At 35.3% G+C, this 137,960-nt stretch overlaps 7 protein-coding genes across 9 annotated transcripts; 3 read left to right on the top strand and 4 right to left on the bottom strand.

The window, feature by feature from the left end:
- Window positions 1–3,128: 3,128 nt before the first annotated feature.
- On the bottom strand, window positions 3,129–20,700 carry LOC129257724 (dnaJ homolog subfamily B member 11-like). Its single transcript, XM_064096418.1, has 10 exons — window positions 20,248–20,700; window positions 18,722–18,878; window positions 16,927–17,024; window positions 16,144–16,279; window positions 15,335–15,477; window positions 14,240–14,322; window positions 11,526–11,583; window positions 9,303–9,414; window positions 7,290–7,449; window positions 3,129–5,922 (listed from the first exon to the last, which is right to left on the bottom strand). Exons 1-10 carry the CDS (start codon window positions 20,310–20,312, stop codon window positions 5,858–5,860), a joined length of 1,077 nt encoding a protein of 358 aa, XP_063952488.1. The 5' UTR covers window positions 20,313–20,700; the 3' UTR covers window positions 3,129–5,857.
- Window positions 20,440–35,963, top strand: LOC129257708 (serum paraoxonase/arylesterase 2-like). Of its 2 annotated transcripts, none has more exons than XM_054896102.2 (9): window positions 20,440–20,598; window positions 21,651–21,721; window positions 22,529–22,584; window positions 23,821–23,983; window positions 24,949–25,084; window positions 26,832–27,029; window positions 28,309–28,390; window positions 34,551–34,679; window positions 35,385–35,963. In XM_054896102.2, exons 1-9 carry the CDS (start codon window positions 20,447–20,449, stop codon window positions 35,550–35,552), a joined length of 1,155 nt encoding a protein of 384 aa, XP_054752077.2. In that variant the 5' UTR covers window positions 20,440–20,446; the 3' UTR covers window positions 35,553–35,963. The 2 variants fall into 2 exon arrangements, with proteins under 2 accessions (XP_054752077.2, XP_054752083.2); XM_054896108.2 differs by having other exon boundaries at window positions 23,821–23,860; window positions 35,385–35,644.
- On the top strand, window positions 29,328–33,777 carry LOC135153528 (uncharacterized). The gene is made up of 2 exons (XM_064096429.1): window positions 29,328–29,681; window positions 31,185–33,777. The coding sequence occupies exons 1-2, from the start codon at window positions 29,417–29,419 to the stop codon at window positions 32,201–32,203; spliced, it is 1,284 nt and encodes a 427-aa protein (XP_063952499.1). The 5' UTR covers window positions 29,328–29,416; the 3' UTR covers window positions 32,204–33,777.
- Window positions 35,964–38,263: 2,300 nt separating the features above from the next.
- Window positions 38,264–63,751, bottom strand: LOC129257699 (serum paraoxonase/arylesterase 1-like). The gene is made up of 9 exons (XM_054896090.2): window positions 63,513–63,751; window positions 51,583–51,653; window positions 50,830–50,885; window positions 47,775–47,937; window positions 46,795–46,930; window positions 45,120–45,317; window positions 44,293–44,374; window positions 43,363–43,491; window positions 38,264–40,969 (listed from the first exon to the last, which is right to left on the bottom strand). Exons 1-9 carry the CDS (start codon window positions 63,584–63,586, stop codon window positions 40,802–40,804), a joined length of 1,077 nt encoding a protein of 358 aa, XP_054752065.2. The 5' UTR covers window positions 63,587–63,751; the 3' UTR covers window positions 38,264–40,801.
- Window positions 63,752–69,248: 5,497 nt separating this feature from the next.
- On the top strand, window positions 69,249–76,640 carry LOC129263608 (uncharacterized). 2 transcript variants are annotated; one of them, XM_064096379.1, is made up of 3 exons: window positions 69,249–69,398; window positions 72,068–73,297; window positions 74,081–76,640. In XM_064096379.1, exons 2-3 carry the CDS (start codon window positions 72,223–72,225, stop codon window positions 74,818–74,820), a joined length of 1,815 nt encoding a protein of 604 aa, XP_063952449.1. In that variant the 5' UTR covers window positions 69,249–69,398; window positions 72,068–72,222; the 3' UTR covers window positions 74,821–76,640. The 2 variants fall into 2 exon arrangements, with proteins under 2 accessions (XP_063952449.1, XP_063952453.1); XM_064096383.1 differs by lacking the exon at window positions 69,249–69,398 and having other exon boundaries at window positions 72,125–73,297; window positions 74,081–74,534; window positions 74,568–74,920.
- A 5,086-nt stretch (window positions 76,641–81,726) lies between these two features.
- On the bottom strand, window positions 81,727–93,388 carry LOC129257686 (probable Bax inhibitor 1). The gene is made up of 10 exons (XM_054896070.2): window positions 93,132–93,388; window positions 91,293–91,361; window positions 90,665–90,773; window positions 89,901–90,021; window positions 88,784–88,832; window positions 88,196–88,293; window positions 86,344–86,423; window positions 85,430–85,530; window positions 83,600–83,675; window positions 81,727–82,990 (listed from the first exon to the last, which is right to left on the bottom strand). Exons 2-10 carry the CDS (start codon window positions 91,352–91,354, stop codon window positions 82,961–82,963), a joined length of 726 nt encoding a protein of 241 aa, XP_054752045.1. The 5' UTR covers window positions 91,355–91,361; window positions 93,132–93,388; the 3' UTR covers window positions 81,727–82,960.
- Window positions 93,389–99,092: 5,704 nt separating this feature from the next.
- Window positions 99,093–114,277, bottom strand: LOC129263597 (protein Wnt-6-like). Its single transcript, XM_064097292.1, has 4 exons — window positions 114,171–114,277; window positions 113,243–113,469; window positions 103,753–104,033; window positions 99,093–101,882 (listed from the first exon to the last, which is right to left on the bottom strand). The coding sequence occupies exons 1-4, from the start codon at window positions 114,275–114,277 to the stop codon at window positions 101,406–101,408; spliced, it is 1,092 nt and encodes a 363-aa protein (XP_063953362.1). The 3' UTR covers window positions 99,093–101,405.
- Window positions 114,278–137,960: the final 23,683 nt, after the last annotated feature.

The following is a 137,960-nucleotide window of genomic DNA, read 5'->3' as shown; positions in this document are numbered from 1 at the left end:
GTCCACTCTAAAAATCTCTTCTGAAAACACTTACCTTCCTATCCTTATTTCTTGAGTATCAGTTGCTTTCTTAAATATTGCTTCATGAATACAATGATTGTTATTATTATAGGTTCCTTTTTCTACGATGATTTGGTGATGATGATGATGACGGTGATGATGATGGTGCTGATGATGATAGTGATGATTATGATGATGGTGCTGCTGCTGATGATGATGTTGGTGATGATGATATTGATGATGATGGTAATGATAATGGTGATTATAATAGTGATGATGGTGATGATAGTGATGATGATGGTGCCGATGGTGATAATAATGATGATGGTGATGATGATTGTGATGAGGACGTTGGTGGTGTTGAAGGTACACATATATGCCAAACACCCTGACCCATATTCTGAACATCGGTTTAATTTAGAATCAGGTCTGAAGTTGTGGTTTATATTCAGATAGCGTGATACAAATGTCTAATAGTAGAGGTTCAATTATAAGTAAGTTCATTTGGTGCCCAAATCATTTATAACTGAGAAAAAAAAGATGGAATATTTTTCTTCACCTTGAAAATATGACAATAAAATATAGTCAAAATAGTACAGTTTAGGCAAAATTTGACATTTCCATCTTCTCATAATTTCAGCTAAGAGTATTAAAAAGACCATGGTCATTTAACTTTGGAAAAATGGGTGCCCCCATCCACTACCTGACATTAAATTGCATTTAACAGACAAACAAAAAAGGAAAAAGGGGGTAACAAGAAGACAAAGTAAATCAGAGTGTACTGTAATATTTTTTTTTTTTTTTTATTGTGTTCATAAACTTAACAATAGTAAATTCATTTGTAATTTTGACACCACATAAAGAAACAACTAACACTTTCGGTGGACACGAGTGTTGATTCCATAAGTGCAACAGAACTGTACTTTCAAATCAGTCTAATGAGGCGAATTGACAATAATGTATAAGCTTTTGTCTGGGCAACTCTTAATACAGTTTAATGCATGCAATGTGCTCCTTTGATTACCAGTTATGTAATGAGACAATGCATAGAGAAGAGGCTGATATCATCATACAAATTATGAAAATTAATAATACAATTCTCACACTCATTTAAGAGTAGAACCTTATATTTGATTTGAAATCTTATTTGGACAAATAATTTAAATTACATTAGTTCCTATTAACCAACAATGCTAGATAGTTTAGTTACCATGTGAAGAGGCATGGTCACTTCTCCAAAGTTTTCAAAAAGTTCTCTTTCATATAACCACAAGGTCAATCTAATACCCATTTCATAGAATCCTGTAACCTCTGCCATTGCATTAAAACAATTTTGTGTTTTTGTTGGTATTGTATAGTATATCCCCATGCCGGTGATTGGATCATAGAGCTATAGCTCTATGATTGGATATAAGAACACCTCAACATTAAACTGCCCAAATATCTGCAGTTTGGTAATAAATGTGTTAACACACAGTAGTTTCAGATATAAAAAGAGAATACGGTAGATGAGACACAAATATTCCATCCATCCAACTAATTAATATAATATGATAGTGACATCATCACCGATAACATGTTACATTCCACGTAACATATGCATTCAATAATTCAACAAATTCTAAAACGTGCATTTTCCCTTTCAACACCCAAGTACTTGCATGTATCCCTTTAACTCCACACTTTTATTTCATCTTTTGAAGTAATTTGCGTTGTTTCCTTAAAGCTCTATATTACTTTGCAGAAATCTGAGCAAGAATGATGCAATGCATCATCTCTTCATTAACATAATTTTGTTTTTTTTACTCATAAAATTCATGGATATTCTGAATACCTCTCCTATTCCCAGCCATACATCAAACATGTACTGCACAAACACAAAAGCACAACAGAAGGTGAAAAAATAGTCAATACATAACAATACTTCCACAAAATACATAAATATTTGTAAATCAGAGTGCATACATTATGTAATTACAAACGTATACACATGTAGAATAATTATTGTGACAAACTATTTTTGTGAATGTGGATGATTCAACATTCATTTCTCATATTGCAAGGCACTTAGTGATAAACAATGAGCAATTTCTAATGGTGTATTGTAAATATATCATGATCCAGACATTTAACAGATGTCTGGGTTCTGTTTCTTAAAGGTTTGTTTTTCAATAACTGCTACGCTTCTGACAAATTGGCACCCAGCCAATCACATTTCACAATATCAGCTTTACCATATGTCATTGATAAACAAAGTTGAAGGAACATGACCCTAACACGTGGGACTTAAAATGCTGTGCACACCAATCCAGATAATGATACCGATACAACCAATAAAGGAGTTGGTATGACATTGCTTACTTAAAATAAATACATACAATTTCACAAAATCTTCAGAGCAATTTTCCCTGATTTTAAATGATTTTAGTATTAAAAAAAAGAAAAAGAATTACATTGGTGGAGTTTCTGTGAATTCTGAGTGAAAGTAAATTCATAAATCTAATACAATTATACATTGATATCACTCTGGGCCCCCGTCTTACAAAGAGTTACAATTGATCCAATCAATCGTAACTCTATGCAAATTCATCGGTGTCATTATTTTTTCCTCAGGAAATTTGCAAAATGTCCTATGTAAACAAAGGCGAACACACCAAATTGTCAAGAAAATGATGGATGTATGAATATACATATCTAGAATTTTTTTTTTAATAAACCTACATTTTAGATTTTGACGTTGCTGGCTTTACATAGTTGAGGTTGATCAGATCAATTGTAACTCTTTGTAAGATTGGGTCCTCATGTATCATAGGAGCCCATCTTCAATTTACCATATACTATGATTTTGTGGATATTTCTTTTTTGTTCTCGTAAGAGACAAGCATCCTAAATATATAACTTATTACAAAAACATTTGTTTGTTTAAAGGGATGGTCCGGACTGAAAGTATTTATAGCTTAATAAATAGAGTAGAATTCACTGAGAAAAATGCCGAAAATTTCATCAAAATCGGATAACAAATAACAAAGTTATTGAATTTTAAAGTTTAGCAATATTTTGTGAAAACAGCCGTCATGAATATTCATTAGGTGGGCTGAACTAGAAAAATTGGATTGACAACTGATTTAGTGCATTAGATATTTATAGCTGCAACTTATTTCATTATAAGGGAGACATATTATTAACACAAGTATGAAATAATGAAAAAATTATGATTATATGTAATAACATAAGAAAATGGAAAGTTGGGATGTGACATCATCAGCCCACCTAATGAATATTCATGACTGTTTTCACAAAATATTGCTTAACTTTAAACTTCAATAACTTTATTATTTGTTATCCGATTTTGATGAAATTTTCGGCATCTTGCTCAGTGAATTCTACTCTATGTATTAAGATATAAATATTTTCAGCCCGGACCATCCCTTTAATTCTTGAATGGAAGTACGTATTCCTTCATCAACCAGGAAGAAAAACTAGATTTTATGAAAATGGAAAAGAAGCCCACTCAATATATCACAGAACAGAACAATTTGGGCTTGCTTTATCACACTTTGAATAAACATAGCCTGAATTAATTTCAACAAATTCAATCAGAGTTCCTGCTCAAAATATTGCTCACTTGTACTCACCATATCTGCTTTTTTTTCTAAAACCTTATTTAAAATTAGGGAGGACTTTCCTTTTAGGTTATGGTCCCACTGCCGATCTACCAGCTCAATCTAACTCGATTACGGGCAGTCCAGATCAACCAAATTTTGGGCTTGCTCGATCTAGCTTGGCAAAGGTAATTAGGGTCAATCAACATTGATCCACAATGCTCTGGCTCCCTATACATATTTTTGGACATGTCCATAATATTTGTTTAAGTAGAAGGGTAATGACGATTAAGGCAGACCAATACTGATCATGATTATTTGACACTGATGATCTTGCCAAACTGAACTAATATACCACTTGAAAGACCCCCAAATAGATCGATCAGGTTTGACCAAGTTGACAGATAGTGAAGTGAATACCTTACAATAGGTACTAGTGATAAGTAACAAGGTGTGAATGTAATATACCATTTTAAATCAGTGGTAATTTCTTGATACAAAATCTTTACATTCAAATAGTAAAGAACAGTTATTATACACTGAGAATTCACAACAATTGTAAAAATCATATATTTAGTATCTAGAGTAAATTGTGATCAAATCGTTTGTGGCAAAAAACTATTTTGGTCTTAGCCACTTAAAAAAAAATATTGAAAACATTTATATACCTAAAATCTACCAATTGTACAATACAGTACATGGTAATTGAAATATGTAAGGACCAACTACATGGAAGTAGATTCTGGCTCTTAGTAGCCAATATAATATTGGTGCACAGTGTTAAACACACAATGTGCCCCTTTGCAAAATTACAATGCGGCATTCTTCAATGGGTATTGACTATTGATAAATATGTATATCATCACTGGAAAAATAAAGTACAATGTGTGTGCACTTTTAAATTTATCATAGTGAAAAGTGAGGACATCTCTCCACTTTTATTTTGCAGACATTTTGTATTGAAAGTGCACGAGAGATATTTTAAATCCCAAAATATATTCCACTCCTAAAATTACTGGAATGTTTCAATCCAAAGAATCAAAATCAAACCTTAAAAAAATTGTGCTACTAGCAATTACTACACTAAAACTATGAAAAAAGGGTTCCTACAATGCATAGGAGAACAAACAAGTGAAGTAAACCAGTATGAGGATGATATATGAATATGCACTTTTAGAAAAGGGTAACATGGAACATAAGGTTAGAAACACACATATCAACAAATAAATAAATCAATGTCACTTGATTACAAATTGAATGGGACACCAATGTGTGTGATAGATATAATCTGAGTACTGCATTTTCAACTGCAATGCTATTCCAGGCAACAGCTAAATTTCCCTTTGGAAAGACTCTACAACTAACTACATGTATTCCAAAACAGGGGTGACAGAACCTTTCCACAGGACCTGCTATTCTTAAATGAAAAGGGGTACTATTCATGACCAATACTTTGACTTTGAAGATATTTATTGGTTTTTTTTACTCATGAGGGTTGACAGGTGCAGAACCTACTCTATTACAATTTTGACCCCTTTTCACTGTAATATTGCCATCATATCATATTGTGAATAGTTACCGTTAAAAGCAACACATATATTTTCATAATGTAACCCTCTACTTCCTTTTCCAGCAAATTATCTTTTTTTTTTTCTTGAAATGTTTGATCTGCATAATCATATAATCACCTTCCTGTAAAAACAAAGACCCACTAATTTATACCATCATTATCAAGAATAGCAACGATCTGGAAATGCGATTTAGGCATCTTGTTGAAAGTCGGAGCTGTCTTTAACTGGAAATTCTGCCAGCATCTTTCATCTTCTTCACTCATTTCAGAATAGACAAAATGGGGAAAGTATGAAAACTGATGAAAAAGACACTGTGCAGTATTCCTGCTAAAAGAAGCAGCACAGATTTTAGAGAAAAAAATCAACATCTCATTGCAAGCGTAAAGTTTACATAGAAGCATGAGGATTTAAATTTAAATAAAAAATCCTAGTCAAACTTGATAAATTTCAATGCTTGGCTGGAGTAATACATGAATAAATTATCAGTTGTCAACATGTTCTCTCTCTCTCACTCTGTTTCTCCCCCCCCCCCCTCCCTCTCTCTCTCTTACTCACTCTCACTGGACATAAAATGGTAAAGGACAGACTCATCAATATATTCCTCAAATATACCATTAATATCTAACAACTACAGATAAAAAAGTATCTTTCCTGATAATATCTACAACCTCATATTTGGTGTGCCTAGAAACCTTGAAGACCATTATAAACAGTTTGTGCTGACTTTTGCTTGAGTATAGATTGTAGATCTGCATGAAGAGAAACGAAAAACAAGCATAGATTTTTTTTAAATATGCATGCATTGCTAAGAGTATGACACAAAATAAGATTTCACAGCACACACTTAACATGAACACTGTTCCATAACCATTCACGATATGTTCATTTATTCTATTCTGAATAAGATTTTACTTTAAGTACAAATCATGGAACATTATCATCTCTAATTGTCTGTTTATTTCATTAAAATTCCAGCATACCCCACAATGTAATATGCTCATTTGTTCCCATCTGCACAATGGATGATAATAATATCAAAGTCAACCCTGCTGTTTGGTTTGAATGATAATGTTCCCATGTGACTTTATCTTATATTACAGTCAGACCTCTCTTATCCGGACACGTTGGGACCAGCACCAATCCGGATAAGGGATTTATCCGGATCTGGGAGACCCAATATTAAATGCACGAAGCTGCCTCCCAACGGCGGTAGCTACACGTAATCTAATGTAGTGGGTGTACAGACAGTATTCACTGCAGTGTCAGTGCAAATTATAGGCGGTATTTTTATGGAAATTAAATCAATCTATGGCCAAAACTCTAGGATAATTTACCTGCTAAAATGATTGAGGTATACATCGAGCATACCTCGAAAGAGGAGAATGACTCGATGAAACTAAGTTTTACAATTGGATCATCGCGGCGGGTATCGCAACTTCGCAATGTCAGCCATTGTTATACTGACTGTAGGCTCAAACATGATAGATGGCGCTGTCCTTATTGAGGCCTAGCGCTAGCTAGCGAGGCATGAGTTGTTTTTGCCCCGGGAAATAAAAAGAGAACGTGATGACATGTTTGCGCTGCGCTCCGATTCACTGGAAAATTTTCCTGTCTAAGTTCTTTCTGTGATTTGGGTGAGATTTTTTCATGAAAAATAATGTGGTTGTAAGTAGACTATATTGGAAAATATATGTAATCAAAGTGAGTTTGCGTAGGATTGAGTTTAGATTGAAATCTCATTTCCCCATGTAGGCCCACTACATTGAATTGGAAAAAAAAAAAAATCTCAGCAAGTGTGCGTCCGAATAGAGAGATCCGGATAAGGGGAGGCCGGATAATAGAGATCGGACTGTATATAAACAGTTTCCCTTTCCAAGATACACTCTATCAAGGAAAAAAAAAAAAGGGAACTGACCCCACTGTGCAAAAGTCAAAGAGAATGCTTTATATCATTGGAAAAAGTAATCTTAACAGCCACATTTTTTTGGTAAAATACTGAATGGCTTTTTGAAGCAAAGGATAAATATATCACTATGTTATGAAAGAATTCATCATGAATGCGACTAAAAAGGACAAGTGGAGAAACAGTGTAAAAGAATAATAAAATCTGGCTTACTGTCTTTTTGTTCTTGTGTCATATCGCCTTTTGGAAAATCCACATCAAATGTGATGATAAGAGTTCCTTTGATATTATTATTATCATAACTGGGCATACCCTCTCCTTTCTTCCTCATCTTGGCACCTGGCCATGTAACTTTATCTCGCATTATATGAACCTGAAAAAAAGAGAAGAAAATTACAAACGAAATAATTATTTCATATTGTGTAGAAAGATTTGGCAATTCTGTTTCATAGTTGGTAGCAAGTCATACATACTAAAAGTCTAAAGATTCTCATTCGTAACTTGAGATTCTCAATTCAGGTGTTTCATAATATATGCACAACCAATATTTATTTCTAAGAGGCCTTGAGGGTAGACCAACTTACTTTTCCCTATATGCCTAATAAGCAAACACTAAAAGTGGGAATTGACCAATGAAAGAAAGTTTTAACTGAACAATGAATTCCAAGTGCAAGGAAGAATAAAGAATAATCAGTAGACCCACAGGTGTGATCTCAGCAAAACTGTAGAGTATAAATGAAGATTTTAATCAAGGGCAATTCCATAAAATGATCAACCTTTTTGTACATCCGACCCCCATTTTTCTCAAGTCTTACTTCAGTTCATAAACTGACCAAGTCACGGTCCTTTGAGAACATTATAGACTGTTAAAAGAACAAGAAATCAGAGACAGAAAATTTCATGAAGGTCCCACATATAGGGGGTCAAACGTTTTATGGAATTGCCCTCAAGTTGAAATAGAAAGCCATTGATTAATTTAGTGTTAAACTCAGTCAAAGGTCGACCAATCTCTCAGGATGAAGGAGTGACATCAAAATAATTGCGCAACCTATGCATATTATGGAACTAACAAATTCCAAAGACACAGAAACAATATTCCATTAAGCTCGACAGAAGATGGAGCCCTTCATTCATTCATTGTCACTGACATCAAAGCATTATCATTGTCATGTTTCATGAGGAAATTGCTACCATTCAGACGCATTTTATGTGAATTTTTGAAAATATGCATAAATTAGCATATTTAGTGAGTTTCAAAATTCTGTGTAGAAGTTTTGAATCCCCCACCTAATGCTATCATATAAAGCAAACAGAATTGAAATCAGACTTGAAGTGACGAAGAAGAAGCATTTTGAAATTCAGTCAACAAATAAAGACTGAGAGGCATTTTCTGTGATTTATGAATTTTGCATAAATTAGCATAAATAATTTTCTACTCCAAATTTTAAAATTCTGTGTAGAATTTTGGTGAACCTCATGAAGCTCTACCAGATGGAAGAAAAATATCAAAATCGGTCAACAAATAAAGAAGAAATTTATGTGAATTTTTAAAAATATGCAAAGGCTACATTTGCATAAAAATTGTTCTAGTCAAAATTTCAAAATTCTGTGTGGAAGTTTGGTGAACCTCATAAAGCTCTACCAGATGGAAGCAAAATATTCAAAATAGGTCAACAAATAAAGAAGAAGCATTTTTTGTGAATTTTGAAAGATGAACATAAATTAGCATATTTAATGAGTTTCAAAATTCTGTGTAGAAGTTTTGAATCTCACACCTAGTGCTATTATATAAAGCAAACAGAATTGAAATCGGACTTGAAATGGCGAAGAAGCATTTTGAAATTGTGGACGGACGACAGACGCCACGCCACGGCATAAGCTCATCTGGCCCTTCGGTCCGGATGAGCTAAAAATGGTATTTATTACAGCACATTTACAAACACTGACTAGTTTTCTGAGATCAGATATAATTCAAGCCATGGTCTAATGTGGTGATGCAAGGAACTAACATTCAAAGCCAAATCAACTCGTCAATGGAAGAGCAAAAATTCAAAACCTTTGTTTATATTTCCTCATGTTCTAAGGATAAGGAAACTATTGTGGTTATGGTAATATTTCGAGCCATAATTCAATAGGGTGAGTGTGAAATGTGTTGATAAATATGATTCAAACTATGATTCATGAACCACCATTAGCCAATATATAAGTGCAATATTGAATACTTACTTCATGGCCATCTAAATGTTTGATATCCATCTCAAAACCTGTTAGAGCATCTAATAATGATATTGTGACATTGGTGTAAAGATCATCTCCTCTCCTTTCAAATATAGGGTGCCTGAATAATTTAGTAAAGAACACAAATACACACATTAATTTGCATTGCTACATTAGACATAATCATTCTTGGCAAATTTTCACTTGCTAGGAGGGTATTACACACAGGCTACTCTTATATCAAACAAGGCAAACGCCAAGCGTTGTCTCGCCTGCATATTGCAGTCATGAAGAGACTGCATGTCAAATCTGAAGGGTAACATTTAAGAAACTTTGACAGCTTTTCTATTGTACCATTGGCAAATGTGTGTGAATATTATAAATGGTGCCAAGAACTATAGCTCATAAAATAAATAACAACAGTTTTTAAAGAATAAACAAGTAAAATACAAAATCTGGTTCAGGTATAGAGAGTACTGAGTTCTGAAGTAAAATGTTAGTGTTAAAAAGTTAAAAATTATAAAGTTCATGTCACTAGAGGAACAAAGTAGTGTGAAAGTTCATTGACCTTTGACCTTAATCAAATTCAACTCACATTCGAACCTGACCTGCACCTTCAAGAGATGGACCTCTGTTACGAGTTTGGCGATCCCACCTCGAAGCTATAGAAAGTTATTGTGTGTACAAAATAGCAGTGCCAGTCATGGAAAGTTCATTGACCTTTGACCTTAATCAAATTCAACTCACATTTGAACTTGACCTGCACCTTCAAGAGATGGACCTCTTGTATGAATTTGGCAATCCTACCTCGAAGATATAAAAAGTTATTATGTGTACAACACAGCACAGTGCCAGTCATGGAAAGTTCATTGACCTTTGACCTTAATCAAATTCAACTCACATTCGAACTTGACCTGCACCTTCAAAAGATGGACCTCTTGTATAAATTTGGCAATCCTACCTCGAAGATATAGAAAGTTATTGTGTGTACAGCACAGCACAGTGCCAGTCATGGAAAGTTCATTGACCTTTGACCTTATTCAAATTCGGCTGACATTTGAACTTGACCTGCACCTTCAAGAGATGGACCTCTGTTATGAATTTGGCGATCTCACCTCGAAGCTATAGAAAGTTATTGTGTGTACAACACAGCACAGTGCCAGTCATGGAAAGTTCATTGACTTTTGACCTTTGACCTTATTCACATTCGACTAATATTCGAACTTGACCTGTGCCTTCAGGAGATGGACCTCTGGTATGAATTTGGCGATCCCAACTCGAAGCTATAGAAAGTTATTGTGTGTACAACACAGCACAGTGCCAGTCATGGAAAGTTCATTGACCTTTGACCTTATTCACATTCGAACTTGACCTGTGCCTTCAGGAGATGGACCTCTGGTATGAATTTGGTGATCCCACCTCGAAGCTATAGAAAGTTATTGGGTGTACAACACAATTGTTGACGACGACGACACTGCCGGAAATAGTGATACCTATGTCTCGCTCCGCTACGCAGGCGAGACAAAAATCAATAAGTCTTGCAATTAATCAGAAATAAGCAAGTGTGATCTGTTTTTTTTTATAATCAGAATCGGCTGCAGTTACAGGTGCTCGTTCAATTTCAACTCGATTACCCATGAGATTCTAAAAATGATCTCTTGTATCCTCCCGACCCTGCAATGATGGATGACAAGGGACCCGTTATCCGCAAATTTTACTGTTTGAATGAGATGGGAGTAAATTTCCTGTATCTGTCAATTTTGATTAATGATAAACTTTGCATTCAGTTTCAACAAGATCTATAAAGTACAAAGATCTGATTTCAGCTTGAATGCATGAGAACAACTATGATGGAGAGTCTGATAGCACATGCAAGTCATGCATAAAGTCAAGCAGCTATTAGCAGATTTTTGAAGCAACCCCATAACCTGATTGACCTGACTCTTAGACAGGATGGTCTACAGGAAAGATGAACATATTGAAGATTGTCTACGGTGATTAATGCCTCATCTAATTCTATGGTAATGCAGTCCCAAAGTGCATTGGGTGAAAAACTGAGGAATGGTTTGTTGTGCAAGATTTACCCCCAAATCATTGCTATATTATGTGTCTTGCACCTCTTCACTCCAAGATTGATGTTTGTTAAGACTTATTTCTATTTACCACTCCACCATGGCACATTCTTTACAGATACACAATAATGACATCATCAGTGATATCATAAATACTTACTTTAATGCAATTATTTTAAAACGAAGATCTCCTGGTTCCCCATCAATATGTGGTTCACCTGAAAATAAGTGAAATGAAATAAAGGAAATAAAAATAGGCAAATACTTGTGAATCAAAGTTTTTTAATCAAAGTATAGAGTGAAAGAAAAACTTTATAGACTAATTATAACTTAAATCTTAATCATTTGGGACTACCGTGTGATTAAAAACAAACTTGAAACCTCACAAACCCCAATTCAAGGAAAAAATATGTCATGAACACATCTATATTATATATGGCCTGAAAGACTATCTTCTCCTAAATTATTTGATAACATATTTATGCTATATGTGTTAATGCTTGGATAATCAGGAGGGTTTTCTTTTACTGTGATAGTGTGATGTACAGTTTGATTTGTGCCAAAGGCATGGCTGCAATTAATGAATCCAGATGCCTATGGTGACATAATCCTGCATGAGTTACTGTAAAAGTGGAAATTTTCGCGGATTTCGCGGCAAGATCGGCGAGCGCGAATTTATAAACACGCGAATTTATGAGCATCTATTTTTATGCAAGTTTTGAGCCGCGGTTCAATTGCGTTTTGGCAAAGAGATTGCATAATTTGACCTATAGAGGACGGCATTTAAGCAAGCAAACTTGAGCTCCAAAATCATGTGCATCGCGAGAATTTGTTCCAAAGCAATGCGATCATTTTTTTAACAGTCGCAGATCGGTATTTAAATCATGATTTTGGTTGAAATATAAATTGCTATTGCTGTTTGATTGGTGAGTATTTAGAACTGTTTAGTTTTTAAGAAGACGTTGGGTCGATTGCCCATGTTTGTTGATTGATCCCATGCACTTTGAATAGCCGTAATCCTCCCGGTTCTTACCCGGTGCTCGGCCGTCCATACCAGGCCAGCAGCGCCTCCGTTTTGCCTTCCCCGATGTCCGCCCCGCAAAGAAAAGTTGCGCTAAATGTCACAAAAGCTCATGATTGGATCAAAACAATGCTGAATTATGCCGTTTTAGAGCTAGAATTATGAACAGAAAATACAATTTTGTTGCTGAAATGTTAATTAAAACCATTCACAGATGGGCAAAAAGGAAGTGACTTTAATTATGGAGTGTGCAGCGCGAATTCAAGAACCCGCGAATATGTTTTGAAGCCGCCAAGCGCGAAAAATTAATCCCGCGAAAATAACAGCGTTTACAGTAGTAAACATATTTGCAATTCCCTTATCAATGAAGTCAACTTGAGAGTTGATACTAAAAAGTGTTTATTAAACAATTCTAATGTTAATTATTGAACAGGTGTTTTGCAATGGATTTAATGCAACCCTTGTAAGATAATGAGATCATTGACATCTGGATTAATTCATTGCAGTCATGCCTTACTTTGGCGCAAATCAAAACTTACATCACAGCAAACAATACCTACTAATTGATTATCCATGCATGAAGACATACCACATACATATGGTATCAAATTATTTGGGATAAGACACTATTTCTGATTATGTGTCCATGGCATATTTTTTCCTTAAATTGAGGATTTGTGAGGTGTCAAGGGGGGGGGGGTACTCACATGGTATAATGTGTAAGCTCACATCCAATATACTAGAAAAACAAAGTAATAATTTGAATTCAAATAGATAATCACCTTATTATTTTTAAATTCAAAATATTAATACCCCTTTCACAGTTAACACCATGGTGACTTTAAAAAGTGGTCTCTTGGGCAAATTTCTCTCTTTTTGAAGTTATTTTCACACAACCAAATAGTGATGCAATCAAAGTAGCAAAACAGTGCCATACAATTTTATAGTGTTGTTGCAATAAGCCTGACAAAACACATTCAAGGGTTTCAACAAACAGTAAATGGAAATGGCCTTCCAAGGTAGAAGTCACCCAGGTGTGCCCATGACGACTTCACGGTAGGAATTCATCACTCACTTCTGGTGCGAGGCCATTTGTGAACCGACACCCAAAACCAACAATAAGTTGCCTAAAGTTAATTTTGAGATTTTTATTGAGCTTGATATGACACATCCTAATATGAATGTACTCAGAAATTTTTCGTGGGGGGACGCACGCAAGCGTAAACTTTTTCGAAAAACATAAAAGCGAGGGAGTGAAGCGACCGAGCTGGTCATTGGGGCACTTTTGCATTTTGTGAAGTGAAATTGAAGGATTTTGTAAATACTTTGTGACTTTTGTGAAAATTTTCGGTAAAAAATGTAAGTTTGCTCCCCCCCCACCCCACTGCATACGGCCATGCATCCTAAGCTTTAAAATGATATATGAATTGTCAAAATTGATTTTAAAAAACCTACACAAGCAAGTGATCAAATGTAGTAGAAATTCAGTGAGAGCTTGAAAAAGTAAGAAAAACACAGCTTGAAGTTCTAGGTTCATTCAAGCAGATGTGAGATGTGCACCCTGTGCAATCTCAACGAAACTTCCAAACAGTCTGAAAGAAACTCTTGTAGCGTGTCTTTCATTCAGCTTTACAACTTCAAAATATTACAGCTTACTTTTGAAGACCAAAGTGTTATTTTGGCTATTTATGGAGAACCTTCCTTGGGAACTTATTATTGGTGTTGGTGTGGCTGGTCACATTTATCGTTCAATTTCCATGGATGCATCCGCTTGACCTTTCTTGAGGGTACTTAAAGGAGGTTCTGAAGCAAGGGTACAGCCTGGACATATACATGTACATGTAACTACTAACCTTCTGCTATAAATGGATATTCTTGACCATCACGCATTCCAGCTTCAACCTCTATCTCAAGAAGCTTCTCTTCATTAACAAATCTAATAGGGTGACAGGCATAGTAAGAGAGGGAGAGGGAAAGAGACAGATGGAGAAAGAAAGAGAAGGAGAAGATAGAAAAAGATAGAAAGACAGAGATACAGAAGATGGGAGCAGTAACAAATGTGATTCCATGAGTAAGTATTAATTATATAATCAATTTCTTTCAAATATCTTACAAGTAAACGTGAGAAAGACATTGATTGGCATCCTATTTTGACTATACATGTACATCTTCACAAAATGAATTCACAGCTGTACCCGAATATTAAACATGAATCCTATCACAAGCAAGTCTCTCTATAAAGTCAAATGCTTTAGGACGCCATACATGTTTAGCCAAAATTCTCTTCAGAAGAGACCTGTTTTGCATAATCTGGTTGGAATAATTGCCCTGATTTGAGTTATTTAATTTATAGGTGGTCTACTTTTGCAGACTCGATTGTATCATTCATAAATTTTAAATGCTGTAACAATATTATAACAAATATCTAGATTGACAAATCTTATCATCATTATAAACATCAATATCATCATCATCACCACGACCATCGTTGTTGCAGACCTGCCAACCTCTGGGAATGAAAAGCTGTATTCTGTGATTTTAAAAAATGTATTTTCCCCAAAAAAAGTGTATTTCATAATAAAATGCTTGGCGCACTCGCTCATCGCGGCACTCAAGCTGCATGCAAGCTAAAATGTGCACTGCTCTTGCAGATGAAAAAAAAAAACATTGAAACATGTGTATATCTCACCCTGGTTTTTACAAATTGATTGACAAAAAAAACAAGTTACCTGAAATTACATTGATCTAATAACCATATTTGTGTACGTTTTATGAAATAAATTACGTTTTTTGCAAAAAAAAATCATATTTTTAAAGAAAAAACATACTGCCGTATTTTGGTTGCAAAAACGTACTAAATACACCTAAAACGTTCTGGTTGGCAGGTCTGTTGTTGTCGTTATCATCATCACCATCACCATCTACATTCATTATTAAAATTGACTTACTTGACATTTGGACAATCATCACAGACTTCTTTCTGAGTCATCTGGAATCTACCTGGACCTAGTTGCACAGTCTGCATCTCTTGACGACAGTTACATTTCCTCTTTCCGGGTGCTTGTGTTGCTACTGGCTTATATCTCACAACCTTGAATTAGTGTTTAAAATAAGGAAATCATTGATATTGATAACTTATAATATACCAAATCTATAATCCTTCCTTACTGGTCAAAGAATCCATACAACATTTGTTGATATGAGTTTCCTTAGACCTAAGAGGACATGGCAATAAAAAAAACCTGCAATGTATTCATTCAATATGACATGTTGTGTGGTCCAGTGGTTAGAGCATTGGACTCATTATCTCAAGGTTGTGGGTTCGAATCCCCACTCTGCCATTGTCTCCACTTTGATAAAAAGGCCCAAGAGTAATTAATATCTGTCGTCTATAAAGTCAGCCACTATGACTGATTAACCAAGACGTAAAATGTTTCCTAGGTAATTGTTTATATACCAGCTTGGCATTTACCAGCAAAAAAGTGCTGTCCTGCCGAGTTCCTATGGGAGTTACCATAAACAGAAACAGAAATATCATATTTTGAAAAAAACAAATATATAGGCCTACTTTCAAACATGGTCAATATCAATTTAACAACACACCGAGTCTGCACTGTATAAAAAAAACTATAATTAAACACTATTATTTGTGGCTCAATCAGTACACTCTCACCAAACCCTTAATATAGCATTTATCAAATCTCAATACCCTTAAAAGTATTTGCCTCGCTATGTCACTGCATGCAAATAAATTCACCTCAACAAAATTTCCAGTGTAGAGCTCTTCTAAGGTGACATCAAGGTCAACAGTGATATCATCTCCCTTTGGAATGTCATGACCTCTCTTCTGCCCACCTCCACCACCAAAAGCAAAATTGAAGTCTCCAAAGAAACTATGGATCAAATTAAATTATTCAACAAAAAATGAAATACAAATTAACTTAATTCAAGGTTTCACAGAAAAGTAAAATAAGAAAAAGGGAGCATTTAAATATATCTACAAATGCTGATTCATACAGTTCATAACTGTATTTCCATTTATTTAATATATTATGCAGAAAATGTGTATTTGTGTAGGGCAAAATCGAAGTATAACAAACTGTTACATCAATAGAGTAAACAGCAATGGTTTATCAGGTTTGGAAATGTTTAGACTTTGTCAATGTCTTGATTTCTCATAAGGGGTGTGAAAGTTGTGTGAAAGCTACCACATGTGACACTGACAGTGAACTATGCTAATATTTTCTAAGTAATAAAATGATGAAGCTAACAGTATTAAACAGAAATTGTCAACATCAACATCTGTCGTCTCATACAGTGTGTTTACAATCTAAACTTCTAACAGGCAAAAGCTATTTGTCCAAACAGAAAAATGCAAACCTCTCCCCTTTCGAAAGATTTTCACAAACAAGTTTAGTAATTTGTAATTAATATTTTGGTAATACAGGTCAATTAGTGAAAGTTGTAACTTGTAGGAAAGTTATAGGGGGTATAATCAATAACAACTAAAAATCCATAGTGAAATCTATGTGAATCTTACCTGGAGAATGGGTCCCCATGATGTCCATGGCCCATATCCTTCAAACCTTCTTCGCCTCGTGCATCATAGGTCTTTCTCTGATCCTCATCTGAAAGAACCTGGATCCAGCAAAAATACAAATAAAGACTTGATCAAATATGGTCCACCAAAGCTCAGCAACACGAGGTCACAGAATGAAAGTAAAGAAGCAAAAGTACAAACCTGTATTCTTTCAAAATTCATTCTCTATGTGACTCTGTAACAACTGGAATTTCTTTCTATTCTTGACAGTCAGTGCAATAAGTGTAACAACTTTAGATACATTCTTTAAACAAGTGGAATGCCTCTGGCGGTCTCTTCTGATGGTAATTCAACAGATTCCCCCACAGAGCCAAAGTTCATTGACCTTTGATGTTGGTCATGTGACCTGAAATTTGCACAGGATGTTCAGTGATACTTGATTACTCTTATGTCCAAGTTTCATGAATCAGATCCATAAACTTTCGAAGTTATGATGGTAATTCAACAGATACCCCCATTGGCTAAAGTTCATTGACCTTTGACCATTGACCTTTGACCTTTGACCTTGGTCATGCGACCTGAAACTCGCACAAGATGTTCAGTGATACTTGGTTACTCTTATGTCCAAGTTTCATGAATCAGATCCATAAACTTTCAAAGTTATGATGGTACAGATTCCCCCACATGGCCAAAGTTCATTGACCTTTGACATTGGTCATGTGACCTGAAATTCGCACAGGATGTTCAGTGATACTTGATTACTCTTATGTCCAAGTTTTATGAACTAGACCAATAAACTTTCAAAGTTATGATGGTACTTCAATAAATACCCCCAATTGGCCAAAGTTCATTGACCCTAAATGACCTTTGACCTTAGTCATGTGATGTGAAACTCAAGCAGGATGTTCAGTAATAATTGATTAACCTTATGTTCAAGTTTCATGAACTAGGTCCATATACTTTCTAAGTTATGATGACATTTCAAAAACTTAACCTTAGGTTAAGATTTTGATGTTGATTCCCCCGACATGGTCTAAGTTCATTGACCCTAAATGACCTTTGACCTTGGTCATATGACCTAAAACTCAGGCAGGATATTCAGTAATACTTGATTAATCTTATGGCCAAGTTTCATGAACTAGGTCCATATACTTTCTAAGTTATGCTGTCAAAAACTTAACCTTCGGTTAAGATTTGGTGTTGATGCCGCCGTCGGAAAAGCGGCGCCTATAGTCTCACTCTGTTATGCAGGCAAGACAAAAATTGGTATAGCCATCCCGTAAAGGCCAAGTCCACCCTAGAGTATAAACTACAAAGGGAATAGTATATGGGTTACATCATTGGTTACCTAATTTGTATACAGAGAAGGCTGACCAGGATGGGCATAACTATTTTGCAAAATTTGAAAATGTCATAATTTTTTATTTTACACCTGAATTTGACAAAATGTTCTATATCTATAAGAAAGTACTCCCTGGAGGGGAAAAATGAGGATACCCTTAACATCGAAGTTTATAACAATGTAAAGTAAAGTAAGATGACAACCCCTACCATGCCACCACCCCACCCCCTCCTTCCAGAGGCATGCCTTTAAAGAGTTGCAATATAATCAAAATCAATCTGAGATGCAAATGGAAATAATAAAGAGATGAGGATCAATTTTAATTTATCAATCATAACTCTGAAAGAATGGGCTGGGATTAACTATATATTCAACAATAATACAGCCTTTCCATAAATTCATTTTAATATCTATGCTATAAAGATAAGGAAAAAATGGAAACATCAAGCCTACCTCATATGCAGCACCAAGATCATGAAATTTTTCATTAGCTTCTGGATCATCCTTGTTTTTATCAGGATGATACTGCATAGCTAATTTCCTGTATGCCTTCTTGATTTGGTTGGTAGAAGCATCTCGAGGCACTCCAAGGATTTTGTAAAAGTCTCTCCTGTTATGCATAAACAAAATTTTATGATTTATGAGCTTCTAATTCAAAGTATAGCGTATTTAGATACCTCGAAATAAGCTATATCCACTGCAGTTTCCCAACAAAGTTGTGATATAAAAATGTTCTTTCGTTTAAAAAAAAGGAGCTAAATAATGTTGTTGCTAAATAATATTGTTTTCGATTTGAAAAAAAATAATTTCAAACACCTTAAAACAATTGTAATTTTGTCAGAGAAGCATACATTTCAGTAAACTCTAACATGCCACTTAAGAGCAATTTCTAATTCAAAGAATTGAATGCATAATTTGAAAAATGTAAATGAAATTATCAAAATTCTAATCAAGTGTGATATGATGAAAGATTTGGGGTAGTACCAGGGTAACTCTCTGGGCCAGGTTAGAAGTTAAGATGCAATTAAATAATCAAGAACTTTGCAATCATTAGTAGCCTACATGTAGACTAGATAGTAGATTCTAGTCTAGACTGATGTCAGAGATATGCTCCGCTGAGACTTCGCATTTTTTCCTTCAATGGGCATAATCAAAGACAAAGATCGGCAGGAGATCGCTGATTGTGGTAAAATCTGATAAAATCGGGAGCCGATTTTAAAATCCGTTACAGCCTTAATTTATTTCTGGCACATTTTTCGGAAAGGTGGTAAGCTGAATGTATTTAAATAATTTATCTTTAGGCCTATTTAGATTACTTTTTCCCACCTCAAAAAGCAAAATCATAATCGAGGAGGGTGAAAAAGTGCACCCTTTTCTCCATAGACACTGTACAGTGTAATTAAGCGGCGGTTGTTTGCTCCACTATTACGAGCGCAATAGCCATCATCCATCTGTCATCTGTGTTGTAGGAGGACCAAAAAATCAGAAAATGTTTTTAAAAGTTAAAACTCCTCCGAAACAGCGGATGTGGATTTATCAAATGACAATTATCAGTCAACGTTAATCGTTAGTCATAAATTGTTTTAAGTGATACTGTCTACTGATAGTGATAGTCATGATACTTTGATACTCAGAGATTAGTTTGACAATATTTCAAATATCAAAATCAAATAAATGAAATATCAAAAATTACATTTAGGCCTAGGCCTACTATTTCATGCACAGATTTTGAAAATATCCAGAGCAAAATATTATGTTTTTATCTGCTTATCCCCACGCATCCACATACACACGATCACGATTGACATTCTGGAATCTGGGCTTAATTAAGTTTAATTATGCCAATGGCTTTGTGAGCAACTAAAACATATTTTATAACGAGTGGGACTGAACAGGCTTTACTTGACATTAGTTCTGCAGGTTTAACACATTTAAAGACACAATTTTCTAAATTTCTAGATTAATCAAATATAGCTTACCCTGCTAATACAGTTAATGACAACTGGAGGAGAAATAAGCATACATTCCATGTATAAATAGCCATGTTTTTGCCATGTGAAAACGCCGGTCTTTCGGCTCAACACTCCTTTCAGAATTTCCACGAAGTCGTTTTTCATTCGCTGTTGCGTTTACATCTGATGCGCACGCAACTTTATTGGCCATGCCACGCCTTCATTCATGCTAACTTTACAGTCGAGTCTTTGCAATTTTCTCTCCATTCTCCCAGTTGCAGTTCTCCGTCAAATTCTGATTAAAATGTGGTTATCAATCCGTAGTATAGTCACCTACATCGTTTTTGCTGTAGTGATTGACCAGCTTGCTCGGATCGCGTGAGTTTGACTTTTCGATTCGATTTACAAAAAAAAGTTTGAAAGCTCTCCTAAAATTTAAAAATGAACCTTTTGGGCCTGCGACGGCTCACCTTTCGAATCGATGCTTGCCTCCGCCCGCAGTTAGGGGGAAGACAACAGCCGCTGGTAGATAATTTTTCCGTAGACACGCCCCTTTTATACAGTGACTAAATAATACTAGATTATCTGTCTTTAATAGATAAGGGGAGTGTTTCATCAACATTTTCATCCGACAAGTTGTCAGATCTGACATCTTTCTCTGATGTTGATTGGCTGAGAGGTACTGTTACTATGGTAACTGTCGGATAAAATGGATCTTGTCGGATAAAACGTCCGACAAGTCCTTTCATGAAACGCTCCCAAGAAGTAAAGTTTGGAGAATAAAAAAAAAATTGACTATTCAGATCAGGGTTAGGTTTAGATCAAGTTTTGTTTTGTTTCACAAGAGTTGATATTTTTGTAATAAAGCTGTGGGTGAAGTCGAAGAGGATTATGACTTTGTCTTTCCCCTTTGACTTTGTTACTTTTGTTGTTGTTTTGTGTCACAAGACTCAAGAAAGAGTTGATATTTTTGTAATAAAGCCGTGGGTGAAGTCGAAGAGGACGTGTTATGTTACTTTTTTTTGGGGGGGGGGAGTTACATATGGGACATTTTGTCTCCAATAGAGAAGGCACAAACTTCTGATTTTAATAATTTAAATAGTTGTAGGCCTATATTTAGTATGGAAATAAAGAGTTTTTTTAATGCTCTATGGAAACATATCATAGGACTGACAAGAAAATTAGCCATTACAACAATTCATATTTTCAATTCAAATTTTCATAGTTCCATGAATTTCTTGAAATCTTTTGTTTCTTATTCTCAGTTTTCACCATTTTTTTTTATTGTATTCTTTACATTGATTATAACAAGGCAATCTTTTGAAACTCCAAAAAGGTGAGTAAATCACTTTGGACCACTCTTGAATTTTCATAAGTGCCTGTTTCTGGTGTTATTCAGGAGCTATTTTCTTTTTTACATTTTGAAACAGATATATGATGGGATTTCACAAGACTGTATACACACATTATCCTGGGAAGTGTAGAGCTCTACCAGGAATTGGTAAATATTGACTAATTCATTTTCTTTCTTTCCTTTTTATGCCTCTGCCCATCTTACATGGTTGCTATAGGAATTTAATGTATTTTGATTGTCATCGGTCAATTTTGTTAATGTTTTTTATGATATCTAAAGAATTGTTCAATAGATGAACATCAAAGTTGATCCAAGTATATAAATTAGGAGTGATATGAATAATTTGGGAGTAATAATAATTAATAGATTGATTACAACATAAAGGATATTGTTACATATCCTTATTTAAGAGAAATTACATTCTTAATATAACTTTAAGAAAATAACAATGGTTATTTTGTGTATTGAAGTATTTTTGGAAGAGTTGCTTTTTACAAATATTTTTTTTTTAAATAATAATAATACCTGCTTCTCAGATTTTTTGTATTCATCAACTTTTCACTTGACCTTGGGCTGGAGTGATTCCTTTATAAGGGAAATTATTTCAATACAAAATTAAGAAATTAGAGATAACACGAGTAGAGAAATCATCCCCAACCAGGGGCCGCGGAACGGTTTTCAAAGTCGGGGGGGGGGGGCTGACCATGCAAAAAATCACAATCGTATGGTCATTTTTACGTTTTTGTACATGGTTTGGGAAAAAGCCCCCCCCCCACCCTGCTTCCGCGGCCCCTGAATACTGAAACAATTTCCCCCTTGTGAGAGAATACGATATTGTTATAATTTGAATGTAATCCTTAAAGTGTTTTTGACTCTTTTTAATTTTATTATATTTGTTTCTTTTTAAGTTGTATTTTCAATTTCACTTCTGTTTGTTATATCTATACCATAAAGAAAATGGATCTGAGGATATAGTGACCTCGTCAAATGGACTTGCATTCATATCCGCTGTAAGTTAATGTGAAGCTTTTATAATGAAAATAATAATCATCATGATATTTTATTATTATTTTTATATATTTTTAATTGATATTATATTTAGTTTAATAATAATAAAGATAATTTCATTTAGCGCATTAGTAGATTTAACACCTTTTTATGTGCTTTACAGGGTAAAACATTTATGTATTTGTTAAATATGAAACAAAGTATTGGTATGAATTACATACTCAAGGGTAGAGAGTATTAATACAACATAAAACTATGAATTCAATCAAAATTTGCACAAGACTTGTGTTAATAGCAAGTATTTATCGATTGTTTGTAAAATCACAATAATTATCATTATTATTACTATTATTGTTAGTAGAACTATTATTAATATCATCATCACCACCACCATCATCATCATCAGTACTATTTGTTGAAGTAATATAGGAGTAGCAGTAGTAGTATTAGTAGTAGAAGTAGTAGTAGTAGTAGTAGTAGTAGTAGAAGTAGTAGTAGTATACATCTAGTACTACTTCTATTAATTCAGCTTCTGCTTGTACTCCTACTTCTACTACTACTACTACTACTACTACTACTACTACTACTACTACTACTACTACTACTACTACTACTACTACTACTACTACCACCACTACTACTACTACTGCTACCACTTCTAGCATTACTGCTGCTACCAGTGGCGGACCGTGACCCGGAGGAGACAAAGCATTGGAGGGGCACTGTATTGTTTGTGAACAATGCTGTGCCCCTCCAATGCTTTGTCTCCTCTGGGTCACGGTCCGCCACTGGCTGCTTCTATTTCTACTGCTGCTGCTGCTACTTTTTATGATAATTATTATGATGGTAATTGCCAATAAAGAATATTATATTGGCAAGAAAATTGAATATACTATTTTTTTTTATTGTTGTTGTCGTCATTATCCCTATAGATGATGATGACAATAATCACTAACAAAACACTGATCAATATTAAGAATAACATTGAATAACAAATCATTTTTGTTATCATCATCATCACTACAATTATTATTTTTGTTATTTATGTCATCATCACCATAATAATATTGTGTAATTGCTTTTATTGCTGAGGTAACAAACTGTAGGTCTAATCCGTTATGGATTATTTATACTTGTATTTCCAACTTGACACTAAAGTAAACTTTCTCTTTAATTGTAAGAATAAATCTGAGTACAATATTATGCTCTATCGCCTATTATTTTCTTTCATTCAATAGGGTGTCTTGAAAGCATTTGAACCTGATCAAGATATATTGGGTAAAGTCTTTCTCTTTGACTTCAATTATCCTGATGATGATCCTAAAAACATCCAGATTGTTGGATTTGATCCCTCAGACTGGATACCCTTTGGAATGGACATTTGGGAGAGTGGGCCAAAAGGTATTTTAAGAATTATTACTTTGTAGACTTGTTTCTTTAATCTAATAGCTTTGTGAAAAAGGGCTGATATTTGATACAAGCTTGAAGTAGACACACATTGAATTTTTTTCCCCAAAAAATTAGTATAGATTGGTGGGAGATGGTATGAAAAAGGGAATTCAATAGATCTATGAAGTGACAGCCGGTATTGGACATTCTATTTTGCCTTTTCAAATTAAATTCAGATTACCTTTCAAACCTATTTCTAATTATTTGATTGTTTTTCTGTGCTGCTCAGTCTAGAACATTTAGAAATCATGATCCATTTCTAAAGCTTTAGCCTAGCCTCCCCCTCCCCTCATTTTATTGGAGCCACTATTGCTATTGTATTTGTGGAATGTCATAAAAGTTTAGGTACTTTGTCCAAAGTCAGAGGCATGTCTTTTGCACGGAATCCCGCAAGCAGCTTCACATTACTGATTTTAAAGCAGATACGAACCAATAGCGCCATCTCGAGTCCTCAACTACTCATACCTGGCCAGTTTCCTGACCCATAATGCTAGTGTAGTCTATTGATATAGACCCACTTGAATGATAACATGCTCATTAACTAATCGTTACATTTATACCGCAATAATTATTTTACCAAGCAGCAAAACAATTACTTTTCCTCTCAAACATTTTAGTTTCTCTACACAAATACAATTATAGGTCAATTTATTATCTGTATTATTATATCTGAAAATGTATATTCTAAGACTATGTATATATAACACACAGTCAATGAGAGACCACACACAGTTCACTCCCCCTTTAACACTTCAACTTAGACAAAACAATGCAGGGAAGCTGCTATGAAAAGGTAAATAGTGCCTTTTAGAGCTGGATTCCTGCTGAAACACTTGGAAGAGATTTTGGACAAGGTACCTTATTTAGGATTTCAAAGTCATTAATTTATACTTATTGTCAATATTACTCTCATTTAGATAATCCCACACTGACCCTGTATGTTATCAATCGGCACCCCGATAGAATAGGGATTGAGGTGTTTGACTTTTCATACCAGAAGAAGATACCTACCTTAACACATCAGAGAAGAATACACCACAAGAATATTTGGAGGTTGGTATTGTTCATAATTTCTTTTTTAATTTATAAAACTTGTGGGAAGTAAAGAGGCAATTCTAATGTCAATTTTGAAAATATTTCTAAAAAACCTGAAGTAAATATGTATAAAGTCAAAGTTAATCAAAACAAAAGAGAAATCTAAAATAAACTTGTAAATGCAATTACAAAGTTCATGCTGCATTAACTTTCAAGTACAGCAAATTTACATGACCAATGCCATCATTTTCATGACAGCCCTATTTCTTTAATTCAATTGTTACCTGCCAACTTGTATTGTTTCATGTAATATAGTAGAAGTCAATATTGATTATGCCAAGAAGAGAGTAAACTACACAAAAAAGACCTAAGTTAAAGCTTGTCATTAGCTATCACTATTCCAGTTGATTAATAATAGTGAATTCTTTTAAAGCGCACACATCTGTCGGGCAAGATGCTCATTGTGCTATGTATAATCATAAAAATTATGATACAAATGTCTTACATTTTATAATTAGGTAAAGACTTTCAATCTTAATGATACAAAACTAAAAACTGGAGGAAATTTTACACAGATATGACTTAGTTTGATTTACAAAAACATGTCTTTTTAAGCAAATGATAGAATTAAGAATGATTGATTACATTGAAAAACTTATGATCTAGGCCAATTCAATGTTATTAATTTGACTGACTTAAATGAATGAATTACAATGTTTTGTGTATGCCCTAAAACATTTTTGATGTGGATTGTGGATGTGTTTTACAGGATAATATTTGGACATTACATTAAAATGTATTATAATTGGGTGCCTGATCAATGTAAAAATATATGTGTCGTTTTTCAATATGATATAGAATCAATTCCAAAGCATGGACAGGACTTAATATTTGTCTGTAGCATCATGATATCCTATCCCTTAATTATTATCTAATATACTCGAATCTAGAGCCTTTTTGAAGAAAAATAAAAATATCACCCAGAGAGGGTGCTAGATATGTTTGATTTGATAGTTTTCACAGAGAATCAGTGGTTTAAAAAAAAGATTAAACAGCAATTACAAGTTTTTGAGATTGGAATATTAGATGAGACTTGATTATAATTCACATTATTAACCAAGTCCATCCCGGAAAAATGTTGATTTTAATCAATAATTAAAAAATCAAACTAGCATATCGCTGAAAATTTCATCAAAATCGGATGTAAAATAAGAAAGTTATGATATTTTAAAGTTTCGCTTATTTTTCACAAAAAACGGTGATATGCACAACTCAGTGACATGCAAATGAGACAGCTGATGATGTCCCTCACTCACTTTTTCTTTTGTTTTTTTATTGTTTGAATTATACAATATTTCATTTTTTACAGATTTGACAATAAGGACAAGCTTGACTGAGCCATGAAGTATAAAACAATGCTAATTCCACATGTTCACGAAGGAATTAATCGTAGTTTCACTTGACAATGAGGAGAAAATTAGAATATTTCAAATGATAAAATACAAAAGAAATAGTGAGTGGATGATGTCATCAGTCTCCTCATTTGCATACTGACCAGGATGTGCATATAACTGTTTTGTGAAATTAAGCAAAACTTTAAAATGGCATAACTTTCTTATTTTACATCCGATTTTGATGAAATTTTCAGTGTTATGCTTGTTGGATTTATCTTTTTTTTTATTCAAATCAATTAATGAGAATGAGCCATAATAGCTTAACTGACTGCATAAGACAAATGATGTATGTTATATATTCATTCAAACAGTCCCAATGATCTAGTTCTGGTGGATGAAAATCATTTTTATGCATCGAATGACAAGTATCTCCCAGAACCTTTCAACATGCTTGAGGTGTTTTTTCGACTTGGATTAGCGAGCGTGGTCTACTATGATGGAGAGGAGGCTAGGATTGTTGCTGAAGGAGTGAAACTTGCCAACGGTGTGAACATATCACCTGACAAAAAGTAATGTATACAAAGATTTGCGTTTGCCTCAGCCCACCCTTGATACCTGGAGGTATTGATTTTTGTCTCGCCTGCATAGCAGAGTGAGTGAGACCATAGGCGCTGCTTTACAAGGGTGGCGGTGGAGTCAACATTGAAATTTTAACCTGAGGATAAGTCCGGGGGCAACTTATTGCATTGTCATCATAACTTCGAAAGTGTGTGGACAATCAACAATTGGGTAATCAAGTATTACTGAACATCTTGCCAGACCTTTCGGTCACATGATTAAGGTCAAAGTTCATTTTGGTTCAATGAACTACTATGTTGGGGGAATCAACATCAAAATCTTTAACTAAGGTTAAGTTTTTGAAATGTCATTATAACTTAGAAGGTATAGGCAACCAGTTGATGAAACTAGGACTTAAAGGTAATCAAGTATCCTGAACATCCTGCCTGAGTTTCAGGTCACATGACTGAGGTCAAAGGTCATTTAGCGTCAATAAACTTTGGCCATGATGGGGGCATTTGTTGAATTGCCATCCTAACTTTGAAAGTTTGTGGATCTAGTTCGTGAAACTTGAACATAAGAGTAATCATATCACTGACGACCTGTGTTTTAGGTCACATGACCAAGGCCAAAGGTCATTTAGAGTCAATGAACTTAGATTATGTTTGGGAAATCAAAATGAAATGTTAACTGCTCAAGTTAATTTTTTTGAAATGTCAAACTTTTAAAGTATATGGATATAGTCCATGAAACTTGGACATAAGTGTAAGTATCGGTGAATATCCTGCATGAGTTTTAGGTCACACGATCAAGGTCAAATGTCATATAGGGTCAATGAACATATAGTATTTTGTTATCATATGAATGGTGTTTTATGTGAATGATTATTCTATAGTCATTTTCAAAGCCAGCACTGCATGCATGCTGCTATATTGAATCACATAATGCGGGCGAGACTGCCAGAGGCGCTCCACTTGTTTTCTTATTCGTCTTTGTTCTCGTGATTAATAAAGAATGGTTTAACACTTTAACTTCAAACTGTGTTTACCGGTACATACATGTACCATATGCTTGAATTATGATGATGTGAACAGAAGCTATTTGAGTCATTAATCTGTGAAGTTATGCCCCAGAAATTGTTAGTTTTTTTCTTGATATTCTGTCACTGAGAAGAAAAATTAAAGGTTTACATATAATATTCTAGAGTTTTGCCCCTTTGCATGACTCCGCAATGTCAGCATTTTGATGTATCTTTTTTTTTTTCTTGTCCCCTTGCTTTTTTTCATTCAGGTTATTGTATGTAGCTGGAACAATTGGAAATGAACTATTAGTCTACAGAATCCAAAATTATGGAAATCTAGTACAAGCAAAGGTAAAGTATTAATATTCTCCCTATAAAGTCAATCACATTTATCATATTTGTCGCCCATTGGAGATGAAGGAGAAAGTTAGGGATCCAATTGATGTCTGTCTTTCGTCCTTCTGTCACAAAATGTCTTATGAGGCATAATTTGTCAACTGCTGGTCCCACCAACCTTCATGTAATGTTGTCATGGGTGGGCGAGACACAATCTGGCTATTGCCTTGTTTTATAGTGTTATGTTTGTTGTTTTTGTGTTGAATTTCATCTTTTATCTACATCTATGTCAACAGTGGTTGAAATTGGGACAATGAAATATGAATTATATGTGTGTTTCTTCAACAGATCATTTTTTTGTTATTTTATGTAGGTGTTAACTGTTATGCCAGTTTAATTAACCTTCATGGGTTGTTTTGGAATCATGATATATCATTCAAAAGGCTGTTTGTGCTTCATAAAAAGAAAATCATACTTTGAATGAGAATAACATGCATTTGATTCAATTTTTTATGGCATGGGAGATACATTGAGAATAAGTGGGAACATCCCAAAGGTAAAGAAATTAAAAAGAGCCCCAATTAATATTATTTGCCTGCGGTACGTTTGTATAGCAGGCAAATGTTGTTTTATCGTTTTAATGTATTCATTCTTACGCCGTGGTCCGGCGCCTTGATTGAAAGGAAGAATGGGCACAATGGTATGCATAACAGGTGTCATAGATGAACACGCTATAGGGCGTGGCAATGGAAAGTGTATGTGTAAATCATTCTAGCTTGTGACAGCACCAAGACAACATGGAGCCGACCGCAGTAGCCAGTTTTGTGGACTCGAAAATACGTGAAAGCCAGGCGGGCTTACTTACGCAGCTTGATACTCTTATTACTAATAAACTCGGGGCTTTTTAGCAACGCATCAGTGACACTCAACGTGATTTGAGTGAGGCTCAAATCGCAAAGATTGAAACTCGGGGCTTTTCAGCAACGCATCAGTGACACTCAACGTGATTTGAGTGAGGCTCAAATCGCAAAGATTGAAGATATGAGCAAGGATCAATACAAATTTCGCAAACACGACAACGAAGAGCAGTATAAAGTTAACGTGAAGGTTACGAGGAAACTCAAGGAGGCTGACGCAATTCGAGCACCAGCACAAGTTTTGGACCACCTTTGCAGTCACAGGAGCCGCCGAGAGCTACGCGTTTGTTCGCTGGCAGGAAGCCTGGCTCGTGTTTCGCCTGTGGCAAGGCGGGGCACTGGAGGGCTGAGTGCAGAGAGATGGGCGGCGATGCCTCACAGAAAGCAAAGTTAAGTGAAAATTATTTCACATTAAATTTGACAAATCGTGCCTCAGAGGCCATAAAGAAAGCTTTGTTTGTTGGCACTTCAAAATGTGCGGATAAAGTGTCATCTCCTGTAGGGAGATTACGTGAAAACCTTGAGTCTTGGGCAAATATAAATGCTAATGAGGTGGTAATGGATGTGATAGAGCATGGATATAAATTGCCATTTTATTCTGATCCAGAAAGAGTGGATTTGACAAATAATCGTTCGGCATTAGATAATTCTAATTTTGTTGAAGAAGAGATCAGTAGATTGTTAGAGAAAGGTTGTGTTTCACAGGTTAATGAGAATCCCTTGATCATAAATCCTTTGACCGTATCTGATAACAAGGGTAAATTACGTTTGGTATTGGACTGTAGGCATATTAATCCTCATTTATTTAAGGATAAATTTAAGTATGAAGATTCAACTGTTGTGGCAGATATTTTTGGAAAAGGTGATTTTGTGTTTACATTTGACCTTAAAAGTGCTTACCATCATGTCGAAATTCATGAGGAACATAGACGGTATTTGGGTTTTGCATGGGAAAGTAATAGTGTAAGGAAATTTTATGTTTTTAACGTATTGCCATTTGGTATTTCGACGGCAGGATATGTATTCACGAAGGTCATGAGGGCAGTTGTAGGTCATTGGAGGGAGCAAGGGCATAACTGGTTTTGGTTATGGAGGTTATGTTGTAGAATGTGAAAATTCAGAACTCATGGGAGTTTGGTCAGAATCTGAGAGGATTCAAAGCTCCACCTGGAGGGAGCTGGAAGCTGTTGTGAGAATGGCTTTATCTTGTAAAAGTAGCCTGGAAGGGCATAGTGTACGGTTGTACACTGATAATAAAAATGTGGCAAAAATTGTGAATGCAGGCAGTAGAAATTCTGTTCTGCAATGTAAAGCAATGGAGATTCGCAGAATACGTGAAGAAACAGGAATGAAGATTTGACCCGGTTTGGATACCGAGGACTGAAAAAAAAATGGGCCGATCATTTGAGTAGGACGGCTGATAGTGATGATTGGCATATAAGCTGGAGTTTATTTCTACAACTATATGCTAGATGGGGTCCGCATGTAGTTGATAGGTTTGCTTGTAACTATAATGCTAAATGTGAAAGGTTCAATTCAAAATGGTGGTGTAGAGGGACAAGTGGTATTGACACTCTTTGCCAAAGTTGGACAGATGGTCTAAATTGGTGGGTACCAACACCTCGTTTGATTGCTAAAACTGTGGATAAGTTGTTTCGGAAAAAAGCAAATGGCTCTTTAATTCTGCCACTTTGGAGATCTGCGCCATATTGGTCGAAGGTATGGAATGGGTCGGAATTCTATTATTTCATTAAAGATTATGAGATCTTGAATTCTGATGTTGTCAAGAAAGGAAAAGGGAATAATGGAATATTTGGCAGCAAGAAGAGTAAATTTTCCATGATAGCGCTCAAAGTACGTTTTTAGTTGTGTTTCATATTTATTTTTTCCAGATCTAGGTATCCAGGAGAGAATTCAGGGAGAGATCGAGGCAGCTGGGATTAAATCGGACAAGTTTTCTGAGCTTTCCAGGATTATGGCTCAGCAGATGTTGGACGCTAAGAGTGAAAGCACTACAAAGAGGTATTGTTCGGGTTTTGATAGATGGAAGACATTTATTTTAGCGGAAGGAGGTGATCTTTTACCAGCACAGCCGATTCATGTCGCTTTATACATTTCTAGTTTAATGAATCAAGGGTCTTTAGTCAGTGTTGTGCAATCCGCTTTATATTCAATTAAATGGGCACACAGTATGATTGGAGCAAGTGATCCTACTGAAAATTATTTTGTTAAAAACTTGATGGAGAGCGCAAAAAGGCAATCATCGAAACCGATTGTGAAGAAGGACATAGTGACATCTGAGCAAATCATTGAATTATGTGAAAAATACAAAGGGAGTAAAGCCATTGTAGTGTGGAGAGATCTCGCTTATATAGTGCTTAGTTATTCTGGTTTTTTGAGATCTGATGAAGTATTATCTTTAAAGGGAGCTGATATTGAATTTCAGGATGATTTTATGTTAATTCATATCCGTAAGAGCAAAACGGATCAATATCGTCAGGGTAATTCTGTCGTAATTAGTATGGGGCAGACGAGTGCTTGTCCTGTTAGCGTCTTGAAAACTTATGTTGAAATGGGGAACATAAATGTAGCTTCAGGGTCTGATGAGTATGTTTTTAGACCATTGTATTGTAACAAAGGAAAAAAAAAGGGGCTAACAAAGAAAAACAAGCCCATTAGTTATACAAGGGCCCGTGAAACAGTTTTGGCCCGGTTACGAGAAGTTTGCGGTACTGCAAATTTAGGTCTTCATTCTTTAAGAGCTGGTGGAGCTACGGCAGCGGCCAGGGCTTCGGTACCAGATAGGATGTGGAAGAGACATGGAGGGTGGAGAAGCGAAAAGGCCAAAGATGGCTATGTTGAAGATAGTATGGAGCATAGGCTATTGGTTTCTAAATCTTTACATTTGTAGGATATTCATGTATATACATGTGTTTCATATGGTTATGTTTTTATTTGGGTTAAATATGGATTGAGGAAATCAGTTATTTTTTTTATATATATGCAAATCACACTACCGGTACTTTATTAAATTGGCTGAAATGTATAAGTGTTGAAAAGCCATAACTTTGAAGGAGTATATTATAATAAGGGTTCAATTTGTTTTATGCATCATGCATTTGGAATTGAAATTCACAGGTTTCATAGGCTATTAATATTCACATAAATGAAAGTGTATGTAACATGAGTCGTGATGTTATTTGGCATATAAGGTAGTCGTTTGAAAAATCATCAAAGATAATACTAATATTTGGTGGGAGTATGGTTGGAAATTTTTTGATGTACATATTAGATGACGATAAATCTAATTTGTTTTCTGTGGCAGAGTTTATACATGAGCACTACGATAATGTCTAAATTTGTACGAAAATCAGTATAGAACATTTTAGATATAAATGTTTAATTTGTTTTCATATTTTAATAATTGCCTTTAAAAATGATTTTTTTTTAGGCTAAGGATTATTTATTTTGTTAAATTGGTATTGCTGCAGATACAATTGAGTAACTTTTAGGTTTTCTCGTGAATTTCCTCAAGCTCGTTATAGCTTTTGTTCCCGTTCTTTGAAATTCTAGTCGTCCCACAAGCTATCCCTCAATATATATTGTATATTGTGTATTTTGTTTTGGTTGGTTGGGAGGGATGGAAGTATAATGTAGGAGTGTAGAGAAATGGCGTTTTTTGTTTCGGATGTTTGTAAGATGTTGATTTAATAGAGAAGACTATTATTTGCCTGCGGTACGTTTGTATAGCAGGCAAATGTTGTTTTATCGTTTTAATGTATTCATTCTTACGCCGTGGTCCGGCGCCTTGATTGAAAGGAAGAATGGGCACAATGGTATGCATAACAGGTGTCATAGATGAACACGCTATAGGGCGTGGCAATGGAAAGTGTATGTGTAAATCATTCTAGCTTGTGACAGCACCAAGACAAATTTATCATATTGTTATATAAATTTGCTTTATGCATTTTATTTTGGGCCTGGGGTTTTTCAGAGTTTTTTTAGCTCATTGAGTTTTATCTATGTTTTTTCATCCTGGGCGTACACATTCATTCGTATAAGATGAGCGAATGTGATTGACCAATCATTTGTTTTTTAGGATAAATATGTATGAGCATTTGTATCAATGATTTGATGTTATTTGTATATGTTCTCGTTTGTGTTTCATGACAACTTGGCAAGTAGAATGGTCGACTCTAGTCGTCCCACAAGGGGGGTTTTGCAAAAGTCTCTCACAGTTTTTCCAGAGTTTTTTGCTCATCGAGTTTTACCTCTGGTTTTTTCAACTGGTCTGACTTGTCGCATAATATAGGATAAGAGGTCGGTTCATTTGTCACTGTTACTCTACAATACACGATGTATGTTATGTCATTATAGATTCCTAATATCTATCAAGAACGGTGTTCTGCAAGTTCGATATTTGTTTTATCATGTACAATAAAAACGGTCGGTCGGCTCCTAGTCGTCCCACAAGCTATCCCTCAATATATATTGTATATTGTGTATTTTGTTTTGGTTGGTTGGGAGGGATGGAAGTATAATGTAGGAGTGTAGAGAAATGGCGTTTTTTGTTTCGGATGTTTGTAAGATGTTGATTTAATAGAGAAGACTTATTATTTTGCTGCATGAAAATGTTATTCTGAATGAATGGGAAATGTGGATTATGGCTCAAGGAGAGATGTTATTTTTTTTCCTTGTGGTGATAGGTACATGCAAGTGCCTAAAATTATAGAATTGAGTAATAGATTGGTCATTAAAAATCCAAGGAAATTAGTTCATTCTGCATAATATTCCACACAATGCCTCTGAAGAATCTTGCAATGTGATTGGTCAAATAGTAATCACATGATAAGATGTAGTTCACTCCGTAATGATCACTCTCAAAGAAGTGTTAATGATTTTTTTTTTTTTCAAGACATAGAACGTATGTGTATACCGCCGACTTCTGCAGTCTAAAATAGTCACTGTTTCTAAATGTGAGCAAAATAATAGACTTAAATAATGTGATGCCACATTACAGACTGAAGCAGTAATTCAACTTTTTCAATACATTTCTGGCCACAGAAAACACTTTTTGTGTATAAGAGTGCCCATTACAGATAATGCCCCTACTTTAAAAACATTTTAAGTGGCATCCATAAGAGAAGTACAAAATATGTCCTTTGTGAATAGACATTTCAGAGGCAACACAAGCATAAACTGGCACCAAATTCAATTTCAGCTGTATTTTTTAAATAATATAATCAATATCTGTAAAGGCCATTCAGCTTGGGACTTCTCCCGACAACATCAACATTGATAAAGAAGATGGATCTGTTTGGATTGGTAATAATCCTGTGATGTATCATTTCTTCAACCAATTGGGGAAATTCACTGGAGTTGGACAGGTGAGTAGTGAAAATAATAATTATAATAATTCAGGGTATTTTTATAGCGCACGTATCCACCTTGATATGTGCTCAAGGCGCTCCTAAATTAACCCGCTATGCTTGGCTACCAATTCCGGTGCTCAAAGCTTTTTTCTAGGAATTACTTCCTGCCGTTACCCATTTACCTCACCTGGGTTGAGTACAGCGCATTGTGGATAGATTTCTTGCAGAAAGGAAATTATGTCATGGCTGGGATTTGAACCCATTACCTTATGTTTCAAGGTCCGGAGACTATTTCACTGCGGGGCCGAAACGCTCCGCAATTTTAATGTCAATGCCCTTGGCAATGTCCAGGCATCAACTACTGACTCGAAACTCGAAGATATTCAAAATTCAAGAATAAGGCCACTTAATGAAAGTCTGGACTGCATCTTTTAGCAGGGATTCTTCTTTTTGTATGAGGGAATGTGAAGATTAGTGATGGAAGGAAGTTTGCAGGATTCCTGCTCAAAATTTAGTTGTGGACTGTTGTAGGTGCCTGAGGCTTTAAAAGTGCCAGTTCATAGTTGAACCTGTTACATTCAGGTACATTCATTATAATTAGTGGCATAAATTGTGTGTGTAGTAATATCTTAAGAAATTAATTTATTAACATTTTTATTTCGATTGTACCATTAATTCTATTACTTTCTTCAACTGGCTCCTCTCTCTTTTCTCAAACAGGTTTTGAATATGCACCTGGACAAGAAGCTGAATCCAACCATTCGAGAGGTCTTATCGGATAACACAGGACTGATACGGTATTGTAGTGTTGCATGTCGCTATGGAAACAGATTGCTCATAGGGACAGTTGCTGATAAAGCTGCTTATTGTGAAGGGGTTACGTTCTAAACATGTCAGTGGGAAATAAAGCAATATTGAACAGTGATTGATTCATATTATTGATTGCTGAGTAATTGAGCTATAAATATCACTTTGAAAATAAAACAGAAAATGTGATGTTAACTTTGGCTGCTAGTACATTCCTGCTGAGGTAATGATAAAAACTGGAATCCAATGAAATGACTACCAATGTGAAATTACATGCCAATTGATTCCAGTAGCAATCAGTTATTGTTGTGGGATGTGTACTCCACTGCTGTCCACCATGTCAGTAAATGGAATACGACAAGACACATGATGGTGGATGGGCTTTATACCATTGCAGCAAAATTTTTCTTTCTTTAATTTTCCAATACTTGATGCCAATTTCCTGTGTAATATCTTACCAACTCACATGCAGTATTTCAATATATATTTTTCTAAAAAGAAAACATATATTTTTATATATTATATATATTAAAGTTTTTATATTTTTGATCTTGATGGTTTTGAAACTTGTTTATAAAATATGTTTAGCAATTAATTTCTAAGTATCATTCTTCCCATATCTTATTTAGAAACAGTATCTGATGATTATAATGATGAATATGAAGATTATATTTAAATATGTGCCTGTTTTGTCTCAAGTTTAATATGAATGAGATTCTTTTAACTTATATATTTCTTATATTCATTCAGTTTCATATTATGTTGGTTTAAAAAAATAGTTATCAAATTTCACTTGCACTTGTCTAGGAGTTCATCTGTTAGAGTCATCTGGTAGTATTAAATGCTTCTTTATGTTATGACACAGGACCTTTTGATGTTTGTATATCAAAAGTCCTGGTCTGAATTCTTATGCATTCTTTTAAAGAAACTAAAGGTGTGCTCATCAGTTGAATTGTTGTTCTTTTGTCAGTATGGAACAACATTAACAAGTAACAAATCATTTCAGTTGTGTGGGTGTGTGTCAGTATGTTGTGACACAACAAGTATATTTAAATCATTAATTGTTGTTGATATGTATCCCACCGCTGCCACTGTATGTCAATATATCAAGACTTAAGTTGTCTTATTGGTGTTTTGGATGAGTAGGCCCTACTCCACTACAGCAAAAATGTTGTATGTAATTGCCTAAAGGCCACCGCACACCTTACGACCCGACTGGTCTGCGACTGGCTTGCGACTGAGTGAGGGGAGATGAATCGCAAGGTAGTCATAAGCCTCGACACCGCACACCTTGCGATCCGACTACCATGCTGTCTGCGACTCATGCATGCGCTTTTTGCCATTGCAACTGAGAAAATGCGCTTACTACTGCGTATGCGCGTTATCATATACGCGTCGTGCAACTCTGCTGTCTGATTGGCTGAAAGTTGCATTGAGCTTGCGATCCAGTTATAAGGATTCGACATGTCAAATCCTTACGATTTTCCTTGCGACTTGTCTCTGACCGGTCTGCGACTCTCAAGCTGACAAGTGCTGTGACGTCACATCTCCCCTCACTCAGTTGCAAGCCAGTCTGAGACCCGTCGGGTCGTAAGGTTTGCGGTGGCCTGATTAAGACTTGATTCAATTTCCTGTTAAGTACCCCACCAACACATGTACAATATTAACGGTGATATCACTTTTATTTGAATAACATTCAAAAAGATTTTATATAGACTATATATATATATAAATATATATACCTTGTGAGTAAAAAAGAAATGACACCTCACAAATCCCATATTTAAGGAAAAAATATGTCGATCATGAACACGCAATTATTATATATGGCCTGAAAGTATGTTCTCCCAAATAATTTGATACGTACCATATTTATGTTGTATGTGTTAATGCTTGGATGATCAGGAGGTATTCTTTGCAGTGATGTAAAACGTGGATCATCCAGAACAATGGAGGGTCAATTACTAGAAAATAAAGTGGTTTTGACACAATTTTTGTTTTAAGTTAAAATCATAAAACAAAATGTGTAATGTGTGGGAATGAATACTCATCTTTTTATTCTTTTGGATTTTATTTTAATCAAAGTTAAAGGGGTTTAATTAAATTCCAGTCATGCTTACTTTGGCACAAATCAAAATTAAAAGGGTTTAATTGAATTAAAAATAAAGGGGTTGAATTGGTCATAAATTACCTCCCAAAGAGTACATCTTTGGGAGGGTAATGCATTAAGTTCCGACAAAAAGTTTTTTCCAAATTATATTCCGACTTTGCGAAGCAAGGCTCGCGTCTTCTTCAGGGATACTCATACAAAACTTACAGTGACAATATATTTTCAATAACTTGTTACTGTATTAAAGTTTTGTATCCTTGAAGAAAAGTGAGCCTTGCGATGCAAATTCGGAATATACTTTAGAATAAATGTTTTGTTTGGATTTAATGCATTACCCTCTCAAAGATGTACTCTTTGTCTCTTCATCTGTATCCATGTATATATATATATAGAGAGAGAGAGACAGAGAGATGTTACATGTTGTTGATAGTTGTTAATGTTACAAGTATTTTGTTTGTGATTACAAATAAAATTTATAAAGAGAAAACAAAATCTAACGGAAATTCCAAACAAGCTAAGCATTCAATTTGATATTCTTTTTTTTTTTATATATATCACAGTATGTTCAAATTAATTGGGATGCATTTCTACCCTTACATTGAATTTAACTTGTTATCTGGAATACTCTTATTCACATGGGACTATCTTTTAGACAGATAAAATGCAAACACTTTATCTATCCTCCAATTGTTAAAGCATATTTATTTGAATGATTAAGTATAACATTTATCATAATATATATCTATTTGTTTGGTATGGCACATAAATCGTTTTGAGTATAAAATAGTACACACCTGTCTCAACACATAAAAACATGTAGAATATATATAAATGCATGATTTACATAAAGTTATCTTTCCAGACATGCAATGTAAAATACAAATAAATTGTACACATTTAAATCATTAAAAAACATACCACCAGGTTATTTTGATAGGGGAGGGTGGGGTACAAATTACTTAAAGAGGGCATCATTTATTTCACAATGAAATAATAGGATCATTTACTTTCACGATAGTGGAGGCGCAATAGCTCAGTCCGTAGAGCAAAGGTTTCGTATTCCCCGATCCGGGTTTGATTCCCACTTAGTGAACCAGTGCCCTTTGGTATGGCATTAATCCTCACTACCAGGTCCCTCGGAGAGGACCTCTCCATTGTCAGTCTTTTGGTTGCTTGCAATTCGGTGAAGTGCCATTTATGACAATGCTATCAAATAGCAAGCAATTATTGAATATATCGCGCTGTAGTGTAATTACAGAAAGGCAATAGAATATTAAGGGGCTATTCCACGGTTACCCACGTTACATTTGGAGACACCTTGACTCATACTTGGAGCTGTAACTCCATTATTATTGATAGGAACTAAACATCTCTTTATCACAACATAGTACGCAGTCTGACTATCCTTTGTATAAAAACAAAACTTGGGAAATTTCATTATGCTCCTTGCAAATCCTTGAAATGTGTCGGTTACTCAGGTTACATGACTTGGACATGCATAAAATGAAAAGTGGACATAAGTGAAAAGTGTCCTCATACAGGGCTTTTATGAAAGTTCATTATATCCATTTCAAAGAAGTATATTAGGGAGACAAATTTGTACATAATTAAAAAATAAAGAACACATGGTTTTTACTAGGGGTGCAGATAAAGTGGTTACTCACGTTACGGTTCAGATGGGCTATACAGTACAAAGACACATTGAGCTCATGTCCACCAACCTATGGAGTTGCCCTAAGGCTATCGGGTCACTGGTAAATCAATTACATCAGTAAAACTTTTGAAATGTTTTAAGCTTACATGTATATACAGTTTTCCAAAAGTATGCCAATGATTAGACTCTTCACAGCTATTGTCTTTCCAACATTTTTGTAATGAATGAAAAAACAGGAACCATTTTCTTTGTACAGTGAAAAGAACTTGAATACAAGCATCCAGTGCGGTGGAAACAACATATTCATATGTACTGATTATGTTTTCATGGCAAGCACTGATGTTGGAGTCAAGCAAGCACTCATCTTTGATAATTTTAGTCTCAAACCAACCTCTTTCAATCTATAATAATGCCATTTTGCTCTTATTAATGGATATATCTCATTTATTTTAATATTTGTAAATTTGTTGATAACCAACGAGCACCAAATCTCCATTTAATTGGACAATAAATTAAATTCCATTTAATTAAATAATAAGCATAAAATTTAGGGATCCACATTCATCTTCTAGCAAATAAACTGGGAAAAATATAGTTGTCTGTCATCATCATCATCATTATTCTTTGGGGGAATGATATTCCGACCACTTTTGGGCTGATGATATTTTTTTTAATGTCAAATGTACAAGGGCATTATAAAGCTCAACTTCTCTTTTAAAATAAAATTGTAAGGGCTAATGAAACCCTCCATATACCAGTGAATTCACGGAATGCCAGGTTTTAGGTATTTTGATTGCCTTTAACAAAACTTGAATACAGAATTTATATTGTGATAAGACAGCGATTTAACAAGTCATAACTTCACAGAACATACATGTTCATTAATATGTATCGAATGACTGCCATTACTGCCCAAGATATCAATAAATGTAATTTTAATCATTAAGAGGTAGTTCAATTTCAGACTTGTACTTAGATTATTAACCATATATTTTATCAATCAGAAATATGATTCTAAGAATGTTAAACCTAAATTCATTTTTCTTTATTTGTTGCAGTCTCCTGATTCCATAGAGTTATCGGCAAAAGACACGCGCAATACCAACAAGCTGTGAAGTTATTTCCTCATTAAGATGAATACCTTACATACAAAAGTCCAATGAGGTTAAAAAATACTAATTTTTTCTGGCTCAGTGAATTCACACAGATTCAGTATGTAAAACTTATGGGAGTCCTCTATGTCCAAACAATGCATGAATCACTATGGAAACCCATGCTGGAAAAGACAGGGGTCATGTTGGCAGTTACACATATATGCCTCATTTGGGAAATACAGTACTCTCTTGTTATCTCTACTCCTTCCAATCATGCACTGCTTCCTTCCATACCTTTAGTTCCTTTTGCTCCATTTATATCTTAACCCTGGTCTTCCCCTCTATCATTCATGTTGGAATATATACTCTTTGCAAAATCATCATAATACTTAATCAATTTCAGATCAATAATAATTTTACTATCATTATTGGATAAGAGGTATAAAAACTGTTCAATTTGCACTCAACATGATCAGAATGTTATTCCTTCACAATAGGCAGCCTTGTCGACCACAGTCCCGATGAGCAAGCCGTTTCCATAGCGACTAGCAACACTGCTTAACTTTATCAGTCCTGTATTATCTGAAAAGACCTCTCTGATGGTAGGATTTAACTCCTTATCAAGCTTGATATTCAAAACCTGAGAAAGAATAAGAACATGAAACTCATATAAAAAAAAATTAAATATCATATACATGTATACTAAACAAAATCAACTTTGGGATTTGTGAGTTCATACAATTGCACTTGCAGTTTCAAATTACTTCGTAAACTGGGTTAAAAAGAAACTTATCAAATTTACAAGGGCACTGCAAAAATTCCACCTAGTCAAAATGAACAATTTTTTTTACACATGCTAACTTCAATAATCTTTTCTAAGCACATATTAATAATTAAGAGATTGGTTCAATCAGAGAGGCTACATGTATAGTCCCTTGCATCAATTGGTGTCAAAATCCAAAGTTTAAAAAAATGGCAAAAGAAAGACCAATGAAAGTGAGAATGGATTAAACAAACTTCCCAGTTTATCACACATGTCCTTCACAGGAATGTTTAAGCGACTGACTTGATCACAAAAGAGCTTAGAAAAGACTATTGAAGCTCGCATGTGTAAAAATATTGTTCATTTTGACAAAGTAGAATTTGTGCAGTGCCCTTGTAAAGTTTGAGAAGTTTCTTTTGGAACCCAGCTTAGTTATCCAAAGTAGAAAAAAAAAACATTTTCAATATGAACTTGGTTACAGTAATGCATAGCTGCTCTGGTCAATGTTTTGTGAAGCCGTTTACATGAAGTACCAAAACCTAAGCATTAAGAATAATAGCAAAGAATTAAACTAACAAGTGGAACGCCTCTGGCAGTCTCGCCTGCATTACGCAATTTAATATAGCAGCAGTGCTAACTTTGAAAACTACTATAAAATAATCATTAACAAAAACATCATTCATATAATGACATAATACCACGTTCATTGACCATAAATGACATTTGAACAGAGACTTAAGACTGTCAACTACACCCATGTCCACATTTCATTCACTCTATCCATAAACTTTCAAAGTTATGATGGCACTTCAACAATTACCCCAACATGGCCTAAGTTTATTGACCTTAACTGACCTTTGACTTGGTTTTGTGACCTGAAACTCACAGGGGATGTTCAGTGATGCTTGATTACTCTTATATCCCAAGTTTTATGAACTAGATCCATAAACTTTCAGAGTTAGGATGGTAATTCAACAAATACCCCCAACACGGCCAAAGTTCATTGACCTTAAATGACCATTGACCATGGTCATGTGACCTAAAACTCACACAGGATATTCAGTGGTACTTGATTAACCTAATGTCCAAGTTTTATGAACTAGATCCATAAACTTTCAGAGTTAGGATGGTAATTTAACATATACCCCCAACACGGCCAAAGTTCATTGACCTTAAATGACCATTGACCATGGTCATGTGACCTGAAACTCGCACAGGATATTCAGTGGTACTTGATTAACCTAATGTCCAAGTTTCATGAACTAAATCCATAAATTTTCAAAGTTATGATGGTAATTCAACAAATACCCCCAACTTGGCCAAAGTTCATTGACCCTAAATGACCTTTGACCTTGGTCACGTGACCTGAAACTCAGGCAGGATGTTCAGTAATACTTGATTAACCTTATGTCCAAGTTTCATGAACTAGGTCCATATACTTTCTAAGTTATGATGTCATTTCAAAAACTTAACCTTAGGTTAAGATTTGATGTTGACGCCGCCGCCGCCGTCGGAAAAGCGGCGCCTATACTTTCTAAGTTATGATGTCATTTCAAAAACTTAACCTTCGGTTAAGATTTTGAAAATAATTTTCCCAACATGGTCTAAGTTCATTGACCCTAAATGACCTTTGACCTTGGTCATGTGACCTGAAACTCAGGCAGGATGTTCAGTAATACTTGATTAACCTTATGTCCAAGTTTCATGAACTAGGTCCATATACTTTCTAAGTTATGATGTCATTTCAAAAACTTAACCTTAGGTTAAGATTTGATGTTGACGCCGCCGCCGCCGTCGGAAAAGCAGCGCCTATAGTCTCGCTCTGCTATGCAGGCGAGACAATAAAATGGTGTCATCTTATTTGTAGAAAATTATGTACTCAATAATTTAGAAAGGTGAACACCACACTAGCACATGGACTTTGAAAATGGACCCTAAACATCTATCATCCTCTGATCTCAGAATACCTTAAAAAGGTAGTTTTTATGTTTTCTCCATCCTAAATAACGCCTCGAATATTTCACTTTCACGAAAGTTTGAAATATAACCTATACACATATCAGGTTCTTGAAAAGTATACCTTTTCACTGGATTTTGGAAGTTGTTGTTCCTTTTTCTCTTTGAAAAACCCTTTTTACATGCTTTTTGCATACAACCATAGTGTTCTTGTTGTTATGAAAGTCCCCTCCTCGGTTATAAAAACTACTGAAGTTGAATCGTTAATGGGACGAAATGAATGCACAAGCTTTGGCATGAAACCATATACTCACCTGACCAACCCCACCTAGTTTTCCCACTCGATTGAAGAAGTGGTACATTACAAAACTGCTGCCGATCCAAAGAGATCCATCATCTGGATCAATATTGATGTTATCAGGAACAGTACCCAGGGGAATTGTCTGAGGGAAAATAAAAGAAACATGACAGTAACATCAATGTATACTGGGGTTTGATTTTTAGACCAAAGGATAAACTCAACAATGACTGATCATTTCTATAGACCAGTGTTGGACTTGCAGGGTGGGAGGGGTGGGGCAGGGGATTGACAACCTATGGAATTAGAAGGGATCATGATGTTTTAATAGGGGACAATACTGGGTAATCATGAATGAAGTTCCACCAGATGTTCATTGGGTAAAAGCATGACATTAAGTCACATGCAACTCTTTGTAAAACACCCCGTGATGAATCTACTGTAAGAAATTTCTTTTACATTTTGGCTACCAAGAGATAAGACATGGATTCGGACCATAGTTAGATCTACACATTGGGTGATTTCATGTTCAGTGTTGTGTTGAACTTTGCATCATTACAGCACTAAATTTGAAATGTAATTGGTCATGGGATGAACTTTGATCACTAGGTGATGAGCTATCAGTAATGTGATTTGAATAGCTTCTGTAAACTCAGATTAGCAGTTGCTGGAGCTTGGGAAAACAAAAGCATAATTTTGCTTCAGCCCCCTATGTCCCTTTTACAGCATCAAACTAGGTAGCCCAGTCTTTTGGGGTTTAAGAAAATATGTATACATGAATTCTGACCATTAGTATCATCATGATTATTTGAATTGATAACAATATTATGGGATGAAAATAATTAGTACTAAATCAATCATAATTCTGAATCATAATTACTAAACTAAACTGAACTAAAATTACTTGGTTGTATCAAATATTTCCAGGGCCACATCAACTGCTCACCTTTTCTTGTTCCAGATTTCCATCACTTTGGACTCTGTAGATTATTATTTCCTCGCCCATACATGCAGCTACGTACAATAACCTATAAGTTTTAAAAACAGTGAAAGAATAAATAGTATATTATATATATATATATATATATATATATATATATATATATATATATATATATATATATATACTGTATATATGCATACATCCTACATAAGGGCGAAGTCTATGAATGGGTTTATTCCGTCATAATAGACATTTGGACGTTAAGTCGAAGGTAGAGGGCGTTAAGGCATATTGCGGACATTGAAAGAAGACAAAAAAATTCGCCTTAACTGCAGATGTAGTTATATAATATATATATATATATATACCATGCACTGCAAACCTATCAAAGTTGATAAATTCAGCTTATACCTGAAGGGATTTCATAAATGGTCATGCAACCCTTTATGACCACCTGGGAGAGTTTTCCAAGGGTATTGCTTTACTAGTAACAGTAGCTTACAAAATTGATGTTGATCGGATCAAAAGTGATTGAAGGTTGTGGCATCTTGATGCAAGACCAAATTCAAAAACAGTTCCATAAGCAATCATGAGAGGGCTTTAAATGACAAGTGAATTATTTCATAATCAAGGGGCATTGTAGCACAGTTGGTAGAGTGGGGATCTCATAATCTAATAACATGGGTTCAAAACTAAGTCAGTGCACATTCCTGTGCATTACAGCAAGATCTTATCCAGTCAACTGGTTCCTTTAATTATACATTCTAAACACATGCTAAATGATAACTACTTTAATGCAACTTAAAACAATTGGATCTGTTTCAATTTACTTTTTATCTGGTGAGATGTTAACACCATTTGCAAATATTACTCCTTGTGCAACAATCCTAGCATCTTCTCCATCATAGTAGGCCACAGTACCTAATCTCAGTCGAAAAAAGATCTCAAGAATGTTGAGAGATTCTGGAAGATATCTGTCATTTGAAGCATAGAGGCGATTTTGGTCCACCAGAACAAGATTATTAGGACTGTTAAGATTGAGAAATAAGAATATACATATTTACACATCAGCAACAGAAACCATGAAAATTGAAATAGTGTGTCATTGTTTGTGAGTGGCTGCATAACTGCAAATAATTTTGCAGCAGAAAAAGCAAATAATAAAACAATTCAAAACAAGATAGGCATGTGAAACTATTTTGTAGTTGTAGAAATTTAATTCCATATCAACAATTAGCAAATGTGATAGAACTAAATAGCAAAAACAGCATTATTAACAATAACGATGGTAATAGAAATGAAGGTGCCACTGGCGGATCCGGGCCGGCTGTGCCCCCCCCCCCCCCCTTTTGAGAGGCACAATTGAAATTTGTAATGTAAAAATGCCGTTAAAACAGAAGTGTGCCTCCCCTTTTGAAAGTGAAGACCTTTATCTTTTCGTGGACGGAAATTTTTTTTTTTTTGCTTGTCAAATTTTTCCTTGGAAAAATGTGCCCCTCCCCTTTCGAAAAATCCTGGGGCGGTATTCTGAACATTGTCTTTTCTCCATATTTTTTCTTTTCTCAGAGATATGACAAAATCGGTATTCTGGTGGATGTCATAACTTTTGTCACAAAAATTGTCACAAATTTTGTCTCTTCTCCCATTGCGCACCAAAAATATTCGGCTTTAAATGCGTGTAATCCTTTTTTTACAAGGAAAAGATATGACAAAAGTTATGACAGGGGGGTAGCAGTCATAAATTTTGTCATATCTTTTAGAAACAAATATGCCGATACCCTGCCGACTGAATGTCAAGCATATAATGATATTATTTAGATTAGATTGTGGTATTAGTTTCACTCATCATCCATGACAATTTTCAAAATTATTTTTTCATGCTACAATTAGTTAGGCCCTACATATTAATTCCTCCTTTTTTTCTCTGTTTTCCTTCTTTTTCTACTTCTCTTCTAAAATCCTTCACAGTTCCCTGTCTCTCTTTGTAATTAAGCGCATCAATAAACATACGCCCTTACTGCAACGGGGCCTTCCTATTGGCTAGAGGGGCTCCCACTGGGAACTAACAATGATTTTGATTGGTTTGCTTCCGAAAAGATGGGTGGGAACTTTGAGAGATATGACAGGGAAAAGACAATGTTCAGAATACCGATATGTGACAATCGTAGCGGTGTCACATCTCGGAGAGAAATGACAAAATTTATGACAAAAGTTATGACAGTGTTCCAGAATACCACCCCTGGATCCTGGTGATAGTGATAATAATGACCATGGTGAAGATGATGGTGATTATAAAGATGATGATGATGAATATTTTTGGGCCTATTAATGTTTTTAACAGAAAAATGGCACTTTATATATGCTGTGGATGATGATGATAATGATGATAAAGATGATTACGATATTTGAAAAATAATACAATGCAAAAACAAACACTTTTAATGAAATCAGAGATAACATAGCAGAGCTGAATGGAAAATTTTCTTGTCATGAATGATAACCAACCTCCAAATATTCTTGTGGTGTATTCTTCTCTGATGTGTTAAGGTAGGTATCTTCTTCTGGTATGAAAAGTCAAACACCTCAATCCCAATTCTATCGGGGTGCCGATTGATAATATACAGGGTCAGTATGGGATTATCTAAACGAAAGTGAGAATGACAAAACATATTTTGATCAAACTTTGAAATTTAATCTATAATTTTCAATCTCTTTTTTTTGGTAAGGGAACATATAGGGCCTTAGCAGAAAATGTTGCAAATAAATGCAACTTAAAACTGATTTTTTTTTTGTAAGTGTAAAAAATCAATTGTTTCTGCAATCAAATTATTCAATCATTAATTCTTTATATAGGAATTGCAATTTAAAAATTAATGAAACACGGAAGTAGCTCCCCCCCCCAAAAAAAAAATAATAATAATAAAATAATTCAATAATAATGTATAAGTCAGATCATATGAAATAGTGAGTTGTCACTGGGGTAACTTCTTATGATAAAATTACAGTGAAAAACAACATTTTTGTTTTATGTGTAACAAATTCTCACTCCATTGTAATACACGTAGTAACAACCTCAATATGTTCCTTCAACATGTGGATAGACATACACATTGTGCCAATTTTTTTTTCCAAGAAATGATTAAAGTAGACTTTAAATTTTACAAAATGAACAATTTTGCATGTAGGCCTATCCCCAGTGCTTTTTGCAAGCCTGGTTTCAGCAAATTATAACCCATTCCCCATAAAAACTTGAACTGACTGCCTTTATGATGGTGCTAAATTCAGTGAAAAATAGTGAAAGTAATATATTTCTGAGACTTTCTTCCCATCCATTCTGTCAGAAGTACCAAAACTGTACAATCCAAGTTGGTGATTGATATGATCCATGTGACAGTTCACTGATCCCTGTGACAGTTCACTGTTGTTCCCACTTGGGACTTCAAGGGCACTGAATGTTAATATCAAGAAATATTTTCTGAGAATACCTTTTGGTCCGCTCTCCCAGATATCCATTCCAACAGGCACCCATTCTGCAGGATCGAGACCAATGATCTGAATGTCTTGAGGATCATCATCAGGATAATTGAAGTCAAAGAGAAAGACTTTACCCAATGTTCCTTGGTTTGGTTCAACTAACATCAGGAGACCCTAGTACAACAGAGGAATCCACCTTTCAATATAATCTACATGTACATGTATGCGATACATACTACAGGCAACCTATTCAAAAGAATGCTACCATGGCCATGATATTAACTGAAGGATGTTGGTGAAATTATCACTGTCACTATGACATTATCACTGTCTATATGGGTCTTTCAGTCATTCAGAGACTACGGTCTAGGGTGGTAGAAGGACTGGTATGAAATGCAAGATATGGAAAATATCCCTCACAGCCTAATACATAGCAGTCCATATTTGCATTATAGACCTCATACATTTTATTGATACATATAGAGTTTTAAATTGCTTCAAATATAGGCTCTATTTAAGGACAAATTGAGCTCTAAACTAGACCTAACACACACTGAATCCAAGATGTAATGCCAGTTACCCATTGGGTTTATGTTATTATGCGTCAATACAATTAAACTCTGTGACTGATGAAAGTTCCTCTTGACTCTTGGATCATTATATTAGGAGTGGGCTATAAATGGGTGATTTTTGGTTTTACTGTGGCAACAGTTTTTTGTATTCCTTTTACCTTATCTCAACATGAAATAACAATATTTTTTGTCTCGGGTCCGAGAAAAAAGTGTGCCGGGCCAAAATCCAAAATGGCCGCCAAAACCCCCAAAATCACAGTTTTGGCCACAACTTCTTTATTTGGTGGTCTTTTTCTCTCGTTTTGGTGTCTATTCATGTTTTGGGGGGCAGGCAATTTGTTTTACCTAAAATTAGTACTTTTAAACCATTATTTGTAGAGTTAGGTGATTTTACTTAAATTTTCAAATGTTTAGACCCTGTTTTTAGCCCCAAATTAGGTTCCATCGTCTCGTGGTTCTTGGATATCAGACGATAACATGTTGACCAGTAGTAAGCAGCTTTTTATAGCTACATGTATATTGCTTTTATTCCAAAATTGGGGTTGACGGATATTTGCGAAATACATCTTATCAAATAAAATAAAATGTCATTTATCCATAGGGGCTGTACGGTATATTCATGTACAGAACAATGTACTGTTAATACTGTACACTGCATATATCCATGCATTGACCACCATGACATATATAACAAGTCCTGCATACATGTATAAACTATAGTGTCATAGTTTAAGTGAGCTCCTGAGGTTTAGAATTAGATTGTGACTTGTGAATTTGATTGCTTGTTAGCTGATGTACATGATGTAACCAGATGATAAACATAAATTGCACATAAGAATCATGTACGTGTACATGTATATGTACGTACATCACATTTTTAGCAGGCTTTAGCCATATCTTCTTCATTTGGAGGCTTGTTTTTACCTGGTGGTCTAACCCTATGGGGTCAGGTAACTACCAAGGTAACACTGTTCAACGGCCAATCAGAATCAAGGATTCCATGCATACAAGTTACCATTGGACAGCAAAGTTACCATAATCATAGCCACAGTGTAAGTGCCATAATGTGGGGTTGACTAAAATCCATTGTTAATATTTTCCTCTCTCCACCCCCTGAATGAGCATAATTGACAAAACATGTCTTCAACTTCTGAGACAAAACATACAGTATCTTCAATTTCTCAGTAGCTCATGTCTATGACACTATAGTTTACATACAGACCGTGTCATGGTGGTCAATGCATGGACATGTATGCAGTGCAGTATGTACAATACAATGTATACTGTATAACCCCTACAGATAAATATTTTTATTTAATATTATATATTTCGCAAATATCCGTAAAACCCAAAGTAGAGGAATAAGAGCAATATAGCTATATGAAACTACTTGGTATTGCGGAGCTTGTATCGTCCAATATCCAAGAACCACAAGACGGTGAAATCAAATTTTGGGCTGAATAAAGGGTCTAAAAATGTGTAAATTTTGGCAAAAATCACCTTTTAACTCTACAAATAATGGTTTTTAAGTACTAATTTTAGGTAAAACAAATTGCCTGCCCCCAAAACATATGAATAGACACCAAAACCAGAGAAAAAGACCACCAAATAGAGAAGTTGTAGCCAAAACTGTGATTTTGGGGGATTTTGGCGGCCATTTTGGATTTTGGCCCGGCACACTTTTTTCTCGGACCCGAGACAAAAAATATTGTCATTTCATGTTGAGATACATTACAAGGAATAGATAAAAACTGTTGCCATATTGAAATGACAAAAAAAGTATTTTTGACCCATGTATAGCCCACTCCTATATGCAAAAAAGATAATAATCATATGATAGGATTCAGTCAATTTATAATAAAGAATCAGTCAATTTATAATTAGGATCCACATGGGTCGTGTGGTCCAGTGGTTAGAGCATTAGACTCACAATCACAAGGTTATGAGTTTGAATCCCCACTCTGCCATTACCTCCACTTTGATAAAAAGGCCCAAGAGTAATATTTGTCGTCTATAAGGTCAGCCATGACTGATTAACGTAGATGTACAAATGTTTCCTATAGGTAATTGGTTATATACCAGCTTGGCATTTACCAGCAAAATGCTGTCCTGCAGAGTTCCTACGGGAGTTACCATACACAGAAATAGAAATATTACCATTTTGTACCCTACTGATAATAGGGCCTACTTGCAAAAATGAATAATGCTTTCTTAAAAAATCAAATCATAACAAAATTTTCAATGAAAAATCGCCCCCCTATCCTGCACTTCTAATTGATTTTGTTCACTGTCTCTGTCCATCTGCCTCTCTTTCTGCTTCCCATAGTCTTTTGTGTAGCAGAGCAAATTAAGATGTGATTGAAATGATTGGGATGCTACACAAAAGAATTTTTAAAAAGGTCTGTACAGAACTCAGTTGAGAGCTTTTCTCTTAATCTTATGACCAAATATGCTATTCAAATTTGGTAAGCAAAGTCAACCCAGTTGTACTTACAGATGATATAAATGCAAGTCCATTAGATGAAGTCACAATATCCTCAGAACCATTCACTTCATTTGAGAAAAATTTATTTAAAAATTAGTCAAAATTACAAGTAACACTAAAGGTGGCAAAAGGGAAATGGAGAAACATATCCATTTAATAGTGATAATGATATCATTGTCATTTCTTCTCATAACCATTTTCACATTCTTGTGTCATCCATGAGACAACGTGATAAGGCAAGGTTAGTGAATGAGAAATTCTGATGATGCCAAACCCCAAAACGAGGGTTCCAAATAATATCATGATGGATTCTGGCTATAGTCTCAACTGCTGCCATTGGCTGTAATTTGTTGCACCTGTTATTTAGTAAAAATTATTATACTAGTATCATTCAAAACAATTTCACTACTTCAGTAAAACTTGGCCGAGTTTTATATTGATTGAATAGTTTTACAGAGATGCGGAAAGATGCTTTCAACATAAATTTGAGGGGCAGTAATATAGCTCAAAGCATTTCCTATGCCAAATGTACAGGCACTTGATTTTAGATTTACAATACCTTTCTGAAGATTATGGAAACAATTACGAAAATTATGAAAAACTTTTTAGAATTGATTCAGTTCGGAGTATCTCTAGAAATATGCTTCATAATATGTCTTTCCTCTTTAGGTTGACTGTTCCACATAGGACAATACTTGATACATCACAGTTTATACTCTTTATTCAGAATAAAAGTATCAAAAAGAATCTTTATAAACTCACCAATGCCTGGAAGAGCTCTACACTTTCCAGGGTGATGTGTAAATACAGTCTTGTGAAATCCCATCATATATCTGTTTCAAAATGTAAAAAAATGTACGATATTTCACTGAACAATCCAGTACATATTAAGGTCTAATCTAGTCCAGTCTTATCCCCCTAAAGTTTCAATGGCAAGAAAAAATATGGGAGGAAAGCATTTTTTTTGGGGGGGGGGGAGGAAACGCCCTAACAATTTTTGCTGATGACCTTTTTTCACTGGAAAATTTTTCTGAGACAAAATGCCCAACAGTTTAACTGATTACTTGTTTTTTTGCTTATTAAATTTTCCAGCCAAAGATCTAAAGAGAAGGAATCAAACCCCCTAATTGAAAACCCCATAAGTGCTCAGTGAACCATAGCATGATGGATGTCTGTAATTTTCTCAAAATCGGAAAATGTGAAGTTTTGCAACGTGCATGTGGTCAAAGTTATTAGGTAACCAACCGGTGCTGATCTACTATTCTGGGGATTTCAGGGTAGAGAGATTATTTCATAAATTAAAGAGGCTGCTATATCCCATGAATTTTTTTTTTATTTGGAAGCAGAAATTTGATTTTTTGAAAACATATACTTGTACAAAAATAGTTTCCTTAAAAAATCCAACTTCTGACACAAGTATTATTTCAACACTAAATTAATATAAGCTAAGTTTCTGAAAAGTTTAAATAACTTTGGTATAGGCCTACAGGTAGTCCAGATTGGACCTTGTTGTTTGGAAGTGCTTTTTCCCAAAGCTAACATAGAGGGCACATGTCTCCCAATCTCTAATCAGCGCCAATCCACTCATCTTCCCTCCCCAACAAGGTCCAGTACAAAACTTTGCTGTACCAGAAAAGCTAGGCATCAATCAAACAAGTTACACGGTAGGGGGTCAGGTGCCCTAGTCTCACACACCAAACAAGACACAAGTTTACCCAAAACAACTTCACCTCTAACAGGGTGAAAAATGCAAAGTTGTGTTTTTTTTTTACACTGTAAACATAAGGCTCCGTGTTCATGCACTTAAAAAATATCTATTCAGCGCCTTCCTCTCTCGCCAAATGATTCCACCCATGAACCAAGTATCAAAGTTTGAATAAGTAGACTACACCAGTCACAAGGAGGCAACAGCTGGTAAACATCTCTGGCTCAGGCAGCATCAACAGATCCTGGCCCCCACCCCCATCGTGGTCAATGGGCAGTGGAGGGTCAGGGGAAACCAGACCAGTGGCCTACATGTACGACTAGTCTCTTGTACCAAACTTTTGCCTCCACTCAAATACAAGTTTACCCCCAAGGACGATGAAAATACACAGATGTGACCAATGTTCTACAGAATAGACATATACCACCATGATAATTTGATATTCACATTTTATTCTATTGAAATGTTTTTTCTCTTACCCAATGATTTCATCCGTGGAATAAGTATTACAGTTTATAAGACTAGACTATGAAAACCAGGACCCTGTTGCTTCCATGAAATGACCTCCATGATAAGGGGCAGTCAGTGGTTTTTGTATATGGAGCTATATATAGCTCCATGGTTTGGACATGGTTTGATATGCATGTGTTTGCAGTGTATTCCATACTGTGGACATCCATGTCCATACTATGGACATCCATGTCCATACCCAGCTAACTAGTATAATAACAAGGAATAACATTCATGAAAGATCCTAGAAATGCTTTCAAAAGAAATTTTTAAGAACATTTGTATAACATTAATGAAACAATATTCCCCTGATGTTAAACATGAAATAAACGTTAATATTATGATGCCAAGCAGATATATTTTTCTAAATGTTACATAGATCTTTACCCATAGTTGATGAAAAAAAACATTCTTAAGACACAAATGATATTTTTCTAACGTTTTTATAATGTTACATAATTAATGTGAATATTTTTTTTTTTCAAACGTTCGATGAAATGACTATGATGATGATAAAAAAAGTCATGAATGTTTGTTTTCAAAATATTTCGACAAAACATTTTTGATGTTATGATTTTCTTATAAATATAGTAGATACATGATAATTTTGCCGTTTTTGCATATTGAATTAATATTTTGATAGGAACACAATAACATTTTATTGACATCTACATGTACATGAATTCGATGTTAAAATAGCATTTTGAAAATGTTAGAATACTTGAAATGAAATGATCGATATGAAATATGGTTTTACAACATCTCAACAAAGCATTCTTGAATGTTTTCAAGTGTTTTCCAAAATGTTAACTTTAAAAAATATATTAGAAACATCCTGATAATTTTAACATAAATTGTTGAGAAACAAAACAGATATACAATTTTATAATGTTATATACATGTACGTACATTGGATGTGATAATAAATGTTATGAAACTATATGTTTATGTATCATTTTGACTTAACGTTCTTGAAAAAAAAAAATCCTAATATTTTTCAAAAGCGTTAATTAAATGTATCATTAACATGTTTTTCAATGTTTTATGATGATATGAATATAATTTTTTCAGAAACTTGATAATACTACTAACATTTTTGTAAGGTTATACATTTGATGTAAAATAAACATTTTAAAAATGTTGTAAGAATATTATGACAATAACATCAACCGTTCAACAAAACATTTTTGAAATATAATTTCCAAAAATATTTTAAAATGTATTAGAAACATCCTTATTTTTAGTAGTATAATTTTAACATTTTTTTGTATTTTGCTGACATTTTGATAAAGTTATTGGGATCTATGATTTTTAACTCATCCGGCCCGAAGGGCTAGATGAGCTTATGCCGTGGCGTGGCGTCCGTCCACAATTTCAAAATGCTTCTTCTTCGCCATTTCTAGTCCGGAATCAATTCTGTTTGCTTTATATGATAGCACTAGGCATGCTAGGTAGGGGATTCAAAACTTCTTCATAGAATTTTGAAACTCATTAAATATGCTAATTTATGCGCATTTTTAAAAATTCACAAAAAATGCTTATTCTTAATTAGTTGACCGATTTTGAATTGTTTGCTTCCATCTGGTAGAGCTTCATGAAGGTCACCAAACTTCTACACAAAATTTTGAAATTTGGCCGGAGTAGAAAATTATTTATGCTAACTTATGCGAAATTCATAAATCACAGAAAATGCCTCTTATTTATTTGTTGACTGAATTTCAAAATGCTGCCCGCTTCGTCATTTCAAGTCTGATTTTAATTCTGTTTGCTTAGCATTAGGTGGGGGATTCAAACCTTCTACACAGAATTTTGAAACTCATTAAATATGCTAATTTATGCGCATTTTTCAAAATTCACAAACAAATGCTTCTCCTTCGTTATTTGTTGACCTATTTCGGCTTCCTTTTGGTAGCACTTCATGAGGTTCACCAAATTTCTACACAGAATTTTGAAATTTTGACTAGGAAATCTATTCATAGATCACAAAAAAGCTTCTATGTAATTTCTTCATCAATTTCAATTCTATATCCTCAATTTATGTCACCAATATAATTCACTACAGTGACGTCAACTGGGCTGAAATTAAAACTGTGTTAAATATCGTTGCGAGATGGTGGATGAGCTCCACATCATTGATGTGCTAGTTTTAAAAGGTTGTAATACTAGTATCATATCAATGACATCAAACGTTCTTAGAATGTCATAACTGAAACTGCTTTATAGTATTTTCACTAAAAAAAGAGAGAAAATATTGTTTTAATACATATTTATGATATAACATCAGACATCTGATCATTTAAGAAATAAATTCATTTTACTATCATCGTTTTTATAATGTTATACATTATGTGAAAAAAATAATGTTGGTAGAATATGACAATAACATAAAACATCATTCTCGAAATGTCATGATTATGATTATGCTTCTCAAATATTTTAACAAAACTTATTTTTAAAAAATGCTTTTCCAATGTTAAAAAAAAAATGTTCGAAAATTTAATTAGAAACATCCTAATTTTGACATTTTATGATATCATTTTTAAAGGACAAGTCCACCCCAGAAAATTTTTGATTTTTCTAAATAGCGAAAAACTCTCAAGCACAACGGTGAAAATTTTATCAAAATCTGAAGTAAAATGAGAAAGTTACGAAGTTTCCATTATTTTTCACAAAACAGTTATATGCACGACTCGGACATGCAATTGAGAGAGTTGATGTCCCTCACTCACCATTTTTTGTATGATATTGTTTGAATTATTAAATGTATTTCGATTTTTACAGATTTGACAATAAGGACCGAATTGATCGAACCATAAATTGTTAAAACAAAGGTAATACCACGTGTTCAGGGAGGAACAAAACTTTGTTTCACAGGACAACAGGGATATAATTGGAATATTCAATATTTAATATAATAAAATACAAAAGAAATAGTGAGTGATGTCATCAGTCCCCTCATTTGCATACCTGTCCAAGATGTGAATATAACTGTTTTGTGAAAATTATAAAGCGAGACTTAAAAATGTCATAACTTTCTGATTTTGATTTAATTTTTCAGTATTACCTTGTTGGATTTTTTCTCTCTTTATTCAAATCAACTTTTTATGGGGTGGACTTGTCCTTTAAGAAACGAATAATTATCATGCCATGGGTGTGACACTAACAAACTTTCCCACAAAATTATGATAATATATATTTTTTTTTAATAACTAAACATTTTTGAAAAAAAAAAAGGTTTTCTAATGTTTTCCTGAAGTACTAATGAATTGTACAACAAACATTCATATTTTGATGTTTTTATGATATCATAATTTTTAGAAACATAATAACATTTTACTATAATATCTCTATAATTACGGTAAATAGATATAAAAAATACTATCTTAAAACTTTGGTAAAATTTAATGATAATAGCATTAAAGGTTCTATAAAAGTTATGAAAATATGTTCTCAAAATGTTTTAAACATTCTTGAGAAATGTTTTTTCTTTTGTTTTCCCAAAATAATGGAAAAAAATATTGAACTCATTTTTTTTTTCCGTTTTTATAATATAACTTGGATATGAACGGGGCAGCAACAGGAGGGCACCAGGCCCGACAGATGAATCATGATGATGCAAAACTATACTTTTGATCATTTCAATTTCATTTCATCACAATAATGGTGATGTCTATGAAGTATAAGACATGTCGTCTTATACTTCATAGACATCACCATTATTGTTATAAAAATTGCAATGCACTTTCCGCCTTCATCTGGTGTTTACAAATGCGAAATGATGTTGATATTTTTTTCGAGTTATACCATATTTTTAACTTGTATTAAAGTGTAACAAAGCTTGCGTGCGCTTGCGAAATCTCTTCTATCCAATGAACGGCCTTATACCTCTCAAATCTTAAAGGTCAAGTCCACCCCAGAAAATGGTTGACTTGAATAAATAGAGAACTCAAACATGAATAACGCTGAAAACTTAATCAAAATCGGATGTAAAATGAGAAAGTTATGACATTTTAAAGTTTCGCTTATTTTTCACAAAACAGTTCTATGCTCAACTCAGTAATATGCAAATGAGAGAGTCGATGATGTCACTCACTCACTATTTCTTTTGCTTTTTATTGTTTGAATAATACAATATTTCAATTTTTACGAATTCGACAATTAGGATCCCCTTGCTTGAACCACAAAATGTTAAAATAATGGAAGTTCAGGGAGGAATGAGACTTTGTTTTACATGACAATGACGATAAAATAAAAATATTTCATATTTCATATAATAAAATACAAAAGAAATAGTGAGTGGATGATGTCATTGGTCCCCTCATTTGCATGCCGACCAGGATGTGCATACAACTGTTTTGAAAAATTAAGCGAAACTTTAAAATGTTATAACTTTCTTATTTTACATCCGATTTTGATGAAATTTTCAGTGTTATGTTTGTTTGATTTTTCTCTTTCTATTCCAATCAGCTTTTTGTTGGGGTGGACTTGTCCTTTAAATTATAAGGCCAAATCTACTGAAAATAATAAAATACTTTTTTTTTATATGATAGAATAATTTTGATTGGCGCATATACTATTTTTGTGAGCGCTGCTAAAAACCAAACAACAACATCTTGACTTTAACAGTGAAAATAGTAATTGTGACGATGGTACAACGTTGGAATGTAGTTTGTTCCTGGGTTGTTCGAACAATTACGTTATGCCAACGTTGGCATGGTTGGGAAACATTCAACGTTGGGAAAACGTTTGGCCATCTGGACATATTCATTAGCCAGAGAATGACCAAAATTTCAGCTTATATATACGTGACTATGTTTACGTACCTGTTAAAAGTTTCACAAAAGTATGGAGCCTGATTAACATATCATTAATTCATTAAATAGATCATTCATAGGTGAAATTTTAAGGTATATATATAGAAAAATTGTTATTAAATGTATTCTGCCAGGTATCGGAGAGTCGTCTCATATACATGATATATAGGAATCAATGGCAGGTTTCAGTGGATAGGTGTAGATATAGAATGATAGGTTTAAGATAAGGATAGGATTAGAATATGATAAACTATTTTATGGGATAAAGTTGTAGAGATGAACTTCACCTTGAAAGCACATTAAAATTTTGAAAACAGTCACTTGTTACATTAGTAAGATACCATTCCAACATTTTCTCAACATTTTTAGAATACTAAACATTAACAAATATATTTTCTATTTTTTTTTTTAACTGTTACTGTTAGATATACTTGCTAACTTAATATACAATTGTCCATCAAATTGAATAGCTCAAGGAAGGATGAAGTTTATCAAATTTGAACACAATTGGTACTTGCCGGAATTTTCATAATTTTCAATTTCTTGATAAAAAACCCATTTGATTTGGTCAAGTCCATCCCAACAAAAACTTGATTTGAATAAAAAGAGAAAATCCAACAAGCATGCATAACACTGAAAATTTCATCAAAATCGGATGTGAAATAAGAAGTTATGACATTTTAAAGTTTCACTTCATTTCACAAAACAGTTATATGCCGCACATCTCGGTTGGTATGCAAATGAGGGAACTGATGACATCACTCACTCACTATTTCTATTATATTCTATTATATGAAATATTTTGATTTTCTCGTCATTGTCATGTGAAATGAAGTTTCATTCCTCCCTCAGCTGAACACGTGGAATTCCATTATTTGAACATTTTGTGGTTCAGGCATGCAAGGAGGTCCTAATTGTCAATTTCGTAAAAAAATGAAATATTGTATAATTCAAACAATAAAAAACAAAAGAAATAGTGAGTGAGTGACATCATCAACTCTCTCATTTGGATGTAACTGATTCGTTCATATAACTATTTTGTGAAAAATAAGCGAAACTTTTAAATGTCATAACTTTCTTATTTTACATCCGATTTTGATAACATTTTCAGCATTGTGCTTGTCTGATTTTTCTCTATTGATTCTAATCATTTTTTTTCTGAGGTGGACTTGACCTTTAATTTCCATTTTATTTTCATTCATTTTGCACAACAAATTAGTCTAATTAGACCAAATGGTAAATGGACTAAATGGCTATTGGCCAACTGGTCATTAGACGGAATGACATTAAACTAAATTAAAGTAGACCATGTGGTGAGAGGACGAACTGATGGTAGATCAAGTAGACAGTTTGCAAATGGACGAATTAGCATTAGACGAATTGGAAATAACCCGTATAGGAACTCAGTACCCAATTATGGAGTAACAAACTCATCAATACATTTGAAAGAACTTAGCTCCATGCATGTATGTATTGCATTACACTGACTGCCCCTTATCATGGAGGTCAGGAGGTCATTTCATGGAAGCAACAGGGTCCTGGTTTTCGTAGTCTAGTCTTATAAACTGTAATACTTATTCCACGGATGAAATCATTGGGTAAGAGAAAAAACATTTCAATAGAATAAAATGTGAATATCAAATTATCATGGTGGTATATGTCTATTCTGTAGAACATCGGTCACATCTGTGTATTTTCATCGTCCTTGGGGGTAAACTTGTATTTGAGTGGAGGCAAAAGTTTGGTACAAGAGACTAGTCGTACCTGTAGGCCACTGGTCTGGTTTCCCCTGACCCTCCACTGCCCATTGACCACGATGGGGGTGGGGGCCAGGATCTGTTGATGCTGCCTGAGCCAGAGATGTTTACCAGCTGTTGCCTCCTTGTGACTGGTGTAGTCTACTTATTCAAACTTTGATACTTGGTTCATGGGTGGCATCATTTGGCGAGAGAGGAAGGCGCTGAATAGATATTTTTTAAGTGCATGAACACGGAGCCTTATGTTTACAGTGTAAAAAAAAAAACACAACTTTGCATTTTTCACCCTGTTAGAGGTGAAGTTGTTTTGGGTAAACTTGTGTCTTGTTTGGTGTGTGAGACTAGGGCACCTGACCCCCTACCGTGTAACTTGTTTGATTGATGCCTAGCTTTTCTGGTACAGCAAAGTTTTGTACTGGACCTTGTTGGGGAGGGAAGATGAGTGGATTGGCGCTGATTAGAGATTGGGAGACATGTGCCCTCTATAGGTGGTTTCAGACCGCCTCGAAGTTCGCCAGTTCCAGGTATTCTCTGATCGGGAAATTTACCCCGATCAGAAAATACCAGGTATTTTGGCGGTGTGAAAGCAAAAAACTACGCGTAATATCCCCGAAAGAAAATACCCGATAAATAGTAGGTACTTGGCGAAATTATGAGAACTTTCGCGGGGATTTTTCCAAGGTCGTGGGTATTTTGGCGGTCTGAAAGCAAATTACGGGAACTTTTAGCCCAGCGTGTCGTTGGGTGCGGCGCCGTGCATGGGTTGCTGCTGGGCTAGTGATTTTGAATTTCGCGCCTTGCTGCTTATCAGACCATACTGCGCATGTTCGTAACTTCAGGAACTTATCCCGAAGGGTATGTTTCAGGGCGGTGTGAATGCAGGAATAATTAATGGGTATTTTTCAGCCTAAAAAAGTTCTCGTAATTTAACGGGGATTCTTGTGATCGAGGCGGTTTGAAACCACCTTATGTTAGCTTTGGGAAAAAGCACTTCCAAACAACAAGGTCCAATCTGGACTAGCCTACAGGGGGCTAGAGATTTTAATTTTGGTCTCTTTTTAAAGCATGACGCGCATGGCTAATATAATAAAACCTGTGGCGGACCGTGACCCGGAGGAGACAAAGCATTAGGGGGGGCACAGCATTGTTCACAAACAATACAGTGCCCCTCCAATGCTTTGTCTCCTCCCGTGTCACGGTCCGCTACTGAATAGAACTATTCACGATTTATCTCAAATAATTGAATTAACGATAATTGACTAAAAAAAACCTGAAAATCCTTGGATAAAAAACACATAAAATTTCTCACACAGGAACACACTGTGATGTGATTTTTCAGCTGAATGGAGATGTATTGTCATGAAATTGGTATCATTTGAAAGCTGAGTATAAGCTGTATGAGAGTTAAAAGTACAAGCTTTTATACACATCCTTTTACAATACGATGCAGCACTTGACATAATGAATATAGCAAGGGGAGTTCAGGGATAGAGGTGGCAGTACACATTATATATATATGCGACTCTCTGATTTTTATACTGCTAAAATATGCATAACTTTGGTTTTCATGAGGCTAGATCTTTGATTTAAGTCTAATTTTACAACGAAATATTTAATATAACAGGTGATACACCATAGAATCATTAATTACTTATTTGAAAATTAAAGTAAGAGCCGATAAAAAACATCAATTTTCTTGTCAAAAATATCAAAATCAACATAATTTGCATATCAAAATTACTTTGATGAAATGAATCAATCCCCTCAAATTATATACCACCTGAAAGGGAATTTCATGAGCAATACCAATAAATTAAGTAATTAATGGTGTGGGAAAAGAGAAAAATATACATGGGTATTTGCATTAAAAGGCATTAGGGGGTCCTAAAAAGTCAAACATTTTCAATCATAAAATGTGAGCAGTTCAGCCTGCCAATTTACAATTTTTGGATTCCTCATGAAATATCCTTTCAGAACAAGATGGATCACGACCCATGAGTCTCACCTGATTTTTTGATGAATAAAATATGCAATATGATATTAAGACCCCTAGACAACCTTTGACCTGATCACGAACCACATGAACACAAGAATGATATCACCCAATGATTATTTCTAACAATTGATGCAGAAATTGAGAAATACTTCAATGAGAGCAAGTCGAACAAAAACTTAAAGGATATTCATAAGCTCATCATTTGACCTTTTGACCACTAGATGACCTTTTGACCCCATAATCCTCATGAACACACATGAGGTATTACCAAAGTATTATTTGTACCAAATGTAAACATAATTGATGCAGAAATAAAGAAGTGAGAGCAACCTTAACAAAAACTTCACCATTTGACAATATTAGATGGCCTTATCATCCTAAATGACACAGATGTGATTACCAAAGGATAAATTTAAATCAAGTGTGATCAAAACTGACGCATAAACAAATGAGAGCAAGTTGCACAAGAACTTCAAGAAGGATCAATAGACATGATCCCATTTCATTTGATCTTTTGACCCCTAGATGACCTTTAACCCCATCATCCTCATGGACACACATGTGGTATTGCCCTATGTACCAAGTATGAACATAATTGACAGAAATAAAGTAATGAGAGAATGTTGAACAAAAAAAATAACATTTTGTAACTGGTCAACAGACTTACAAGAAATGTTATCACAATGTGATCTCGCCAAACTTCGTTCAGGCGAGACGCTTTTGTATATAATGGCAATACATGTAAGTTCTGACAATTTGTCCCCCAACTTTACTGAAAGACCCAGGTATATGTTTGAAGTATAAACAAAATTTATATTAAAATAGGGAAATTAGGACATGTTTAATATAACGTGATTTTTTAAACTGAAAATATGTAAAAAGAAACCCCCCAAAAATCGTTCTAAAATTCAAATCAATCGATCAAGTAGAATGATGAGAGCATACAAATTACCCAAGGATCGATCATTTGTACCCTTAAGTGCAAACATAATGCAGAAATAAAGAAATAGAGCAAGTTATACCAAAACTTTCAGGAAAAAATTGATGCACATGACTTATTACTTAAAATTTTGACCCCCTGGCCCAGATGACGTTTGATCTCACCATTGTCCTCAACAAACATGTGGCATTATCCAAGGATCATCGTTTGTACCAAGTGTGAACACATATACAGAAATAAAGAAATGAGAGCAAAAAACATTTTCGTAACAAGATAAAAGATGCACATGCCTCCCATCGATCACTAGACCCATATTGCACAAATTAACATATAATGTGCAGAATATATATATTCCTTCGCAATTTACTTTAATAAATTCAGCTTGGAACCCTTAGAAAAATTACATTATTTATGTTTTCAGTCTTTCTGGCTTAAGAGTAATAGCATATTACATATTGTATACACGCTAATTAGATGATTATGCTAATTAGGTTAATTAAAGAATTGCTCAAGGTTGCCAAGGTCAAAGGTGGAAAGTGGCAACCAAGCTGAATTTACTTTTCAATACCCATCTAGAACACGAATCAACAAAAAAACTTGTCCTTAAACAACTTTTCCAGGTATGACAAATTTGTCATCCCTTATCATGCTTATAATAACACTGAAACAACATGCGATGGGCTGCAAAGAAAGTTTCGTTTTATCATAAATTATGCATATAGTGATGCGGGCTCGAGTAGAACATGCTGCAACGCACACCCACTGTCCCACTCACACACCCGCTTGGGGTGGGCGTTGACCGTGGTCGACAGTTTCACGCTTACCGTACTCTATTTCTTCCCCGAAACTGCAGGCGCGACGCAAGCTAGGTTGGTCCTCGGAGATTGGTAGTTAAACAATCGAAACAATATAATACAACACCTCAACCTAACAACACAAGATCAACCTTCAACCAAAGAGTGACACTTACATAATTCGGGCCATTTGGTCAATAATTACAGCAAGAATGATGTATGTGATGATATTACGAGCTGTCAAACCCATTTTTTCGATGTGCTTTAAAACACGAGAAAGCAAGCAAGACTGATTGTTTCGTTGTACTCTTCCACAGGATGCTACGATTTGTTTAGCAGCTAGCTGCAGGCTAGCTAGGCAGCAGCTGATCCAGAGTACACAAAACTTTTTCGCGCGCAGACAGAAATTGGAGCCGGGTACATTATGGGTGCACATACACCGCCCTTCCAGTGGCGTAAATCTGGTCCGAGCAGGGGTGGGGTGATAGCAATATATTGACCTGAAAATTCAAAATTTGGGGGATACCCCCACGCCAAGGGCTATGTATACGAGAACATTATAACCATTGACATAATGCGTCTCTCTTTCAGCCATGCTCTCACGATTTTTTTATGGCTATTGTGCCTGTGATATAACTACTGAACTACAGTTAATATTCAAATGTGAACGAGCGAAGCGAGTGAACAAATTTTCAGTAGAGTTGGAAGACAAAATGACCAACATAGTCTTTCAAGGAGTGTATACAGGTGTAATTATTGGATAAATACGGCGAGTGAACACAGCGGGCGAGCAAATTTTCAGTAGGTGGAAGAAAGAATGGTGTCCAGGTATTCAGGTATTTTTTCCGATGGCTATGTTGTAATGTATTTGTTGTGACATAAACTACTGAATTAGAGTTAAAATCCAAATTCAAGCAAGCGAAGCGAGCGAGAATTTTTTTTGAATAGTTGGAAGACAGAATGATAGCCAAATCGTCTTTCAAGGGGGTATAACGAGCCGTGAAATATTCGCTCCGGTCAGGATGATAACGGAAACTTATCAATAACGTAAAGTTTATAAGAAAAGGAAGAAGAAAGTAGTCGAGATTTGTTCAATGAAAACTCATTTGCTGAATGGTTAAAGGTAAGATGAGAATGAAAAAAATGGGATCTTGATTTAATATCGGGAATAAGGATGATATATGAAATGATCACAGGCCACAATATAGACTTGTAAAACGTGGAAATAGCACGATGGTGCATATGAAAAGTAAAAATTTTAAATAAACTTTGAGATTATATTTGGAGATGATACAACATTCCCAATTTTGAACAAAGTTCATTTGAATTATATACATTGTGGTGTTAATTAATGTGATTTAAAGTCTCCTCTTTAATTGTAAGGATAAGTGATTCATCAACGGCATTGATTTGATCAAATTATCGCCCGCTTCCACAATGATACCAGGATAATTATGAGCCCCTCCTCCATTCACGAAATTGTATTCAATGGATGTTTTGATTCGTTTACGATCAAAGTTATAATCATATTTGAAAAGCCACTGGAATCAGGGGTGGATCCAGCTTTCGCTAATAAAGGGCGGGAAACAAAACATTTCTCACCCATATTTTCCCCGATTTCGTTTGGAAATTTTATGTATTATGTACTGAAAATTGAACATTCTGGTCAATGTGTGTGATCCTGAGCAAGATGTGTATGCAACTAGATAATTACTGCCAGCGCGAAGCGCGAGTATAAGTTTTTAAGTATACGTTTTGGCCTGATAAAAAAGGGACCTGTTAGTACTGTTTGCAGTTATTAGCCATGAAGACGATACGTATTTCAACAATAAAATAATGCGAGCGCGAAGCGCGAGCTGAAAAGTTGTTGACATACCGACCTTAAAAATTGACATTCTAAGCACTTTTTGTAATCATTAACGGGATAGGTATAAAAATAGATGCGAGCACGAAGCGCGAGCGGGAAAAAAAATGAGATTCAGGCCTGAAAACGGGACACTCTATTCATATTTTGTAAATCATGTTAAGGATGGGTAATTGGGCATCTTTCTATCAGCGAGCGCGAAGCTCGAGCAGAAAAGGTTTGATTTCCCGATCTGAAATTGGTTAATTAAAGCACGTTTTAAATGAAGAACAAGCTGTGTATCTCAATAAATATGCGTGCGCGTGCTTTAGATTTAGACTCTGGGCATTCTTATCAGCTTTTATCATCAAAAAATAAATAATGAGAACGCGAAACGCGAGCTGATAATAATTGATATATACCGACTATTTCAAGCACTTTGTAGGAACATTTTCATTGTGAGGTGAATGGGGATCGCAATTGATGCGAGTGCAAAGCTCGATATTCTGTATTGTTATTTTGACCGAGGACTTAGGCATTCTATAGAAATTGTGTCATCATATGAAAATGATGACTATCTTCATATTCCTCTTCCTTAGCGCGAGATGAAGCTTGTAGATATTCCATTCTGAAAGGGGGCAATTTATTTATTAAGTATTCATGAAAATTGTATTATCTTATTAATTAATCTAATAAGCCTATAATGAGAGCCAGAAATTTGTTGATATTAGGGCATGAAAACTTTTGTAATTATAAATAGGAAGCATTGCTCATAGGCGGATCCAGGGCCCCCCCTCCCCCCCCCCCCCCCCCCCCCTCCATTGGCGGAGCAAAAAAAAATTGATATTTGAAATGTGCTCTGTAAAAATTTACGTTTTATGGTCTGGTTGTTTTCTATTAGCGCTGCGCGCTCGCAAAATTTGATTTATCATGTACCTATTATTTTCCTGTATTCCATAAAGTTCTCAAAATATCCCTATTCAGGTCATATTGTAAAAACGTATCAGCTAGCGCTGCACGCTCGCATTTTGATTGGTGAGTTATGTATATCTTAATATCAATTCTATTAAAAACTACTTAAAATCATAACAGTTTATCAAAAATTTTAGCTCGCGATTTGCGCTCGCATTGATTGTTGAAAATATATTAACTCATGCATCTTATTCATAATTACAAGCGCTTTAAATTTCCAGCTTTCAGGCCATAATATTAACAGATTTCGCGATCTTATATATATATATATAAACACAGTGACAATATTATTTAGTATCAAAATAAAGGGTAATTATCAGGCTTCAAACTGACTTTATTTATTTTGAAGATGAAAACTGTTTCAGAAAGCACTCAGGTGTGTCAAAGACCCCTCTCTCTCAATTTGTCAGTTGAGGTCAATTGAGGATTTTTGTCATTTTGTGATTTTAGGGTTGACTCTGTGCGTTTCATATATTTTATTTGTTTTAGTGAAGAATCTTTCAATATTAATTGATCAGTAAACCGCGAACATCACTTCTGAAGCAAAGTAAGATACCCTTTGGGTAAAATAATTGAGCATTTTCATATTTTCAAAACTTACCAGTCAAAGGTTTAATGTCCATTTCTACATTTTTCTTCTTACATTTTATCTTTGATAATTCAATTAATATTTAAAAATTCTTCACTAAAATATTACAATAGTCATGATCATAAATTCGAAACGTTATTAAATCAAATTACACCATAATATTACAAGGCTTCGTTTGAACGTACAATCAATTATTGTGATCAACACATCCATACTTAAAACAATTCTTAATAAAATGAAGTAAAACAATGTCATTAATAAATTCTACACCAATTAAATTTGTTTTCAAAATACCTGATACAGGGGCGGATCCAGTCTTTGCCAATAGGGGGAGCCCGGAACTTTTTTTCAGCCACATTTTCCCCGATCGGCCGATCGGCCGCTCGAAGTTAATTTGTTTCTTTGAAGGGTAGTCCTAATAGTCACTTCTAAGCTTTACATATATATATATATGTATATATATATATATGTTTATATATATATATATATAATCATATAATATGATAAGCCTTATTTTAAAAAAAGTGCGAGCGCGAAGCGCGACCTTTTTCTTTATTTTTGTATTTTGTCTTAAAATTTAAACATTTTGGGCAATGTTTATGATCCTAAACGAGATGTGTATCCAACTAAATAATTGCTGTGAGCGCGAAGCGCGAGCAGAAATTTTTAATATGCGTTTTGATATGATAAAAAAAGGATCTGTTAACGGCAGCTTGTTAGAGATGAAGACGTTAAGTATTTCAACTATCAAATAATGCGAACGCGAAGCGCGAGCTGAAAATTTTGACATGTTTACCTGAAGAATGGAAAACGATAAGTATATAACTAAATATTGATGCGAGCGCGAAGCACGAGCTGAAAAATTCGATATTTAAACATAAAAATGGGACTCTCTATTCATATTTTGTAAATCATGAAAAGAATGAGTAATTAGAAATCTTCTTTTATAAATAATGCGAGCACAAAGCGCGAGCAGAATTTTTTTTATTTATTTTTAATATACGTTTTGATCTAATTAAAAGAAAGGATCTATTAACGGCTGCTTGTTAGCCATGAAGACGTTACATATATTAACTATAGAATAATGCGAGCGCAAAGCGCGAGCTGAAATTTTTTGACATTTTTACCTGAAGAATGGAAAACGAGAAACGACCGTATATAACTTAACAATTGATGCGAGCGCAAAGCGCGAGCGGAAAAATTCCGGACACTCTATTCATGTTTTGTAAATCATGAAAAGGATGAGTAATTGCAAAGTTTCCTACGTTAATAATGCGAGCGCAAAGCGCCAGCAGTCAATTTTTGATATTGTGATCTGAAACTGAATAATGATTTAAATAGAGAACAAGCTGCGTATCTGAATAAATGCGTTTTCAGATTTTGACCTAGAATTTGGGTATTCTAAATACCTTTCTTATCATGAAAATCAATAAAGCGCGAGCTAAAAATATATAATATTCCGATCTGAAAAGGGATCAATTTAAGTTCTGTATTTCAAGCACATTTTTTGGAAAATTGTGAGGTGGATATGGAGCTGTATGTTTCATTATTATAACTTTGAGCTTTTGACATAGGACCGGGACATTCTATAAGGACATTATGTCATCATATGAAAATGATGACTAACTACCTATTTCTCTTCCTAAGCATGAGAGCGCGAAATCTGTTAATATTATGGCCTGAAAACTGGACATTTAAAGCATTTTTGTAATTATGAATAAGAGGCATGAGATAATATCTTTCAACAATCAATGCGAGCGGAAATCGCGAGCCGAAATTTTTGATAAACTGTCATCAAATGGGGATTTTAAGTAGTTTGTTCTAGAATTAATATTGAGATATACATAACTCACCAATCAAAATGCGAGCGTGAAGGGCTAGCTGATACGTTTTGACAATCTGACCTGAATAGGGATATTTTGATAACTTTATGGAATACAAGAAAATAATAGGTACCTGACAAATCAAATTTTGCGAGCGCGCAAGCAGAAAATGTTAATATTCAGACAAAAAAACAGAAATTTTTACAGCTATAGAGCACTTTTCAAAAATCAATTTGTGTATCTAACAAAATAATGAAAGTTCAATTTCCGAGCTGAAATATGTTTTGTAAATTGACTTCAAAATTTGATATTTTAAGCTCCATATTGAGCAAGATATGTAAATTACCTAAAAGGCAATGCGAGCGCGAAGCGCGAGCGAAAATTTTATATCCCGACATGAAAGATTTTTTAAAATTATTTTCTAAGTCTTCCCCTCATCTTATTTTATTCAGTTGTCTTCCTCCTCTTATGTTTCTCCTTTTTTCTCCTCTCTTTTTCTTTTTTTTTTGCTCCGCCAAAAGGGGGGCCCGGGCACCTCGGCCCCCCCCCCCCTGGATCCGCCTATTTATGCTGATATACATTTTTTAAAACAAAATTGATTCCATAATGATCAAGGTGACCGGTACTCGCGCATGTGCTATGCGCGTGCGTTAAAGTTAGGACAGGGGAATCCCCGTTTTTCTTCACGTTTACGTTTGTCTACGGGTACGTACGGGTCTACGCCTACGCTATGCGCTACGGAAGGAAGGAAGCTGAAGAGCAGTCACGATTAGATTTGCACCAGAAAAATTATTTCAGACTTTGTTTTTGACATATTAACATGGTTAAAGTATCGGTAAGTAACTATCAGTCAACTATATTATTCATGAAACACTCTTTTTTTAATCAATCAGAGACTGGAATTCAATATTATAATTTTTCACTTCGAATTATACTTCCCCGTCCTCACCACACTCATTCAAATGATGAATGAACAAGGTGTTCTCTGTGACTATTCCCTGTGTGGGCGAAATAAGGTTGGCAATGTTTGGCTTATTTTCTCTTGTTCTTGGGGACAAATGCTTGATTTTCTGACACTGTCAGTTTCCATAAAACTATTCATTTGGCTCTTATAACTTAAGTAAATTAAATTCTCTTAATTATTATTTTTTTCTAAATTTAAAATAGAGATTGAAAAATGACACAATTTTCTTGAAATTTTACTTTCCACTAGGTTTACTTGTAGTAGTAGGGCCTCATCATCTGCTAAAGTACAGTCCACCAGTCCAATATACCCCAAATTCAAGTTTTTTAGCGCTCTGGTAAATACAAAAATGATCCCTAAAAAAGGCCTATGTTACTAATGAAAAATATATTGCAACTGTATGGAAATTAGTATTTTGGGTCCAAAAGTGGTATTTTAATGATTTTTAAATGTGTGTATGCTGTATACTGCATACTGCATAGATCTATATAAACATGTAGGCCTAGATTATTCCCCACAAGAAACAGTGAACAAGTGGTTCATACTGACAAGTGACATGAATGCACTAGCTTGTTCACTGCAACCACCCTGCCTGTGGGGATCGAGATCTAGGCCTATGCATTATAAAAAAATCATAAAAATACCACTTGTTTAACAAAAAATAATAATAATAGAAACTGACAGTGTCAAAAAATCAAGCATTTGTCCCCGAGAACAAGAGAAAGTAGGCCAAACATTCATTGCCAACCTTATTTTACTACACAGGGAGTCCTAATAGTAATAGAGAACAAGGTTGTGTCATAACCTTGTTCATTGAATGAGTGCCCATGGCCATAGGTACAGAGCTGTAAAAGAAAAGGAATATGAGTATAAATCAAACAATCGATGCATCTACTGCCTTGCAATTGGAGGGTAATCCAATTCCTGAGGGTGATGGGACTCTCTTTGACTAGTATTTAGTATTAATTTAATTTTAATTTACACTTCATTTTAGTATGCATGATTTAGGAATTCTATTACATATAATATACATACATGTATATTATGTGATAGAATTCCTAAATCTTCTATTTCCTACCTCACTTGAGTCTATTAGGTCAAGTTTGTTCTCTCCTCTGAACAATAACCCTTTGTAGAAGATTAATCTTGACCTAGATATTGAATGATGTGTCAGGAAAAAAGTAGAACGTACAAGAAGTTGTATATAGCCATGGATTTTACTTATTCTTCCTCGAAATAAAATATTTCTACTCAATACTAGACAAAACCCATCTTTCTACTTAGGGGTGTTGTGGATCATTGGATAAGTCTCTGCACTTTGAACTACAAGGTCCGGGGTTAAAATCCCACCACAGCACCCACGTCCTTTGGCAAGGCGTTTAGCTGCATATGACACTCCACCCAGGTGCAGTAAATAGGTACCCGGTAGGATGGAATTTGATCCTTGAATGCTCTTGTGTCCGATCAGGATAGCCGTGCTAAAGCCGGGGTAATAGTATGCAGCGCTTAGAGACAAATGTCATTTGTATTAAGCGCTATATAAATGTTGCATATTATTATTATTATAACCTTTACAAATTTTTTTCCTGATTGCTTTAGGATAAAGAAAAAAAATAGAAATCACTCTGAAGCTTAAAAATACAAACAGTCCTGAAAGAAGTAGAAGAACAGTTAAGTTTTATGTATTAGACCCATTCATTCTCTATGCTTTTGGATTATAAATTCAAATGTATGCATCTACAAATTCCTCATTTACATCTATTATGTAGATATTAAAGTATATTGATTGATTCTGGACTGGTTGATCAATAAATTCAAGAGTCTTTATGAAGAACTCCTTCCTTGTATCGCATCAGTGATTACCAGGAATAAATCTGTGAAATGAGAGTTTTTCTGTTATGATAATAGTCTGTTAAACAGGTTACTGACTCCTTGATTGATAGTGCAAACTGCAAATACCATTTAATTTGTGGAATAGACAGCCAAAAGATTTACTCCACTCTACAGATCACTGGATGAATACTAATTGTAAAAAAAAATACGATGTATTAATGAATTGTAGATATTTTTCCAACAAGTCAAAACAGTTGTTCCACTTGTCACTAAGTTGTACTGTTTTGTTTTCTGTCTTGTTTCACTCACATTAATGAAAAGTATGGACACAATACAAATTAAAATTCCATGGGAAAAATAGTGCATTTCATTGTTTTTCTCCGTACATTGCCGATTTCTATGTTAAACTTGATGTGCAGAACACATTGTGTACAAAAAGTATTGACACAAAGTAGTGAGTCCACTTAACCGAAATCAACTGTCCAATTTCTGTGGACTCAACCTGATGGTTTTTGTGTATTGTAGCATACATGAACCATCACCTGTGGTAGGAAGTGAGCCATGCAATGAAGCTGATAATAATTGATAGTAATATCTGATCTGTCCGATCTCAGCAAGTTCAAATGAGAGATTTGTTTTAGTGTGAGTTCGGACTGTACCCATAATTTAAAGATGTTTCTTAGTTTTGATATTTTCTATTTTCACAGGTCAGAGAATTTCAACTCTTATCGATGCTTGATTGGACTGAATAGGAGCAGCGAGGAATGAATCAAATTACAGTTTATTTTAATATAACAACCTGTTATGCAATATACTCTAATTTGACTATTAATCCAAACCATTAAAGTGAAGGTTTTGGAACATGGCTAACAATATTGTTGGAGATTGGTCAGAAGAACTGCCTGTGAATGTGACTGGCCAAATATGTTCAGAACATGATCCTTTCACACTAGACTTCTTTTGCAAGGAGTGCAAGAGAGAAGTCTGTGTAAGCTGTGTGGCCTTTCATCACTCTGGCCATGGTATTGGACATTTGAAGGATCATGAAAAAGAACAACTGTCAGAACTACAGGAAAAGCTTCAAAGAAGAAAAAGAGATGTGAAGCTCAGGAAGAAAGATTGTGAGGATATGCTGTTAAAGGTTCACGAAAAAGCAGAGGAAGATTTATTTTCTATTGATCAAGATAGAGACAGGAGGAGATCATCAGTAGAGCTGACAAGAAATGACTTTGAGAGACGTGTTAAGGGCTGTATAGAGAGTCTTGAAAAAGAGGAGAATAGAATATATGCTCTTGAATTTTCATCAGAAACAGTCCTGACATTAAGAAAACAAGGAGCTGGTGACAAAAACACTTTGGGTGATACCCAGGAAGAACTGAGAAAGTGCATCAGTGCTCAACTTCCTCGTGTTAAGACATATAAAGATTTGAAGTCAAAATTCTGGAGAATAGTGTCTCCCAACCGCTTCTCATCATCCAGCAGTAGTAGTAGTAGTAGTAGTAGTAGTAGTACCTCTTTGCCTTTCAGCCCTGAAGATAGTAGCATAATGGAAGAAACAGGGACCTTATTTAGTCGTGGAATTGCTTTTGACAATTTTGGTGCTGCAGGAGGGCTAGTATTTAAGTGTGATAGACAAGAAGTTTTCGAAGGGTGTGATCTGAACTCTAGAAGAGATGATTTAGTTTTCTCTGAGCTGGTTTCTCATCTCCTACCTGAACACTTAACACCACTAGGTTTGAACTTGGGTGTGGATAATCCTATTATTAAACAAATTGTACATAATAACCCTCGAGACATAGGTAAGGCGATATTCCAGGTGCTTAAGGAATGGAAAATAACTCTGTGTACTGAAGTCTTAATGGAGGAACATTTCAAGAAACTAGAAGAGTGTCTCAGGAAAATTAAGAATGATCCTGCAGCTGACTGGCTTACAGAGAGTAAGAATCATATTTTTGTTTTTCGATGCAAATAAAATTTTGTAGCAGTAGTAGTAGTAGTAGTAGTAGTAGTGGTGGTAGTAGTATTAGTGGTGGTAGTAGTAGTGATAGTAGTAGTAGTAGTAGTAGTGATTGTAGTAGTGATTGTAGTAGTACGTAGTAGTAGTACGTAGTAGTAGTAGTAGTAGTAGTAGTAGTAGTAGTAGTAGTAGTAGTAGTAGTAGTAGTAGTAGTAGTAGTGGTAGTAGTAGTAGTGGTAGTAGTAGTAGTAATAGTAGTAGTAGTAGTAGTAGTAGTAGTAGTGATTGTAGTAGTAGAAGTATAGTAGTAGTTGTAGTAGTAGTAGTGGAAGTAGTGATTGTAGTAGTAGTAGTAGTAGTAGTAGTAGTAGTAGTAGTAGTAGTAGTAGTAGTAGTAGTAGTAGTAGTAGTAGTAGTAGTAGTAGTAGTAATTATCCATGGCAGAGTGTGTTCAAGTTTAAAATCTAGGGTTAAAAATTTAGAATCACATATTAGATGGTCCTAATTTTATATGCTTCAGTTGTCAAAATCACTAGCATGTTCTCCTTCCTTGACAATTTTAATTGTTGTAGTGCCCAATAAATCTATAGCACTGGATATTTGTCAAAAAGATAGAAATGCAAATTAATGACCATTATATGTAGAACTTAAATATTTACATGATGCAAAGATCAGTGCCTCCTCTCCCTACTTAAAAGATGTACTCTTTATAATTGTGTTGATTTCATTATATTTATTTTTTCACCATTTTCATGCACATTAGGAATGAAGGATTCTACTGATCAACCTATGGAGATTTCATCATCCCGTGCCAAACTTGTACAACCATCCTCTTCTCCTGACCAATGTGTTCAACCCTCCCCATCTCCTGGCCAATCTACAGTACTACCCTCCTCTTCTCCTGGCCAATTGACGACAACCCCCTTGTCTGCTGACCCACTTGTGCAACCCTCCTCATCTCCTGGCCAACTTGTGCAACACTCCTTATCTCCTGCCCAACTTGTACAACACTTCTCATCTTCTGGCCAACTTGTGCGACACTCCTCATCTCCTGCCCAACTTGTACAACCCTCATCTTCTGGCCAACTTGAGCAACCCTCCTCATCTCCTGGCCAACTTGTGCGACCCTCCTCATCTCCTGGCCCACTTATGCAACCCTCCTCATCTCCTGGCCAACTTGTGCAACCCTCATCTCCTGGACAACCTGTGCAACCCTCCTTATCTCCTGGCCAACTTGTGCAACCCTCCTCTTCTCGTGGCCAACTTATGCAACCCTCCCCATCTCCTGGCCAACTTATGCCACCCTCCTCATCTCCTGGCCCACTTATGCAACCCTCATCTCCTGGCCAACTTGTGCAACCCTCCTCATCTCCTGGACAACTTGTGCAACCCTCCTCTTCTCGTGGCCAACTTATGCAACCCTCCTCATCTCCTGGCCCACTTGTGCAACCCTCCTCCTCTTCTGCCAGTACACCACCAGTACAATTTCCCTCATCTGAGTAATCTTTTGGCCACTCCAAGTGCACTTGATCTGTCTTGTTCTTCATCTCCTAGCCAACCTATGCATCCTACTCTATCCCTGTTGAACCTCTAACCTCTTGGTCAACGTGGACAAACATCCTCATCTACTGACCAACTTGTGCAGCTGTCTTCCTCTTCAGACTTTAATACAGCAAGTCAACAAAGGCTTGCTTAGCTGTAATAACCATAAACCAATCACCCTTTTCTGAAAAAAGACCATCAATTTGATGTGTACATGTAAGTTAATGTTTTGAGAAAAACAAATACCATCATACACACAGTCATTGCTTAGAGCTAAAAGCATACCGTATCGCTTGTAAACCAAAAATATACATTAAATACAAGTCCATTGTGCTTTTAGTCTGTACATACATATTTACAGTACTATAAATTATATTGCATTTGATGTCAATGTCCACACTATTCACTCACTTCTAATGAAGATGACTGTGTGTGCCTTGAATTTTAAGTGCATAACAGTTATGCTTTATCACTTTAAGTATGATAATTAGAATGACAATCAGCTGGTACTGCATGCAGTCTTTCATCGTTCTTAATATCATCAGGCTTTACTGCCAGTATTTTCTCTTTTAACTCAATTGCATATCCAGCATGAAAAATTGTCTGAATTACATTAAGCTGTTGTAGATTTCTTGCCTGTTTAAAAATGGATTTTATATTTAATATGTTAGAGTTTATTTTGTAAATTTGTATAGAATAATTACAATATCAAATTAGACTGCCCATTACTGCATAATTGTATGATGTAAAAATGATTTATTTGACTTTAAGGATGAGATATATACAGATATGTCGTTTTTATTTAAGTATTTTGGTAAAGAATCATTAGGAATAAATACTTGCCAATTTGCGATTCAAGAAATGTTTATCCATGCATCGGCCAAGTACTCATGTAATTCTTTTTTTTTTCTGCCAAACTGCCTCTTTATATAAATGTATACTCCAAAAATGAAACCCTGTATTATCAAAGCTTTATCACACATGTAACTTAATTAAAAACAATATATAAATGAAATACCAGTTATCAATGTTAAGCGTAGAGGCTTTTCCTCCATAAGGTGCATATCTAAGGTTCATAATGCAAAAATAATCATGTAAAAATTATTTGAAAAAAGGATACCAAATACTCATTTGCATTTCAGACAGTATCTGAATTTCAAAAGAAAATCATATTTCTTGAAATTCCCATCTTTATTTATGATTCCTTTGAAATATGGCATGGGAATAACATAATGCTTGAATTTCCATATTATATAATTACACCTTTGTTTCAGCAAAAGTTTATTCACCTGTTGCCTCTCAAACTTATAACTTAGTTTTGTTGACAATCAGCCATGCATAAAGACTAAAGTCTTTTGTCAACTCCTCGTATACTATTGCTATGGTAGGCAAATAATTATAGAAATGCAAGCATAAGTTTAAAGGTCACATCCACCCCAGAAAAAAATTGATTTGAATCACTAGAGAAAATCATACAAGCTTAATGCTGAAAGTTTCATCAAAATCAGATGTAAAATCAGAAAGTTATGACGATTTAAAGTTTGCTTATATTTTATGAAACAGATATACATGCACAACTCGGTGATATGCATATGAGAGAGTCAATGATGTCCCTCACTATTTCTTTTGTTTTTTTATTGTGAATCATACAATATTTCAATTTTTACAGATTTGACAAAACCACAAAATGTTAAAACAGTAGTAATTCCACATGTTCAGGGAGGAATAAAACTTTTGTTTCACATGACAATAAGGAGAAATTAAAAAAAAAATCATATTTCATGTAAAAAAAATACAAAAGAAATAGTGACTGGATGATTGTCATCAGTCCCCTCTTTGCATACTGACCAGGATGTGCATATAAAGGCCACCGCACATCTTACGACCCGACTGGTCGGCGACTGGGTGAGGGGAAATGAATCGCAAGGTAGTCATAAGCCTCGACACCGCACACCTTGCGATCCGATTTGCGACTCACGCATGCGCTTTTTGCTTTTTGGCATAACAACAAAGAGAATGCGTTTACTACTGCATATGCGCGTTGTTTATCATATACGCGTCGTGCAACTCTGCTGTCTGATTGGCTGGAATTTGGATTGAGCTTGCGATCCAGTCATAAGGATTCGACATGTCAAATCCTTCCGATTTTCCTTGCGACTTGTCTCTGACCGGTCTGCGACTCTGAAGCTGACATGCGCTGTGACGTCACATCTCCCCTCACTCAGTCGCAAGCCAGTCGGCGACTGGTCGGGTCGTAAGGTGTGCGGTGGCCTTAACTGTTTTGTGAAATTAAGCAAAACTTTAAAATGTCAGAACTTTCTTATTTTACATCCAATGTTGATGAAATTTTCAGTTGTATGCTTGTTGGATTTTTCTCCTTTTATTCAAGTCAACTATTTGCAGGGGTGGACTTGTCTTTTACCTAGCTTTGATATTCTTTGCTTAATTTTCGGTTCATTTTCCTTAAATTGCTTATTTATTTGCTGATGCATGAATGGCATCATATGAAGGGCCCAAAATTAAAGAATTAAAGAAAAGGGACTCTAGGGATAAGCTACACAATGATGCATCAATTATCAATCATAGTTGTGATTTAATGTGACAGGTATTTTCTTTTTCGAGGATGCAGTATAAACAGTACTTAAATGCCATCATTAATTGAGAATTTGATTATTGTATGACTATGATACTGCCAACTATTGTTGATAACAGCAAGAGCATTCGTAAGAATAACGCACACAAGATACCTTTAGAATAGTTTGATAAGGGGCCAAGGTATGGCCTGTAAGGGCTGTTTTGAAAGTACCAAGTGTGGTTAATCATACTGATGCCCAAACCAAATGGTATTTTTCTTTAGATATGCTGCGCATCCTTGTTATTTCATAAACCATGAAAAGTCAATACTTGTTTAACTGCTTATCACTGGTCATAAGTGAAATTATGTGTCTAACACTAAGTAAATGACTGGTCATGCATATGTGCAGATCCTTTTGTAATGTTATGATATACACTGTACACCATTGCAACTGAAATTTCTACTGATCAAATCTTTCTTCAAAAAGTCAAAATCAGCACATTTTGCATTGCTTATGAGAGGCCGGTAGGTTGTGAATGTGTGTGCAACTGGCTTAATGGCATTACATGTAGCTAAAGAATGCACTATGTGTAATGTACTGTGCATGCAAGAGTTAACGCCCCTTCGCCTTGCAACAACTGGGGAGCTAGCGTCTCATGAAAGGACTTGTCAGATGTTTTATCCGACAGTTCCCATAGTAACAATGCCTCTCAGCCAATCAGAACTGATCAAGGAAAATTGTCAGATCTGACAACTTGTCGGACAAAAATGTTGATGAAACGCTCACCAGGAATGGGAATTGACAATGCAAATATCCTAATGCCCTTATACTATAGCCAGACAAAGTAAAACTACTCTCAAAGTAAAACTACTTTAGTTTAAGGTTGCATTGCATGCAGGAAACATGCAAGCATTTGCCAGTTCAATAGGTCATCAAAGCACTTAATCGTGCACTTGATTTGCTATAATTGAAATAGTAACAATTGCAAAGAGCTTCATGTGAAACTTCCTAATAAGCCCAATAAGTAGCATAGCTAGATATTTTAATTTCGAGGAGATTGGATATTATGATGTATATTATGTTTCAACAAGTTTTCATGTTCAATTAATAGTTGAAATGAATGAATATGCAGTACTACTACTATTTTATGCATTTATTTTTTATACATGTATAAAGTATTTTATATGAATGATCAATTATATCATAGAAATACAATTAATTTAATTTGATTTTCTCATTATGTCTTACTAAGATTTATAAAGGGCCAGTCTTCTGAAAATCATATTTTTATCTTATTGCAATTGACAGATAAGGCATTTTTGTGATTGGTTGAAGTGTGCAAATATGCGCTGATGGACGACTGAGGCAAGTAAAAATTATGAGGTTTAGCCAATGGCGTACCTCATTCCCAATCACTATGATAATTGAAATAAGATGATAATATACTGACCCACGGTAATATCGAAGCACCTTGAGAAAATTATAGTGGTTGTGCTTGAAGCATTCTCATATTTCCCTATATAATTACGGATACAAGAGGGTCAAAATATACATGCAGAACTACCCAACCACATTCCTATTGGCTCAGAATACAGCAGTGGATAAATGTTAAAAATATTCCTTTATTTAATGCTCAAATAGCAGAGAAAATATATACATGTAGATGTTGTTATGGATATTCATCTCAATTGGTCATGAATATACATGTACATTACTTTGCAACAAAGTAGTTTGCCAGCGTTCTTTCATAATCATAATTCAATGAAGTGTATCATTTCATTGAGACTATAAGTAAAAATTACAGGCCAAGGGGATGAATATTTTTTCTCACTTTTTGTGCCTTTTTTTATCATGCTCTATGGCAAATTGTATGTGTTAATCCTATGTATGTGTAAAATAATAAAAGTGGAAATTATTTGGAATAAAACCTTTAATGTTGAATCATGAAGCAAAGTGTAAAATGGTATTACTAATCCTATAATGGAGATGCCTATATTTATGTACTAGCTATTGAGTTTATTTGATTGTAGGAATTCATAGCAACCATTCGGGATTTAGAATTTGAAACTACAGCTTATGGAGACCGAGAAAGAATCTAATATTGAATGCACAATATTCCTGAAGATGCTAACTTTACTCTTGTTGGTATGGATTTGAACATTAATATCTGGCAAGCTTTGAATTAATGAGTGCACTGTTCATTTGAATTTACATTGGAAATAAAGTCAAATCATAGTTTAATATGAGCATTCATTTAGTGCAGCTAAAAGAAGTGCATTAATTATTGAACTCTTTCTCCAGAATATGCCCTAAAAAGCAAAATCAATGCATAAACCATGTTTACAAACCCTGGATTCAAAATCGTCTTTGTATATTCAAGGAGATGATATCTCCTTGGTATATTCAGGACTTTGAAATAATTCTACTTGAATTTAGACATCTAATAAGAATATGATGCTGCCATTTTTTCTTTTGACCTTCCATGTTCATTAACCCAAGGTCAGATGTCTTTCATTGAATTTAATTAATTGCCATTTTTTTAATCAATTGTGATGATTGAATATATTTATTTCCTGGAATCGTTTGAGGTGATGTCTGATATCTATTGAATGCACATTTAAACTCATTGCCAGTTCTAGATGACACTGTATGGAATTACTAGATGAAATATGAGTGAGCTTCCCATATGGCATTGAAAAAAAAATTAAACTTAAAAATTCTTTGATGTGTTTTCGTCCAACCATCATTGATGTTTCTTTCTTTCATCATTTTCATGCCTTTATCAGGCCATAGAGCTATTACAGACATCAGTGTCACTTTCCCCCCTTTAACTCTACTTGAATATAAGCCAGTTCACGTTTAATAGCTCATGATCATCTCCTCAAATGACCTTTGTGTTTTTTCATTAGGATGAGCACTAACATTTTCAAATGAAGATGTTGCATAGGTTTTCGCTGCAAAGCATTCAAATTCTAAGAACTAAAGGCAATGTATATACCAGGTGACTAGAATAGTACATCAGGGGTAAAGTTTGGAAGTCTGTTTACCTGCTTTTGGCACATTTGACTATAGTTTGGGCTACTGTCAAATACTCTTCAGCTTGGATGTGATGAAAATAATATATCAAAAGAAATACATGAATAATCATTGATTCACAAATGCCTGTGTCAGTGAATTTGAAAACCACCTTCATGGTTTATCTCAAATGACCTTTACTGCTCATGCGCAGTTTACAACCGTGAACGGGCTTATTGTTATGTCCATGTTCCACTGCCCTATCAAGAAAGTATACCATGCAACATTTTCATTAAATTTTTAGTAAAATGAAACTGGAATACTGATTTTTTTTTTCATTTTCTATTACTAGTAAATACTTCAGAGGAAGTGGTATATGGTGATAAGAGAGAAGGGGGGGGGGGACATGAAAGAAAGAAGACCAAAAGAGAGAGGGAGTGGGCAAATAGAACGAAGAGGCAAAGGGGGAGGAGGAGGGACTGAGAAATAGACACATATAGATATGGAAGCATGAGATGATATAGAAGAGAAGAGGGATCAAGATGAAAGAGGTTGAGTAGAAATATGAAAACGGGAGACAGAATGGAAATGTCTCCATCTGGTCCACTTTTTATCCTCCTTAACCCCTACCCCCTTCTCCCAATCACATTTCACTTTTTCTTTACCAATCTCTCGTTGCTCATCCTCACCTCCTTTCTATTGCACACAATGCTCAAGTAATCCTTGTGCCAACAGTACAGGTAAATTTGCCTAAATGTCAAATATTTGGGGACCACAACAGTATGTTCTGGAAATTTGACTTGCATGTAGTAGAGGTATAACAAAACATGTTTGAATAATCTGGTCTAAAAATTGCTTTAAATTGGTCAAATATTTGACTTATTGATGCACTACTTACTAGCCAAGTTAACCTGTAATCGGCTAAATCAGTGAAACATCTGCTCTGGTGACATAAAATTTGCTCCAGTGGCATCTTCTGCTTATTTTTTGGAAGACAAACGGTCGGGGTCAGGTCAATATGCAGATTTTCCATCAGAACAACTAACCGGAGCAAATAATACAGTTAGTGTGCACAAGTCAACCCTCCACAAGCAAAATAATCGCCAAAGACAAAGTAATTTTCAGACCAGATTAGGCAAGCATGTGTTATTCACTTCAATATCAACAATATTTTCGTGGTCCAGAGAGATTTGATTTCGGTAGATTTACCTATATTCACATGTATCATCGCAAACAACAGTGTCTAAATAAGTGGACTCTGGAGTATTCTTCATAATTAAATGCAAGTGATACAAGATTTCTTTAGTTGTAAATCAAATTGTGTACAACTTAAAAGTTGAACATAAAAAATGTCAATAAAGATTACCTTATATCTAGGTGATTCAATAAGATGTTTTCCTTTACATTCCTTTGAACTGATAAAGCTACAATATATATACTATATTTACGAGATGAAATATTTAATCATGATGATTTACAAACAAATGATATCCAATTTGCGTTTTGTATACATTTGACCTATGAAGAAATAATCACATTCAAATAGTGAGGTGAAAAATATTCATATTCACATAAAAGAAACTTGTACATGTGAGAATCATGTTGTGCAGGTTTACTTATAAATTTGAGCCCGACATAACCTCATGCTAAAGAACTATAATTTAAACAATGCTGAGATGGTTATACTTTATGCAATTACAATATCCACCTACACAATGACACTTTATTCCTTTTCCTTCAAGAATTCAGAAGCTTCATACGTCTTTGATTTCTCAAGAAATATTATGCCTTATCCTTTTCTATCAAAAGAACCAGGAACCCTATCTGAAAAATTAACAAGTGTTATAAAGACATTGTGGAAAGAAAAAAAAAGGTTTAATGATAATGATAATGTTTCTGGGATATATCTAAATATTTTTGTATCATTGTATTATCTGAAGTCAGGGTTATATACAGGGCCCTTCAATAGGCAAACGGTCAATGAGATACATGTATATGGTGCTGTATGCTACATATTACTATCATCATCTGAGGTTTAAAGTAACCATATTTTTAAATTCTTATGACTTTCTCTACCAAAGATCAGTATTAACCCAAAAGTCGATGGATTTTTTTTTTAAACTTCACCATAGCATACACAGAAACACAGTAGCCACATTACACAAATATTAACAGGTACAAGTGTTGAATTGTCCTTGGATTAAATGAATGGTAATTAAATAAGAGAACTGAGCTATACTAATGTTCATTCTTGATATTTATATTTGACTCATAAATCTAAATGCTTGTGACTCTCCCCGATTGTTAACTATATAATCCACATCTGCTTTGTCTGTCACAGCAGCAACATTGACCATTATGCACAAATGCTTATCAAAATTTTAATAATAGAATCTATGAAAATTATAAAATATGAAAATTAGATGTGTTAATTATCTTTTGAAATTCATGAAATTGAAATGAAAATTTCAGATGTTTCCATAATGCTTGAAGCGGAGAGAAGGGTGAATCTACTTCTTTCTGTTGCGACGGTTCTTGTTCTGGAAATCAAATAACAAGTGGAATAACAGGTCAGAACATAATATGGTACAGATGATGATGATGATAATATAAATTCTTCAAGTGCACAGACACAAACAAGAGCATTCACATACACATAATTTTCTAATTATGTTTATGATCAATAATATGTACACACTTGAAGCTATAACCAAAATACAAAATACATATTTCTGCAGTGTTGCAATAATGTTAAAACAAGGCACCAAAATGACATCACAGGATCAAATCTACTTAAAATGGGAACACCACACGATAGCCAGAACTATATTTTATCCAAAATATTACAATTTACTATAAATTGGTAACATGTTGTTAGCAACATACTCGAGTTGCAACTGATCTCCACCACAAGAGCCAAAACTAAGCTGAAATCTTACCATATTTTTGTTCTTTCTTAGCAACATGACTACTCTGGAAGTTTAAGCAGATGATTTTCAGCTAAAAATTATGTGCTCTTTCAAATGAAAGAACATTTTTTCAACATTTGGTACCAGTTCACTGAGAATGATTATAAACTGAACAGAGATGAATATGGTCAGACTGTTCCTGTATTAGATATATATTTGGGAATACTAATGTAGACTAACCTCATTGTTCTGAGCCAAAAGGATCAGGATGTGACGGAACAGGTTGACAAAGTCAAGGAACAGATCCACAGAGTGCCTGAACGGAAAGAAAAAAATGGTAAAATTCAAAGGCATTAATTTTCCTCACATCGACTTTCATCCATATTGTACTACATTTGATTCAAGTAAAATAATTTTAAGGGTTCCTGGTAGAATATCTTCATTGGATAACTTAGTGCCTATACGGTAGTAGGACAGCAATGATACTGAAGTCATCATTTTAATCAACTGCAATATCACAGCATATTCAGAGATGCCAACCTAAAGGGATGGTTGTCAGGAATATTTACCATATTTGTCAGGAACAAATGGGAGTTTCTCAGGAACATCCCGCGAAGTAGCATCGTTTATACGCTCAACCACCCAATGATTAATCGCCATTGACATTGTGCATGCATGAACCGCGGCTTGCATTCCGCACTTCGCTGTGTATTCAGCAGCAGCACGCGGAGGCGCTTGCAATAGAAATCTCAGTAGAGAAACTCCCGTTGGTTTACCGTTGGCCACACACACGCTGCATGCACGATACATGTATACACAATACACGCATATACATGCACAATAAACAATACACGCATATATACACATGCACAGCAAAGCAATACACAATACACATGTATTGTAGTTGTTTTTTCCGTAACCTTTTTATTGTTGCCGTAACACCGTAATTGGAGGAATAAAATCGGAACAAATACGGCGAATCCGTAACGGTTGGCATCTCTGCATATTGCCTCAAGCAACATTCAATGTCAAACAACATTCAATTACCCTTTTTTCCATTACATAAGGCTTACCGTTGACCTTTCTGGGTAACATTTTCATGGAAATAATGCGTCAATTGCTCTGAGGCTATTAGATGCAAGGATTTCAGTAACTTATGGCATATAGTCGGTGAAAATCACTATTTGTCTCTTCAAATGGTCTGTTGGTATGCTTCAAGAGACCACTCTTACCAATACAAGTGCTGAAATTGAGGTGTGCCAGTGGACCTCTATGGTGATTGCTACGAATCACTGGATGATTGCATGATCCTCATTGTAAAGCAATTTGGGTGACCCGCTAAATACAAATTGATAGATATCGATCAATACTACCAATATCTTCACCCAATTTTTATGTGTAAAATATCAAAACCTTAAGGCCACCGCACACCTTCCGACTGTTGGCGATCCGATTTTAGAACAAATTGCATTTTGCTCATTTTCTAAAAATGTGAATGGAACATATCATTTTATTTGAGGTTAAAATTAATTGAAAGAATACTAATATAACCATTTTGAAAGATTGCAAGCCTTTATTTTGGAGTAAAGGCCAAATTAGTTTCAAATCATAGCCAATCGTACGACTGCTATGATGTCATTACGACTAAATATTTAATTCGCAGATTTGAACATAGGTATTCGTAAGATGATTTAGAACATTACATAGTAGGATATTCCAAGTCTCAATATTAGCATCAGATTCTACTACATTTTATTCTGAAATCTGGTCGCAGACCAATCGTAAGGTGTGCGGTCGCCTTCAGGCGCATAATTTTCTGTGCACAAGCTGCATGTAGCATTGTACTCTGTTACTACATTTGCCATGTTGATTCAAGGGTTCTTCTAGCCAATGCTCATAGTCTTATCCTAGATTTGGCCTTCTCTGATTTCATGTGCCAAAATCATGAAGGGCAAGATTCACTGACAACTGGTGTGATTAGGCTATAGCTTGAAAACCCACCTAGAAAGGGGGCACCCACATATTTGTTACTCATAAGGGGGTCAAAAAGAGGATTCCTGTGATACTTACATGATGAAGTCTCTATCACCTCGGAGGTGTTTCTCAACAATGAGTTGGGTGTCAAAGAGGATGAATCCACTGAAGATTACCACTCCAATATACAGGCCAAACTACACAGATAACACAGCAATCACAATTGTTTTATGGCAAGATAGATTTTATATCACAGTAATATCACTTAGAATATATACAAATATAATTTCCTAAAGTACTGTTCTTAATATTTAACATTTACGAACTTCCAATACATGTATTTTATATTTTCAAGTTCAATGGACAGAAAAAAAACCTGGGCATGATAGTAAAACATGTCAGACTTTACCAATTACCTCAAAAGAAGGGGAAAAGGGATTTGAAAATGTCTATGTAGATGTACATGTATCATAGTAACTTTTTTGGTATTTAAGAATGGATTTTGTTTTAACAATACCACTATTAGCAGATACATGTAAAAATAATGAAAATCTCACTGAAAAGTGATTGTATTAACTTTTACAGGGATTTCATGTATATGTATGTATGTACCAAAGAGGTTACAATTTTATATAGAACATTACATCACTGACAATTTATAGGATCGAACTCCTGTATCATTCTTTACATTCATTCTTTACATGCTTCCAGCAGAATTTTCTGAGAAAACTGCCAGTTTGGCAAAGGATCTAGTATCTTCCTTTGACATAAAACAATAACTATCAAATGAGAAATAAAAATAGGGGGCAACACAGAAGTTGTGTTTCAAAGTAATTTTCTTATATAACTCTCTTTCACTTTAAACAGAACATCATTCTTTTACATAAGTGACTATTTAAGAACTGGAGGCATTTGAAAGGTAATTTATGGTAATGATTTGTTAGAACCTTTGAACAAGCAATCCTCCTAGCAGAGTAAGAATAAAGAGGCGTAATTCTTCTATTACTAACCTGAAACACCATGGCAGACCTGAAGAAGATGTTGACAAGAGACATGATCATCATCATAGACAGACCTGACATCAAAGGTCCTTAACAATAAAAAGAGAAAACACATAAAATAATCAACATGAATATCTTCTAAAGGCATGACAAAATCAAATCCAAAAATACTTTTGGCAAGATCTTTAAACAGGTATCCCACTCAGAAACATTTTCTTCAAGTCCTCTCTTTAAAACAAATCTCTCAACATTTCTTGTGGAAAATATGTTATTTTGCTCCAAAAGAAAAAAATCCCAGAGGACTGTGCAGTAAACTTTACCATAGAAATGAATCTGTCACTGCCTATATATATCTCAATGATTTTGTCTGTTGATCGGCTCGTTTGTATCCATTTTCTATACAACTGATCAGCATATTCTACGATTATCTAAATCCATTATGTCAAACCCACTTGGTTCCCTATCAATTTGTTCTAATTACTGATTGGTCCAACAACCATTTTGTATAATACTCACTATCAGACTAATGCCAAGATGGTCTACCAATTGTTAACGCATTATTTTGCACTTAGAGAATGTGGTTTATAACTACTGTCAAATCATTTAGAGCGAGGTGGTGTTAGATCAAATGGATATTAGACGAAATAGATTTAGGCTACCTAAAATTAGACAACTTGGTGAATCGGCAACATATACATGACAAGTGGAATGCCTCTGGCGGTCTCACCTGCATCACGCGATTCAATATAGCAGCAGTGCTGACTTTGAAAACTACTATAACTCGCACAAGATGTTCAGTGATACTTGGTTACTCTTATGTCCACGTTTTATGAACTAGACCAATACACTTACAGAGATATGATGGTAATTCAACAAATACCCCCAACATGGCCAAAGTTCATTGACCTTACATGACCTTTGACCTTGAACATGTGACCTAAAACTCGCACAGGATGTTCAGTGATACTTGATTACTCTTATGTCCAAGTTTCATGAGTCAGATCCATAAACTTTCAAAGTTATGATGGTAAGTCAACAGATACCCCCATTATGGCCAAAGTTCATTGACCTTTGACCTTGGTCATGTGACCTGAAATGTGCACAGGATGTACAGTGATACTTGATTACTCTTATGTCCAAGTTTTATGAACTAGACCAATATACTTTCAAAGTTATGATGGTAATTCAACAAATACCCCCAATTTGGCCAAAGTTCATAGACCCTAAATGACCTTTTACCTTAATCATGTGACCTGAAACTTGCACAGGATGTTCAGTGATACTTGATTACTATTATGTCCAAGTTTCATGAATCAGATCCATAAACTTTCAAAGTTATGATGGTAATTCAACAGATACCCCCATTCGGCCAAAGTTCATTGACCCTAAATGACCTTTGACCTTGGTCATGTGACCTAAAACTCAGGCAGGATGTCCAGCAACACTTCATTACCCTTATGTCCCAAGTTTCATGAACTAGGCCCATATACTTTTTAAGTTATGATGACATTTCAAAAACTTAACCTAAGGTTAAGATTTCAATATTAGTTCCCCAACATAGGCTAAGTTCATTGACCCTAAATGACCTTTGACCTTGGTCATGTGACCTAAAACTCAGGCAGGATGTCCAGTAACACTTCATTACCCTTATGTCCAAGTTTCATGAACTAGGCCCATATACTTTTTAAGTTATGATGTCATTTCAAAAACTTAATCTTAGGTTAAGATTTGATGTTGACGCCGCCGCCGGAAAAGCGGCGCCTATAGTCACACTCTGCTATGCAGGTGAGACAAAAATTAGACCAAATGAAAAGTAGGCAAAGTGGGTGTTGACCAAGTGACAATTCATCAATGAGCTTACCTGCCAAGAAGAGCATAGTTCTCTGCTGTGACATCAAGGCAGCCAGACTGAAGCACACAAAGACTACAGTGGTAGCCATGAATGCTGTTGTGATGATCCTATCAAATGACAACATTGGTATTCATTTAGATGATATTAATCAGAGCAAGCTTGCTGAATTGGAAATTGAATAAAGAAAGGCAAAGGAAGGAGGGGCAACGGGGGAAGGGGGGATGAGAGAGGAGATGGGGAGTGGAAGAGTGAGGAAGGAAGGATAAACAAGGAGTTTATAAGCTGATTTTGAGCCGAGTAATTCAATAAGCATGAACCTCAAACACACCAAGGAGGAAGTCAATGTTACCCCCCCCCCCTCCACTGAACAAAATTTGCAATTGTGACACAATTCTTGAAGGTTACATACAAGACCAAAGAGAGAGCAGTCCCTAAGTCTAATCTCATTTTTTGTCAATCAACTATAACTTTCTTATTCCATGTCAGATTTCTTCAATCCCTTGCCATTATGTTTTTACTTTTCTCCTTTCATACTGTACATATTATTTTATTGTCAAACTTGGGATTCCTCTTAAAGGTAACAAAGGTTTGACTTACGATGGATCAATTTCTGCAACAACTGTGAGCAGGGGTCCAGTGCTGACACCTGAAAGAAATAATGATTGATACCACAAAACACCATCAATAACACTATACTGCTTGCAGTATTATAACATGGTATTTTTTTCTATCAAATTAGCCACTTGCACTTTCTCACACTATTATTTAAGCAAAGATACCACAGTGCTCACATTCCTAAGTAAATGTTTCGCATTAAGTTTCATGCGCCTTGAGCATTTAGGTACTTGAAAAGCATCTTTGAAACAGAATTTATTTACAGTATCATACTATTATTACTTTGCATCCTAGTGAGCACCCATTTACGACTGGGGAAAGGAGTGGAAAATGATTAGACTGTGGTTATGAATGATAGAGGAATATGATTAGATAACGCCTTCCTGAAGAATACCAAGACTGAATTTTAATTAAGCCTGTCTGGGGCTGAATAGAACTGTGTATACTGTAAAGGCCATCATGGTGCTCAATTTACCTCAAGACCTACTTGTTGATTGAAGTTTCAATAATGTCCGCAGCAGGACAATTACCCCATTTCCTCAATCACAAACTGATCAAGTCATGGTAATTATGAGAGGTAGTTACAACTTTTAATCTGAACAAGGAAACAAAGATAAATCATTTCAGGTAGGTCAAGGGTATAAGAACATTAGACGTAAATACTTTATATGGAGTTGTCTCAGGGTTCCCAGCTTTTCAAGAAAATAAAATTCCCTAATTTTTCCCTGATGAAGTTAAAAAATTCCTGATAATTATTTAAACCCATTCCCATATTTGCTATTATTTTGCATATTTTCTAAGTTGTTGCATTGAATTATGTAAAAAAAAACACTAAAAAACCCACCATAAACATTCATTCAATGGATGTTGTTTTGATATGCAACAAAATATAACAGAGTCTGACTGACTACCATGCTTTCAAGTTTTGGACCGAACAAAATTCCCTGATTTTTCCCTCATTTGAGGCATTTTTCCCTGATTTGAGGTATTTTTCATCAAAAAATTCAGATTTTTCCCTGACTGGAAAAAAGGTTTTTAAAATTCCCTGATTTCCCTGATGGGCTGAGAACCCTGTGTCTTATTACATCTATCTACTTACCAACACAGAAGGCAAATCCCAGGAGAATGGAGAGTCTCTTGCCCTGGTTCTCTACTGTCTGTGGAATGCTACGAAGCCAGAAGAAGAGGCCCAAAGTTGCGATAGTTGTCAGGAACTGACCCTGTGGGCATAAAAAAAAAAAATTCAGTTACCGGTTATTACCACTTGGTATAATATTGTTCAATGCCCATTTAGGCAAATTGTATAAATTTGTTTACAAGATTGTCTGCTAAACTTTTTGTCAAAACATTACACAACGAAAGGCTTAATTTCAAATAAGACCATCAAGGCCATGGCACTGGATGTCCTGTTGATGGGCCTCAATGCCTCTATCATTGGCTTTGGAAATGTTCCTGTCCTTGTACATTTCTGCCCATTTACTAATATGTTGTAAAACTGTGCCTTAAAAAGTGGTCTTGTCATATGGATATAAAAATTTGAGACCTTACACATATCTCATTTTGTTTGACTTTCATTTTACAGGCCATGTCCATGAAAAAAATAATATCAATTCAATTCATAGTCTACATCATCATATGCACTGGTAATATAATAAAACTGGGAAAGGAGAATCCTGAACCACTTGATTATTTAACAAAATAACAACTAGACCAAACAGCAATAAAGAAAACACAATGAGAGTAGATGAAGCAGGTCTTGTGATGTCAGATATTTTGCTAATTAGACCACAGGTAACTGGTATTTGCCCTTTTCCACAGCAAGAGTTCCCCCTTGAGGGTACTATATAATGTACATATGACTACCTGAAGAATATGAAGCACAGCGTTGACATAGCTTCCTACAGCTGCAGCCATCATGCACATTGCCAAACAGGAGTAGACTCTCTTCAAGTGAGACTGACAATCTTTTGTCCTGGATAAATATTTAAAAAAATAGAGAATGAGGTCAACCATACATTACCTATTTTTATTCATTTTTTAAATTTTTCATTTTTTATTATCATTAGTTTTTCTATTTTTTATTTATGATTTATTTTTTTTTGGGGGGGTGTTTATAAATTGAATATGAATTAGGATATTCAAGTTTGATTCTTAGGTGTCTAATAGACCAACAGGAATAACGAACGGGGAGGGTAGGAGGAGCGGAGGATTCATTGGATGAGTAGCTTGAGGGAGATCGTGGAGAGCAAAATTACTTTATAGAATATTGGACAGATAGCACTCCATGAAACACATCCAATTACATGCTCAGTCATTCAAAAATTTGCAAAATAAAAATGCACTTTATAAATTCAACCAACCCCCCCTAAAAATTTACTCCATAGCTTAGTGCTGTAAAGCATATTTTCAGATATTTAAGTTCTATTCAGGAAAAGAAAACATTGAAGATAAAATAGAAACACTGCTTGGCTATCTACATTGTCATACTTACAGCTGTGAAAACTGGAACAGAGCATTCCATTCAATTTTACGATTTCCACTGAGAAAATCCATTGTTGATCTGAAATGTAAAAAGAAATTCTATCACAATATGTTGAATAATATGATTAAATTATTAGTACATGTTATTGCTTCAGTGTACATGCAGATAAGAGGAATCATGCACAACCTCTCAATCCCTGTACTGTGAGCTTACGAAATACCGTTTTGAAAAACACTTTATAGATAAAAAATTATCATTCAACAAATAATGAAATTTGAATTTTGATTGTAAATAATTATTATTCTTATAATAATTATTTACAATCAATATTCAATGTTATTATTTAATAAATAATAGGTCTAATTTTAATCTATAAAAAGTTCTTCAAAATGGCACTTCTTAACATAGCTCATCGACGATACGGTACATCATATCGAAGCAGTTAAAGAAGGGTCAAGCCTAATGTATTTGCAGTGTTTACGAATAGATTACTGGTAAGAAACTTCTAATTTTTCTATTCTTTTTGTGAAATGGTCATACCTTTATACACATTAGCCTTAGGTATACAAAGGTAGATTCTATGTAATTCAATAAAATTTTTGTTAGCGCCGTGGAAGCGCTGTGGTGTAGCGGTTCCGACTCTCCCCTTGTAATCAGAGGGTCGTGTGTTCGAATCCCACCATGGCCTAGCGCCCTTTGGCAAGGCGTCAATCCACACTTTGCCACTCTCACCCAGGTGCTAATTGGGTACCGGTAGGAAACAACCGTCATTGTGGTTGGTTTAACAAATTTGCGCCTAACAGGCTGCTTGGAATGCTATAAATCCAGTGACCGGGTAATAATAATTGTGAAGCGCTTTGAAAAGTCGTAGATTGATAAAGCGCTATAATGCCTATATAAATGCCAATTATTATTATTATTAGAAGTACAATCAGTAGTTCCAGTCAATGTAAAATATCTTGTTTAGATAGCTCGCTAGGCACAGTCCCATGCGTATCTCTAGACTAGGGCCTAGGCTCAGCTCCGTGTAACACTTCACGGGCCGAAGCCTAGGACTCGTCCGTGTAATATTAGGCAGGGGTAGAATGGGGTCGCAATAGCACCCCAAAAGAAAGGGGAAAAATATTATGCACTTAGGCCTACCTCGATTATATGGATGAAGGTCTATCGTGACACAGAATCCTGACATCGAGGCACAAACTGGACCCTCAAAAAAAGGAAAAGTTCTGTCTCGTTCGTTCTCCTTTGTTTTAAAAATTGAAAACAAAATGGCTGATCTATGCCGAGAACGAACGCGACATGGAGGTCTAACTTTTCCTTTTTTTGAGGGTCCAGTTTGCACGTTTGTGCCTCGATGTCAGGATTCTGTGTCACGATAGACCTTCATCCAGATGAGATAATCGAGGCAAGTGCATAATTTATTTTTTCCCTTTAAGGCTTTATTTAAAGTGATATTGCGACCCTATTCTACACTAACTGTACAGTAACACAGTGGCAAAGCCAAAGTTTTACCAGTTTTTCTCGAGCGGGGCCCATATCACGATTTTGCCAAAGCCTAGATCTACACTAAATTTGTGCATTCAATGAATGAATCTTTAAGTTTTACACTATCCAGACCAGTCACAAGACAAATCTACTGGGCGATTTAGTTAATGTGCAATTCAAATGCTTTTTCACGGAAGCGTGACATTCCCTATGCAACATAAGTGCATGAAAATCGCACACACAGAACTAAGTCTCAGAACTGCTCTGCACAGTGTAAGTTTGAACTAAATTAGATCTACAGCTACATGTAACTCATCACAAATTACCACTTTCCAGCAAATATCTACGCGTTACTTTGCTTACCAGTTAGAGGGTGAGAGATGGTTCAAAAGCTTCGCTTTCTTGACAGAGAATTCTCGTCAGCAATTCTCTACTAGTGGTAGGGTAGAGTTTGAACTTATTTTTTCTAGGGTTTGTTGTACTTGTGGATCAATTGCAGTAAAATAAATTACGTATATGTATAGCCCGCCCTCAAGCGTCCAAATGGGCACGCCGCGCCCTTTTCTTGAAAAGTTCTCGAAAAATCATATAGAGATGTAGTTTGCGAAAAATACATGTATTTCGAAAAGTTTTCGAAAAAGTTCATAGATCCCTTTTTTTTAAGATGGCTCGATAAAATCTATGAAAACACAGGAAATTACTTTTACCAGAGTCAATTTTCAATAGAAAAAAATATTGTTTTAAAGTTCAGTATGTACGCATTCCCTTCAAAACCGCCCCCCCCCCATGATCATGGCGATGTGCTATTTGTTCCTCTATTTTGGAATGAAATACCGTTTCAAAAGAGAGTCAGTGTACTTAAAATATTTTTTTTCTTTCTTTATTTCCTTTTTATTCCAGAGAATAAAAAAGAACCTTTATTTCATAATATAGACAAAACAATAACGAATCAAATTATGTTACATAACTCCTTTACATACATTCATTTTTTTTACATCTTGTCCACATAACATACAATATGTTATATAAAGATTTTGCTATGTACTTATTCAATGAAAAGAGCTGGGAAGAGTCTCTAAATATCCGATTTTCCATTTACAATTACCGCAGTAAAGGACGCAGAGTTTATTGGTAGGTAATAATATTATTATTCTTCATTTTTAACTCGATATTACTTTTAGTTTACATTAATTTTACTTTCTCTTCTTTTAAAAAAAACAAGCTGACAAGATACTGGAATATTATTTTCTCCTTGAGAATAGGGCATATACATGTAAAAAAAAAAAAAGTAGCCGGGTATATATATTATTCAAAAAGAGAAATCTACAAAAAAAAAGTGTAAGCCTGCAAGGTCACGCAAGTGATCATTCCACTTACACTATTCCTTCTTTAAGCGCATAGGGACATGCTATGCTATGTGTGATGCGCTATACAAGAATTGAGCATTATTATTATTATTATTATCATCTATTTTCACAATTTCTACTAATATAAAAATATATCCAATCAAAAAGAAGTTTGAATATCCAGCTGAAACCGCTCCTTCCGTGAAACTTCCTAGCCTTTGAATTCCCCTTAATTTTCTCGACTACTTTTTTAATTACCCATATTTATGTTTTTACTGAAAAAATTTAACCAAAATGCAAATGAATTACAATATTCATAAAGGATTGTATTTTGAGAATTATCTTAGTATTTTTTGCGTTCATGCTATTCATGGGTCGTATTGAGTGGGATTTACATCAATTTTACCCGGGAATTTTACTTGAAAATAAAGTTTTGCAGCGAAATGAGATTATTGTTTATGATAGAAAGATGCCTTTATTTGAGAAATTCATATGACATCATTCGAGAGATTAAAAATTACGAATATTCTGCTAAATTTGGCTATACAAGTAAAGGTGAAGTGGTGTGCACAAGATTATCATAGTTACTTTAAAAAAAAACAGAGATACAGAGAGACATAATTATCTTGAAGAAAACAATGTCATTTGTACTAAGCTTCTAATCATTAAATTATAATTAAAACAAACAAATAAGGAAAGAAAACAAACTTTTTTTGGGGGGCGGGCGGGCCGCGAAATTATTTTTCCCACCGAGTTCTGGACCAACATGAATATTCATGACTTGCGTCTTCGGATTAAGAGTACGCATGGCCTCGACCAGTGATGGTCGTAAGCATTCACGTTCAGTTGCTCAGAATGAATATTAGCATCGTCAAATTACCGGTACTCTTACATAGTTACATATGCCTTATATATATCCAATTCTTAAACACTTTTCAAACTAGCTGCCATTAATGGCAAGACATGTGCTAGGCTAGGGCTCGCTTAGGCTAGCGCATTAACTTTACCTCAAATCTGGACCTGTCTAATGCCTAGTACTAATCAGTGTTGCAGTGCCTTGGCCTTGAACATTCAAGTCTTGGCCTTGGCCTTGAGGATTTTGAGCCATGAAATTTCAAGGCATTTTCAAGGCATTTTGTATTATGTACTTTCATTTGTTTTATAAGTAATTATAAATGTTTCAGTTGTTTTTTTTATATTTAATGACACTATAATGGTCAATACTACCAGTCACCAGTAACATCAGCAGCAGCAGCAGTAGTAAGGGTACTAGCAGTGTCATCGATTGTAATTGTCACCATTATCAAGAATTTTCAAACAAAGAATACATCAGTTATGAAAATTAGCATTATGTATTGGTAATGTGTTGTAATCATGACTAATGATGATAATGACAGTAAATAATAATGATCAAGAGTAAGATAATGGTGCTTTGATGACAAGAATAAATTTGACATCTGACTGCAATTTTGACAACAATTTTCGTACTTTAAACATAGCTAACTCTAAAGCACGATAACAAGGTTGATTTCTATTCCATTAGGATTTTCCTTGTATTATTTTCTTTGGCCAACAAGAATGTTTTAAGTCTTCATGATATTCTGAAAAGATTTGGTAAACTTGAACACAGTCTTCAATTTTGTCATATCCAAATGGGTTATGTCAATGGCATGATGAGCCAGAAACTTTGAGGGGCCAAGCATGGCATATAGAGCAAAATTTCTGTCAAAAAAAAAAGAAGAAAGCGATTGAAGCGAGCGAGTGAACAAAATTTGTCCCCCTCTTTCTATAGGAAAAGCTAATTTTGCGATAGATTGTTTAAAAAATAATATCACATTTACTCCATCTTTTCCTTTCCCTTCCCCCTTATCTAAGTGTATTCTTGGTGGTGGAACGAAATAAGGTTCGTTAATCATTTCGTTTTCGGACTAACAAACCTTCGGAATTACGAATCTCATTTCGTTTTCGGATTAACGAACCTTCGGAATTACGAACCTCACTTCGTTTTCGGACTAAGGAACCTTCGGAATTACGAACCTCATTTCTTTTTCGGACTAACGAACCTTCGGAATTACGAACCTTCGGAAATACGAACCTTCGGAATAACGAACCTTCGGAATATCCGAACCTTCGGAATAACGAAGCTTCGGAATTACGAATGTATGCGGCCTAGGACATGTCTTGCCATCATTAATACTTGTTGATAATATTAATAATAATTAATTATTCAATTACTTTTTTTTTATTAATCATTATTTCTTGAAACCATATTGACACAAAAACAAATACGTTGTTTATTTCCTTGAAACTGTAGAGAAATTAAATTCACTGTTGAACGATATATGATTAAAAAGAAGTAAACATTTTCCCCCTTTGTTTTGTCAATCTGACCCAAAACAAATATACAATTTAGAAAAGAGATAGAGAGAAGAAGAAGTTCCACCACCAAGAATACACTTAGATAAGGGGGAAGGGAAATGAAAAGATAGAGTAAATGTGATATTATTTTTTAAACAATCTATCGCAAAATTAGCTTTTCCTATAGAAAGAGGGGGACAAATTTTGTTCACTCGCTCGCTTCAATCGCTTTCTTCTTTTTTTTGACAGAAATGTTGCTCTATATATATATATATGCCATGCTTGGCCCCTCAAAGTTTCTGGCTCATCATGCCATTGACATAACGCATTTGGATATGACAAAATTGAAGACTGTGTTCAAGTTTACCAAATCTTTTCATTCTTGTTGGCCAAAGAAAATAATACAAGGAAAATCCTAATGGAATAGAAATCAACCTTGTTATCGTGCGTTAGAGTTAGCTATGTTTAAAGTATGAATATTGTTGTCAAAATTGCAGTCAGATGTCAAATTTATTCTTGTCATCAAAGCACTATTATCTTGATCTTGATCATTATTATTTACTGTCATTAACATCATTAGTCATGATTACAACACATTACCAATACATAATGCTATTTTTCATAACTGATGTATTCTTTGTTTGAAAATTCTTGATAATGGTGACAATTACAATTGATGACACTGCTAGTACACATACTACTGCTGCTGCTGATGTTACTGGTGACTGGTAGTATTGACCATTAGTGTCATTAAATATAAAAAAAAACAACTGAAACATTTATAATTACTTGTAAAACAAATGAAAGTACATAATACAAAATGCCTTGAAAATGCCTTGAAAATGCCTTGAAATTTCAAGGCTCAAAATCCTCAAGGCCAAGGCCAAGGCTTGAATGTTCAAGGCCAAGGCACTACAACACTGATTAGTACTAGGCATTAGACAGGTCCAGATTTGAGGTAAAGTTAATGCGCAAGCCTAAGCGAGCCCTAGCCTAGCACATGTCTTGCCATTAATGGCAACTAGTTTGAAAAGTGTTTAAGAATTGGATATAAGGCATATGTAACTATGTAAGAGTACCGGTAATTTGACGATGCTAATATTCATTCTGAGCAACTGAACGTGAATGCTTACGACCATCACTGGTCGAGGCCATGCGTACTCTTAATCCGAAGACGCAAGTCATGAATATTCATATGTTGGTCCAGAACTCGGTGGGAAAAATAATTTCGCGGGCGGGCCTGTGACCGTCTTCATTAATAAAAATCATCTCCAACCTGACAGGAGATCAGTGTGATGTTTGTAAGTGACCTTTATGACTGTATAGACAAGAAATGAACAGCGCCCTCACAAAAAGGATGAACGGTCAAGTCTCCCACCTATAAAAAAGTTGAGTTGAATAAACTGGACAATCCAAGCAAGCATCCGACAATTTCATCAAAATCGGATGTAAAATAATTTCCGCGTATTTTCAAACCCTTGGCAGTATGCAAATGAGGGAGCCAATAATATCACTTTTTATCTATTATTGTAATTGATATTTGATTTTTTTTTTTCAACTAATGCAAACGTAGGATTGATTCCGGCATGGAACTTGTAAAATAGAAATTAGAATTTATTGTGAATTAGTGAAGCAGGGGCCGCGGAAGCGGGGGCGGGGGGGGGGGGGCTTCAGCCCCCACTTTTTTCCAAAACCGTGTACAAAAACGTAAAAATTACCAAAGGATTGTGATTTTTTGCATGGTCAGCCCCCCCCCCCCCCCACTTTGAAAACCGTTCCGCGGCCCCTGTGAAGAATTACTGTTTTACCAAATCTTTGAAATTGAAATAATTTATATTACTAGTCTAGTAAGATTTTAAAACTAGTGGGTTGCATTATTGCATGGCTCCAATAGTCATGGTGTGCATGTGACCGTTTTTATGTTTTCAAATAAGTGGAACTTTGTTATTTTATTAACTTTTCCTTTTACATCCGATTTTAATTAAAATTTGTCAAGGTTTATGCCTGATTGACTTTATATATGTATTTAAATAAAGTTATCATCGGGGTGGACTTCGGATTTGAAATATACAAGCCTACGTGTTTATCATAAGAAATGATTAAGAAATTAATACTAACTTGACAAAAACATCTACCTGCCTTAATTTAAAACAACTTGAAAGATTTATGTAATATCAAATATATTTGTTTAATGGCTAAATCCAAGACATTATATCATAGGCTTCATTTCATCACGAACATTTTCCTCCTTCCAAGATCTCACAACATTTGAAGAGGTTAGATATTTGTTATCATAGCTAATAAAAAAATAAGCCTTAAGTATTTATCAAGGTTTTCGTTATTATTTCACTCTAAATCTTTAAAACTTTAAAGAAAACCTGTAAATGTTTATTGATGTCATTTTTTTTTCATTGTTTTTCTTACCATGATTACCGTTCTCATTCGGTGTATTTCTTGTATTTTTTAATTTCACTGGCACAATGCGCAAGAAATAAAGTTTGACATATTTAGATTTGAAAATTTGGTTGCTACATCACTGCCCCTATCGACATTTCCTGATGCCACCCAAGCTGAAATATTTGTGAAACAACAATGAGAAACAGAAAAAAATACAAACATATATAGGCTAATCTAAGCAATTTAAAACTGCTCATTTTTATTCACAAAATGTAGCACTATATCAACAACACCATGTCTATCTTTGCATATTTGGTGTATTTTAATTAAATAATTCAAAATATTTACAACATTTTCTTTGTGAAAAAATATTACAATTATTATGTTTCTTTTTTAAAAAATCATTCAAATTATCGCAAACTTCAAGTACAATGTTTTGTTGAGCCGGGGCCTGTTTGAACTAATTGCCATACACTGGGCAACATTATCAGATGATCATTGTCCACATCAAAATTGGTTTATGGCAATTAATTTTGAAGGAGTTTATTTGATTTCCTCGAGTTCCTTCGAAATTATCGGGAAGGGGTGAATTTTGAATTCAATTCATTTTGTAGACTACATTTTGTTGCCCAAAATTTAAAGAGTGTACAATGTAATGATAATCTTTTAAATAATTTTATGCAAACTCCTCCTTTATTCCGTTCTGTATTTTTATGGGGGAAAGTAATTTAGGCATCGATGTAAGACTATCAAATGGCATAATTATATATAGTTTCGTGAGGGGGGGTCATGCTGATGCATTATGTTGCATCTAAATATCAATAGTGACAGCTGATACACTAATAAGTCCCCGCAGAGAGTATGAGGGTGGTCCAGCAAGGACAGTGTTCAAAATAATTCTATACAAATCTATATTTTTATGCAAATACATTGACATAGAAAAAAATCAAGAAAAATAAAAAGTTAAAATTGTGGATTTTTGTTTAGGGGAGGGGCTACCGCCCACACCAATACACTTGTGGTTATATCATTTCAATTCTAATTAATTGAGCTTAAATTTATATACATTTAGGTCGATATTGGTGTTGAAGTTAACAATAACAAAGTTAATACAGTGCTATATTATACAGGCTTATTATATTCATTTTATTAAAAAAATGAATGTGTCTCAGTCTTAGGATGAGTATATTCTCACAACAATGAAATATGCATCAAAAGATATAGGACATCAAAATAACTCAAACTAACGAGGCTGAAATAAATAACATGAATACCAAGGGCGGAATGGGAGAGTCATTTTTAGCGACCCAACATAAATTCATACACTACTTTAATTTGGCTTCTGAATACACATTTGGCAATACATTCTCAAGAAATGAAAATTAAGGCACCTTCAAATCCGATACTGATTTAAAATGAGTAAACATGTTATTTTCTAACATAAGACAGTGTGATGGACTAAGCACTTATCCAACAACAAAAAATCTGAACCACGCGATAAATTGATGTTCGATCGTTTTAATGTATGCTGAATCTCCTTTTGTCTACAAATTATATTTCATTAATTAACGTGCAAAAATTAGATATTAATTTCGGTCTATACATTTGAATATATCTTCTTAAATTATATCGTAATAAGAAGAAATGCAAAATATTAAAACCTTAATTTAATCATAGAATGATATAAACAATAATCTGACGAAATTTCTAATGTTACAATTATCAGAATCTTTTTTATAGGAAAATAAATGATCAAAAGGTATAGGTATTTCATGTGTTTTTACATATAAAAGAGACTTTAACCCGACAATGAATCATAGAAATTGCAGGTATAAGCATAATTAGATTTTTTATTTCATATTTTCTTATGAATATGAATTGATCACCCGTGCCGCCTTTTCTCCCCAACCCCTAACCCCTCTGTCCGCCCCCTCTCTCATTATGTATCGGAGGATGTGTGTAAGGGGGTGAGTGTGCGTGTGTGATATGTTTGGGGGCTACCATGACCAGTGGCGGCGGAAGCCAAACATTTTAGGGGGGTCCATCTGAATTTAGGGGGAGCGCAGGAAACAACCCAAACCCTTTGAACAAACAACCCAAATTTTTTGACAAGCAAAAAAAAAGGTTATCAACAAAAAAAATTGGGGGGGGGGGGGGGTGTCGTCCCCCCACCTCAAATTAAGGGGGAAAGGACCCCCCCCCCCCGCTTCCGCCGCCTATGACTATGACCCAGTCAGTGTAGTCATCCATCGGTTATTAGAAAAAGTGAAGCACGTACGAATATTCAAGAAACATGATAACTTGATAATAAATAACGATATTTTTCGATAGTAAAAAATAATCACGTTGCTTTACCAAAAAGAGCATGCATAGACAGAGCTAGTATGAAAAATAACAATATGGGCCAAGATGGCCAACATGTCCACGTTGGAGATAAAATCAAATAGCATTGTCCTGTACATGACCTGCTATCGGCAAAACGTAGTTTGATTGTTCATCTTCTAATAGTCTTAGTAAAATTCTTCATTAATGGGTGTCACCCAAGATTGTATCCGTTACAAGTCTGTATCGTTTGGACCACTCTGCACGTGTCGCAGTTGACGACGCAACACCAGTGAAACCGACACCTACAGTTTTCACGCTTCTCAGCCAGGACCTCGTGGTATCCTCTTCCACAACACATGATGTCGCAACCTCCAACGTCCATTGAGGTGCTGTTACACCGTCGCCCTTCCGTGCCAAGGGAACCAGACTTACGATCGGGTTCGCAAAAGTCGTGTGACTCCATGGAATATACAAGGTCTTTGATGGTGGGCTGTTTGACCGTTTCGTCTTCCGGAATAAGATTCTCGCCGCTGTTGCCGCCAGTGACTTTGACGGCGCCGTCGAAGGCAGATTTTAGGCGGTTTCCGACGTCACGGAATGTGGGCATTTTCTTCCAGCAAGTCTTGAGTGTACAGGAGCCTGAAAGTCCGTGACATTTACATTCCCGTCGCATGTGCTTCGAGATAGACTATACGAATCGTAAAGAGAAAATGGGGAAAGAGGGAAAATACATAAATGACAATTAATGCTCATGACAAATATCACAAGAACAGATAACATTAAACAATAATATCAAACAGATAAATAACCCAATAACCCTAATCAAGTCATCCCCGCACATCGGTCATGACTTATTAGTGGTTCACTGGGTATATTTCCAAGATGTTACTGGAAAAGACCCATGGCAGCTTCAAACAAACCTCCTGTAAATTTACGACATGATCTATTCATGACCGTGTCATATTGACAGGTCTGAAGCTCTTTAGTTTTAATTTAGTGCCCCCAAGTTTCATGCCCATCAACTGCACCCTCCCCCTCTCCTAATGCTCCATTGCTATTCCAGATCCATAACATACATCCCGCATACATCATGATGGCCTTGTAACACAACGGAGATGCTGAACCTCTTCATTTAGGGTATGTCCAAATCACAAATAAATATCTAAAAGATGGCAGAATTTGAACACTTTTAAATATGTTCTATTTTCTGGTGGGGTTCACTAACTTTTTAGCACCACTGTAAAAGTACGAGTGGTTGATGCTATTGATAGGCGTTTTATTTTGGCCGGTATTTGGGAGGGGTGGTAAGTGTGCTCATACGGCATCACTTCGTCACCCTCTTTTAGTGAATGATCCACCGCCTTAGATATTAAGCTTCTCTCTTTACATTTCATCTTATTGCTAATACAATAATATTCTAATCTACTCCTCTTAAAAAAATCATGGATTCGCCGATGAATCTGGTAGCTAAACGAATAAAGACGAATAAAACTGGGCTGCAGTTGTCACCAGAACAAGACTGTCTGTCGTACGACTTTTGTATCAGTTACAACCAATGTTGTTAAAAAGTGATGGCTCTGACCGAGTTTGTCCATGCTCTGACATTGTCAGAACACTGGGAAGTATTTTTGAGGTCAGGCCATGGATATATTTTTCATCTCATTTTGGATGGCGTCGCTAACTTTACACAAACATATTGACGGACCGTGAAACGTCGCCATAAATCGTCTGCACCAAGAATCAGTGGCCAAGTGACACATTCAAACTTATTCCACCATACTCCCGCTGTTTTTTTTTTCCACCATGATGGTTTCTTCTATCAGAATGGAATTTGAAATGCTGGTATGATTATTATGATTTTATCAGTATGCTAAAAACACACACACGAACTAATCCAAAACTTATCGACAAGAATGACTTGATGACGAGAGCATAATTTTGTCGTTGGTAATTTACAGGATATGGAAATGAAGGTGGAATTACTTAAGTTTCTTTGGAATTACTATATAATTAAAATGTGGTCCCTGTAATTTTTTAACCAATCAATAGGCCCCCCCAAAAAAAATCATTTATGAATTGTTTTTCAGCATACATATATTTTCATTCATTATTTTTTCAGTTTAATTCCTGCTTTTGAAAGATGTTTTTTCTCGGCCACTATTTTCGTTATCAACCGGATACATACTCGGTGTGGAAGGTATAGGAACACATAAGGCATTTCATTTAAAAGGGAGGCACATTTTTCCATGAATCTACTCCTGGGAAACCCAGAAGGGATATACATAGCACCATGAATGTTCACTCTCAGGCTGTCTTAGCGAAAATGTGAAAGTTCATTCACTAGTACTAACATGAATTGACTAAATAATGACAAATACACCCTTTACAGTAGACCAATAATCGCTGGTATATCGTTTAACATGTTAAATAGAGATAGAGAGATATGTATCGAAAATAAAATCTTGCAAAATAAACTGCATGCACCTCTGCAAAGTTACGATCAGGGTGTTCGTGTGTGTGTGGGGGTGTTTAAAAAAATGTTAGAAATACATTCCCACCAATCTTCCTGCTTCGTTATTGTGTAATGTGACCAGTGTCCCTATATCACTCCGCCTCTTCATATGTGCATCGACGAACTCCTTCGACTTGGTGTAACCATATTCGACGTTATCGCCACACCCTCCCCACACCCAGGCTTCGTTGCTCTCGAGTTCGTTACGCCCATTGGGTAGGTTTGCGCAGCCGCACTGGAGTAAATTACCCATACTACAAGCCTGGGTGGCGGCATAGGTCACCCCCGCTGTTGTAATAGCATTGACGAACGCCGTTTGTCGAGTATCTGAAGAAAAAAGAGAGAAATGTATCAAGTGCTAGATAAGTTACGGAGATATTTCAATAAAATGTTTTACTGAATGAAATTACACGACATCAGAGGGATTACACTACGATAGGCCTACTTGCTGGGAATGTTCAGTTCACGCCAAATGCACAGAATAGCATGCGACAATAATGGTATTGCCCCCAAGTTTTAACGATTTAAAAAGAAGACTCATTACATTTTTTCGTAAGACCCCCTCCCCTTCCTATATACCCATGGCAGAGACGAATAAAGTAGTCAAATATTTTAATATTCAACGAGGAAATTCAAAAACTGATTTTTAACACAATGCATCATCGAAATGAAACTTCAATGTTGTTTCTGCTTCTCATAATACGACACATGCAGGACAGAAGAAAAAAGGAGAAACTGAGTAAAAAAAGAGGGGCATTGTACTTTTAGCCCATCCATCGATGTCGTAATTGAAACATTTTGTGTGTCACACTCGGAATCAGAGTGACAACTGGTTGACCTACACACCCTCGCACCGATTACTGATTAGGGTTTGCTCTAACTTGGGTGATGACAACCGCAGAGTGATGGGCAAACGGTGAATTATTTCCCCTCTCAGACGTTATCGTAATGTTTCATTACTTCCCCTCCGTTCTTCTCATTTTAGGTAAAATATTGATTCCTCGTTTTTGTTTAATTTCATTCCCCATCCCCTTTCCACAGGCAAAGCAAAGAGAAATAGGAAGAGAGAAGAACATACTGTGTCGTGGATTAATGATATATTTCACTACATTGACAAGCATACATACAAACGTCATTTCACTTGCAGTGTTCAATCATAGGTCTATACCCCATTGTGTGTTATAATACTTGTTTTCTTACTGGGGAAAACAGCAAAGTATATATTGGCTCGCTAGAATCCCTCGAACACATGAAACTGTCCTATCGCTACGGGTATGGGTATTTTGAAGGTTTAAAATACTTAATTTCGCTTGTGAAAATAACAAATTTTCTTGCTCGGTCGCCAAGCTCCCTCACACAAAACGCCATTTGCCCTGGAATATCGTTATGTAGACCTAATAGTATATTGTGTTTTAAGTGCCCTATTTTGCATAGGCGGCGGAAGCGGGGGGGGGGGGGGGGGACGGGGGGACCTGTCCCAAAAAAATTTGAGGTGGGGGGACGATCCCCCCTAGATTTTTTGTTTATAACTTTTTTTTTTGCTTGTCAATTTTTTTCCTGCGTCCCCCCCTAAATTTCGGTGGACCCCCCTAAAATTTAGGTTGGTAGCGGTTTTTTTTTGCTTGTCTAAAAATTTTGTTGGTCCCCCCCTAAAATTTTGGTTGGTAACGTTTTTTTTTTTTTTTTTTTTTGCTTGTCAAAAATTGTTGGTGGCCCCCCCCCCTATTTTTTTGGCTTCTGCCGCCAGTGCTATTTTGTACTGTGTGTATATGTAACAATTGGTAATTTTAACTGGAGTAAACATGAGCTAATTAGGCTTGCTCGGTCGATACGCTCCCTCGCACAGGCATAAATCACCTTTTCAGCGTAATGTCTGATTGTATTCCGTGCTGTACCATTTACGGTGCCAATGTTGTTATGTTCTGCCTTTTCGCCTATCCACTGTTCATTAGTGATGATAAAAATCGTATCTTAAGTTTGCCATTTGTTGCTACTCACGCTGGAAAAACAAATTTAACCCCCCCCCCCCTTGGAGGGCTTTCCCAAACTGGGTATGATGTTTAACAAAACCATTTCACCAACGATTTGAAACCACAACCGAGTGGTGACAGTGTGAATTCACACACCCAAAATGACTTTAATCCATTAATTAGCATTGCGGTCCCAGGAACACAAATTGTGGTCTTAATTGTAACGTGAGATCTTTCAATAAGGCTCTGATATAACGGTGGCCCATTTTTTCTTTACCAATTTCCAAATTCAATCATTGAAGGGGTACCTTGAACAGGTAACTAGAATTAATTGAACGATAAGGCTAATGGAGTTCAATGATCGAGGTACAGGTTCACTCATATTCAAGGTACCCTAAAATGAGTATATGGAGGTTTATCTAACATAGTGTTTTTCTCTTATCTTGAAGTCTTGTCCATTCTTCTTCACTTGTCCATTGTCCATTCTTCTTCACTTTTACGTGTTCAAATTATATATTCCTAAACAAAACCTGCTCGTACATTATTTTGTGAAAGATTTTGAGATTATGAGATCTTATCAACTTGCACAATGTGAATGTATTTTTCAAAATCTCAGTATTGTGGTAAAATTAATATGTTTTTGGAAGAAATGTTTGTCGTTGACATGGTTGATGATACTTATGCCAATGGGATAAGTGCATTTCGACGTAACATTAAGCTTCAATTCAATTCAATTCAATTTATTGAATGCTTCTAAGCATAACCTATGCTTAAAATGAAGGATAATCGAATTGGCTCCCCAAGTGCGCGTCATCGTTAAATCTTAAAGTTTTATGAAACAACCGAATACATCTTTTATCATTTTTATGCTCTAATTTTTGTTTTCTCTATGTTTTACATTGTTTAGAGGGATGGGGTTAGGGTCTTGGTCGAAGAAGAAAAGGTGCAGAAATTAGATGGGAGAGAGAATAAAGAGAGAAAATTCAGGCTTCAAGCATTATGTTCAATTTTAAACTTTTACATTTCGATCAAGATCCCAACGACCACAGATTCGGTAGACATCGACCAGAAGATTAAAAGAAACCATACATGATATCAATTTGAAGACCTAATAAAAAATACAGAATAGACAAACATAAGTACTGCCGATGACATTTCTTTTAGGCTATAAGAGTCATTCCAATATCTTTATAAATGATAACTTATTTGTAACAACAATGGTCATTATCTTGTCGTGAAATCATTGATAAAATAGGGACTTTCATTGTCATGAAATGGAAGTCATTATGCGAATTTTCCCATTGTGTCTGATGACAAAACGGAAAGAAAATGATACAGTTACAACATGGTATAACCATTCTTCCTATGGAAAGGAAACCTATTATATGGAACCCTCATTTTTCTTATAATACTGTGATTGATGTTTTTATTTTACAATAAACTGAAATTTTTACTTGTTTCCTTTTTTACTTCTTATCATTACACAAGCGTTTGATTTCGTTCTCACAACTGTCTAGAGTTCTTGATGACATTAATTCCATTGATTGGATTAGACAAATGCACAAAACGATTTAGCCTTCGCAAAACCAAACGTTTTACCAAGTTTTCGTTCTATGTATTCCGTAAATTTCCAAGTATCTATATAGCTCTTTTGTTCGAGTCTTTATTCCAGAATGTAGTCTCCTTTGTGGGTTGTAATCTCACATTGATAGGACAGGACAAAATCAGTCATTGTTATTTTTGCCGATTGAAAATTTTATACGGATTGCATGAATTTGTCTACACAATATGCATCTAAAACCCGTCGTAATTTCTTAATGCTTTCTTCACATCTACTTGCCATTGCCTCTTCTATCATTTATCATGTCTATTTCCTCGCAGTTGCTTTGTTCATTTAGCCGGGGATAGTCGAACTGCATGGTGTCATACTGTCATTTCGCGAAGCCGTTCAGAAAGTTACAGACGACTTTACGAAAGACTTGACCATGGAATGCCAATTCAATTCAGATTAAATCAAACTAAAATATATTCAATGGGAAATTACAATGATAGGATTCCCCTCTCCCCATATACATTCCAGATTTCCTGTTTTCTTTCTTCTCATTATCTTTTATTCACCTTTTCTTAGTTTTCCGCCTCTCTACTGGCGTACATGTGGGAAGCTTGGGCGCTGTTACCACCCCCATCCCCCAAAAAAGTGCCAAGAACGACGAACAGAAATGAAGAGAAAATGAAAGAAAAGAAAGGAAAAAAGGAGGAAATTATAAAATGTGAAATAATTTTCCGAATATTGTGCGCAAATCTTTCACAAAAATTCATGAAATTAGACATTTGAATTTAGAAAGGACCATTGTTGCTCGTTCACAAAATACAAAGAAATTGAATTTAAATTTTCATTATTCAATTTACATCAAAACTAAAAGAAATTCCCAGTGAAATTTTTCGTTTTACAGCCGAATTCTATAGGCACGTAAGACATAAATGGTAAATATTCGTCTTTATCTTTTGTTATTGGTATACTTTTAGCTTCTACCACTCTATAAACCAAACCAAATTTTGGTTCATTATCTGAGATCATCCTCATTCTATGGGGGCTTAGATGTTCCCAAGGGATATCATGATAAGTTTCCTTCTTTTAGTATTTTCTCTTTTAAAACGCCATTTCCTTTCTTAATTGTCCTTGTCCCATTGCTTTCATTTGTTAACAATATGGCGTTCAGTGGGCAAATGGGACGCAGGTGCTATTGGCCTATCTGAATAGCGAAAGTGGATATAAAGATAGAAAGCAATGAGGAGTGGAGAAATAGATAAGGAGGGAAGAGAGGAAGGAAAGAAGAGAGAGGAAAAGAAATAAAAAAAGGGGGAAGAAAGAACGAAAGGAAAATTAATAGGTCATTATATAAAGAAACACAAGAAACAAGGACAAATTTTAAAAAGAAAACTTCATCAGCAAGAAAATGGTGTGTGCGTGCGTGAGAGAGAGAGGGAGAGAGAGAGGGGGGGGGGGGAGACATAGAGAAAGAATTGATAGAGGGGATACAGAAATGGAAATCGGAGTGATCGATTCATGATGGCAATATCTAATATCCACAAGGATTAGATACATTAACATCAAGGGTAGAAACATTAATTTTTAGAAGAGTAGTTTAAATCCCTATAAAGTATTAATGAAGTGGTTGGACTATACTTCGTAAAAACCATCCAAGCAAGACTCTAACTATGACTCAAACATTCAGCCATAGATAATTATCAATCAAATTACAATCAGGTGATAAAGGTGATTAATATGAGGTCTCCATTAATTCGTCAGTGTTATAAGAGTGCTATCAGAGGTTACATGATGAGTGTTTAACCGCCCTTTCACACGGTAAAAAATTCGTAATTTGAATGACGATTACAGTGAAAAAATAAGGCTAATGACGAATATTTAGCACGTGTGAAACCAAACTAGAACATGATTAGAATCACGAACGCTAATCACAGTCACGATTACAATAGCAATCATCATTGCAATGATGATTCAAGATTCACGTGTGAAAAGGCCCTAAGTCATTGCTAACTTCGACCTCAAAATTTGACTTTCATGTTAATACCTGCCCTTTCTTTTTTCTTTTCTCTTTAGTTCCATGTAATATGCCTTTTAATGTTCTACATGTCCACCTCTATATTTTTCTCTCTCTGCGTGTATCTTGTTCGCTCTTATCCCTTATCTCTTATAGACCTACACAGCAATCCGTCTTTCTGCTCCTCATTTTTGTTAATATCAATTTTTTTAAAATACACAACAATTCGTCAACGAGCCTGTATAGGCCTATCATAGCCTCTGTCCGTCTCAAATTATCGGCCCCAATGTTTAAGTTCTTAAATCTGTCGACCCATAGTACCTAAAAACAATGATTTACAATTCTCGACACACTAGCTTTTTGCGCTTGTCAAAATAATTTACGGATTGTCATGGTATATCGACTGTTGTCTGGTCACTAGATAGTTTATAAAAGGTACAATCATCACGTACTGCTTGTATCTACAGAGCCGGTGTATTGACAAACGTTAGGAAAAGAATTAATCCAGTATTTATCTTAAAGGCAATATGCCAGATCCGCCAGTGCCATCTTGCAAAAGCTCCAGTAGGTTATCAACAACTAAAACTGTCCAGGGGGGCGTTTCGTCAATTTTTTTTGTCTGAGAAAGTTGTCAGATCTGACAACTTTTCTTGATTTTGATTGGCTGAGAAGCACAGTTCCCATGGTAACTGTCGGATGAAATAAAACATCCGACAAGTCCTTTCATGCCAACGCTCCCCAGCACTCCTTACCCCGAATGCATTATTCTTACGTGTTGTCTTAATATTTTATATAGATTCGAAGAAATAGTCTGCTCCCTTTTACTCCATTCACACAACAGGGGTGCTGCCAAGGAACTTAAAAACTTAGAACTTAGTAACAATGCGGTTCCAAACATTCGTGTTTTCCAATAATTTCATTAAGTGACAATTATTTGATTATTCAAAAAGTAACAACACAGTTTTAATTTCTGTATTAATAAAAGGTACATGTATATGTCAAGACTAATTATTAAGCACAGGATGAACCACCTGAGAGGACAGTTTCTTTTTAAAAGTGACGACTGAATACAAAATGACGAATATAACCACATTAATCTTTATCATACTCTTACGGAAATGTAGCTTTGAATAATGGGATGGATGAAGAGAAATTGAAGAAAATAAAATTAATTTAAATTGAAGTCTCGTCGATGGATAAGTCAATGAAAGAATATCCAAACACAGACAAACAGAAATTGGGTACATCTAAGAGTTTAGGGTGTCATAATGATTGAAAATATGGTATGATTATGATTACTCTACAGATCAGGAGAGAAATGAACGTTTTAAGATTCAAAATTTAGAGTAATTTGTTGTTGTTAATCGGCAATAAATTACAATTCATAGCAAATGGGAGCGGGTAATGGAGGAAATAAAAACGGATTAAAGGGATGTGGAAGATGACAAATATCGAGATCATAAATTCTGTTCTGGATGATTGAGAGTCGCGTGGGAGTTGTCATTGAAATACGTGACATATGATGAATGTTGTTAGTTTTTAACTGGCGTCGCTGACAATGTACTGTAAATTATGATACACAGCAAAAAGGGGCATGCATGGAGGGTTGAGGACATGTCATGGTTCCCGGGGACAGGATCAACTGCAGCAATGCGTTAAAAATATAGGACCTCCTGTTTTCCTGTTTCTATTTGCAGATTCGGGAGTGAGCAATGAGTGAGAGCACTGGTATGATGGAAATGAGTTTGTTGGGGATTGGCTGAATAATTCTTGAAGAATCCTACAATTTTTCACAAATATCTTTTTGATAAACTATTTTATTGCAATTTTCAGCATCGTAACTTTCACCAAATTTCTATGAATTTCTAGCTTCCTTAACTTTTGTACAGGACAAAATTATCACAGAATGTTGAAATATGTTTTTAGCTCAGTCGTTTTGCTCACTCTTGAATTTCTAGACACAGATCACCGTATACAAAACTCAGTCCCCAATTCCCTTGTCTCATTACACCACTGTTATCGATTCACTTTCGATCTCTTTATACATTTAAATCATTGCACACCACACACATAGGCTTTTGGGTCTGTACCCCCCCCCCCCTCCTCCACCCCCGGTTACGTGATGAAAACGGAGAATGGGAGAAGTTTGGATTGTGGGAGGTGATGGGTATTTCAGAAAATTCGTAATTAGTATTTGATTTGATTAAAAGGAATGATATGGAAGAGGAGAAAGATGTCTTGGAGATGGACAAAACGAACATTAGAAGAGGGAAATGTCAAAAAGAGCAATAAAAAGAAATACTACAACGAGAATCAAAGCAACGTGGAGACATGATTTATCACAATAAAGTTTCTTGTAATTATTTTCTTTGTCTTTTCTGCATGCGATTGGCAGGAATAATATCAGAGATTCCCCGGATAAAATGTTTTACATACTGTCCATTAATGTGAACCCAATGAATGTCTGCATGGGTGGGTGATGTAAGCATGTTGCGATCATTAAACACCATTGCGGACTTAAGGGTAGCGTGTCTGGATCTTAAACCGATAACTACAAAGGATACAAAACAAGACAGTCATTTTTGGAAAGTCATCTGTCCCTTTCTTTATTAAATTCCACAACACTGGGATATGAAAGGCAAATTCTGGTGAGAAAAGGAGACTGTATGTATATTTGTAGAGCTTAATAAAGTATAGTTCAGGAATGCCGTATCATCTTGGTGAATTACAGGAGGAGAGATGAATAGAAAGAAGGGTAAACGAGATAGCTACCCGATCAAAAGAGCTATGAAAACATGATTGTGTCGAAACCTTTCAAAAAGATTCGGGCTCGGGAATTCTTTCCGTTTAATGCCTTTGAAAGTTAATCCTAACGAAAAAAAAAATTGTGGGTCAGTCGACACACGTATGAGGTCTAAGATTTTGCGATGTCAGTGACCCATATATTCCATGACCGACCAAGCCAAGAAAGGGAAATAAGGTTGTTCGAATTATTAAATCATTGCCATTTTACAAGCGTTGGACTTGGAGAGCAGAACAATAAATCTACCAATGCTTTGTTCATGGGGTGTGGTATTTCTCTTGAAAACTTTTCGGCACCAACCTCCGCTAGCTGGCAAGTGCTGGTGCCACGGGCTAGTTTTCACCCAAATATGATGACGAAGTAATTATGGTAGTCATGGCAACGTGATGAATGATACTTTCCACATTTCGAAGCACAGAATTGATCTACTATTGTGTTCTAAAATTTTCCTCACTCTTGGCATGGAGCTACTAGTAGCTCCATGCTCTTAGTTTAAACAAATGTGTGATGATGAGTTCACATTGAACTTTTCAAGTGAATGCCTGTCCAAAGAATTATATCTTATACTGTATAGGCCTATAATAAGATAAAGCTAGAAAGAGACTGAAACAAATAGATGTGATAGATAATTATTATTGGCGTAGGGCGTATTCTGTCGTCAGGGATTCGTCATACTCTAGTCAAAACCCTTTAAAACAGTTTTGGCTCAATCATTTTGGTCGATTATTTTGGTCAACCCGAATTACAATTTATACAAATGGTATGATAATAATATGATAAATTTATCCAGGGCACCAACTTTAGATGCATAAAGCTGTTATTCCAGTGTACCCTGCATATGTTATTATTACCTTTTTCCATTCTAATACGTCGAACACGTGACAAGAAAGCAAAATGTCCAATTTTTTAAAATCTTTGGTATGACTCAGTTGTTATAATTATAAGTGACGTTAAACACCAATGTTTTATGACAAAATGGAATGATCTACCCCGAATTCGGGCGAAATAGAAACCTAGGTGTGGTAATTTTTAGACCCAAACTGAAACAAACTAGTCTAAGACGAAATGGGACAGAGATATCAGAATAGTTTACCATGTGCTTATTTCTGGAAAGCATTATTTTGCAATCTTCTTTGTGAGAAATGGATAAATAAATGAATAAATAAATAAATAAATAAAAGCAAAATGATCTTCACTCACCATGTCTGATAACTTTAATAAAAGAATTGTGCATGGTGGTACAGTTCCATCGATCGTGCCTGAGCTGAAATTGACATTCCATCATCCCGAGTTTCGTTCCCCGTACGACCTCCTGGACGATCTCGGGTTCACGAAGACAGATGTCTCTCTGCTTGCTGCTACCACGGAGCTTCCGTGATCGTCTACAGATTCGATTAGGGTCGAAGTTCAGTGGACTTCCTACAGCCCTGCGTGAAAGAGATAACAGAGTTTCATGTTAAAAGGAATCACGATTACTTCAATTTAAATTATGGAAAGCCATCGACGTCATCATCCTTCATCTAAAAAGAAAATATGAACTTTCCCCCAACTACCTTGTAAACCAGCAAGAGTGCGCGTCAATGGTCAAAGCAACCTCAGACACTAAAATGTTGGTGTAACTGGCCTTCCATACTTTAGATTAATGGACCAATAGAACTACTGTAAAGCTGGGTCTATAACAAAGAGTAGAGAGATTATACAACCACTGAAATACGATGAGATATAAAAAAGTACATTCGATTTAAGGCAGTTCGTAACTTTGCCGTAACTTTGTCCAGGATTAAAATCTAAATTACTTATTCTAATACAATAATAATCAAAACCATTAAGGTTAGACAAGCCAAGGATCACAGAAATTAATGTATGACGAACCACGACTATTTAAGGCTTGGTCACACTGCACTTACGGATGCAGAGAGGATATAAAACGGAAAAGAATCTTGCCATCCGTAGGAAAACTTTATGTATCCGTTTTGTACTCTTTATATATGTGTTTTATACGCTCGAGATCCAGACAGCTCCGAAGTGGTTACTGGAGGTTTTGAATACTTTATTTACGAGATGCATACGCATACATCCTTTCTATTTCCGTGCTTCTAACGACGAATAGACGAGACGTTCCATGTACCTTATCTTTCCTCCCTCTTTTCGTTGTTCAGCCTCAGTGGATCTGAGTTGCGAGGATGCCCAGAGGACGCGGAGAGGATATAGCGGACGGTTGACGGATACGGACATGGAACTTTGTTGGTCGTATAGGTCATGTATGTTGTGGATTTACATCGTACCTGGCGGAAAGTTCATCCGTTCTATAAGTTTTGTGCAGCTCAAAACTTTTTTTGCGCGGATGAAATCCCAGTGGACGGATGCTCGATGGATAGAGCATAGGCCTATGGGACACGTTTGCAATGAGTACACAACGGATGCATAGCGTTTTCCAACGGATGTTACGATTTTTTCCGTTTTACATCCTCTTTGCATCCGTAAGTGCAGTGGGACCGGGCCTTAACATGGTTAAGTACACTACAGAGAAATGCGGTATACACGTACATTTTATGGTAAATTGCCAATTCGTCCACTGCCAACTCGTCTACTCACCACATGGTCTACCTTCATTTAGTCTAATGCCATTCCGTCCGTCTACATTTCGTCTAACAACCATTAGGTCCAATCATCACTTCGTGTAATCACTATTTCGTCTATTACCATTTCGTCTAATAACCAGTTGGTCTAATGCCCATTTTCTTTTCATTCATTTCGTTTAATTGGACAAAATGGTATATGGACTAAATGGCTGTTGAACCAACTGGTTATTAGACGGAATGGAATTGGACTGAATGAAAGTAGACCATGTGGTGAGTAGACGAACTGATGATGGACCAAATGGTAGTAGACGAGTTGGCAATTAGAGAAATTGTCATTAGACGAATTGGAAATAAACCCATTTTATTCATCCATTTAAAGCTCATTATAAGTTTTTTAAATTCCCATAAAGGCCTGTAATCGTTTCCCATTTCTCGGTGACATAACATTTATGAAAACGAAAGAACAAATGGATTCCGTTTCATAAAGCTTGTTATAAAGCATAATATAACGGTACAAAGATACGGTAGCTACCAATGAGTTGCTCAAGTATTTCAATTAATACATTCATATCGGTCCGATGCCTATTTGCCTCACTGGATCAAGAGTGACTGACAACGTAGATCAATGTCTTGCCAAATAGCAGTAATCAAACACAGTGTGTAATCAGCTCGTTCCATATCTTATAAAGATTCGCGATCGATTCGAATGCATCTCATTTTTAATCTAATATCATAGTTCAGATCATTATCTATATGATCTCATCTTTTTTAAAGCAAGAACTGAACCGATTCGAACACATCTTTGCAAAGGATCATTTAACAGCAAATGCAATTTCCACGTGTATTTTTTGTTGAATTGTCCAAACTCGATGACATTGACAATCAATGTTTGACATTCAACGATAAAATGCTAAAGGTCTTCCCAAATGACCACCATTAAACCAAGACTGACAAACCATAAATGTGACGTGCTTAAGGCAAAGGAAGTTATATAATCTCAAACCCATTCTCCTTATCTGAATCTATTCATTATCAATGATAAATTGGGAATTCTTCGTCAAAGCACACATTTCCGATGGCAAGCAAAGCCAATTGAACTATATCACTAATGGATTCATAATGGAGCAATTCATAAAGATGCCAGTAGAATTAAACGCATTTTTGTAGTTCATGATAAGTTATTTTTGAAATAATAATCATGCAAAGAATAAAATGATCACCCTGCCCACCATCGGCTAAATACATTATCTGCTCTTAACGCTAGCTTGCAATGTCACCCTATCTTATTTTGCAGTTTGTATTATATCAAATTACAATTATTGAAATTGTTGCTCGAAAATAATGCCGTGAATTATGATTGATCACTAATTCAATTTGTGAGATCATATTGCTTCGCTGTGACTATGTGTCATAACATATGCACGAGTCACAGAGCATGGCTATCAGTACTCCTCCCATCCCACCCTATCCAATCCTTACTATTTTTTTCACGACATTTTATTGACCACAACTGGCTTCTGAGTGCACGGAAACAATGAAGAGGAACGGTCGTAAAACGGGACCATAAACGAGCCGCTTGTCCCATCGTCGATGTACTGTTAATTACTAACTGTCGAATTATCTATTTAATGACACATTCACAAGCATTTCGAAACTCATGAGTCACTTGAAAAAAGCAATCACAATTTTTGAAGATTACGTAATTTATACCCTCCATATTACCTCTCTTCATAAAAGTCATTCTTCGAGCAAGAATACGTGGAACAGAGTATCGGAAACGAGTGTCAGATAAAATACAGACCTAATTATAAAATGGGCACCTTCCAAAAAAAATACTATTGAAAAAAAATCTAAAAATAGAAGAATAACCTGTAAACTGAAGCTAAATGAATATATTTTGTCAAACCTTATTTGGCCTTATATTGGTAAGATCAGTACACTCTAATCGCGTTCTGGCTTATTAACATGTAAACTTACCAACTTTTGATTAAAAAAATTGCAATAAAACGAACCATATTTTAACCGAGAGCTATTTTTTATTGCTTTTTTTTTATAGAATAAGCCATCTAAACAGGTTTAAACATTATTTTGAGTGTGGTAATACTTCCACTTTTAAAAGCGAATTGAAAAGTTTCAAGAATCAAGGAATAGAAGGGTTTCGTAATTTAACACCATAATTATTTTCATAAAAACTAAGTGTGAATTAGTTTAAAAGTAATTCATTCAAAGCAATATTCTACAATATTATTTTCATCGGGCAAACTAAATTGTTTCTCGTATACCATAAAACAAATGGGTATACGTCAATATTGCTTAAATTAACGATCAACCATTTTATTTGGGGGTGTATGTAGATGAAGACTTCATTGGATTTACATTATGATTTTCATATTGAGTAATATGAGTGATTTCATCAACTCAAGTATCGCAGAATTATTTGAAATGCATAATGAAAGACATTTCAATTACAATATTTCCCATAAATTTCAAGATCGTCGTATCAAGAGCTATACCAATGCAAAATAGGAATGGGAAAATTTATGTGATTTCATTTAAAAAGGGAAAGTGGATGTGAATTCATTCGAAAAATATCAGTTGCGGATTTGTGACGAAATTGAACCAATGCATTCTTGGGGATCTTTGACCCCTATCATAAAGACATGGTGGTTCATTTTTGATTATCACTCGGGGGTCCTCACACCTCCCTCAATGTAAAACGACTTCTCAAAAATGGAGAGCCATAATTTTTTCTCAATTATCCGAAAGTACCTAATAAAGAGACCGATCCTAACAAAAGAAAATTCGGAACGAGAGATTGGCAAGAAAGGATCGGGGCACAATGAAAACGATACCTTTTTGAAAATATTAGCAAATGTCACCTCTCGCTCCTCAAAAATCACTCCCCCGATCGGTAAAAAGTGACAAACGACTCGCGGCGAGCCGTCCACCGTGTAAGGTTAACCTGTTTGAGGGGTTTATCTGAAGTTTTTACATTTAGGCGGGAGCGAGGACTCTATCGCACACAGACGATCGCCGAAGTTTTTGAACTTGAACTTCCCGCGTGCGTATGGGTGGTTTTAAAGGTGGTATTACAGCATTGCTTCTTCTTTGTGCGGAGGCTCTTGGTTGGATCATATTATAATGGAAAATAAATGCCCACGGGTGACGATTAGCTTTGAAAATCATCAACGTTTGGTAAAGAGACGGGTAGGAATGCGAGGTTTATCTTACCTTTGATTGTGTTGATCCGAATGTTAGCATACTGTTGCCCATAATAAAGATATACCTGAAAGTGCTTTACAATTTTCTATATTTCGGGACCCTCCCCACACACCCTCACCCACTCACACATACAGAACATTACCATTTTAGCATGTTGAGTAATGAGTTACAATTTGCATGCATGTGAAATGGTAAATGACTGTGCGGGAGGTGTTGAATGTGATTTGGCTGCTAGAGATATATGCCTACCGTGGAGGACTTCCATAGGCCTATTGATATAAAAAATAGCATGTTCATCAACCAAGTTTATTTTAAGGAGAAGGCTTAAATTAGACGGGAAAATATGAATTGTATACCAAAACGAATACATGTCGAATTCATAATGACCTTCAGCAATCGGAAAGGGTCTTCAACAAATTTTCCTTTATTTGTTTACTTGATTGTCTGTTTGTTTCATTTTTCTTTTTATATGTCTTGTTTGAAAAATTAAAATTGAAAGTACAACCTTAAAGGGATGGTCCGGACTGAAAATATTTATACCTAAATAAATAGAGTAAAATTCACAAAGCAAAATGCTGAAAATTTCATCAAAATCGGATAACAAATAACAAAGTTATTGAATTTTAAATTTTATCAATATTTTGTGAAAACAGTTATATGCACATCGTCATGAATATTGATTAGGTAGGCTGATGATGTCACATCTCAACTTTCCTTTTTATTGTGTTATTACATGAAATCATAAATGTTTCATTTTTCATACATAACTGTGTAAATGATGTGTCTCCATTATGATGAAATAAGTTGCGGCAATAAATAACCAATGCACTTAATCAGTTGTCAATCCAGTTGTTTTAGCTCTTGGTAGAAATATTTTGAATAAACCTAATTTAATACATAAAATACAAAAGAACAAATGGGGATATGACATCATCAGCCCACCTAATGAATATTCATAAAGACATGCATGCCTAGAACTGTTTCACGGGAATAATGCAAATCTTTAAAATTCCATAACTTTGTTATTTGTTATCCGATTTTGATCAAATTTTCAGAATTTTGCTTTGTAAATTTTACTCTATTTATTGAGATATGAATAATTTCAGCCTGGGCCATCCCTTAAAAAAAAAATGAATAAATTGACGTTAATAGGCTATCAGCATACGGCAGTGATTTCTCTTCAAGGCCGATTATGATAATTGTCAAAGTTTATAATGCATGAGCACTCCTTTGCTTCGGTGTAGAGCACGAAAAGTAAAAACCTGCCAAACAATATTTCCCAAATTATTCCCTTACTTCACAAAAGAGCCCTTTTTCCATGGCTGTCCAAAGAAACTGTGTTCACTGGGTCACTCAATGGCGTCAATATAGGGCATATTAGCTTGTCATCACAATCGCGTTGACCTACATCTCACTACTATTACTCAGCGTTAATGATTCCAACATCACATATTCTTACTCATGCAAATTCGATTTGGACATTTTCGTTTCCTGATATCTGAGTGACAAACGTATACAATGACATTCTGTCATCGCGAGTGTAAAAGTGTAAAATAGTAGTTACCCGTGTCTGTCCTATTATGATTCAGTCATAAAGAGTTTAGGAATGGTATCAACAGGTTGCTTTTGAAAACCATTGGATAACCGTATATTAACTGGTGTTTGTATTTTAGAATGGCATTATACAGAACATATCAAATTCAATATGATCTTACCGGCCGCTCATAAATGCGCCACAACCCCTCAATTATTGGTTTATCTTATCATAAAAACATCCTTTTAGAAAAAAAAGAGTTTTTATACAGAAGATGTTTCACGAAGGGTTTCGTCGACGATTTGCATCAACAGATATCATGAGCTACTGCAAACTGACAAGACTCTTTATGAAATGCTCTCTGCGGGTTTAAATTGAATTTGTCAAACTTGAAAATGAATCGATTTCTCATTGGGTTTCACCCACCATCAAAGAAATGGTATAAACATATCGATTACTGAACAGAAAGGGTTAATCATTCCTAATCATTCATTTGCTGTAGCATTTACAACGTGTTGGCTTTTCTTGCAGGAACTTTAATCGATGAAGAGAATTACACAAATCTGATAACAATTAATAATTTGTGTTATTGATTCAAACACTGTATATAATTATAGAAATATCATTACATTGTTTATTAATCCTGTTCGCACAAATCTACATTAACTAGTAATCAGCTGAAGATTATATACACAAAACTTTCTCATTTTTTAGAAACAAATCAATAAGAATCTATAGGAATCATCTCGTGAATGAAACACAACTTTAGGGACTCAAACACATATCCGGGATACAAATAAACCCAAATGAGGCCAAATAATGGGATCCTTGTGGGACCCCACAAGAAAAAGCTTTTTTAAAAAGTTTACATTTTCAACGGATACACTTGGTTCCAGACCTAAAATAAAATGTTCATTACCAGAATGTAACCATGGTAACAGAATATATATTCCAGAGGAAATAGATAGCGAAAGGAAAGCGAACGAGTAAGAAATAATGATGGAGGACGAACATGACGAAGGGTCTATTTCATAGGAGACATGATAGGGAAGTAAGTGATCAACTTTTGCATAACGTGATATCTAATTGGTTGTCGTAGGGATTTTCATCCTTAGCATAACAGGTATTATCTTCGAAAAAAAAAATTATGTATAGAGAGGCCAATAAAAATACCTATATGCTCTACAATTGATATTGAATAACATAAATTTACTATAAACTATCCACAGTCTGTGAACCAAAACTTGACGCAATCGCTTCGATTTTCTGAAGTAATCCATGCATTAACTTTGCATAACTTAAATTAGTCTGGTCTGTTAGCGGAATTATGTGGACACGGTGGACAAAAGCATGATTTTTTCTCCAGACCTTTGTTTATGTATGAGAATTAAAAATGGGGTATGCTCCAAAAAATCTGGCTGCAGGAACAGTGAAAAAATGGGTGAAAATGTCAGAATTTATGAGTTTAGATTGGTCTGATATATAGACTAGCGCTAGTGCAAAACTCAATAGCAGTGCATTATTTTGCATTGGTTTAGTTCTTGAATTCAGACCCTTTTTGAACAGATATTCTGTTTGTCCTCACATCTCAATGCACTAAATATCTGAATGCAGATGCTAAACAAGCCGAAGGGTGGTGATGGAGGGGGTTGAATGTTGGTGTGTATGTACATATTTTGGTCTTGGGGTAAAGATGTGCAAGACAAATTTTTGCATGTGTTGGAAATTGTGTTGCCATGGTAACAGTGTATTATGGCAAAAATAAGGTACAAATCTTGCAGTTAGAACTACTTCCTCTGTTGTCACCCGATTCTCATGAAATTTGGCACACACATTGGTCTTGAGGTGAAGATGTCTAAGACACATTTTGTGTGTCTTTCAAAAATCTTGTTACCATGGTAACAACATATTATTTGGTGAAAATTGGGGAAAAAATTACAATTCAAACTGCTTCATCAGTTTTAAATCAATTCTCATGAAATTTGACACACACATTGGTATTAGAGTAAAGATGTACAAGGCACTTTTTGTATGTGTTTCATAAATTGTGTTGCCATGGTAACAACATATTATATGGCAAAATTTAGGTAAAAACCTTGCAATTTGAACAACTTCATCAGTTTTGAACCATTTCTCATGAAATTTGGCTCATACATTTGCTTTGAGGTAAAGATGTGCAAGAACCATTTTATGTGTGCATTTGTCAGAGTATATTGCCATGGTAACCACATATGATAGCCAGAAATGCAGGAAAACTCATTGTGGATCAAACAACTTCCCCTTTTTTTAGTCAGTGCTCATAAAAGTTGGAAGAAATATTCATCTTTGGGTAAAGATTCATATTAAATTCTAAACTGCATTAAAATATATGAGTGTGGGGGTATTAATCACCTTCAGTAATATTTCTAGGTTTTGGGGGAGGAGCGGGATTGGTCCTTAAAATCTGACCTCAAAATAAAGGTTAAAGGCGGTGTCTATTAACACTCTTGAAATAAGCATCCCCTCAAGGGCATAGGCTGGGGGTACACTGGGTGAATGTGAAACCTTCCGCTCTGGCAAAGGAGTTCCAACACTGGCAAGCAAAACAAAATGTGTACCCCTTCTACTTTCAACGGCTGATTTTCCAAACCTTAGTTCCACCTTCCCAAGATGTGCACCCCTCCCCATACCACTTCTATCTCCCTATGCTCAACCAGTCTACGCCTTTGCCCCTCATGGGTCTTTGTATTTTAAAGCGAGACATTACTCCCTTTTTTTTTGGGGGGGGGGGGTCTTTAGAAAATGACCTCATAAAAGTAAAAGTTAAAGGATTATGACTAAGAACTTAACCCCCCCCCCGCAAACAAATGGGGCTGATATATTTTTTTAGCAGAAAAATGCCCCCCCCCCCCCATTAAAAGGTAAGAAGATTCATTTGCACTTCAGAGTTCAGACCATTCATTTGATGTTTAATGCATTCTGCTTTGGTAAAAAAAAATTTACAGTAGCAAATTAATCATTGTTTATTTATATTCTCATATTCAGTCTTTTATTCATATTCCATTCCTACTCTTTCTTTTTAACTATATCACATCACTCTTGATTTTGAGCTTCACCATACCATCTTATGTTTCCTCTCTCCTTTTTTTACCCTCTCTTCTCTCCAAGTATATTTTTTCTGACATATTATAAAGTGAACCTTTAATCATGCAACTAATTATAGAAATATATATATATATACAAAAATCTCTGCACTTGTTTTAGAAATTCACTTGCAAATCCATGACTCAATAGCATACCATATCAAAAATATGCATATGTGCACAATAATTTTTTGCCTTCAATTTTATTTCATTTAATTTTTTCAGTATAATTGTCAAAAAATGAATATTATGTTTCAGTAGCAAAATTGTTGGATGCAAGATCTGACTGTCACAAAAAATGCAAATAATTTTCCATTGGAGTAAGGACGAACGTATTCACTGTTCATTGAGCAAATGATGACTTTTATTTCTCTACATATATTCTAGTCATATCCCTTTCAGATGGTGGTAACTGCAGGAATGGGAAAACTCAGTGATATAACTAAAATTTTCACAGAGGATTTTCGGAAAACAACTAAATCCATTTTTTCAAGCAACAGTTATTCCATTCTGAATGCTGCAACTATGAATTTGATGCACCTTTACCGAAATATAATATCATGACAGCCATTTCTTCAATTCTTTAAACTAGACATTAAATATAGCTAATTTAGGACAGAGTGTAGCCAAAATAGAGTTTAGAAGATTATGAAGAAAAGAATAAATGTCATGGTATTATATTTCAGTGTAGGTGTAAGCATTCAAAATTGAATAATTGTTGCTAGATAATAATGAATTAAAATAGAAAAAAAAAATGTACTTAGAGAGGGAGAAAAAGAGGGGGGGGGGAGGAAACAAAACAAGAAGGTATGGTAAAGCTCTAAAGTGCAAAAAGTGATGTAAGAAAGTCAGAGTAAACACTGAAATGAACAAAGACTGAGTAGAAGGAGATAAATAAAACGTTGATTAATTGGGCACCGGAAATGATCTTTTATCAAACCAGAATGTTTTAGGCTTTAAATTAATACGCTGAAGTGTTAAGGATTTTTCTTCCCCCCCCTTTTTTTTTTTTTTTTTTTTTTTTTTTTTTTTTGGGGGGGGGGGGGGGTCAGTTCCTAGTTGTAATTATTTCCTTTTATTCTTTATGTGGCAATTTTCTAAAGGCCCCCCCCCCAAAAAAAAAAAATGGAAGGGGTGCTCAGTTTTTAAGGACCTCCTCCGCCCCCCCCCCCCAAAAAAAAAGAACCTATAAATGTTATTGAAGGTGATTAATACCATGAATACCCTGCGCTATTTTATGATGTTAAAGGGGAATCCAAACCAAATAAACACTTGTTTTTATGAGGAAAAGAAAAAATCAGACAGGTCAAAGTTTGAACAATATCGGACAAACCATAAGAAAGTTGTGAATATATAAGAGTTGTAAACATTGGTAATCACTATATACCCATGAAGACTTCAAATTGGCCGCACATGTGATGTCATAATGATGTAAGGGAAGGACCACTCTTCCATGTACAGAAATAATTAATTGACTAAAATGTCTTTTTCAAAAGTTTTACTTTAAATTGTATCTTTCTTCCATGAGGACATAAAGCATTATACTATCAGGTTTATATTACGGCCCCAATGAAATTTAGGAGAAAACCAAAAATCAAAGTACAAGGCCAATGGGAAAGTTGTCCTTGCGGCCTCACCCCTTGTCATAATTTACTTACCCATTATCAATTTGAAATCTACATACTAGTAGCCTTAGGGATCTTAATTTTAAAGCAGCCATAACTTTATTTTGCTTGTCCGATTGCTTTCAAACTTTCACCATTCTTATTTTTCTCCTTTTCCACACAACATTTTATGACCAAGGCTGGATTCCCCTTTAACACTGAATGTGAATCTTTACCCAAAATGAATATTTGTGTAAACTTTTCTGAGCACAGGCTGAAAACTGAGAAGTAGATTGATCCACAATTGATGAGTTTTCCCTGCATTTCTGGCTATATGTGGTTATCAAGGCAATGCACTCTCTGACAAATGAAAAAAAAAAGGTTCCTGCACATCTTTATCTCAAGGCCAATGTGTGAGCCATATCATGCATGAAAATTGGTTTGAAACTGATGAAGTAGTTCAAATTGCAAGGTTTTTACCTAAATTTTGCCATATAATATGTTGTTACCATGGCAACACAATTTCTGAAACAATCACAAAAAGTGCCTTGTACATCTTTACTTTAATACCAATGTGTGTGCCAAATTTCATGAGAATTGATTTAAAACTGATGAAGCAGTTTGAATTGTAAGATTTTTCCCCAATTTTCACCAAATGTTATGTTGTTACCATGGCAACAAAATTTCCGAAAGACACACAAAATGTGTCTTAGACATCTTCACCTCAAGACCAATGTGTGTGCCAAATTTCATGAGAATCGGATGAAAACAGAGGAAGTAGTTCTAACTGCAAGATTTGTAACCTTATTTTGCCATAATACACTGTTACCATGGCAACACATGCAAAAAATGTGTCTTGCACATCTTTACCCCAAGACCAAAATATGTACATACACACCAACATTCAACCCCCTCCACTGCCACCCTTCGGCTTGTTTAGCATCTGCATTCAGATATTTAGTGCATTGAGATGTGAGGACAAACAGAATATCTGTTCAAAAAGGGTCTGAATTCAAGAACTAAACCAATGCAAAATAATGCACTGCTATTGAGTTTTGCACTAGCGCTAGTCTATATATCAGACCAATCTAAACTCATAAATTCTGACATTTTCACCCATTTTTTCACTGTTCCTGCAGCCAGATTTTTTGGAGCATACCCCATTTTTAATTCTCATACATAAACAAAGGTCTGGAGAAAAAATCATGCTTTTGTCCACTGTGTCCACAAGTAGGGTGTTTTTGACGCTAACAGACCGGACTAAATAGAATGGAAACGCCAACGCGAAAAAGAATTCTGATTATATCTACACGATATAAAACTATAATTTTCTGGTAAAAGAAAGTGCGTTTATTATTGCCATTATTCTTTGACATGTTTATCACATCCCATGATTATATCCTCAAAATATACCTTAAAAAATCGTCCATTTTAGTTTGACCTTATACAAAACCAGGTCTCTAAAGAGGTAACATGCAGGTCTCCGTCAATTTTAGATGAGTATATGATCTAAATGTCGTCGCAGTTAAATACCAAAACTACGATGGTATATAAATACAGAATATCACGAAAAAAATGTTATAAGTCATTTCTATTCAAGTTTGTGATATCAGTTAAAAAATAAGAGTGGAATACGATGTAAACTTACCACCAAAGGCCAATGATGTGGGGTGGTAGAACTAAAAATATGACGAGACCAATTGCTATTCGTGTCCACTCCATCTTGTAATACTCCAATAAAATATCGTCCAGCGATTATAACAGATCCACAAATCGTTAGGCCTAATTGTCTCTTTCAGGCTCCTCTTCAAACTTTGTTCTCGAGGTTGTTATATGGTAACTCTCAATCCGGACCAAACAAATTATGTTGGTACTTCGCCAAAATATCAGAAATATCTCTCATCGAATTATTGGTAATATAATTTGTTTGAAGAGATAATGTTTGTGAGTTAGATGAGAATTTGTATCACTCTTTGGCTCCTCAATAATGTAAACCCCATTGAGATGAGAAAATTGTTATGGTTTTTCTATATATTTCTTTGCGGATAAAGTGTAGAGGTGAAAGTTCAAAGGGTAGGATGCTCTTTTCTGTGACCTGGTTTAACCATGGTTAAACAAGGTCCTTGATGGGGATCTCTTTACCACCTACTGGTTTTTGTGGTTAGAATTAGATTTAGGTCTTTGGACATTAGGGGACGCCACAAAATTACGTTGAGAAAGCTATGGTGAGATGATACGGTGTTGTCATTTATCCACTTTACTTTGGTTCAGATAAAGTTGGCAGCACCCGTTCCCTAACTCTCGTTTTCTCTCCCTTTCTGATCCTATAAGCCAATCCAGTATTTACTCGTTCTTTCAGGGTTTATAATGGCTATTACATGTCGTATCATCTACTAATCCAATAATGTCTTTAGTGCTTATTGAAGCAAACTGTTTCGAAATATGACTTGGGGTTTGAGACTCTGACGCATCAAGGCTGGGCAGTGGTCAAATTTCTTCGCAGACTCTCACCACACGGCATCGCATCCATGAATCAAGCAAAGGTTTGGAATAAATTTTGTCGAATTCGGGCAATTAACTAAAAGTTGGGTTCAATTAATCAGAATACACGTGTTTATACGAAAAGGGCAGTTTGCAAGTTATAGAGTATTTTCTCTTTTTTTACCCATCCAATACGTTCTCAGTTATATGAACTTGGCATCATATTTGTCAACATCTCCACAAAAGTCAGAAAACCAAGTACGAAAGAAAAAATCAAAAAGAGTGTGCATTCCAATAAGATTCTCACTTGGCAAGCACTCGGAAACTCTTTCAAATAACAGTTTTGTTTCGTATTGCTTTTCAATCAACACCGTTCTTCTATCATCCAAAAGGGGGAGGAGTCACAGTTATAAAGTGGCAAGAATCACGTGTTTTTGTTGAACCTCCATGCATGGATAGAAATTCTATTACAACGAAATGGATTTCTCTGGAGGCTGTAAAATCTTGTAAATGCCGGGTCTAGTATATGAATTCAAGCAACAATCTGAATGCTCAGGAGTTGCCTGAAATATATCTTGCTTTTTTTCCCGTGACTTTTCCAGGCATAAATTTACAGTTTGCGATACCATCCCATCCGTATTCACATGTTAGATGTCACTGCACCAAGAGAGTGAACGATGTAATCATATATGTTTCACGAGTCTTAATCTAATTCACAGAATACCTTCTAAGAAATCCTTCGACGTAGATCATTGGAAAACAGAACTGAAGATGGCACGTGTTTGTTAACTTCTTTCATGAAGCCGCCACATATGTCTATATCTGCTTAAGAGTCTAAGCATAGATCTATTTTTCTTACCGTAACCAGCTATTCAGGCATTTGATTCTGTGCACAAGCGAGTACAGTATAGGATCAGTTTGCAAAGAAGTAATTGATGTGAAATCGTTGCATTTTCAATGAAAGTTTAATAAAACCATTTTGTTGAATTCCACTTTATATTAGATATATACAGTATATCCAAATCACTTGGTGTGTTGAACGAATATATTCCCGATGAAGTGGACGTTGAAGGTGATATCGCAACGACTCCTAGAAAGAAGGATCCAGAGGATTCCGAAAACTCTGAAGTTATCAGGTTTCGAGCTCCGAAAGTTTGAGGTTTCTCATATGAGAGTAGGTATTATGTTTTGAATATAAAGCGTGCCTGAAGGAGATCGGGATTGCCATCCACAGCTTTCTGTCTTGCTCACTCGTGTGTGAAAAGATGATCAAATTTAACACTAAAATCATGAAAAAAACCCGCCTTTGATGGTTAAAAGAGCGCTTCCATTAAACAAGTATAATCATGTCATTGTTGACTGACGAACCATGCATGGTAATCACTGCTTTCCTCGTAATGATCCATGGCAATTTAGTATAAATATTACACTTCTAAATATTGAAAAGAGAACGATGGAGGATAACACTTTTCGGCGCCGACCCTCTCAAATGTTCACATGAGCCTCTCGGTTGACATCTGGGTCTCCTCCTTACTTGCAGGACCAACCATACACCAATCTGTCCATCCTAGTCAAACCCCACCAGTCAGTCTAATTCCCTTTTGATCTGTATGACTTGTAACTAATTCAATCTGAAATGATGAAAGAAAACGATGAAAGAAACCAAAGTACTACCTCAACTCCACGAGCTCATGCTTCCAAACTGAAGCCCTCTTGATTTCGGCTCCTCTGTGGACGAGGGATTGTCCATTTTATGGTCGTGGCTTCACGCCTATGCAAACCAGTCAACCAGAATCGCTTTACTTTTATTGTTCAAATCGTAAACAAGATAAACAAAAAAGCAAGTCTCATCCGGTGTTATTCTCCTTCTTTAAACTGTAAGCCGACAATTTAAGGTGCACTTGTCTTTATTTTTATGAGTTTCATCTTAGAATCTCTTGTATAAAACAGAATCCAAAAAACTGGTGCTGTGGAGCAAAGAGGGTTTCGATTTTGTGATGATTTAGAGCTTGCAGTCGTCTGAGATGATTTACTTAGGGTTAGAGAAAGGCTCTCGTGGCTGACTCCGGAAAATACTTGTGGAATGATTTAGGAGTGGCGCTTTCGCCGTACATCATCACAATGAATATATGTATTTTGAAGGGAAAAAAAGGCAGGTTTCAACAAGACCGGTACATCGTCGACAAATTCCTGTTATCCGGGAGGCCATTATATTTCACACACAGCATGATGATCTGACACATAATCTTCAGTTCATATTCATTTTTCATATTCAAAGTAAAGGAGCACGGTCCGGCCCAATAAGGGACTACCGTCTCCTGTCGATTTTCAACTAGAAGAAAAAATACAAGATAGGAAAAAGGAGGAAGAAAAGAAAAGGTATTTAAGTACCCCGGTGCCACACCTGAACTTAATATTCATGTGAGCTTTTGTGCGATATCTATATACCTGAATAAGAATACAAGTTGGGAGAAAATGTACTTTTTATTCATCTTCTTTAGTATAAATCTCGGCAGACTTCTAATCTTAATACAAACACGTGGGCCTATATTTCGTTATGTTGATGTTTTAAGGGCACTATATAGATTGAACGTCATGAATATATAAGTTGCTAAATAAGCTTGTCTCCTTAAGATCAAATTCAGTCTCGGATTTAACACAGACTAATCTCATTTGGCAGATACGTTTGAAAGACATAAGAGCAAGAACTTTTATATATCTGATCAAGAATAGTAAGAATGAATACATCAAGTAGAATTTAATGATTAATATGGATATTTGTACATTTGGTCTAGATCTAAAAGCCTTAGTCTACATTTACTTTGGAAAATTGGAAGGAGAGCGAGAGAGAGGGGGATACCATGGTATCCACATCAGAGGAGCGTGAATGCCTAGATACATAACTTGGTAAAACTTTGGTGACAGCGCGCAAAGTGACAAGAGAAACTAATTGTGTGACAGCTTTGATGATAGCTCTCCGCTGGGTGTTACGTGGCAATGTGACAACTTGTCATTATGGATCTAATCATCGTTCACTAGCAAGGAGGTGAATGGCCTCTTCAGGTATACATCCAAACACCCAAAATCCAAATCAGTGAATGGATAAACCTTGAACTTAGAGATCGTTAAATTGGTCATGACAAATCTTTAATGAACGTTGAAAAAGGGTTATTGTACGTTATCAGCAAACGAATACTGCAGGCTCGTGAGAGCATAAAGACAGTCTCGACTTTTGGAAAATGCATTAAGTAAAAAAAGAGAAGAGGACAGAGAGGGGGGGGGGGAAGCGCGAGGGAATGTTTATATAGAATGATATAAATTAAAAGTAACATAATAACTTTACAGATAAGTAACATTAAAACAATGACTTTATTAATGACAGTTGTTTCAACTAGCGAAGGGTAAATCTTGATCTCGAGCTATTATAATAATGGCTCATCCTAAAATTTGAATCTGCCGCTCGATACACAGAACGAAAATGCCATAATGGGTAACTTGCCAAAATGCTACAGTTAGCAGACTCGTATGAGCATTTCCCTGGGAGTGGTAATGGCGCATCGCATCCGTCAATAAGTTCGACCATGGACATGTTACAATTGTAATAGGTCCATGGTTCGACAACAAAAGTTATTAAAATGTTTAAACGTTGCTTTGTTCTCAAGTCCCTGTGGTATGAATTAAATGTTTTTGCTTTTCCCACCACTACTAAGTCTTCTTTTCGTCGTTACCTCTTATTATACATTTTTTCATCTAATTTTCCTCCTCTTCATTACTTCTTCTTCTCCTCATTCTTCTTCTATCTTCAGATCATCCTTTCCGTTTATCTTCTTGACTTCACACCTCCTTATCGTCTGCTTTCTTTCTTTCCTCCTCCTCCTCCTTCTTCTTCTTCTTCTTCTCATGGGCATCTTACTTTCTTCTTCATCTTTGTTTTGTCACCATTCTTTTGAATAACTGTCTTAAACGTGACCTTGAAAGGGTGAACTGCGTTTTCACTTGAAGATGACACGTAGGAATGGTCGATACAGTTATAAATGGTAAGATAATAATTCTGCCACGATTATTTGTCCAGATCAAGCAGGCTCCATGATGAGAAGTCTTCGAGGGGCGTTGTACTTATTTGAGACAAAAGAAAGTATTTTGATATAGAATGAGGGCGAATGAGGGTGAATATGTATACGAGATGGTGAAGTATGCGGGCACAAAGAAGGCAAACTTGAAAAATAGATGAAAAGTCATGAATTTACGAGTATTATTGAAAAGCATTACGATAATTATGGTTAAAAGGAAAATGATCACGATAATAATAATAATAAAGATGACGATGATAATTATTATTATTAATGATAACAATAGTGATAATAGTGATAATAATAATAATGATAATAATAACAATAGTAATGATAATGATGATAATAATATCATAATAAATTTATGATAACAATAGCAATCATGATGATGATAATAACAATCATGATGACGATGGTAATAGTAATAATTACAATAATAAGGATAAAAACCATGATTATAACAATTTTGCTGTTACTAATGTCAAAGGCATTGACTATTTTTCACATAAACGTGCATATTATTCATCGCTGCATGAAGCAGGTATCTCATCCGGAGTTCAAGTTTCCTTGAACGATGAAAACGGAATCCGTTCATGTTCCCGGAATTAAACGTTTTTCTTTTTTTTCACCGTGATCTGATTTAACCCCTTTTTAGAGACTTTAGCAGGCTTACATTTCAATTTCCACATGGATTTAAACCAAAGTTGGGCACGCAGATGACTACGTGTACCCCAGCAACAACGCGAGATGACCTTCACCAAAAATTGGTCGGCAGGTATAGATGAGAGTAGAGAGGCGGGCAGTGCGTATGGTTGGGGTGGGGTAGTATACAGGTACTCTTTTCTTTGCTAGAGGAGTTGGAAAATAATTATAAACGATGAAAATTTACGAGAGAGAATGGTGACAGGAGAGGGGGAAATATTGGAAGATAGAAATCAGAGGAGTGTCACAGAGGGAGCCACAGGGAGAGACAGACAAACAGAGATGGTGGAAATAAAGAAAGACAAGCGAAAGAGAGAGGTTCAGGTGGGAGAAGAGAAGGAGCGGATAATGCTGTTGACAAAAAACACACTCAATATCAGAATATCTCCTTGAATCTATTCACCCCCAGCCCCAACAGCACCGTAACAAAAGATAATAATTACCTATCTAGGAATATCACTTCCATCTCGCCTTTTATGGTTTTCCCTATTTCTTCTAGAATGAAATAATTGTACTCCAACGGACATTCGGCATGTTCGGTATTTTCATCAATCAAACATGGTTTATTACGATTTGAGGAATCTAAAAGTTAAAACTTTTAGGATTTTTAAAGTGAATGTGATGATAATATGTGGTTCTGTTTCTTTCTCTCTTTTTTCTTCAAAAGTTTATTTTCCATAACCTTTATATTTCAAATACAAAGTCAGACATACAGCAGAAAAAGTACAATGACAAAGAGCATGGTAATTTGTACAACATGCCTTGTCTTACATTTTTCTTTTAAAATATATTTTACACAGAAGTAATTATATTTTGGCATCAGATATTTCATCAACACATTTTTTATAGTACAAATAAAAAAAGGAATTCTATTTCTTGCCAATTACGTTTTCTTACATTTATTTTCCTATCTTTAAAATATATTTTACATAGAGAAATTCTTAAATTATCGCAAATAAACTTCAGATTCGTTTATCCACCTTCTACAGTCTCCACGTTACTATGTGCATTAGCGCCATCTTGAGTTCAATTTTGAACAGCAAGTTAGTTTGCTTTGATCGTTGTCGCGTGAAATCTCATAGCCTCGGATATTATTGTTGTTTTACCCTTTATTGAAAGAAATTCACCACTGATTACATGAAAATATACAACATGTGCGAAATATACAAATTGGTGAATGAAGTTTAAGAAGCTGAGAACATTATTTTTTCTCATCTACATCTACAACCATTCTCATCGTCATAGATTCCCTGGCTATTAAAATCACAGATGTAGACGTATCAGTGTTTACAAAGACTATTTTCAGTCTCCTTACGAATTCCCCGAGGGATCACACATGATTAACTATGTTAACGTTCCACATCAAATAAAACAGAAATTAGACCCCAGTTATTACAATCATGTCAGAAATATGTAGAAAAAATCACCTGATATTGTGAGGGAAATGTCAGGTGATCCCCGCACACATCTTTTATGTTCAAGGGAGATGCTTTGGCACTATACTTTATTCAGATTCGGATAAAATTTTCTTTTATGCTGCCATCTTGAGTTTTACAATGCTCTTAAATGGAATCAGTACCGAGTATAGACTTGTGTGTGTGGGTGAGGTGCGTATGGGTGTATATACACTGCAAAAACTCAGGTGTTGATTTAAAACCAGCCCGGAATCTATATATGTCCACACCAGAGAAGTGTTAAACTACACTAGTTTGGTTTCGGTCTAACACCAGATAGATGTTTATACAACATCATTTAGTCTCAAAATAGCATCGGTTTGATTCCAAACTGGTGTTGCTTCAATACTTCTTTGGTGTGGACATATATAGATTCCGTGCTGGTGTTAAATCTACACCGGAGTTTTTGCAGTGTACACGTACAACAGCTTCGGCAACTTTTTTTTTTATGTAGTGAAAGAAATGGGGAAAGAGACCAATCATTTTCATAAAGGATGACAGCTCTTGAGTTTAAGCCAGGTCTACCATTTCTTTTTAAAGATGAAGTTAATTCAACATTAATATTTTTGGTATTTCATTGTATTTCACATTTGTTTCTTTAGGGCCTGAAACACAGGCAGAGGTTGCTTTTAACTGGCTCATTTATATGGATCTGTTTTTTTTTACATTGTACCATCTTGATTGTGTTATTTTGCCAAATAAATTTAACTGAATTGAAATATGATTATAATACATAAAATGTAAATGAAACTACAAATACATAAATACATAAATAATAAATAAATAAATAGATAAATAAATAAATAAATAAATAAATGAAAAAATGAATAAATGAATAAATGAATAAATGAATAAATGAATAAATGAATAAATGAATAAATGAATAAATGAATAAATGAATAAATAAATAAATAAATGAATAAATGAATAAATGAATGAATAAATGAATAAATGAATAAATGAATAAATAAATAAATAAATAAATAAATGAATAAATAAATAAATTGATAAACAAATAAATAAATAAATGAATAAATAAAGCACTATCGTACCTATGAGGGCGTAGAGTGCGCCCCTCCCCCTACAGAATTTTATGACTTTTTTCCTTTTTTTTTTTTTTTTTTTTTTTTTTCTTTTCTTTGCTTTTCGTATTTGTTTATCTCCTGTTGACGTTTCTGGATACGCCACGTACATGACTTAAAGCAGCTCGGTTGACCATTGCCTATAGGGGATGGCGCTGTTTGGGGCATATTCTTTCAAGGGGACAGTAAACATGGGAGATTTAACCGACGTATAAATAAATCTCTTTTCCAGGTCAATTTTGGGATGCAAATTTACATCAAAATAACTTCGTGAATGCTTGTCAACTGGAAATCTGACAAGAATAGTATATTTTTTCTTGGGATATGTCAGGACAGCCGTATGAATGAGACCACGTGACCATGTTATGACACACTTTCCCAAGGGAATATAACGGATGCTGAGGGGAGACTTGATCCTGGCGCGTAGTCTGCGCCCAAGGCGTTAGAGTTTGCGTTATGATTTCATGTCACATCCGATATTCGTCCGTTATTTTTATCTTTGCGTAGTCATGTTTAGGAAGTTCCAGCAATTTATATTTTCTTATGTGAGGAATTTGATCTGAAGTAGCAGTGGGCAGTGATATTGCGATTGGCATTACGCCTCCCTCGGACCCCCTTTCCCTTTTCTCTCACACATACACACACGCGCCCATACTCACCCCGCCCGCAAAATTGTATTTCCGATGACTTTTTGTCCCTTTTTCTTTCATTTCCTTCCCACAGATAACCCAATTTTGAAGCCTTTGATTCAGGCTACCAAATCGTTGGCTTGTATTTAAAGCTTGTATCAATTTCAAGCAAATAAAGGTGAGAAATTTGAAAACTGAGCTCTTGTCCATATTTGGATTCGGACCCGCAACTTTGCCATTGTAAAGCGCAAGGATTATCATGACATAATGCGCTCAAAAACCTGGTATGAACGAGGAATAACACACGTTTATGTGGAATGTCACACTTGGGCCATTAATGGTCTTATGTCGTCACATTTAACCAATATGTTCTATGTCACTATCAAAGGTTCAACATGTTCAATGTGACACTTGAGTCTTCAAGGCAATTATGTGCAGTTCAGCTAGCACCTTCAAGAATGTCAAAAATGCATCTGAAAAATTAATGTGTTCCCACTTTGCCATTCAGAAAAGTAGAAAGGGTATGGCTCTTTCACCCCCCCCCCTCCTCCTTCCTTCACCTTAATTTAAAGAGCGGGTGCTGTTTTTTGGGGGGTGACAAGCAGAAAAAGGGGTTCACTCCAAAATGAAGGTGATTTTGGTAAAATTTCTGCATTTTAGCATATCAACCTGATTTCCAGGGGGTGCTGCCTATGGTGTATAATAATTTATAAACAGCTCACCCAGAAAAAAATAATTGGGGTGCATCCCAGGATCCCCGCTCCCAAGGGCCATACCCCCGGGAGGGGGGGGGGGCACTCAAATTATTTTTTTATGGGGGGGGGGCGTGCCTCACGAAACCGTGAAATGGGGGAAATCCCCGTACTGCAGTACTGCCAATGTATGTGAGTGCCCACCCGGGGGGGGGGGATGCCCTTCCTCCTCCGCTTTTCTCCTTCCTCGGTATGTATTCCGCTGCTCCCTGTTTTTATATACTGATTTTGAAACAATAGTTGTATTCGTTTAATAATAATAAAAAAATGTATTATAATACAAAGTTATTAACGGAGTTCTTTGTATTTTTTTATCACTGTACAATATTTGTAACCATTCATTCACTTTTCGTTAACCTTGGGCATGGAGCCCTAAGCCTTAATTCCATTGACGCTACTTAGTACAAGTCTGTCGCGCGTAAACTGAAACGTTACAACACATGTGTGTAATTGTTACTTGTCTTCATTTAGCTGCTTTACGACCGCATGGGTTGAGAAAAGTACAATTGAGGACATAAGTAAAAGAAGATAGGCGACTAACTGATTAATAAGTGATCATTGGCATTATGAGTAGTTAGTTAAGGCGCGAATTTAAGCTGTTGAATCTATTGAATAGCAATAAGGACAATGACACACACATCATGCACATGAATTGGTATTCTAAAACCCAGGTTTGAGTCCAAACTAAAATTGTCGACAATTCTATGGAATGCTAGATTTCATCTTCTTTATTCAATATGAAAAAGATAATGTATATACAAACAAGTATTATTTTAATTATTATCTTTTACTTCTCATTCTATTGCAAAATTATTTCAAACAATTTTTCACTGCAGGAAGCGAATAAATTGGCAACTTGCATGCTAGCAAAAACATTTCAGTCCTACATCCAGACCCCATTGTTGAATGCTCTTCCTTATACTTTATATAAAAATATATTCCACTATTCTCTTCCACTTTATTTATAACTTTAAAGGTGATAGAGGCAGGTCCCCCCCAAAAAAAAAATAAAAAATTCAGCCCCTTCATGAAAATACTACGGAAGTGGTGGACGAATCGAGGCTACTAATTCCATTCATCAATTTGAAGTTTGTCATCATCATATCAACAAAACCCGCTGATTTTTTTTTGGCGCCAATAATGTCCTACAAACTATCTTAAGAGCAAAATAGTGCAAAGAGACCGCAATATTGGCAACAATACCTATTGTCATGATCCAGAAAATAAGAGTGTTAATCTTGGCTTCAGAAATAGAACACACCTAATCAATTTAATCCATTTATATTCATGTCATCATCTTCTTACGAACAACGTCTCTTTTTAACCATAACATTATACCCATTTGATTTTCTTACCACGTTTGTACTAGTTTGTTAACCCTACCGGTATACTCCTACCCCTCCCTAATAAATGCTATACAGATATATCATCACACCGGTCATCTGATCCTGAATTTCCCGCACATAGTGTATGCACTTTCTCCACTCCATGGGGAGTATTCCAACAAGAGTTCCAAGACTCAATCGCTTGGCATACTATACAATTTTAGGCTTTAGCATCCAATCGGGCACCCATTTACAACATGGGAAGAGAGTGGCAAAGTGTGGATTAACGCTTTGTCAAAGGACGCTATAGTAATAGTAGTAGTAGTAGTAGTAGTAGTATTTGATTTGTATAGCACACGTATCCACATTGCTAGGTGCTCAAGGCGCTCCTTTATCATGTTTATTACTCCGGCTAAGCTAGTCTACCGATGGCCGGTGCGCACAGCTTTTTGAGGAATTATTTCCTGCCGGTACCCATTTACCTCATCTGGGTTGAGTGCAGCACAATGTGGATAAATTTCTTGCTGAAAAGAAAACACGCTATGGCTTGGAATCAAACCCACGTCCTTCAGATTGAAAGACGAGTCTTAACCACTAGACCACGACGCCCCCAGTAGTAGAAGTAGAAATAGTAGTAGTAGTAGTAGTAGTATAATTAGAAGTAGTAGTAGCAGCAGCAGCAACAGCAGCACACTGTAAAAAATATGTGGTAAAATTTTTAACACCATGAGTGTAATTATGTGTCCAATCAATTTGGGGCAGTATTTTACCTAACACGGGAAGCACATTGTCAAGTAAGGTTAAAGAATAAGCAGCAAGTACTTTAGAGAGGGCAAAATTTTCGTCCTACTGGATAAATAAAAATGCCCAAAAGAAATGCCAAATGTTGGTTGGACACATAATTACAATCATGGAGCATTCTTACCCAATATTTTTTTAGAGTGCAGCAGAAGCAGCAGCAGCAGCAGTAGTAGTAGTAGAAGTAGTAGTAGTAGAAGTAGTAGTAGTAGTAGTAGTAGTAGAAGTAGTAGCAGTAGTGGTAGTAGAAGTAGTAGTAGAAGTAGAAGTAGTAGTAGTAGTAGTAGTAGTAGTAGTAGTAGAAGTAGAAGTATTAGTAGTAGAAGTAGTAGTAGTAGTAGAAGTAGTAGTAGTACTAGAAGTAGTAGTAGTAGTAGTAGTAGTAGTAGTAGTAGTAGTAGTAGTAGAAGTAGTAGTAGAAGTAGAAGTAGAAGTAGTAGTAGTAGTAGTAGTAGAAGTAGTAGTAGTAGTAGAAGTAGAAGTATTAGTAGTAGAAGTAGTAGTAGTAGTAGTAGAAGTAGAAGTATTAGTAGTAGAAGTAGTAGTAGTAGTAGTAGTAGA

Source organism: Lytechinus pictus, chromosome 1 (genome assembly GCF_037042905.1).
Source record: "Lytechinus pictus isolate F3 Inbred chromosome 1, Lp3.0, whole genome shotgun sequence".
NCBI lineage: Eukaryota > Metazoa > Echinodermata > Echinoidea > Temnopleuroida > Toxopneustidae > Lytechinus > Lytechinus pictus.
This window is presented reverse-complemented; position numbering and strand designations above follow the sequence as displayed.

What these genes read in the sequence shown, in the direction of transcription:
- LOC135153528 (XM_064096429.1), top strand. Translation starts at nt 29,417, where the DNA reads ATGAGCAAGGATCAATACAAATTTCGCAAACACGACAACGAAGAGCAG. An exon ending in GATGCCTCACAGAAAGCAAA is followed by an intron (nt 29,682 to 31,184) that starts GTTAAGTGAAAA and finishes TATTTTTTCCAG; the next exon opens with ATCTAGGTATCCAGGAGAGA.
- LOC129257699 (XM_054896090.2), bottom strand. Translation starts at nt 63,586, where the DNA reads ATGGGTTTGACAGCTCGTAATATCATCACATACATCATTCTTGCTGTA. An exon ending in CACCACAAGAATATTTGGAG is followed by an intron (nt 45,318 to 46,794) that starts GTTGGTTATCAT and finishes CAATCTTAACAG; the next exon opens with TCCTAATAATCTTGTTCTGG. An exon ending in GAAATCTGGAACAAGAAAAG is followed by an intron (nt 43,492 to 44,292) that starts GTGAGCAGTTGA and finishes ATTTTCCCTCAG; the next exon opens with ACAATTCCCCTGGGTACTGT.
- LOC129257686 (XM_054896070.2), bottom strand. Translation starts at nt 91,354, where the DNA reads ATGGATTTTCTCAGTGGAAATCGTAAAATTGAATGGAATGCTCTGTTC. An exon ending in CTGTTCCAGTTTTCACAGCT is followed by an intron (nt 90,774 to 91,292) that starts GTAAGTATGACA and finishes ATATTTATCCAG; the next exon opens with GACAAAAGATTGTCAGTCTC. An exon ending in GTTGCAGAAATTGATCCATC is followed by an intron (nt 88,294 to 88,783) that starts GTAAGTCAAACC and finishes GTCATTTGATAG; the next exon opens with GATCATCACAACAGCATTCA.
- LOC129257708 (XM_054896102.2), top strand. Translation starts at nt 20,447, where the DNA reads ATGCTAACTTTACAGTCGAGTCTTTGCAATTTTCTCTCCATTCTCCCA. An exon ending in CACCACAAGAATATTTGGAG is followed by an intron (nt 25,085 to 26,831) that starts GTTGGTATTGTT and finishes TCATTCAAACAG; the next exon opens with TCCCAATGATCTAGTTCTGG. An exon ending in GAAATCTAGTACAAGCAAAG is followed by an intron (nt 28,391 to 34,550) that starts GTAAAGTATTAA and finishes ATATCTGTAAAG; the next exon opens with GCCATTCAGCTTGGGACTTC.
- LOC129263608 (XM_064096379.1), top strand. Translation starts at nt 72,223, where the DNA reads ATGGCTAACAATATTGTTGGAGATTGGTCAGAAGAACTGCCTGTGAAT. An exon ending in AGCTGACTGGCTTACAGAGA is followed by an intron (nt 73,298 to 74,080) that starts GTAAGAATCATA and finishes CATGCACATTAG; the next exon opens with GAATGAAGGATTCTACTGAT.
- LOC129257724 (XM_064096418.1), bottom strand. Translation starts at nt 20,312, where the DNA reads ATGGCTATTTATACATGGAATGTATGCTTATTTCTCCTCCAGTTGTCA. An exon ending in TCATTAACTGTATTAGCAGG is followed by an intron (nt 18,879 to 20,247) that starts GTAAGCTATATT and finishes TATGCATAACAG; the next exon opens with GAGAGACTTTTACAAAATCC. An exon ending in GATGATTGTCCAAATGTCAA is followed by an intron (nt 14,323 to 15,334) that starts GTAAGTCAATTT and finishes TCACCCTATTAG; the next exon opens with ATTTGTTAATGAAGAGAAGC.
- LOC129263597 (XM_064097292.1), bottom strand. Translation starts at nt 114,277, where the DNA reads ATGTCCGTATCCGTCAACCGTCCGCTATATCCTCTCCGCGTCCTCTGG. An exon ending in AAAGAGGGAGGAAAGATAAG is followed by an intron (nt 113,470 to 114,170) that starts GTACATGGAACG and finishes TCTTTCACGCAG; the next exon opens with GGCTGTAGGAAGTCCACTGA. An exon ending in ATAACGAAGCAGGAAGATTG is followed by an intron (nt 101,883 to 103,752) that starts GTGGGAATGTAT and finishes CGATTCGTATAG; the next exon opens with TCTATCTCGAAGCACATGCG.